The sequence below is a fragment of the Aquarana catesbeiana genome, linkage group LG01, assembly GCF_042186555.1.
Source record: "Aquarana catesbeiana isolate 2022-GZ linkage group LG01, ASM4218655v1, whole genome shotgun sequence".
Classification (NCBI taxonomy): Eukaryota; Metazoa; Chordata; class Amphibia; order Anura; family Ranidae; genus Aquarana; species Aquarana catesbeiana.
Window position 1 is genome coordinate 567888972 of NC_133324.1, and position 144179 is coordinate 568033150.

The following is a 144179-nucleotide window of genomic DNA, read 5'->3' on the forward strand; positions in this document are numbered from 1 at the left end:
AACGAGCCAATCAGTCCTACTTTGCTATATTTCTGACCATCATAACAACTGATCAGACCTATTACCGTGGGCAGAGTTTGCCACAATAGTGCCTTGAATTCTGCTTCCCGATTGTCCGGATTGACCGTTTATGGCGAAATATGGTTTCCAACCTTCCATGTTGCCTGACTCATATGTTCCGCAGAGTATTCCTGCATTGGAGGAGCATCTCCGAGGTCTTCGTTCCACTTGGGCACAAGTCCAGGAGGCTTTGCAACATGCTAATGATAGGTACAGACTGCATGCTGACCGCAGACGTCTGCCCGCGCCTTCCTACCAGGTTGGAGACAGGGTCTGGCTGTCATCTCGCAACCTCGGTTTGTTGGGCCTTTTCTGTATTCTTTGCAGGATTAACCCAGTGGCTTACGCATTAGACCTTCCTTCTAACATGCATATTTCAAGTCTCCTTATTAAAACCTTTGATCTGCAACCGCATTACCACCTCGCTGCCACGTCCTCACCCTGTACTGGTTGAGAACCATGAGGAGTATGAAGTACAGTCCATTGTTAACTCCCATAGGTTCTGTGGGCGCATACAGTACCTGGTGCATTGGAAGGGGTACGGTCCGGAGGAATGCTCTTGGGTCTCATCCTCGGACATACATGCCCCTGTCCTCCTTCGTGATTTCCATAGACATTTTCCCCTCAAGCCTGGTGGTTCTCCGAGGGGGAGGGGCCATTGGGGAGGGGGTACTGTCAGGGCTGGGCTCAGCCCTTCCTTCTCTGAGCTGGCACTCAGCTGTCGGCTAATTGCCAGCTCCTATCTCTCCACAGGTACTCAGCTATTGATGATATACTGCTCGTCAGTCCTGCCTACTTAAGCCGTCCAGCCCAGAGGATCTCTGCCTTAGCCTTAGTCAACATCACAGAGACACTCTCCTGCATTCCTGTTAAAAGGCTTGCTTGGCTGACATCCCTTCTGGCTCCAGATACTGCTTGCTGTTTTACTATGCTCATTTCCGGCTCCCTGATGTTTGGCTTGTCTGAATATCCTTTCCGGTTCCTGAACTCTGGCTATGTTTTAACTACATTTGTTCTATTTACTTTTATTATTAAACAAGTGTGATCTAACTGTACTTCTGTCTCGGCCTGATTTCATGGTTTCTGACAAATATGTATTTAGGTGTATGGTGCACGGTACAATCATTTCAATAGGACTGTACACCTACGGACAATGGCATGGTAAATGGTTGGGTGTAGGGCCACCATTGGTGTCAGTGAGGGAACCTGAGCCACCATTAGTGTCAGTGAGGGAACCTGAGCCACCATAGTGTCATTGAGGAAACCTGAGCCACCATTAGTGTCAGTGAGCGAACCTGAGCCACCATTAGTGTCAGTGAGGGAACCTGATCCACCATTAGTGTCAGTAAGTGAACCTGACCCACCATAGTGTCAGTGAGGAAGCTGAGCCACTATTAGTGTCGGTGAGGAAACCTGAGCCACCATTAGTGTCAGTGAGGGAACATGAGCCACCATTAGTGTCAGTGAGATAACCTGAGCCACCATAGTGTCAGTGATAGAACCTGAGCCACCATAGTGTCAGTGAGAGAACCTGAGCCACCATAGTGTCAGTGAGAGAACCTGAGCCACCATAGTGTCAGTGAGGGAACCTGAGCCACCATTAGTGTCAGTGAGAGAACCTGAGCCACCATTAGTGTCAGTGAGAGAACCTGAGCCACTATTAGTGCCAGTGAGGAAACCTGAGCCATCATAGTGTCAGAGAGGGAACCTGAGCCACCATAGTGTCAGTAAGAGAACCTGAGCCACCATAGTGTCAGTGAGAGAACCTGAGCCACCATTAGTGTCAGTGAGGGAACCTGAGCCACCATTACTGTCAGTGAGGGAACCTGAGCCACCATAGTGTCATTGAGGGAATCTGAGCCCCCGTTAGTATGAGTGAGGGAACCTGAGCCATCATAGTGTCAGTGAGGGAACCTGAGCCACCATAGTGCCAGTGAGGGAACCTGAGCCACCATTAGTGTCAGTGAGGGAACCTGAGCCATCATAGTGTCAGTGAGGGAACCTGAGCCTTCATAGTGTCAGTGAGGGAACCTGAGCCATCATAGTGTCAGTGAGGGAACCTGAGCCATCATAGTGTCAGTGAGGGAACCTGAGCCACCATTAGTGTCAGTGAGGGAACCTGAGCCATCATAGTGTCAGTGAGGGAACCTGAGCCATCATAGTATCAGTGAGGGAACCTGATCCATCATAGTGTCAGTGAGGGAACCTGAGCCTTCATAATGTCAGTGAGAGAACCTGAGCCATCATAGTGTCAGTGAGGGAACCTGAGCCTTCATAGTGTCAGTGAGGGAACCTGAGCCATCATAGTGTCAGTGAGAGAACCTGAGCCATCATAGTGTCAGTGAGAGAACCTGAGCCATCATAGTGTCAGTGAGGGAACCTGAGCCATCATAGTGTCAGTGAGGGAACCTGAGCCATCATAGTGTCAGTGAGGGAACCTGAGCCACCATTAGTGTCAGTGAGGGAACCTGAGCCATCATAGTGTCAGTGAGGGAACCTGAGCCATCATAGTATCAGTGAGGGAACCTGATCCATCATAGTGTCAGTGAGGGAACCTGAGCCATCATAGTGTCAGTGAGGAAACCTGAGCCATCATAGTGTCAGTGAGGGAACCTGAGCCACCATAGTGTCAGTGAGGGAACCGGAGCCACCATAGTGTCAGTGAGGGAACCTGATCCATCATAGTGTCAGTGAGGGAACCTGAGCCATCATAGTGTCAGTGAGAGAACCTGAGCCTTCATAGTGTCAGTGAGGGAACCTGATCCATCATAGTGTCAGTGAGGGAACCTGAGCCTTCATAGTGTCAGTGAGGGAACCTTAGCCTTCATAGTGTCAGTGAGGGAACCTGAGCCATCATAGTGCCAGTGAGGGAACCTGAGCCATCATAGTGTCAGTGAGGGAACCTGAGCCTTCATAGTGTCAGTGAGGGAACCTGAGCCTTCATAGTGTCAGTGAGGGAACCTGAGCCATCATAGTGTCAGTGAGGGAACCTGAGCCTTAGATGTCTCAGTGAGGGAACCTGAGCCTTCATAGTGTCAGTGAGAGAACCTGAGCCTTCATAGTGTCAGTGAGGGAACCTGAGCCTTCATAGTGTCAGTGAGAGAACCTGAGCCTTCATAGTGTCAGTGAGGGAACCTGAGCCATCATAGTGTCAGTGAGGGAACCTGAGCCATCATAGTGTCAGTGAGGGAACCTGAGCCATTAATAGTGTCAGTGAGGGAACCTGAGCCATCATAGTGTCAGTGAGGGAACCTGAGCCTTCATAGTGTCAGTGAGGGAACCTGAGCCTTCATAGTGTCAGTGAGGGAACCTGAGTCATCATAGTGTCAGTGAGGGAACCTGAGTCTTCATAGTGTCAGTGAGAGAACCTGAACCTTCATAGTGTCAGTGAGGGAACCTAAGTCTTCATAGTGTCAGTGGGGGAACCTGAGCCATCATAGTGTCAGTGAGGGAACCTGAGCCTTTATAGTGTCAGTGAGGGAACCTGAGCCATCATAGTGTCAGTGAGGGAACCTGAGCCATCATAGTGTCAGTGAGGGAACCTGATCCATCATAGTGTCAGTGAGGGAACCTGAGTCACCATAGTGTCAGTGAGGGAACCTGAGCCACCATAGTGTCAGTAAGGGAACCTGATCCATCACAGTGTCAGTGAGGGAACCTGAGCCATCATAGTGTCAGTGAGAGAACCTGAGCCTTCATAGTGTCAGTGAGGGAACCTGATCCATCATAGTGTCAGTGAGGGAACCTGAGCCTTCATAGTGTCAGTGAGGAACCTTAGCCTTCATAGTGTCAGTGAGGGAACCTGAGCCTTCATAGTGTCAGTGAGGGAACCTGAACCTTCATAGTGTCAGTGAGGGAACCTGATCCATCATAGTGTCAGTGAGAGAACCTGATCCATCATAGTGTCAGTGAGGGAACCTGAGCCTTCTTAGTGTCAGTGAGAGAACCTGAGCCTTCATAGTGTCAGTGAGGGAACCTGAGCCATCATAGTGTCAGTGAGGGAACCTGAGCCATCATAGTGTCAGTGAAGGAACCTGATCCATCATAGTGTCAGTGAGGAAACCTGAGCCACCATAGTGTCAGTGAGGGAACCTGAGCCACCATAGTGTCAGTGAGGGAACCTGATCCATCACAGTGTCAGTGAGGGAACCTGAGCCATCATAGTGTCAGTGAGAGAACCTGAGCCTTCATAGTGTCAGTGAGGGAACCTGATCCATCATAGTGTCAGTGAGGGAACCTGATCCATCATAGTGTCAGTGAGGGAACCTGATCCATCATAGTGTCAGTGAGGGAACCTGAGCCTTCATAGTGTCAGTGAGGGAACCTGAGCCTTCATAGTGTCAGTGAGGGAACCCGATCCATCATAGTGTCAGTGAGAGAACCTGATCCATCATAGTGTCAGTGAGGGAACCTGATCCATCATAGTGTCAGTGAGGGAACCTGATCCATCATAGTGTCAGTGAGGGAACCTGATCCATCATAGTGTCAGTGAGAGAACCTGAGCCTTCATAGTGTCAGTGAGGGAACCTGATCCATCATAGTGTCAGTGAGAGAACCTGAGCCATCATAGTGTCAGTGAGGTAACCTGAGCCATCATAGTGTCAGTGAGAGAACCTGATCCATCATAGTGTCAGTGAGGGAACCTGAGCCTTCATAGTGTCAGTGAGAGAACCTGATCCTTCATAGTGTCAGTGAGGGAACCTGAGCCTTCATAGTGTCAGTGAGAGAACCTGAGCCTTCATAGTGTCAGTGAGGGAACCTGAGCCATCATAGTGTCAATGAGGGAACCTGAGCCATCATAGTGTCAGTGAAGGAACCTGAGCCTTCATAGTGTCAGTGAGGGAACCTGAGCCATCATAGTGTCAGTGAGGGAACCTGAGCCTTCATAGTGTCAGTGAGGGAACCTGAGCCATCATAGTGTCAGTGAGGGAACCTGAGCCTTCATAGTGTCAGTGAGAGAACCTGAGCCTTCATAGTGTCAGTGAGGGAACCTGAGCCTTCATAGTGTCAGTGAGAGAACCTGAGCCTTCATAGTGTCAGTGAGGGAACCTGAGCCATCATAGTGTCAGTGAGGGAACCTGAGCCATCATAGTGTCAGTGAGGGAACCTGAGCCTTTATAGTGTCAGTGAGGGAACCTGAGCCATCATAGTGTCAGTGAGGGAACCTGAGCCATCATAGTGTCAGTGAGGGAACCTGAGCCACCATTAGTGTCAGTGAGGGAACCTGAGCCATCATAGTGTCAGTGAGGGAACATGAGCCATCATAGTATCAGTGAGGGAACCTGAGCCATCATAGTATCAGTGAGGGAACCTGATCCATCATAGTGTCAGTGAGGGAACCTGAGCCATCATAGTGTCAGTGAGGAAACCTGAGCCATCATAGTGTCAGTGAGGGAACCTGATCCACCATAGTGTCAGTGAGGGAACCGGTGCCACCATAGTGTCAGTGAGGGAACCTGATCCATCATAGTGTCAGTGAGGGAACCTGAGCCATCATAGTGTCAGTGAGAGAACCTGAGCCTTCATAGTGTCAGTGAGGGAACCTGAGCCTTCATAGTGTCAGTGAGGGAACCTGAGCCATCATAGTGTCAGTGAGGGAACCTGAGCCATCATAGTGTCAGTGAGGGAACCTGAGCCTTCATAGTGTCAGTGAGGGAACCTGAGCCTTCATAGTGTCAGTGAGGGAACCTGAGCCATCATAGTGTCAGTGAGGGAACCTGAGCCTTCATAGTGTCAGTGAGGGAACCTGAGCCTTCATAGTGTCAGTGAGAGAACCTGAGCCTTCATAGTGTCAGTGAGAGAACCTGAGCCTTCATAGTGTCAGTGAGGGAACCTGAGCCATCATAGTGTCAGTGAGGGAACCTGAGCCATCATAGTGTCAGTGAGGGAACCTGAGCCTTCATAGTGTCAGTGAGGGAACCTGAGCCATCATAGTGTCAGTGAGAGAACCTGAGCCTTCATAGTGTCAGTGAGGGAACCTGAGTCTTCATAGTGTCAGTGAGGGAACCTGAGCCATCATAGTGTCAGTGAGGGAACCTGAGCCTTTATAGTGTCAGTGAGGGAACCTGAGCCATCATAGTGTCAGTGAGGGAACCTGAGCCTTCATAGTGTCAGGTGTCAGTGAGGGAACCTGAGTCTTCATAGTGTCAGTGAGGGAACCTGAGCCATCATAGTGTCAGTGAGGGAACCTGAGCCTTTATAGTGTCAGTGAGGGAACCTGAGCCATCATAGTGTCAGTGAGGGAACCTGAGCCATCATAGTGTCAGTGAGGGAACCTGATCCCTCACAGTGTCAGTGAGGGAACCTGAGCCATCATAGTGTCAGTGAGAGAACCTGAGCCATGTCCCTGACTCCCTGTGCTGTGAGGTGCAGTTTTCTCTCTCATTCTCTCCCACTCACATCTCTCCCTGTATCCCCTTCTCCTTATTTGCCACAGCCTATAAATAATCACACACAGCTATGAGTCACTGTCCCCCGTGTCAGCCCCCTCCCCGCTCCCTATACCTCACCGAGCTCAGGCAAAGCTATACAGTGCCTATGGAAGTGTATGTAGCATCCTCGCCATTAAGCATAGTGCCCAATAGACACAACACATACAACCCACACAGCCGTCCACCTGTACCCTCTTCTAGAACGTTCCTCACTGAGGGGAAGCCGGTACATGCCTTCAGGTGCACAGCTCCCCTTCTCCCGCTATCTCCCACCACCTCCCCTGCCCGCAGACTGGCGAGAGTCACGTGTGTGGGGTGGGCGGGGCCTCCCCTCCGAGCTTCATTCATAAATCCTGAGGCCGGTGACTGAGCCGCAGCTCGGAGCGGGAGGTGACGAATCGAGCCACGCCAGGCAGGAGGGCATCGGCGGCCGTCGCAGGGTGTGCACGGGACCCGGTAGGTTGAATGGTGCCCCGCTCGCCCCTTTTATTTAGCAACCTCCCCTCCCCCGAGCATCCTAGTGGGCACTCCCTGGGTATGTGTTAGGGCTAAAAAAAAATCCGCATTTCCTCCGTGCCAGCGGTGCTTGTTTGGGCATAGCATCCGCGGGGCTGGGATCCGGTATGATTAGCATACGGGTGTTTATTGGCTGATTGGGGGGGGATCACCCAGGTGAGAGCGGGCCTGGGAGGGTTCATGTCATACGGGCTGGATGGTGAGCCGAGCAGGTAGGTGGGGCATCGCTTTTCTACAGGCGATGGGTACTGCCCTATACCATAGCATGTCATAGATCACCCCCCTCTAATGATCCATGGATTGCTGGATACTGATAGCCAGCCGGCACTATGCTCCTCACTTTCCGATGACATCTGTCATGTGTCCAGTGTGGGATCTCATACACATTGATACAGAAAGGACCTGGGGGCACTCTAGTCATCTCCCCTCTTATTATCGATGGATTGCTGGATCATTCTGACCAGTATGCTCCTCACTTTACTATATTCATCTGTCATGTATCCAGAGAATGATCTCTTAAATCCATATTTACCAAAAAAAAGTATTCTATCAACACTTTATTGATCTGGAATTCTGGATCTGGCAGTATCCACTTATCAATAAACATCTGTCATGTATCCAGTGTCTGATCTCTGAAATATATATTTACAAAGTAACCTGTGAGCACGATTGATTGATTTCCCCTCTATTGATGGATTTACTGCTGTGTACTGATATGTATCCAGCAATATGCTCCTCATCTGTCATGTATCCAATACATATTTCCAAAAAAAACTATACTGTGAGCACCCTATTGATTCGATCTTCCCTCTTATCATGGGTGTATGCTGGATCTGGCTCCTCACTTTCCAATATTCATATGTCATGTATCCATTGTGAGATCTCTTAAATACATATTTGCAAAAAAAAAAAGTAAACTGCACTTCATTGATTGATCTCCACTCTAATGATGGATATATTGCTGTCTGTTATGTATCCAGCTATATGATCCTCACTTTCCAGTTGACAGTATATCCAGTATGTGATCTTTTAAATACATATTTACAAAAAAAAAAAAAAAAAGAAGAATCAGTGAGGACATAATTGATTTGATCTTTTCTGTAATTATGGATGTATTGCTTTATCTGACCTCACTTTCCAGTTGACATTTGTCATGTATCAGTATGTGATCTCCCTTTAAATAGTTATAAAAAAAAGAGTAATATGTGAGCACTTAATTGATTTGATCTTCCCTCTAGTTATGGATGTATTGCTGTATACTGTTATGTATGTGGCAACATGCTTCTCACTTTCCAACTGACATCTGTCATGTAGAATATCCAGTATATGATCTGTTAAATACATATTTACACACAAGTAACCCATGAGGATCTCATTGATTGATCTTCTCTCTAATTATGGATGGATTGCTGTTTACTGTTCTGTATCTGGTAGCATCATCTTTACATTCCATTTGACATCTGTTATGTGTCCACTGTGTAATCTTTTTTAAATACATATTTACTAAAAAAAAAAAAAAAAAAAAAAAAAAGGAACCTGTAAGCAATGAATTGATTGATCTTCCCTTTAATATTGGACGTATTGTTATATGTACCTGGCGATATGGTCCCCCCTTTCCGAATGACATCTGTCATATATCCAGCGTATCTGGTATGAGATTTTTTTGCTTAAATATTAACAAAAAAAGTATCCTGTGAGCACTTCACTAGTTTGATCCTCCCTATAATGGAGATCTGCTGTATATTGTTATGTATTTGGAATATTATCCTTACTTTCCAAATTGACACCTGTCATGTATTCAAAGTGTGATCTCCTTAATACACATATTTACACACAGTAACCTGTGAGCCCTCTATTGATTTCTCTTCCCTCTAATGAAGATATTGCTGTATACTGTTATGTATGTGGCAACATCACCCTGACTTTCCAATTGACACCTGTCCTGTATGCAGCATATTAACAACAACAACAAAAAGTAACCTATGAGCACTTCATTGATTGATCTTCCCTCTAATTATGGATGCATTGTTGGATTCTGATATTTATCAGGCTATGTGGTTCTCACTTTCCATTTGACATCTGTCACTTATCCAATATGTGATCTTCCTTTGCATAAAGATTTACAAAAAAAAAAGTAACCCAAGCAATGTGTTTACACAGCATGTTCAGCATTAATGCATATTAGTGATTGTCTGCTTCTGTTTTAGAATGATGTATATGGTAAATCTGCAGAATATGTCTAGTTCTGCGTCATATAGTATCTCCTTAAAATGCAGGACCTAATCTGACAGTCTGATGCTCTGTATGGTGATCCCTTACACACTGGAGACAATGAGAGGAATTTATCAAAAGAGAAACAGGCAGAATCTGGAGCAGCTGTGTATAGCAACCTATCAGAGTCTAGTTTCAGCTTGTTCAGAAAATCAAAGATAGAAGCTGATTGGTTGCTATGCACATCTGCCCCAGATTCTGGCTGCTCCAGTTTTGAGAAGTTTCTCTCATTCGATTCCTCCAAATTTGTAGTGGATAAATGATCCTATTTAGTTTAACAAATGTTGTTAGGCATTGGTAGGTTATGGTGCTTACACACTCTTCGAGTTTGTTATATGACCAATGTGCAATTTGATCAAAGCAATTGAACCCACAAACAATTGAACAGCCATAACTTTCCTTCCGATCGATTTATACCAGATTCGATAAAACCGGGTCAGTCACCTGGCATGGAAAATTATCAGTCATTTTGCATTGATTGGCAGCACTGAGATACTTTTCATGAGTATGATTGCATTTTGATTGATCACATTATGAGAATGCATGGTGGAAACAGAGATGTGATTGATAATTTACATCTATCTTCCAACTATCAACCAAAATCCACTTCCCTAATGTGGCCCATTGGTAGAATGGGTTGGAAGAGATCAATTTAAAAAGAAATTGACCATTGTTCGACACAATTGTGGCCATTATTAGAATGATTAAAGTGATTGTTATTTTTATAGAAAAAAAAAATTGAGACTTTACAAACATGCCATACTTATCTGCTCTGTTGCAGTGGATTTGCACAGAGCAGCCCAGATCCTCCTCTTCTGTGACCCTGGCCCCTGCCTTCTGTTCAGTGCCCCCATAGCAAGCAGCTTGCTATGGGGGCACCTGAGCCGACTCACAGCTCCATGTATCCATTCAGACATGGAGCCCCTGACCAAGCCAAGCCTCTCTCCCCTGATTGGCTAGCTGACTTTGACAGCAGGGGCAGCCATTGGCACTGTTGCTGCATCTCAGCCAATCAGGAGGGAGAATCTCGGACGGCTGAGACACTGGTGGACATCGCTGGGCAGAGAGGGACCTCAGGTTAGTGTTAGGGGGTCCTGCTTCACACAGAAGGTTTTTTATCTTAATGCATTAAGATAAAAAAAAAGTCTGCCTTTACAACCACTTTAAAGCGTTTCTTCATTAAAGTGATTGTAAATGATCAGTTTGTAAAACAACCCATTCAGTTTAAAATAGAAATGAAAGGCAAAACATTTTTGCATAGATATAAAAAAAAAATATATAAATACCTTTTTCCCCTTTTTAAAAAGTGATCACATTCCCTCTGTTCTCAGCTGCATAAGATCTGGGGGAGAAGCAGCAGCACACTGAGATTCCCAGTGAATAAGCTGTGCAGCGGGGGCGTGTCAGGGCAAGTCTGATCATTGGAGGAGAGTCCACTGAACTCCCAGCATAGCTAGAGAACTGACCACGGGGTGCTCTCCTGCTTTAGTGTGGTCAGTTTTTAGGAAAGCAAGGGGACTAGCAGAAACACCAGGGATTTACATAAAGAAAGCAATACAAAGAGAACTGGATACTTTCTCATACAAGTATACGGTACAACAGACACATATCAGGAATATGAAGTGTTGGGGTAACAAAAGCTTTAAGATAAAAAAATGTCACAGTAAGTGTATTGCTCCCTCACCTTGCTATAAACTTCCCTGATTCCTATATGGATCCAGCGATGTGCTCGTCTGCAGCCATTTCCGCTCTCCCTCTTCACACAGGCACAGAGGCAGCAGGAGCCATCCTGTGATGAGGGAATGGGGGCGGGGTTAAGCTGCATTGTGTATGTCAATAGACGCACACAGTCCAGCTCAGAAGTGAGCCTGCAGGTGGACCCCCAAAGGAAGCTCCCTATGGTTGCACACCAAGAAAAGGAGGGGCCTAGAGCGCCAGCAGGGGAGGAGCAGAAGAAGATCAGAGCCACGCTGTGCAATACAATTTCTCAGAGCAGGTAAATATAACATGGTTATTATTTAAGATAAATACATAGAAGCCTTTACTATCACTTTAATGTGAGACCGCTGCTTGCTTCACGTTTGTCAGTGGAGTTTAGCAAAGCTTATTTTATTTCTTGTAAAAATTATGCAGTTCCATAACTCAGCCTTTCTTAATAATTCAGGGTTCCCCTGGAGGCTGCTAGGGGTTCCATGATTTGTGGCGGATTGACCTCCCTTTTATTGGTGCCTGCATAGTTCCAGAGCAAACGTCACCTGGCAGAGCCAGCATATGTGACTCCAGGGACCTTTTTAGTGGTCTATAAGGGTGGTGATTGGACAACCACTATAATGGTGGCCATACACAGAGCTATTTTAAATATTGTATTTTGTATAGATTTACTGTCTGATCAGAAATACAGTGGGCGATCTTATCACCTTATTATCTGCTGTCCTACGACTTGATCTTCTGTCAAAACTGATCAGAATAGTTTTGATTAAATGGTTTGGTTTTGTTCCAAAGCAATTCATGGCACCGGTATATGTCTTTTTAGAATTCATAGATTCAGTCATATTATACAATTTTGTGAAGAATCCTATGATTAGCTTGTTACATGTATGGCCACCATAAGTGGGGAATTCTTTCAACTGATCACTAGTGTCATTTTTCTCAACACTAACCTGTGAATTGGTTTTAGCAGGGGTTCCCAGAGACTGGGAAATAACTTTAAGAGATCCTATATGGTAAAAAGGTTGAGAAAGGCTGCTATAACTGATCACAAAAGCTTGATGTTGCCTTTGTCTTACCATTGACTATTGACTAACACACCCCATCTTTCTGTTTCTGCAGGTGTCAGATCATGAGCAATGAGTCACCTCCATGGGAGAATATAACTGATAGCTCCACGGTGAGAAAAATTGCAATATTACAGGAATCTAGAGATATAGGCAATAATCGTATACTAACATTGAGGATAACATTAATCAACCAGCAGGCATCTAGCTCTAGATACTAAGTGAAACTGCCAGCAAATAATGTACATTTTGTCGTGTGTGTGTGTATATATATATATATATATATATATATATATATATACACACATACATACATACATACATATATATATATACACATATATAGACATAGACACACACACTTGTGCTCATAAGTTTACATACGCTGGCAGAATTTAATGATTTCTTGGCCATTTTTCAGAGAATATGAATAACACAAAAACTTTTCTTTCACTCATGGTTAGTGTTTGGCTGAAGCCATTTATTATCAGTCAACTGTGTTTACTCTTTATAAATCATAATCACAACAGAAACTAAGAAACTACATGAACTGCATGTTTGAGATCTCCCCAGAGTGGCTCAATGATATTGAGGTCAGGAGACTGAGATGGCCACTCCAGAACCTTCACTTTATTCTGCAGTAGCCAATGACAGGTCGACTTGGCCTTGTGTTTTGGATCATTGTCAAGTTGTAATGTCCAAGTACATCCCATGCGCAGCTTCCTGGCTGATGAATGCAAATGTTCCTCCGGTATTTTTTGATAACATACTGCATTCATCTTGCCATCAATTTTGACCAAATTTCCTGTGCCTTTGTAGCACACACTTCCCCAAATATCAGCGATCCACCTCCGTATTTCACAGTAGGAATGGTGTACCTTTCATCATAGGGCTTGTTGACTCCTCTCCAAATGTAGTGTTTATGGTTGTGGCCAAAAAGCTAAATTTTGGTCTCATCACTCCAAATTACTTTGTGCCAGAAGGTTTTTTTTTTTATAAGATGTGTTAACTTTTTACACCATTATGTGGTCAGAATTACTAATGTGCTTACTGATCTCTAGTCAGTCTAAAGCCATTGGACCAGCCATTCTCAACCAGTGATCCCTAAAATCATTAGCGTCACCATGGCTGTTACAATCTGACCGCACAATCTCTTTACAAACAACTTTATATTTAGCAAAAATATGTAATATGAAGACCCACTTAATCTATTTAATCATGTTTGTATCTAGTCAGACAACCATTGCACTGTGCAGTTGTTGGTAGATCTAAAGAAGATTGTACAATCAGATTGTAAGGTGTGTTGTGAGCCTTAAGCTGGCCATACATGGGCCTATTTTTTCTATTGTTCAGCCAGCAGGTTGAATGAAAAAACTGAACCCATCCACATATTTGATCACTGTGGCCAAATGGTTGTAAGTGCTGATTAATTCAACGTCTTCCAGCAGGACCAGTTATGGAAAAGCGATTGATAGATCACCTTCTCATGAACAGCAGCGGCCATAGATGGATTGAAATTTGGCTTGTTCCTACTGATTCCGATCCATGTATGGCCAGCTTAAGGTTCTTCCAGAGGTTTCTAGGAGTTCCTTGAGCTGTGACTGATTCACCTCCCATTTGATAGTGCCTCCATAGCTCCGGGGAAGGTAAATACCACTTCAAGAGTCAGTTGCAATTAAAGTGATTGTAAACGAACACCTTGTAAAACAACCTATTCAGTTTAAAATATAAATGAAAGGCAAAACATTAGTGTATGAATAAAAAAAAAAACATTCTAAAATACCTTTTTTTTTTTAAAAATAAGTGATCACATTCCCTCTGTCCTCAGCTGCATAAGAGCTGGTGGGAGGAGAAACAGTACACAAGCTTCCCAGTGAAAGGCTGTGCAGAAGGGTGTGTCAGGACAAGTCTGATCATTGGAGGAGACCAGTGTGATCTCATACCTAGTATGGTCAGTTTTTAATAGGAAAGCAGAGAGACTGAGGGGAACACCAGGGATTTCACACAAAGGAAGCAATACAAAAAATAAAAGGATACTTTTTCATACAAGTACATGGTACAGCAGGCACAAATAAGGAATATGAAATGTTGGGGTAACAAACACTGTAACTCTTTATTATTTTCACAGTCTATAAAGGTGCCATTAATGGAGGATCATTTTTCCCACTGTCCACCAATAAATTGGATTTGGCAGGGGTCCCTAAGACTGGATATATATTTTAAGGGTTCCTCTAGGACGGGGTTCTTCAAACGTTCGACAAAAAGGGCCAGTTTACTGTCCTTCAGACTTTACAAGGGTCAAACTGTGCCTGGTGGGAGTAGAAAATGCCTCAGTCTTGGTGGTCATTGGGAGTACAAAATAATGATTTAGTGCCTTTGATCAGTAAGAGGCGCAATAGTATCCCATCTTTTGGTGTCAATGGAATGAATAGTGCCCCATTGTTGCTTTGGTGTCAGTGGGAGGGATAAGTGTCCTATCACTGGTTTCAGTGGGAGAAATACTGCACCATTGTTGATGTCTGTGGAAAGAATCTTGCCTCATTACTGGCGTCAGTGGGGGAAATAGTGCCTTAGGGGCCAGTTAAAGGCAAGCAAAGGGCCGCAGTTTGGAGACCACTGCTTAAGGGTAAAAGAGAGGGAACTAGCAATGACAGTCTCCATGTTTTTTGCCATCCCAAGTTTCCTGTAATACACATGCTTGCAATAATTGGTGTACTTTAAAAAAATGTACTTTAGTTCATGTGTATGTGTTAGTGTGTGCATTCTGTAATTTGAATGCTCTGCTGTATATGGCTTTAGGCTTGTACTGGGGAGTTTACTGTACTAAACAAGTGGTGCCTAGATTGCTGTAGATCTAGGGACCTACAGGGAAAGTAGTAGAGACCTTTGCCATTACCACCAATTTCTGCTGTCGTATGTAGGTTTTACAAAATACAGCAAAAATCCAAACAAAGTGCGCAGGTTACATGTCCAAATTTCACTTTCTCTACTGCTAATATATCAGTTCCATTGTATTTATGTTCTCTTTTACTGGAAAAACTCTTTAAAACTAGACTCTAGCCATTTTTTTGTTTGTTTATCTTTAGAGTAGGTACAATTTAGCCTCCATTCACACCTTTTCGACTTGTCATGCAACTTTGGACATCAAAGTCACATGACAAGTCATTCCCCAAATTTTCTTTAATGATAACCAGTCATATATGTGCGACTTAAAGTTGCACCAACTTCAAAGTAGTTCATGTACTGCTTTAGTCTGACCTTCATCCAACTTGAGGGCCATAGACTTCAATGTTAAAAAAATTGCATGAAAATCATACCAGAATATTTTACAACGCAACAGTTGTCCATTATCATTGGTCAAAGCCATAGTCATAGTCATATCCAAGTTGCACTCCGAAGTCGGCACAACTTTGGAGTCGTACAAGTGTGAATGTAGCCTTAAAATATATGTTAGGTGTCTATTTATGATCGTGACCTACTTAAGGTGATTTTTTTTTTTTTCCCTTACTTCCTATTCATGTGAAATAGGAGGTAGTGGCTGTCAATAGGGTAGCAAAGCACTGATAACCTTAAACATTGTCAAAAGTTCTAACCCTTAGGTCTGTTTTTCGGACATGATTGGACAGGCTATTCATCCCTATGGACTGGTGGGTGACAGTTTACACCTGTCTACCTCTGATCTGCTAAAAACAAATGGAAGGGGATCCATTTTACTCTGTGTAGGCGGAACAGATCGGAGGGTAGTCGGGTATAAACGGACAGCTGAGTCCATTTTCATCCAGCCGCCCATAGAACAGAGCTTGCTCTGTCTGTGTCCACTCTGCATAAACTGAGCGGACACTGACCTGCCATCCTCCTCGCTCTGCTCAGCAGGGGCACAGTGGACAGAACAGAAGGCACCCCTGTGAAAGGGGCCTTACTGAACTATCAGTGTATTTTAGTAGGGACACAAACAACAATAAAAGCATGAGACAAGCTCTAACACCTCTGCACTGTACTCAAATAGCTCTCTCTAAAGGCTGGCGGTAATGATCAAGCAGGGAAAATCCAACAGGCTGGTTGTACAAGTAGATCGACTTCTGCACAACCAGTCTGCCCATACATGGATCGAGATTCAGCCGGTCCCCACAGAATCAGCTAAATTTCGATCCATGTATGGCCGGCTTTATATTGCTATAGGAACATTAAATTGCAGTCCCTGGTGTGGGCTCTGAAGTAAATGGTGCCAGTGCACTAATTGCAATGCATCATATTTGTACCCCCTTTTTAAAATAACTTTATTGAAATGTTAAAATGACAGAGTATTGGGATGCAGTGTAGTGTGTCTCAACATGCTGCAGTGAGTTATAATGAAAAGAGTAGTGCACACCCTACTTTTTTTCAGCACCCACCACCACGTTGTGGTGGTGAACTGAAGACATAGGCCACAAGGCAGTTTGTCTTGTTTGTGCGGCGGGTTGTGGTGGGCAAGGTTTACCAGCACAGTGCAACACATTATAGTGTGAACAGGCCCCTAAGAGGAGAAAGGATCTCTGACTGTAAATAAACTGTTTATGATGCCAGACAAAGAGGGTTACATGGGACAGACTCTAGCAAGGTAGATGATACTACAGATAACAGTAATAAATATGAATGTATTATGTTAGTTGTTAGTATACTGTATATCTTTATACTTTATTTAGCAAGCTATGCATTATTAAGTGCGAGACTTTTAAATCTGTTTTTGCTTGAAAACCAGGCCTTAGCTCATTTAGCTAGAAATATTGATCTCTTTCATTGTTATTAAATGTACATAAATTATTTATAGAATATTGACAGAGCATAGATATAAATAGCCTGTCCATTTTACTATTTCTTACCTAGTATAATCACACTAACCTCTAAATTTTATATTCATTTGCTGCCTGTAAGCAATTTTAAAATAAATAGGATGTACGGCGGGGTCAATTTACTAAAGGCAAATAGGTTGTTCGCTGTGTAAGGGGGTTTTTCAGAGTTTAGTAAATGTGGTGAAAGTGAAACTTGGTTTTCGTGAGCTTTACAGGCGCTTTTTTGGTCTTAAGGCCCGTACACACACTTTGATTTTCGGACGTCAATTGTGTTACAACGACCGATCGTCCGCAAATCTTACCGTTAGTACGGTCCTTTCGACAGCCAAAAGCTGGATGTGCAGACTATAACATTTTTTTGTCGGATGTGAACTCAACATCCAATTTTCGTTCCCATCAGTATGGTTTTCGTTTGAAAAAAAAATTGTAAGAGCAAGACTACGCGTGCTCAGAAACAAAAGAATACATACGAAACTATTCAACACGTTATGTTACTTCTGACATATTCTGTCAAACGAAAATTTTTGTATTGTTAGTAACCTCTTCACTTTTGACATGAGACTAGCATGCCACAAAAATCAGACGTTTTGTCGTCCGAAAATCAAGGCATGTTTACAAGGCTTTAGTCTAACCCAGCCTAAGGCCCCTTTCACACTGAGGCGCTTCTAAACTGCCAGTAAAACACAGAGGTTTTCAGGCGCTTTTGAAGAGCTTTCCATTAATTTGAATGGAGAGGGGCATTTTTACCGCCCTGCCAGCGCACTGCTCCAGTGTAAAAGCATTAATTGATTTTAATGGAAATAGGTTCTTGTGAGCTTTTCAGGTGCTTTTTTTTTTAGCTTGAAATCGCCTCAGTGTGAAAGGGGTCTAATAGTTGTCCTGTGGACAGATTCTGCCACCTGAGTTGTGGATCTCTGCAGCTCCTCCAGGGTTTCCATGGGCCTCTTGGCTGTTTCTCTGATTGATACTCTCCTTGCCCAGCCTGTAAGTTTAGGTGGAAGGCCATGTCTTGGTAGGTTTGCAGTTGTGCCATACTCTTTCCATTGTTGGATGTTGGATGTTGGATTGAACAGTGCTCTGTGAGATGTTCAAAGCTTGGAGATATTTTTTTTATAACCTAACCCTTTTAAACTTTTCCACAACTTTATTCCTGGCCTCTCTGGTGTGTTCCTTGGCCTTCATGATGCTGTTTGTTCTCTAAAGGTTCCCTAACAAACCTCTGAGGGCTTCACAGAACAGCTGTACAGGCGGCCCTTGGTTACAAACAAGATAGGGTCTGCAGATTTGTTAAGTTGAACCTATTTGTAAGTCAGAACAGGTACATTTTTTAAGTGTAGCTCCAGCCAAAAAAAAAACTATTTTTAAGTTTTTTGGATAGCATAGGGAAGGGTTATCACCCCTGTAATGTTTGTTTTGCTGTCTGTGTCCCTGTTCAGATTTCACCTCACTTTCTGTCCCAAAGACAATTGGATTTTGAAATTTTTGGGTTGTTGTGAAAACAAGGATTGGTGATAAAGCATCAGTGAAGGTACCTTTTGCCCATAATAACTCCTACAGGACTGAATTTCCCTTCCTGGGGTAGATTTCCTCTCACTTGCTGTTGTCTCCCTCCGTTTGTAAGTAGGAGTTGTTTGCAAGTAGGATGTTTAATTAGGGGACCGCCTGTATTTATACGGAGATTAAATTACACACAGGTGGACTCTATTTACTAATTAGGAGACTTCTGAAGGCAGTTGGTTCTACTAGATTTTAGTTAGGGGTATCAGAGTAAAAGGGGGTGAATACAAATGCACGCCACACTTTTCACATACCGGTCTTTATTCTTAGAACATTTTGAAAACCATTTATCATTTTCCTTCCACGTCACAATTATGTGCCACTTTGTGTGGGTCTATCACATAAAATCCCAAAAAATACATTTACAAAAGGCCCATCCATTTGCCGACCTCTTCACAAAAGGTACAAGACTGAGATTCAGGATAATGATATCCAGAATAAAAGAAGCATATCAAAGTAAACCTTTTGAATAGAGGCTGCCATTGTTGACCGCCTTCTGAAATTGTTAGCTGACTGACTTTATGAAACCCCAACCAGGAACAAGTATGCAGCACATGAAGGCAAAACTCCACATCTGCCTACTAGCACACTTGACATTTAGGTGTGAGTGGAAGTTCCATGAGCATTGTTAAGCCCTACTGCTGGCAGCCGTTTTGTGTTCCAGGCATTGGTCCCTGGGTCCATACTGCCCTAAACATTTGTACCGCTAGGTGTAGCATCCAGCTACAGCAGCTGTCAGCAATGGGGCTGGACAGTGCACCTGTGCCCTCTGTCCACACCTAAACCCCCAGTGTGCAGAAGGCCTTAAGCTCACCATAGCCTTTTTTTTTTTTCCAGGCAGTGGGCTTAGCAGAAAAAAAACTAACAGGTTCCTCCATCCACAGAAGTGAGGTGGATGGAGGAATGCCTCAGCTGGGACATTTTTCTGATAGCGGGACCCGCCCCTGTCCAAAAACACTGATAAACAGCTGCAGCCACTGATCAACTAATGTTTTCCAACATGTCCCTTTGGAAAACAACTTCTGGCAAGCAGGGACAGCCACAAACTAACTGAAATTTGGGAGGCTTTGCTCTGGATCATTGAAACAGATGTTTCGAGCTCACTTGAACAGGCAAGTAATGATGGATATTGGCAATTACTGACTCCTTAGTTTTCTTCCACTAGGTTTACTTCCAAAGGCCCACAGCTCCCAGGGTGGTTTAGTTAGTTTTGGGGGGCGAAGGTATGCTCCAGAGATGATTGTTAATACTCAATCTGGTTTCGCCCTTGACACTCCACAGAAACTACTTTCCTGAAACTCACAAACTATTTACGAACAGCTAAAAACAATGGACACTATTCTATACTCCAACATCTGGACCATACGGTTGACCACCCCCTCCTCAAAAAAACGTAACTCTTTGGTCTCCTTGACTGTACTCTTCATTGGTTCTGATCCTACCTATCCCACCACACCGTCAGTATCATTTACAATTCCATTTCCTACTCTTCTTTATCCGTTGGGGTCCCCCAAGTTTATCTTCTTGGACCTCTCTGCTTCTCAATTTTCACCTCCTCCCTGGGTTAGCCAATAGCCTCCCATGGCTTTCAAGATAATTTCTACGTGGGCGACACTCAAATTAATCTCTCTTCCCCTCAGCTCACAACATCAGTCTACTCACCCATCACTAATTTATTGACCAATATATCAGTTTGGATGTTGCACTACTTCCACAAACTCAATCTATTAAAAACTGAGCTCAATATTTCCTCCCTCACCCGCCCCTTCTCCATCAAGATCAATGGCACAGCCATCAATCCATCCCCCCCCCCCCCCATGCCAGGGTTCTAGGTGTAATCCTGGACTCTGGACTCTGCTTTCAGCCCCACATCCAATCACTATCCAAAGTTTACCACTTCAACATTTCCAAAATACGCCCTTCCTAACCAAGGACACTACAAAGCTCCTAGTTAACTCCCTGATCATATTGACTACTGCAACTCTCTCCTCATTGGCTTACCTTTACATGCTATGCCCCATTCAGTCCATTGTGAATGCTGCTGCCAGACTCATCCACCTTACCAATCGTTCAGTGTCTGCTACCCCTCTCTGCCAATCCCTCCACTTGCTTCCACTCACCCAACAAGTACTCATTTCAAAATACTAACAACTTACAAAGCCATCCACAATTTGGCCCCCAGCTCCATCACTAACCTAGTGTTAAAATACCAACCAATTTGTGCTCTTTTGTTCCTCCCAAGACCTCCTGCTCTCTAGCTCCCTGGTCACCTCCTCCCATGCTCGGCTCAAGAATTTCTCTCAGGCCTCTCCTATGGAACTTTGTACCCCAATCTGTCTGACTATCTCCTACTCCGTTTGCTTTTAGAGGATCCCTAAAAACCCTTCTTTTCAGCCTATCCCACCTAACAAATGTATCTCCACTTTCTCTATCAGCTCTTCCCCCACAGTTATTGCCTTTTGTATCACTTGACCCCGCCCTTTTAGATTGTATGCTCTAACGAGCAGGGCCCTGATTCCTCCTGCATTGAATTGTAACTGTACGGTCTGCCCTCATGTTGTAATGCACTGCGCAAACTGTTGGTGCTATATAAATCCTGTATTATAATAATAATGATAACACTCACTAGCAGACCCTCCAGCATGCTAAAAATACAAAATAAAGCATTAGCGATTGTAAAAAAGTGTAATTGACTATGGACTTTTGCATCTGGTAAAGGGAACAGTTATCGTTGTGCTAAATGCTTTTACACAATATACTCCAGAGCAATAAGCTCGGAAACCCTTGGACCATAATAGCTGAGGCAACCTCCTCTTGGGTTTCCCAGCTATAGCAGTGAATTTCTTCACTCATAAAACTAGGTAACATGGGTTTTTAAAAAGCATGAAACAAGGCCTTGTTATAAAATATGAGGATCACACATGACAGAACCCAAGATCTTTTGTTTATGGTAATGATAAAATGTCTAAAAGCATGTGGTGATAGCTTAATAAAAAATGAATTACCACAGGTGCTTACGGTCCTATGTGAAAAAAAATCAGCTGTAGTTATTCCATTATAGAAATTTCTGGAATTCACAAATAGTCACAGAAGTGCACAATAACTTCAACTGTATCTGCAATTCATTTTAAAGTATCTAAACTCGAGAACAAAAATGGAATATGTTGCAGCTTACTAGTCCTTTAGGTGTATATTTCCATTATTTATTCCTGTCCTAGGGTGACAATGCTTACTCACCATACTGTATCCATGGAGGAGCAGCATTGTCATACTAGGACAGACATTGGGTTAGGGCTACAGGGAACCTTGCATCCCCTTCAACTCCATAACAGTAGGGGGCAGGTGTTCTGTAGTTCAAAGACAACCTGGGCAGAGCCTATAAGACTGCTTGAGATAGCACTGCAGAGTGAAGAAGTCAGTATTGACTTTCTGGCAGGATCAACAGACGGCTACCTTTAGGGGATTTGACACTGGTAATATAACTACACTTTCATTTCATTTAACTGACCAAAAGAGAGCAAGAGATTATGGGTTTACATAAGGTTATAAAATGGTCACTACAAAGTACATTTGCTTCTATGTCAACTGTTCACTTCTCTATGGTCCAGTTGTATGCAGTACATAAGCGCTACAACTAACATACAGTGCCTTGAAAAATGATTTAATACCCCTTGAAATTTTCCACATTTTGTCTTGGTACAACCAAAAATGTCAATTTATTTAATTGGGATTTTAGGTGATAGACCGAAACAAAGTGGCACATAATTATGAGGTGGAAGGACAATGATAAATGGTTTTCAAACTTATTTTTACAAATAAATATCTGAAAAGTGTGGCTTTTTTTACACCTTTTTTTTACACCTGTGTGTAATTTAATCTAAGCATAAATACAGCTGTTCTGTGAAGCCCTGAGAGTTTTTTTTAGAGAACATTCATGAACAAACAGCATCATGAAGTCCAAGGAACACACCAGACAGGTCAGGGATAAAGTTGTGGAGACATTTAAAGCAGGGTTAGGTTATAAAAAAAAAAAAAAATATAAATATCCCAATCTTTGAACATCTCACTGAGCTCTGTTCAATCCATCATCCGAAAATGGAAAGAGTATGGCACAACTGCAAACCTACAAAGACGTGGCCGTCCGTCCCAGGGGTCTCAAACTGGCGGCCCTCCAGCTGTTGCGAAACTACAAGTCCCATCATGCCTCTGCCTGTGCAAGTCATGCTTGTAACTGACAGCCTTGCAATGCCTCATGGGACTAGTAGTTTTGCAACAGCTGGAGGGCCGCCAGTTTGAGACCCGTGGTCTATACTGACAGACTGGGCAAGGAGAGCATTAATCAAAGAAGCAGCCAAGAGGTTGTAATTCTGGAGGACTTGCAGAGATCGACAGTTCGGGTGGGAAAATCTATCCACAGGACAACTATTAGTTTTGCACTACACAAACCTGGCCTTTATGGAAGAGTAGCAAGAAGAAAGCCATAAGAAGTCCCATTTGCAGTTTGCGAGATCCATGTGGGGGACACCGCAAACATGTGGAAGAAGGTAGCCTGGTAAGCGTGGCGGAAAACTAACACTGCACATCACCCTGAACACACCATCCCCACAGTGAAACATGGTGGTGGCAGCATGATGTGGGGATGCTTTTCTTCCGCAGGGGCAGAGAAGCTGGTCAGAGTTGATGGGAAGATGGATGGAGCCAAATACAGGGCAATCTTAGAAAAAACCTGTTAGAGTCTGCAAAAGACTTTACACTGGGGCGGAGGTTCACCTTCCAGCAGGACAACAACCCTAAACATACAGCCAGAGAATGGTTTAGATCAAAGCATATTCATGTGTTATAATTGCCCAAAGTACAGACCTAAATCCAATTGAGAATCTGAGACAAGACTTGAAAATTGCTGTTCACAGTCACTCTCCATCCAATCTGACAGAGCTGGACCTGTTTTTCAAAGAAGAATGGGCAAAATTGTCACGCTCTAGATGTGCAAAGCTGGTAGAGACATCCCCAAAAAGACTTGCAGTTGTAATTGCAGTGAAAGGTGGTTCTACAAAGTATTGACTCAGGGGGGCTGAATACAAATGCACGCCACACTTTTCACATATTTGTAGAACATTTTGAAAACCATTTATCATTTTCCTTCCACTTCACAATTATGTGCCACTTTGTATTGGTCTATCACATAAAATCCCAATAAAATACATTTACGTTTTTAGTAAGTTAGTTACGTTTTAGAAAATGTGGACATTTTCTACTGTACAGTTGTAGATCTATAAACTTTTAGTAACCTTTTTTAGACAGGTTAATGTTTTTTTTTTCCCCCCTCATAAAGTCAGCATACAGATTACTATGTAGACAGCTGTACCTGCCAAAACAAACTTTAAAAATGCATACAGAGAACGCAGGTATTATGGCACTACCCACTCTGTTGTGTTGTAACTTAGGTTTAAAAATCACCAGGTTACCAATACAAGAGTCATTTCCAAGTACACCGACTAAAGTCTTCAGGATGTGTCTATACGGAAAGCCTAATGAAAAAAAAAAAAAATCTCTTGATCACAGTTGCAGTGTTTGCTGCTAATTAGCAGCTGATTGGTTTCAGTTCAGTTTACTGCCAAGCCCAGGAAACAGTTTCATATTAGTGTATCACTGTTTGCATTCATTAAATATATTTAATGCTTCCTTTGAAGGTATAGTTAAGGGCAATAGCACAAGCTTTTTTGCGATCTGCACACAAAAATTAACGAATCACATGTGGTTTTGACTGACAAGCACACACTCATAGTTTTTCCATACGCAAAAGATAAGTTGTAATCTAACAAAATATGTGTAGAGGTCTTTTATGTAGTAGCAGAATGCACTCAAAAGCAAGAGACTTGAAACCCTATTCCCCCCCCCCCCCCCCATAAAAACAAAAATGTATTTCAAATAGAAAATAGACAGTAGACTTCAACGCAAAATTAATGTATTATTTTATTCTTAAAGCTGAACTCCAGGTATGGATTGTATGTATGTGTATGTAAGTATGCATGCTCCATATCTGTGGAAGTGGAGAAGTACCACGATTTTCTGGGTTCTGTGGCTAGTGGCTGCCCTGAGATCTTAAGAGGGGGGGGGGGGGGGTCGATCACTTGACACAACTACCATTTGGAGAACACCTTGTAGGTCTTTTCAATAAATGCAAAACACTCTGATTGGATGAGGTGGAGAGGTGGTCCCATGACATCACAATCTCTACCTCACCAAATCAAAGAACGCAAGAAAAATGCATGGCTTTTTCTGAATGGCATCCATGCCAAGCAGGCAGGCAACCCAAGGTGCACCAATGTAACTGTGCAATACAAACCATACATGTAGTTCAGCTTTAAACATAACAATCCTAAAAAAAAAAAAATGTATATAATAGAGATCTATATATATATATATATATATATATATATATACACATATACATACACACACACACATACAGTATTAATTATAATACTACTACTACTAATTAGGTGAGCTATAAAAATTATCGCAAGGAGTTTTGGGAGGGTTTAGATTCCCTGCTTAAGCACCGGAGCTTTGACATCAGGCTCATTCAGCATTCATGTGTTCAATGTTAGACATCTAGTCATAGTGAAGCATATTACAGTTTATAGAATATGGAAGGGTGCATGTACAAGGTAAGGATAACAGCGAAGAAGTGTTTTTACTACAGAAAGTAACATTTTACCATATAAATCTGCAGGCTGCTCCGGCTGCACCCAGTCATGATGGGTACGTCTTGCTCTTGGTCCTTCTGTCTATCTTCATTGGAGGAACACTGCTCTTACTTATCGGGGTCCTGATCCTTTGTAGACGCTGTTGTGATTCACATCTCAGGCTGTCAAGGTAAAAGTTGTTACAACAAACCCCCCAGACCCTGCCTATAATTTTTTTTTGTTTTACAATTGTACTGCAATTATTTTTTTAGACCCAGTGATGATGCAGAGAAAACAAATACTTCCTATGTGGACGAGTCACAGCCAACACATGGTAAGGAGACTGCTTATTGTGAACCTTTTTCCAGTAGATCTAGATCTATAGCATCAAATGTCCCTTGGCCCACACAGATATCACCATCCGAATAGAAGATGCAGAATCACTGTCCGCCTCAGGTCTTCGTGATGCAGAGTCTGAAAAGTTTTTGTGCACTGCATCCAGTGGTCGTCGCGTTTCATTCAATGAAGGAGCTTTATGCGGGCAAGAAAGAAGAGAACGTGAACGGGGAAGAAGGTGAGTGAACAGAAAGAAAGTCGTAAAGTAGAGGAGGCTAGTACAGGAAGACTATATAATGCTAATCATCTTCTGGCTGCTGTAACTCTTTCAGATACACTTTGACTGAAGGAGATTTTCACTATCTGAAGAATGCACGGCTGACTTTCCCTCCGCTTCCCTCCCTACCACCAACCGCTTTGCACATTCTGACCATACATGAAAGCGAAGGCGGGGAAAGTAGCAGCAGTGGAGGAGCATCTGAAACACATCACACTTCCCCCAGCAAGTCCAACATCTCTATATATCAGGTATAGCACATTTTTTTTTTCTTTAAACCTGTGACCCAGCACGCTCATCATTTCAGATTATAAATATGCTATTTTTTTCAAATCCTGTTAGCCTCCTCGCAGTCCTCCTACTCCTCTAACTCGACTGTCGCTCAGTTTAACATCTGCGCTTCCTGGAGATGCATACAACTCTGTGGCAGATACAAGCTTTATGGAAACTCCAACCCATAGTCCTCCCTCTCCAAGACAAAGCCCAGGCAAAGCTAGGGTGAGTAACAACAGAGTGGAAATAACGGGAATATGCTGAGAAACAGACAAATAGAATATAGGGTTATCATAGGTGCACCAGTTTCACACCATCCCTTCCTTCCCCAGTTTGACCACAGCAGTCATCTCCCTCCGGGTGGTGCCAGCTCTGATGTGGGTACCACCCGAAGTCATGGTGCAGTACTCCATTTCTTCAGCCGTCTACGGCGTCATGCAAGCTTGGAAGGAGCAAGCCCCTACCTAAAAATCAAGAAATGGAAACTGGGCAGTGTGCAGAGAGCAAGCAGCTTAGACACCAGAGGTGAGGGGGAGGATTGACCTGGATGCACAAGATGAAACAGAAGGATACTGTTACCCCAGCTATAAAGGAGGGTAAACTGGATATATAAAAGTGATAAGAGGCATGTCCTTTAGTTAGACTGGTAAGAGGGAAAAGCAATATATAGTAAGTTAGGACTTTCAATGAGTCCACATTAATCAAGCTGTTTCAGTTATGGGTGAAAGTGGTGGGCTGTTTATTACCTAACAGGTTTCCTATATGTCACAGGATTTCAGTGGTGAGAATTCTGTGTCATATCTTGTCTCTGCCACCCTGGTCAATGAAGTTCTACTCCTCCTGCTGCATTATAAATGATATGAAATCAGTTAAAGGATAAGATAGGGAGAGCAATATCCCATGGAGTGGAACTGGCAAATTAAGTTTATTAATATTTCTGGAGCCAAGAGATAAGATTCAGCCTGTCACCACCTATCAAGGCTGAAAAATTTATATATATTAAAATAGATTTTTTTTTTAATCAATCATCAACATTTGTCTGTATAATTCTGAATATTTGAACACGGAGTCAGCTGCATGTAGAGAAAATATCGGTCACTACAATTATGAATTCAAATTTTTACTGCTCTGAAAAAGCTCCATAACATTTTGAAAATTTGTTTTAAAATTCTGTCAGTTTTTGATATAGGATCATACAGTAACTATTTTGGGCTCATTGGCGTTAGACAGGTATGCTCTAAAACATCCATCTACCCATTGTATTCATAGGTGGGGACAAGAAGGCTAGATAAACAAGCTGGATATTCGAGAGAGGATTGTGTATTTTTTTAAAAAAAGGATATAGTAACAACAGACTTTTAGCTAAACTGTAAAATGATCAGACTAATGAAGTTATGCAGAAATCTGTCAATAGTTTTTGACATACTGTATTCTTTCTTTTCACAGGTTCACCAAAACGGCATCAGTTCCAGCGCCAGCGAGCAGCCAGTGAAAGTGCGGAGCGTGATGACATTATACAGTACATAGCACATACCCAAGACTCCGCTTTTGCCTCAAATCAAGGATCTTACATACCACATGGAACACCATCACACTCTCTCGGCAGGTATTCTTCTATTGCCCAGTCCACATATTTCCAGACACACCTCCCAACAAATGTTTTATAATCCCTTTTTTTTTTCTTTTTGCCTATTGCTAATAAAAGGAGGGGCTCATTTAATTCAAATTTTCTTATTTGGTTTACAGATTAGATCATGGGGAAGATGGATCGTTGGCTGATGTGGGAAGCACAGAACAGGGCCAGCTCCCTCCCCAGTGTGACATTTGGAGCCTACGTGCATCATTAGAGCTTTGCGCCTCAGATCAAAGTAGTAGCAACAATGACCGGGACTCTGTTCGCAGTGATGCAGAAAGTGTGAGCTCCCTAAGTGGACTTCCTAGCCTAGCCTCCCAGGATCTGCCAGATGGTAGGCCTGGGAAGGGAACAGAGCCAGAGACTGGATCCCGAAAGCTCCTTCAGATGGACAGTGGCTATGCTTCTATTGAAGCCCCTTGCCGGCCACCAGAAGAATCAGCCAGCCCTCATAGGGACAAGACCGCTTCAGAAAAGCGCCTTTTTTTCACTCATGGTGGACGTAAAGGGACAGTATTTGAAAGTCTGGAGGGGCGTTTATACGAACAAGGTGCTGCAGGTGGAGAGGAAGAAACATTTCCCCATCACACCCAAGCAATCAGTCCACAAGATGCTATTACTAGACGAGACTATAGCATTGATGAAAAGACAGATGCACTGTTTAATGAGTTCCTTAGGCATGATCCACAGTATGACGATTCTCCTATGCGCATAAAGCATCGATCACGAGCACACTTGCGTAAACAATGGCAGAGGACAAAACAGTACAGTGATCCAGGCATCCGTTTTCCCCCTGCTTTAGACAGGCATCGTGCTTCCCCATTACGCAGAGGAGACAGTACTAGCTACCTTCCTGAAACACGTTATCACAGTACGTTACCACGTATTGCAAGCACTACAGATGAGGAAGGAGCAGACAGCTGTCCACTTAGCCCAGCTTCATTAACACCTGAAGACAAAATTCAGGCCATTGAAGAAGAACCATATGAACATGGGCCTGCTCCTGAGGAGCCTAGACCTCCAACAGAGAACCCAGATCAAGACTATGGTTATGGCCCTCAAACAACAGAGCTGCTGGATAAGATTGGAGCAGGGCTGGAGGAAAGATTGTATCCATTTGTGCAGAGGACAGCATGCAGCCCTGAGAGGCTCTGCACAGTGGCACATATCTCACCCGATCACAGTCCTGTGTAGTAGCAACATCATGTCTCCAGCAGTTATCTAGGACCGTTAGGTGGGAATTAAAGACTGAGCAGATGTGCAACCCACTGTTCCTGGATAGCACAGTGCCAAATAATACCCACTGTGGCACACTGTTATTTTACCCACTGCCACTTTATGTGCCATACGAACACATGCATGACTGTAAATACATGCAACACATATACACCGCACTCCAACATACAGCATGGACATACACACTGCATTATTCACAATACCTGTACAATTATCTTCCAAGCAATATAAAAAGTTTCTTCCTGAAGGCCCTTGGCAACTTTGCATCAGGGAAGGGGGGGGGGGGGGGGCAAAGTGTGGATCCACTGGCTTTCAATGTAGCTGCTGCTGCAGATCTATGGCTCCCCATCCAAAACAGGACTTACAGGCACAAGGGATGTTTGGGGTTGGTTGGTGCAGGGTCTATTACCAGTGTGTGATGTTTATCTATTTATTTAAATTATTTATTTAAGAAAGATGCTTTGTTCCTGGGAGATAGAGCCTTTGTGCTCTTGTATTTCAATGTAGCACGTGACGGCCAGGAGTTACTTGTGCTCTCCCCAATACTGCTCTGCATTTTCCCTTATTAAAAGAAGACCGCATATTGTAATTGTCAGAGTCTGAGTGTACACTGTGTGTATGTAAGAGGGGGGAGCAAGTATACTTATGAGAAAAAATGCGAATGTTTCCATATAATTTTTCAACTTCATTTTTACATTTACAACAGACCACATATATACATGATATTTAACAGCTGCCAAAAAGCACTGCCCTGTCAGCGTATGGAGATTAAGCCAATGCTCAGAAACCAATCTAGTGGAAACCAAATAAACGTTTAATTACTAAGGAGAAAACAAACAACCTGTGATCGTCAACACACGGCTTCTTTTCTCCTGATGCACACACACAACAGCTGGGTTTGGTTGGAGGAGTTCTGCGCTCCTTTTCCCTTCCCACTCTGCATTTCATTGTGTATGAGGGCTCAGATAGGGCTGATGATGGGACCTCCACCTCTTAAGTATATTACATGTAGTATACAGCCAGACAATGAAGTGGAGCCAGAATTAAGTTCAAGTCATAAAGTGCAGCAGATGCTGGACACTGCGCAAGTCCTAGGAGGTCCAGAGGAGGATGGGGCAAAACAATTAAAAGGGCAGTTCCCTTTACTGCAGCAATTCGGCTGTAGCATCTGTTGGGCAGAATCTCGCAGAACTGAGCCGGGGTGGAGCCTGCAGGACTGGGTCACTAGGAAAGAAAAAACAAAGACTACTTTAGTGTTATTGTTTACAAGACATGTGTACAACATATTTTTATGAAGCCACAATAAAAATAGAGAATTAAATAATTCAAAGCTGTTTTTCTGTGTCAGTGACATAGGGACCACAGACCCTCTGTGGTCCCCAAACTCATTACTCTTCCAGCAGCGTGTACTACGTAGTGGTGCTTCTCCACGAGTCCCAGAATTTGGCCATATAAGATCACATCACATGACTGTACAAGGAAAAGTCAGCTCTCCGGTCTAGATACAAAGCAAAAGCATCTCTAACACATCTTCTACATTTTTAAAAATGGGTTTTGAAGGCTTGAGAACAATCAATGCAGAGGGATATCTGAGCTAAATGTTAAATTTGTCTCAGATGTTTAAATTTGGAGACATTAGACACCTTTCCTCAAATTTCTAAAATTACAATAAAAAAAACAAAAAAAACACTAACAGTTTAAATTTTGCAATTCAAAACCTGTAGCATGTCTAAGAGAGATTGCTTAAAATTAATGGGTTTAATAAAAAAAAAAAAAAACACAAAAAGACATGGCTTACAAAGGTCACCCTAAAACCATCACTGAATACAGAGTTTTTGTGAACAGATTTAGTCTGACGAAATGTGCGGTTAAACCCCAAAGCCAAAATGAATTATATTGCAGCTTACCAATACTTAGATGTGGTGGCTGCAAGAATTTTCTTTTTTTTTTTTAAATCTTTTTTCCTTTATTTTTAAGCTGATGATCTAGCCAGTAAGTCTTAATTTTCATCTTCCTATAGCAAACCTAGCTGTCCAGCAAAATTGGAATTCCAACAATGATCAGCTTTTATTCATTTATTCAAATTCTTCATATCAAAGAGACCGTTCAGGTCCGCCTGTCAGTTTTTTAGGCGGACCTGAATGGACGCTCCATGCAGGTCTATGGAGCGATGGATGTCAGCGGTGACATGTCCACTGAATCCAGATGGATGGAAACCGTATTTTCCATCCGTCTGGTGGATCGGATGAAAACGGACAGGTGGTCCCTGTTTCATCCGATCCCCCATAGAGAAGAGTGGAGCTCCGACAGGTCTGTCCCTGCACAGTGAGCGGAGACGGACCCGTCATCCGCCGGCTTAGCAGTAATCAACTGGGCGATCCCCTGCTGAGCAAGTGGAGTCCGTACACGGACAGCCCCGTGTGAAAGGGGCCTAAGAAAGAAAGGGGGAGATTCACTAAAACTGGTACATACAGAATTTGGTGCAGCTGTGCATAGTAACCAATCGGCTTCTAAATTCAGCTTGTTCGTTTAAAGGTGAAGTACAGCCAAAGCTCATTTGGCTGTACTTCTGTGGATCACAGGAGAAGTGATCACTCCTGCACTCCTGTGACCAGTTTTCAGCAGAGAGCGGGCGAAAGCCCACTGTCGATTGATGTCACAAAGCAGGTCCAGGCTCGGGAAAGATCGTGACCATATGGTCGGGATCCGCCCACATGCCTGATCTGGCCATTCCCACCCTCTCCACAGCCCAGCGCTCCAGTGAGCGTGGGGGGGGGGATAGAGCAGTCACCAGCTCTCTGCTCAGGGAGCTCTGAGAACTGTGCGATCGGCGGTGTTTGATCGATTGGTTCTCAGTCTTCGAGCAGGCGGGGGACGGATGTTGCATCCTCCTAGGCCTGTACGATGAAATAAAAAAAAAATCAAAAAAACCACACCACACTCCCATACTTCTCTTTTAAGCTTTGACAATAAAACCTGGAAGTTGATTGGCTATTATGCACAGCTGCACCATTTTTTTTTTTGTACATCTCCCCTGAGGTGTGTTACTAGCTTGGATTACCATGTGATAACAGAGTTTAAAAAAGTAAACTAATGCAGCCATCACATTTAAGGACTGATAAGCTGCGATACATTACATTTTTGTTTTTTGCTTTTAATAAGGCTTTAGAAAGTCATTAACAGCAGTAGAAAAGCTAGCAGTCCATGCTGCTGCATATTGGCGTCCTCTGACTGTAACATGTACTATCAGCAGTTAAACCCACAATGATCCTGGTTACTAGCACTTAGGTCTTCGCAAATAGAGTTTTCATTCATTAGACACGTTTTACACAACTCCGATTAGGCTTTGGTTCAGTTAGGTATTGTACATAGACTGCTAAGGAAGCGGAACCCAATATATGCACCTAGCCAATAGGCATCTCTATGGAGGAGTGTTTGTTAAACTCCATGTATCCTTGGCAACAGGAAGACAAGTAACTAACTGTAATGCATAGTAATCTTCCACCTAACTGACCTGTTGAGGAAATATTACTGCATTAGCTGGAAGGTAGGCTGAAATAAATACTAAAGCCCCATGCACACGCAACGCACCTAGGAGGGACAGTGCAGCATCCCCCCACTGCAGGCAGCTGTTGAAGAGGGTGAACACTCTATGGAGTTGTACCAGTGTTGAGAGTCCTGTGTATTCAGGGACAAGGTTCTGGAACACAGGTCTTCTGCATTTCTGAACTTTGTCCTGAATACACAGGGTCCTAAACACTAGTACAGCATTTAGAACTGCCATAGACTTTGACAATCTGTCTGTGGTGGAGCTAGACGCTGCACTGTCACTCTTGGGCACAGTGCTGGGACAGACTTAATACTGCTGAATAGCCCAGTTCAAAAGGCCTAAAATGTCATTTGACTAAACTTATAGTTGTAGAGAGGCAAGTTGTTTAAGTCTTTTAGTGACTTCAGTGATGTAATCTCTGTACTTGAGTTCCTAGCACTACACATCTGTTGTGCCAATTACACTGGGCACCAACTCTCCCAGCTAGGTTTTCCATTTATTTTGTTATGGAGGTATGAAAATACCCATTTTGGAGTGACTCAAAAAAAATTAACAGGTGCAGCTCAAGGCTCCACCAGGTCCTCTTATGTAGCAGCCGCTTGGTGTGCAGACAAGGACAGAGCTTGTCCCAGCTCTAGACAGACATCGAATGCAAAAGAAGGCATATGATAGCCTCAGCCCAGTCTCCAACTAGGCCACTCCCCCAATGAGCTTCACTCTGCCCACGGAGCTTAGTCATTTCCCCTTGACTAAATTCAATGGGTGGAGTGAAACACGTTGGGGCGTGGCCTGATTGGAGACCAGGCTGAGGCTGTCATACATAAAACTTAAACTGCACAGATTTGTAAAATGGTCATTGATTTTATTGTCATATCTGTAGGCTCTATAAGCCTGGTTGAAAAACTCCCAATTTTCAATCCTCATGTCTTGCCTTGTTGCTAAGATTTCAAAACTGTTGGCTTTCACTCCTGTATGGCTGTGACCGTCCAACAGCTTCCAACAAAGCAGGAACACATACCTACAGGTAAGACAATAATATTAACCCACATTTTACAAACCTGCAGTTTTTTTTAATACCTACTGGGGCCCCTTGACTACATAGACCAGCAATTCTCAACCAGGGTTCCTCCAGAGGTTGCTAGGGGTTCCTTCAGCATTGGGCCATTTCTGCCCCTCGGATAAGTTCCCACCGACACCATCTTTTTAGCTGTCTGTAAGGAGGTAATTCTTCCCAATGACCACAAGTGTAAGGACCATTCTTCCCACTGACCATCACACTAATGTATCATGAGTTGTAGATTTCTAATTTTTAGCAGGGGTTCCCCGAGACTGGAGAACTATTTCAAGGGTTCCTCTGTGCTGAAAAGGTTGAGAAAGGCTGACAGACCGTTTTCTGGAAAAAGGTAAAGTTAGCCTTTAAAGCTGAACTCTGGGCAATTTTTTCTTCCTCCATGCAATGGGGCTGTGCCTGAACTGCATGGGGTAACTGCTCGTTTTTGTCTAGGGGATTGGAGAGCCAAGATATACTCATTTAATCAGTGCAAGACCGACCCCTGTGCCCCCCCCCCCAGTCTAGCGGTCTTGGGCAGTGGAATGTTCATGAAGTCATCACGCCCTTAGGCCGACCCTGGACGTTAAGACATCAGGAACAGTCCACCGCTGGGCATGGGAGAATGTCGTTTTACAGAGAATCGAAGGATCAGTTGAGTATAGGCTCTGCGTTCACCCCTATACATAACACGCTGTTACCCATGCAGTGCGGGCACAGTCCCACTGCATGGGAAAAAAATTTTTTTTTGATCGGACTTGGGATTTAAATACCAAGTTTAAGAAACAAAAATCAACCATTATATATGTCTCAAAAGACAACAAATTCTATTTTCCTGCTGAAGTGGAAGGCAAATAGGTGGCATTTCTTTCAAGTCACAACCAGCTTTAACATGTTTTTTCCAGATAATTCCTAAAACAGTGATTTTATGTAGAAAAAAAAAAAAGAGAAGTAAACAACTCTAGGGCTTGAGTCACAACGTAGCATTATATATAACGAAACACTGAGATGGGAGAGAAGAGAAAACCACATGAAATGGAAGTGTATATGCAGAGAGTCAGAGAAACTGTGGATGGAGAAGAATCAACGTCAGAAAAGACCTGCTGTCATTGGCAAAAGCTATGACTCATTCCCTGCAGGATGTGAATGAAGACACCTCTTTATTCAGAGCTCATTATCTCTGCTGATGCCTCTAGATCCCCCTGCCGCCCACATGCTGTCTCTGTGTTGGGGCACACAATCAGACCCTCCCCCACACCATGAATCTCTTTACTGAAGCAGGCAAGGAGGTGCTATTACCCACTACATTTTAACCCATAGCTTATCAGAAAGGACTGCATTCGCTGGCAAACTGGAATATGAGCAAACGATGGCAGAAACATAGCAAATCATTTGCACTCTGACAATTTTAGAATGCATCATACATAATTAATCATTTGCCTAATACAGAATTTTAGTACAATATTCCAACAAAGATTAGCAGTGTTTTATCCATGACCTCCAATTTCAGCATAGACAAAATGACCATTTACTACTGCCTTGTTAAACGTAAACACTTTAAGACGGGGCCTATTTCTCAAACTTGTTGTTTGCAAGTTAAAACCATTTTTTTTTTTTGCTAGAAAATTACTTCGAGCCCCCAAACATTATATATATTTTTTCTAACACCCTCGAGAAAAAAAAATGGCGGCCTTTGCAATACTTTCGGTCACACCGTATTTGCACAGCGGTCTTAAAAAGGCGCAATTTTTTGGATAAAAAAAAAAATAACACAACCGTAAAGTTAGCCCATTTTTTTTATATTGTGAAAGGTGATGTTACGCTGAGTAAATTGATACCCAACATGTCACACTTCAAAGTTGCGCCCCCTTGTGGAATGGCGACAAACTTTTACCCTTAAAAATCTCCATATGCAAATTTCAAAAAACTCTACAGGGTGCAAGTTTTGAGTTAGAGGAGGTCTTGGGCTAGAATTATTGCCCTCACTCTAACGATTGCGGTGATACCTCACATGTGTGGTTTGAACACAGTTTACATATGCGTTCACTTTTGCACACGAGCTTGGCGGGACGGGGCACGTTCAAAACATTTTTTTTTCCTATTTATTTTACCTTTTCTTATTTATTTTTACACAGTTCTTTAAAAAAAAAATTGTGTCACTTTTTTTCCTATTACAAGGAATGTAGACATCCCTTGTAATAGAAAAAAAGCATGACAGGACCTCTTAAATAGGAGATCTGGGGTCAAAAAGACCTCAGATCTCATATTTACACTAAAATTGCAATAATGAAAAAAAAAAGTTTGAAAAAAATAAAAAAATGTTGCTTTAAGAGCTATGGGAGGAAGTGACGTTTTGATGTCACTTCCGTCCTGCAATGGTATGGAACCGGGTGGGGGCCATCTTCCCCTCACTCAGCTCCATACCTAACATGGAAGAGGACCCGATCGCCTCCGCTGCTGCCTCCGGTAAGTGGCAGAGGGCACCAGAGCGCGGCAGGAGGGGCCCCTCTCCCACAGCCAATAAAAGTGATCTCGCGGCACATCCGCCGCAGAGACCACTTTTATCTGAAAGCGGACCGCCCACTGAAGAGTAGGATACCGGGGTTATGGCAGCTAGCTGCTGCCATAACAACGATATTCCTCTTCAAAGTACCGCCGTATAATGATATTATACGGCGGGCGGTCCGGAAGTGGTTAAGGGTCAGAAAAAAAAAAACAAAACACATTCTTAGCAGATTGTTCTGTTGGTCCCCACCCCCAAAATAAGCAACATATTTGGGGATCTTAATTGGTTACCAGATTTACTGATTTTTCATGTCTTATGTGGACAAGCCCATAAAGGAATGATCAACACTTCACTTTGAGTCTCGGTTCACACTGATGCGGTGTGGGATTTGCAGAGATTGCTGTGCATTTCTTGCACGACATCACAATTACACTCTGTTCATACGAACAGCTGCAGGTGTCAATGTTAAGTTAACGACACCTCAAATACGATTCGTAAAATGCAGTGCGATTGTAAACACCCATGCGATCCAATTCCACTGCGGCAAAAAAAAGGTGCATGCATCTTTTTCATGCGAGTGTGGTGCAATCTGAGTCATACAAAATGAATGCGCTCAAATCACACAGCAAAGAATTGCATGCGATTTGAACAGTAATGTGGTAAAATTCCTAGGCGAATCATATGCGGTTCCCTGCGGTGTGAACCTAGGCTAAAAGTAAAAACCATCTATCAAGGCATTTTCCCTTCTTGGAAAAATCAGCTGGCAGTTGGTTAGAACTTCATATGGTGAATTAAATACACCATGTTTTCCTCCTCACTACCAGGAAGCAACATGCAATATCTTCTCTCTCTCAATATAGACAGAGATATACACCGATTAGCCATAACATTATGACAACCCACCATAACCCATCGAGGCATGGACTCGGATCTCTGAAGGTATGAGTTGAGTTGCATCTTGATATAGCGCGGTCTTACCGGTATGTTGTGGTATCTGGCAGCAAGCCATCAGTAGCAGATGTTTTAAGTCCAGTACATTTTGCAAGGTGGGGCCTCCATGGAACGGACCATTTATTCCAGTGCATCCAACAAATGCTCGATTGGATTCAGATCTAGAGAACATGGAGGCCAAGTCCTCACCTCAAACTCTTTGTTGTGTTCCTCAAACTATTCTAGAATTTATCAGACCAATCCACCTTCTTCCATTGCTCCATGGTCCAGTTCTAATGCTCATTGTAGGGGATTTTGACTGTGGACCCGGATCATGGGCACCCTGACCAGTCTGCGGCTACGCAGCCCCATACACAACAAACTGATGCACTGTGTGTTTTGACAACTATCGAGAACAAGCATTCACTTTTTCAGCAATTTGAGCTACAGTAGCTCTTCTATTGGATCAGATTACACAGGCCAGCCTTCGCTCTCCATGTGCATCAATGAGCCTTGGTCAGCCACGACCCAGTTAATGGTTTTTGTTCTTGGAACAATTTTTGTAGGTCCTGACCACTGCAGACAGGGATATCGCACAAGAGCTGCAGATTTGGAGTGCTCTGACCCAGTTGTCTACCCATTGTAGTTTTGCTCTTATCAAAGTCACTCAAATTCTTACACTTGCAGAATTGTTCTGCTTTCAACACATCACTTCAGGGGCAACATGTTCATTTGCTGCCAAATATAGCCTACCCACTTTCATGTAACAAGATAAACAATGTTATTCACTTTACCTGTCAGTGGTCATAATGTCATGGGTGATTGCTGTATACATTCAGTATATACGATAGAGTTTTGGATAATTATTTTTGTTACATATTCATATTATTTGCAGGGATTGCCTTCAGATAATCCTGGGGTGAGAATCTATTTTATGGCACAGACCATTCACACTCATATTCCTGAAGGTCGTTTTAAACTACCTTGTAGAGAAGACTTTCAGGTCACTGTTGCTTGCAGGCTGACAGCTTGCGTACTTTGCCCCCTGATGTGCTGGCCTTGCGCTGGGATGCAGAACTAACTCTTCTTTCTGTCTTGAGTTGATTCTCTGTGCCATTCATACACAGTTGTTTGGTAGTAGCACTGCCCTGCGTCTGTGCAAACATTTCCTCTTCAGGCACCTGCCCTGGGAAGGAGAAGAAAGAACTTGTTAAGAGAGGGGACATGATCCGTCCATATGGGAGGGGATCCATTATCCTGAATGGCTATTGGTTGGCATTCTCCAGAAAAGGGGAAGCACTAATCTTGAATAAACATAACAAAATCCTGTATTTTTTACAATAAACTGAGTTATGGCTTTTCAATAAACAATGGAAAGGAAAATGGCTAGTGAGGGTGTCCATGTACTTGCTTAAAAATATTTTTTCCTGTCAAACAATCCAAACCCTTTACTGTTAAAGTCAATGCTGCATGAACAACTGGGGATTTCTTCTTTTTTATAAACATTTATCTAAATTAATTTTTCAGTCTTGACTGTTAGAAATTTTCCAAAAAAAGGGTGTTTTCTCTAGCCTTTATAATTTTTTCTGCATTTACTTTCTCTTATTATTCCTTAAAGAAATACATTTGGCACTGCTTTGGAGGAGAGGATAGAAGGTGGATGGGAGGGACCTTCTTCAATGTACTGTAAATGTTGAACCAAAAGCTATTGGGCTGTCCCTGCAGTGTCAAAAATGTACAGTGCTGTGAAGAGGACCGGGCATTACTGGAGACATTTCTACAGGAACCATCAACCTGTAGGATGTGGGACATACTTCATTACAGGTAAGTTACAGTATGTGCCTGCTGCTGTATCAAAAAACATTTTATCTAAACTTCAGCTTTAAACTGCAAGGCTAGTCAAACCTCTGTAAAATTTAAATGGAGCAAGGAACAATGAGAAACCCTATTGTGTTTTACGGCCATCAACAACTCCACTGGGGAGATTCCCGTCACTGTCCCATGACAAATTGATGCGGGGAAAACTATCAAACCATAACACAGAAATAAAAATTTAGTTTTCTTTAAATAGCACTGAAGAAAGCTAGAACCCGTCAGCTTTTTATTGCTGCTTATGCCCCTGTTGCATACTTCTCCATGCTTCCTGTCTGGTGAGGAAACATCTCTCAGCACTTTTGGTAGCAGTAAAAACCTGAAAGGGCTTGTAACACTATTATGCTCTATCCAAAAATGTAAAAGCAAAACAAAACGTTTTAGCTGAAGTTGCATAATAAATACGACACTACATAAATCCTGGCAACAGTGTGAAAAACTAGAGAACCTAAATGTACCACTACCATACGATCTTGTCCCTTTTGAGAGGGAATTTGAATTGCTATTCAAACTATCTGGAAAATCTTCTGAAAAATACTGGTTTCCAGAATAACCCTAACTACAATCTCCATTAGTGCTGGTGTCCAGGCTTAAGTGGAAGCCCGCTTTACCTGGAACTGTGAAATCTTGTGTGTAGATGATTTCGTCCTCCAAGTCACAGAGGTCCTCATCTTCACTATACCCGTGCAGATCCTCCAGGTAAGGCACAACTGTCAGACTCCTCCAACGGTCCTTGGTTTCTGAACTAGGGGGAATGGGTACCGGAGGATCCATCTGTGGATGCTTCTTTCGGAACCAGCTGCAATGTTAATGTGAGATCATAAAATATGTTCATATGAATACACAGTAAAAATGGATAAGGCAGACACCCCACGCTATATATGAGTAGGCACTAGTTACTATTATTAATAAATGAATGATGCTCAGGATGCAGCACTATCTACAAGTGCCACACTCTACTCGTATTCTCATTCCAACTTTAGTACAGTCTTTTGCATTCATTTTTCTTTTAATTCACCCATCTTTTGCGGTCTGTCCACATCTAATGTTTATTACCTTCTAATTTTTCATATAAGCACAGATTGCTCACATCCACGCAATTTACTATTTCTAGTGTCTGCCTAAACCATCATACTTTGCCCATCGCTTGCTGAATGCTGACCTAGTTGGCAATCTTATGCCTAGTGGACAATACACAAAATCGTACAGAAATGATGTTGACAAAGCAGAAGCTGTGAAATATTGGAATGCCCTGCTCCTGAGAGCTGATCTAGAAACTCCCATGCCTTGTTCCTGGTTCTTTTCCCTCTGACGACGTGCAGCACGCAGAGAGGTGACCCAGTTGCCGTGGCAACCAGCTGAGGATGGGGGGGGGGGGGGGTTTGCTGCTGTTACTCTGCACATCTTTCCACGCTCAGTAGATGAGTCACAAAGTATCTTCTAAGCACCCTGTCACTAAAGGGGGTGAAAGCAATAGGAGGGAGGGTGAAGGTTTCAGCAGATAGAAAAATAAAGGAGAGATACATAAAAAAGGCAAAGAAAGATGGAGAGAACCAAATCAAGTAGAAGAGAAGGCGAAGCGTGCTTATTCCAGAGAGAAGCTGAGGAGGAGAGAGTAGGTAAGAGACTTAATTAGGCCATTGTCACATGGGACTGAAAAGAAGTTAAATAAAAAAATAAAAAAAAAAGGTGTTGGGTATTAAAAAAAAAAAAAAAAAAATATATTAATTACACACACTTGCCAACCTAATCTGTACATAAACACCTTATGTAGAGAGTGCAGCAAGTTCTGCAGATCAATATTTGTTCAGATAATAAGCATTAAATTCTGAAAGTCCAACTGTCCAATGGTTGACTATACACATGGCAAGTTGGAACTTCTACCTTTTTCAATCAGCTTTGGAATGCAGAAGCAAATCTTACAGACCAAGGTAACCTACCACTATCCCTGCCATATTTTATGTATTTAAAGCAGAACTAAAAAGGCAGTTTATACTTACCTTTACTCCAATGGTCCTGTTCCTCGCCAGCATCTTTACCCATGTGCCAGTTTCTGGCCAACTTCATTGGCCGGCACGGGATGACGTCACCCCTGTGTATATTGCTGGCACACAATGATCGGGCTGGCTGTTGTAAAGCAGAGATGCGCATGCACAGCTCAGTCTACGTGGCGGGGGATGCTGTAAACAGGCAGGTTAAGGGTGTTATTGCATGTCTTTTCTGCAATAACAAAAAAAAAAAAAAAAAAAAGCCTGCCTGCCTGCTTGCAGCGACACTTTAGTTCTGCTTCAACTATGCAAATAAACAGTTTTTAAACAGTCATAGTTTAAAGCAGGGGTTAGCAGCAACCTGTCTATCACAATCTACCCATCAACCACGGGCAGGTGATGGGTAGATCGAAAACATGTCCTGGCCTCGCTGACCCACTGCTTCCCCCAAAACTGCAGAGTGGCGCAGGCACACAATCAGCCAATCCTAGGCTGCAGAATATGGTTGCCACCTCATCCCTTAAATCCGAACACATCTTAACCACACAGGTTCTGTGGCTGATTAAGATGTTAATTAAACTCATTTGGTGCCTTATCTGCATTTAATTAGCCTCAGAACCCATGTAATTCAAAGGTGTTCAGGTTTAAAGGGATGAGGTGGCAACTCTACTGCAGAGGCAACCCCTGCCCCGCAGCTGCATGTATGTCATGGATGATATCATGTGGGATGGAGGGCTGGTGGGGATTAGCAACATGCAACAGCAGCTTCTCTGCGCCACGGTGCATCATGAAATCATGCCTAAACACCATACCTTCCTGTCCACCCTTACAGACAGCTAAAAGGATCATTGGTGTCTTCCTATTGACTCTATAAAGTGACATTGACCCTGGAACTATTGCATTAACCACCAAATGGGAGGTGAATCAGCCACAGCTCAATGAACCCCCAGCAACCTCAGGAGGAACCTTAGTTGAAAATGACTGCACTATACTGTGTGTCAGTGATCATTGCTAATAAAGCCTGGCACATACTAAAAAAGCCTGACAGCTCCAGTTGGAGCCACTTTACTAACAGTCTGACGTTAATACAGCAATCTTGCTTGCTGAGCTGTTGTGTTAAGACAGGGGGAGGCCCCCAACTTCCAGAACACTCTGGTCAGCGCTCTCAGCCATTGGCTAAGAGTGCTGATGGATTGCCAGTCGGCTTCTGGTTTTCCAGCATACTCGTCTGACAGAAGCCGGCCAAATGGCCAGCTTCTGTTGGACCGGCTGACATACACACGGACCGAATGTCAGCCGTTTTTTATTGAACTAGCCAATGACTCCCAACATTCGGCCAGTGTGTACTAGGCATAACTGCTAACTTCTGCTGTATAAGCAGACTGAACAGTAAATTGGATAAAAAATTCCAACCTACTATGCTCCTGAGCCACTGTTCTCCCAATACAGTTGTTCATACACAGTATGTTTGTTCATATTGTTCAAAAATCCCAGTACAATTCCTCATTCTGTCGTATATCGCTGTTTATTGGTGAAAGGTGTTCATTTGCTTTAAACGGGTTCTACATACTTATACGAGTCTATAGGAATGCAACACTTGCTTGAGACAGGTCAAACGTAGGTTTACCAGAAGATCAAATGCACCTGATAATGATATCTGAATGATCTCAGAAATGTCTAAAATTTATACCATCAACACAAGCCCAAAGCTTGTGGACACAGGCCCTAATGCCTGGTACACACAGGCAGATTTGTATTGTTCAACCTAATGGGCTGAACGAAAAAAAGACCTGAGGGGCTTGTTGTATTAACTGTGCGATGTTAGTACAGCAATCTCCCCTCTGAGCCATTGTGTTCTGACAGGGGGACTCCCCCTCGCCAGAACACACTGGTCAGCACTCGCAGCAATTTGCAGTAAGTGCTGATTGGATGCCAATCAGTTGCTGGTTTCCAGCATGCCCGTTCGACAGAAGCTGGACGTTAGGCCAACTTCTGTCAGACCAGCTGCTGTACACACTGGCTGAATGTCAGCTGGTTTCTGTTGATCTGGCTGATACTGGTAGATATTCAGCCCATGTGTAGGCTTAAGTGTGTGTGTGCACAAACTAATTGCTTTCACTGTCCTACCAAAAGGTAACAAGGGTAACCAAGGGAGTAAAAGGTCAGATGTTAATATCTTGCAATGCTGATAAGTTTTTTTAATACAAACAAAATTAAAAACGGAGTATCTTTCCAAATGTGCTGGGGTAGGTATGGTTTAACTTTACTTTAGATAAGAAGTTTGGGTTTCAAGAAGCAAAACAAACCCCCCCCCCCCAAACTTATACTTACCTAGGGGGATGCAGCATCGATCCGATGCTGCATCTGTCCCCCGCCACCTCTGCAATTAGAACTTATTGCTCAAGTTCTCCCCTCCACTCTGAGCAGAGAGCCATGATGGTTAGTCACCGGCTCTCTGTTCTTCCCCTCCAGTGCTCACTGGAGGACCGGGCTGTGCAAGGGGCAGGAGCAGCTGGCTCAGTCTCCCAGCCTTCTGGGTGGATCCCAAATGTAAAGTCGGGATCGATCCAGCATCTATACCGACTGAGTGATGTAAGCCGAAAGAACAATCTATACTCCTCTGATCCATAGGAGAAGTAGGACCAAAAAAGCTTTGGCCATACTTTTCTTTCAATCTGACCCTTTTACGTAACCCATCACTCAAATATCAAGAATTAACCAGAATCCCCAAATTAACCACAACAATTTAAAGAGAATCTTTCACCAATTTAAAAAAAAAAAAAAAAAAAAAAAAAAAGGAAGGGGGAGGGGGGGGAAATCTTGCAAATTAAGACTATTTATACTTACCTGTCCCAACACCATTTCGCTAATCTTCACTCCTATGCCACTCATGACATAAAAACAAGTTCAAATAATAATAAAAAAAAAAAAAAAAAAACAGGCAAAAGGAAGGAAAAAATGAATGATGTAAAAACAATGACATGGTGAAAGGACATAAGTAAAAACAGGAATCAGGGAGGCTTAAAGAAACCAAACGAAAATGGAAATAAACATGCATGAACTCAGAAATGCATTACTATCACTGTGTACAGTAGTTACCAGGAGAAGCTAAAGAGTTTTATAAAATGCAAGCCAGGCATTCCCCCTTAACCATTAGATGTTCAGTAGTGACACACGTCCATCATCATGACCCATCATCATCCACTGACTCAGACCAAACATTTCTGTAACAATGAGGTGCTATAGTTCTAGTGACAGCAAGAAATTTAACCCACTTGTGACGACGAATCTGCTGTATTGAAAACCTCTTGGTTGGGTCATATTCCAACATTCCTAGGGGAAAAGAAAAAAGTATGAATAATTAATCAAAAGCATAGTTGGGATATTAAACATCAGAAACAGCAGTTATGGTAAATGCTCTAAAAAAAATGAATGACAGTAAACCTCAAAATATTTTGAAAATGTAGCTGGGTCTGAGATCTTACAATACAGATCAGTAAGCAGATCTCACAAAAAGGAGCAGTCAATGCACGCTGTGCAGCAAGCTGCACACGGCAGTTGGCAATCATGATCAGCACAGGCAGCCCTTGTGTGGCACGCGTTTGTCAATATTTTCTAGTGATTCGGTTTATAGTAAATCTTATTTTGCGATCCACACGCTGTTTAGTCTGGTAAATTACATCGCATGTCTGGCCACCATCATTTTATTAATTCACTGCTTGATGCAGAATTGGAGAGAGGCCTCTCCCACAAACTTGTATGTCCTGTAAACAAAAAATATTATGCAGCACCAAAATTAGATTTTTTATTAGTTTAAAAAAAAAAAAAAAAAAAAAAAAAAGGAGGATCCTATATCCATTTCAATAACCTACTCTGCAGTAAATAGAGAACAGGTTTTCTGAACAACCCACTATTAAATTTTTAACATCTAAAGGATCTGTTCATAATTCCGATGGGTTACAGACATGTTGTGGATTTTTGGGTACATTGCCACTGAACTTTATGCAATAGGTTGTGTGGGAAATCACATCATAGATGGAGAAAACAGTCCTCTTTTCAACACAGTGCACCCACGACACACCTAGAACAAGCAGCTATGAACAACGCCTACAGCGGGGGTTGACATTACTCACTGAGCAAGGCAACAAAGCATAACTGAAGGCTAACTAAAAAGGTATTATTGTAAAGCCAATATTCATTTTAAAAGGTACATTGTGTCTTAAGGTTCCGTTCACACCATGGCGTTCCAGATCGTGGGTGGATATGATGCGCTGCGTCTTGGGTGCCATTGAAAGTAATGGGGATCGCAAGTGTGTCCCGCGATCCGGAAAGCCATGGTGTGAATGGAGCCTTACTAGTAACTGTCCTGCCACTACTGTCATTCATCCTAATACATGTAACTACTGTTCCCCAACTGTCATTGTACTAGCTCCATAATGTGCAGATCTGTATTGGGAACACCATTAATGACACACACTAGTTCTATTAGAGCACTGCATTGAGCAGTGCTCAATGTACTCAAAGTAATGCATTAAAGAAGGGAGCTAAAAGGTGCACAGAAAGTAAGTGGCCAAGTCTCCTATGTAACAAACACCTGGGGGCTATGTTCGTTTTCAAGATAAAGTTTGAAAAATCAGTTGAAAACAGACCACTTTCCACACTATACATGCAAGTTACTTTCTGTTTTCCCAATTTACACACTGAAAAGGCTCAAAACACTTTGGTTTAAATCAGGTCAATACGATTTTAGGTGCAACTTTTGTCAAATAAAATGGGGGGGGGGGGGGGGTAAGAGACAAGCATAGAAAAGGGTAATAGAAACCCAAAAGGCTACAATAAATTGCCTAATTATGTAGGAAGGGCAAACGTTTAGGAGAATCAAAAAACACGATCCAAGAAAACCACAAGTCCTTAAACTCAGTAAAGTTTTGATGACTGTGGCCAGTAGCTCCTACATGCGCATTATGTAGTTCAGCGATCCATTCCCAGACAGTAGGAGTCATGGGGTACTTCCAATGTTTAGGAATCAGAGCCCAGCCCACCATAATTAAGAATCAGAACAGATTATTTTAAAGTGTTTGATGCAGCCGGGGAAACATAGAATACAGGGCTACTTCTAATGTCACTGCCCAAGACCTTCCCCTAATAAAAAGATGGCTCAGATAAAAGATAGTCATCCAAAATGGTTTAATTTTACAACAGGACCACCACACATGGAGATGCGTACCACCTTGATCATCAGATATCCAACATTGATCAGGAATAGACAGTATAATCTTGTGTAGCATGGCTGGACAATAATACCAGAGGGTCAGAGTTTTGTAGTTCCTTTCCTGTGACTGGGAAGCTAGCGTTAATTTGAAAGTGAGAAGAATAACTTTATTTCAATCCTCTGGGGAGGGAGTACTTCCCAGTTCTTGCTCCCAGTCTTAGACATAAAATAGGTGATTGGGATAAGCATGCGACAAGAAGATGCCATAAAGTATGGATACAGCATGGAGACATTCTATGTTGGCGAGGCAAAAGGGGTCAGGCCTCTATGAACGCTATTTTATGGCTAGCGTGCATTAAAAGTATCGAAGTTGAAAGTAAGGCAGCCACTGGCTACAGCAAAAAGTAGGGAGTGTGTGAAATGGCTCGCCCCCTGGAATGTTTTTAGTTTAACCACTTGCCAACCGCCGCATGTACGTCGACACAATGGCACGGACAGGTACGTCCCGTAAAATTTTTTGCCGGCGGCGCGCGCCTGCCGCAAGCTCCATGAGTGTGATCGCAGGTCCCGTGGACTCGATGTTCGCGGGGATACCCGCGATCATCTCATGGAGAGGAAGAACAGGGAAATGCTGATGTAAATAAGCATTTCTCCGTTCTGCCTAGTGACAGGACACTGATCACAGCTCCCTGTAATCAGAAAGGGTGATCAGTGTCGTGTCACACATAGCCCCCCCACAGTTAGAATCACTCCCTAGGACACACTTAACCCCTACAGCACCACCTAGTGTTAACCCCTTCGCTGTCAGTCACATTTACACAGTAATCAATGCATTTTTATTTCGCACTGATCGCTGTATAAATGGGAATGGTCCCAAAATAGCACCAAAAGTGTTCGATGTGTCCGCCATAAAGTCGCAGTCACAATAAAAATCGCTGATCGCCGCCATTACTAGTTAAAAAAAAAAATTAATAAAAATGCCATAAAACTATCCTCTATTTTCTACACGCTATAACTTTAGCGCAAACCAAACGCTTATTGCAATTTTTTTTACCAAAGATATGTAGAAGAACACATATCGGCCTAAAATGAGGAAAAAAAATGTTTTTTTATATTTTTTAGGGATATTTATTATAGCAAAAAGTAAAAAATAATGCGTTTTTTTTTTTTTCAAAATTGTTGCTATTTTTTTGCTTATAGTGCAAAAAAACCCCGCAGAGGTAATCAAATACCACCAAAAGAAAGCTCTATTTGTGGGGAAAAAAAAGGACATCAATTTTGTTTGGGAACCACGTCACACGACTGCGCAATTGTCAGTTAAAGCGATGCAGTGCCGAATCGCAAAAAGTCCTCTGGTCTTTGGCCAGCCAAATGGTCCAGGGCTGTAGTGGTTAAATAATGTGAAGTTTAGTTGGACTATAAAAAAGGAGAAAAAAAAAAACAAACATAACATCTATACTGCATAAAATCCGTGTGATGCTACAGCTGTGTCCTGTTGGCTCCAAGACAAAGAACTGAGTGATCACATGACCCTTGATTGCTCAGTTCTTGGTTTTCTCGGAGCAGAGATCAGTGACTGTCAGTCACTGCTCTCCACTCTGCTCCTCCAGGACTCACTGGAGCAACAGGCTGGAGAGGGATGGGATCAATACAGTTGGGATCTGTACAGAGCCTGTAGTGGCTCTGGGGCGCCTGCTGTCAGACGATTCTGGGTCACAGGAGAGCAAATTGCAAGTGCCTCCTGTGACCCAGAATTGAAATTTAGCCAAAAAAAAAAAAAAAAAGCTTTGGCCATACTTCTCATTTAACATGCCATCTTTCTGTCTGTTTTACTGTATCTGAGAAATTATGAAGTATTTTTCTCTCTCTGGAGATGGACTGAAACTTTCTGACTCCTGACAAATGTTGAAATTGTTTATCAACATTTTGGGATCATATAAACTGACTTGCAGAATTAGAACCACGCAGCTACACTCACCAACTGACAGTACTATGAACCACAGACAACTAATCTCCATGGCGACAGTATGATTTCGATCTTATTAATGCATCCCTATACACACCAAAATACAGAAACCTTATATACAAGGGAAAACAAAGCAAAGTAATAGACATTGACTAGAGCTCTCAAAGTCTAAAGATTGATTGTCTGTGTGTGTAAAAATATATAAAATGTAGTAAATCACTCTACCATTTCCTGATTTTATTTTTTAGCTTCTAGTGTCATCTGCTTGTTCACTTGATTAGGAATCTGCAGCCTGATAGCATGGATTCATTGTGTAATGAACAAGCTGTTGACATAGATGTGACACAGGAAGCTAAAAAATGGGATCTAGGAATAGTGGAGTTCTCTTTCTGGCTGTACACGGTAAAGTGTAACCCCCCACCCCCACCCCCAACTTTCCCGTCTAAACCTGTGCTTACACTAGTGGCATTTAGTTTGAGATTTTTTTCTTTTAAGAAAGTTCCTTTGATTTTCTAATCATTGATGGGGTCAGATCAATCTTCGTTTCAATCAAATTTCTTTGTGTGACTGCAATGACGAGAAAATTGAAAAAGGAGCAGGATGGATATTTTTTTCTTGAATTAGTACATTAACAGCGCATGTGGTTTTCATTCAGGAACATTTCATTCATTCCAAAATCTTTTATCAAGTCATCAAGAAGGTGAACGTTCGTTTGAAAAGCTACCAGTGTATGGCTATCTTAACAAAATTAAAGATGAGGAACAGTTCATGGTTTATGTAGGGATTTTAGATCAAACCGCAAAGCTCCAAAGGCCGGGTTCACACTGGCACGACATGGCTGCCATCCTTCTTTGCCCTGCAACATTGGTCCTACAGCCATCTGACTTGAATTAACAAGATGAGATTTTGCGCCGACTTTGAGATATGCCGACTTGTCCTTTGACCAATCAAAACAATCCCAGTGTGACAAATTCCTTTTTCGGCTGCTGTAATCACCATGTCGGATGTAACAAGTCGGATGGTTAGGATGAGGATCCAACTTCAATGATATTGAATAGGCTGAAGTAGTGCAGGAACCTTTTCTAAAGTCGGATCGACTTGTTTTGGACTAGTTAAGACGGCTCTGAAAGAGAACCATTGATTTGTGCATGTCATGAGACATGTGCTCCCAAAGTCGGAGCGTATGTCGCACCAGTGTGAACCAGGCCTAAGGCTTTATTCACACATGCAAATGGGACCGTTACTGATTACATTCAGAGGACCCAGCTGCGGTCAGCAGCCCCACAGAAAGCAACAGGAGGGTGACAGCTTCCAAAGTCAACTGCGGCCACTCCTATGTAAACTGCTCATGGAACAATTACCTGCAATGATCAGTCAATTTGCATGCAGGGCCAATCATCGCAGGTAATTACCCCATAAGCGATTACATGGGAGCGGCCATGATTAGCTGTGGGAGCAGTCAGCCCCTTGTTGCTTACAAAGGGGCTGCTGCCCACAGCTAATTGCTAGGAGCCCCCTGCATGTAAATTGGTAACAGGCCTATAGCTGGCTATACACCAACTGAAATCTGTCTGGTTCAGCAGGGATCGGCTGAATTCAGTGTGTCCACTTCAGTTCAGTCCACCCCCCTCTTATGTTGCCAAGTGGTTGCAGCCACTGATCAGTACATTCTGACAGCAGCTATCAGAATACAATGTCCCCAGGTAAATGATCTAAATTAGGAAGCAAAAGAACAGATTCACAAATAAGCCCCCCATTTTCTTCATTCTGGGTTGCAGTTTGTAGGAAGCTCCTATTCTCGCAACACTGATTATCTAGTCACATATGCTCTACATTCGTTTAGGTAACCTTTTTATTTTATTTTAAACACTAGAAAAGTGACAAAAAAAAAAAAAAAAAAAGGAATCTAAACCTTTATTGTTTTCCAACCAACAATCTATACTATGCAAGCTTACAGCAGGCGCCCCTATATACTACATTCATACCCTAATCTCATTCTTAACACAGGTTACCACAATGCCGCTTTAAACGTATTGCAAAGGCTGCCTTTTTTTTTTTTTTTTATCCCTGCTTAAAATTCTCAAAGCAGAAGGGAAAGAAAAAAAATGAATCAGTGATTACTCAGGGAACCTATTTAGATTCCACAAGCATACGGGCTTCTCTGAGACTCCAACCACTGCAAGCCAAGGCTCTCCTCCTTTCTATCCAATACACCCACACAAAGACACGCAGCTCTGCACCACTGAATGAAGGTTTACATTAATAACCTCTATGGAGTTTGCTATGAATGAAAAGACGTCAGAGCTGATCCTGTACAGACTGAGGAGTGGTGCTCCATCGCATATTAAACATTCAGGTATATCTTGGCGTGATAAGGCAGCTCCACACACTGTGCTGTATGGGTATTGCAGAACATCCGAAGCTTGCTTAAAAAAAAAAAAGGAATAAGCTGCTACAGTCAATGTATTTTAGATCTAAAAATTTAAAACAAGGTATTTTGATTTGCCATGAATAAATGTAATTTACATTTACTCCTCATGCATACAGGATTTAATATTTAGATTGCTAATATACACTTTGAGACACTATTCTAAAAATGAAGATGCAATAAGAATGCATCCAGAGCAGGGCTTTTGCAACAAAAAAAAAAAACACATAAGCAGCTAGTATAAGGGGACAGGTAAGCTTACCTAAAAGTTTACTGTTCCCTAAAAATGCCATAGTACTATCCTAAGGTCTACCCGCTGTTCCAGCATGTACTCCATCTTACAAAAATCTACAGTTCCCAGGCAGAGTAACCTTGAAGAGTATATGTTACCTCAACACTTCAGATTCCTGATACGTGCCTGCTGTACCATGTACTTGTATGAGATAGTATCCTGTTCTCTTTGTATTGCTTCCTTTGTGTGAAATCCCTGATGCCAGTCTCTCTGCTTTCCTAAAAACTGACCGCACAAGGCATAAGAGCACAACCTAGTCAGTTCTCTGGCTGTGCTGGGAACTAAGGATGGATTCGGGCGTGTTCGCACACTCCACGTGTAGAACCCCGGCAGGAAGTCGGCGCGGCGGTGCGCTAATCACAGGCAGTAAGACATTTCCCGATCTCTGCAGCCACGCATTGGGACAATGTCTCACTGCCTGTGATTAGTGCAGCGCTGTGCCGACTTCCTAGCGGGCTCTGCACGTGGAGTGTGCGAACACGCTCGAGCCCCTCCTTACTGGGAACTTAGCCTGTTCTCCTCCGAAGATCAGATTTGTCCTGACACGCCGATGGGAAGAGCGGTGTGCTGCCGTTTCTCCTCCTCTTGCTCCCTGAGCTCCTTATGCAGCTGAGAACAGAGATTATGTAATCGCTTAGGCCAAGCAGCGGCGAAGTTGGCAGTAAAGTGCCACTAGCTTTAGCAGTGCTTTACCATCGTTTTAGCGGCACTTTTCTGCTGCTAGCGAGGCGCTTTTAACCCCCGCTAGCTAGCAACTGAAAAAGGGTTAAAAGCTCCTACAAAGCTTGTGAATCCGCTGATTTCAATGGCAGGGGCGTTTTGGTAGCAGTGTATTCACCGCTCCTAAACCGCCCTAAAGATGCTGCTTGCAGGGCTTTTTTCCCGTCCTGCAAGCGCACCGCTCGTGAGGAGAGGCGCTTTACAATCGATATTTTTAGCGCTAAAACGCCTGTAAAGCGCCTCAGTCTGAAAGTGCCCTTATAAAAAAGGGTGAAAAAAGTAAATAAAAAAAAGCAAAACAATGTTTTTTTTCATTTGCATACACAAATGTTTGGACTTTCATTTCTATTTTAAACTGAATGGGATGTTTTAAATTTACTTTAAGAACAACAGTCTACAATTTAACCTCCGGGTCACTTTATATTCACAGTGTTTCACTGTGAATCAAATGCACTTAGCACTTTAAAAATAGGATGCTACTGCATCTAGAGAAGGGTTTCTCAAACATTCTAAAACGGTTTACGATCCTTCAGACTGCAAGTGGGCCAGACTATTGCCAGCTGGACTTGAAAATGCCCCAGAAGTCAATGGGTGTAAACAAAAAGATCTAGCACCTGTAGTAGGAGGAATAACGCTCCATTTGTGTCAGTGGAGGAAACCGTTCCCACGGTTTGTGTCATATTGGGAGGAATAGTGCCCCATTATTCTGGTCAGTGGGAGGAATGGTCCTTTGTGTCCATGGAAAAAAACATTGCCCCTTTCTTATCAGTGGGAGAAATAATGCTCATCACTGGTGTCAGTGGAAGGACAAGTGCCCCATTGATGGTATCAGTAAGGAAATTGGTGACCCATTGCTGGGGTCAGTGTGAGAAATTGTCCCCTATTGTTTGTACCAGAGAAAGGAATAGTACCCTAAAGATCAGTTAAAGGCAAGCAAAAGGACTGCATCCAACCCATGGCCTCCAGTTAAGGAGACACCGATCTACAGCATCAGTGTTGATTCCATTTTTTGGTAACCAGTTTGACTTGCGGACTACAAAATTCAAGACAAACTAGTTCATTACTGCAAAAAAAAAAATAAAAATAAAAAAAAAGGAGCTTTTGATTGCTGTAGTGTAGAGAAAACTTTAGCGAGTTTTGTGCTTCTTACATTAGTTGCATACACCATAATTCGCCGCACATACATGACAGGCATACCAGTCAAAGTAAGACCTCCAGCGCTGCGCTCTCAGCGCAGGGGCACTTCTATTCTCTCCTGGTCTTCTCTTCAAGTTTGCGCTGTTCAGCCAGGCCATGATGAGGTCACTCATGTGCTTGCACATGGGAATTGCATCACTATGAAACAGAGCTCTGTGCATCACTGGTGACAGTCAGGAGTAAGTATTTTATGACAGAGGGGTTGTCAGAAAGAAAAAGATAAGTATATTCTGTGTGGACATGGATAGCATTTAAAGCAGAACTTCAGTCATTTTTTAATCTTTCCATCTATTAAATTCCCAGCCCTTGTCGTTTTAACTTTGGATAGTAAAACATTTTTTTTCTGCCTGTAAATACATTATACAGCCCACTTCCTGTTTCTTGTCTGGTAAAAAGCCTAGGCTTGTGACATCATGCACAGCTCTCGCGCTCACTCTTGGGAAAGTTTGCCAGGAAGGGAGGGGGGATGAGTCATAGGAGGACCAATAAGAGCTGCAGGGCTGGAGGCATGCCTCTGTGTGTCTGTGTAAATCCAGGAAGTGAACAGGCAGCAGCTTCAGCTGCCCACAGTTAAAATGGTTGCAGCCAGACTCAGTGGAGGGAGATTTGTGCAGCATATTTGGCAAGTACAGAATCGCAGTATCTATAAAATAATATGCAAAGTGGTTGGAGGGAAGCTTCACAATGGCAAAGATGTTTTTATTACAAATTATGTGAGCAGATTGCAGTTACTCTTTAACATCTCACTGAAAACATTTCCCAACAGGGACACAGACAACATTTAAAACTCAAAATAGGATGCAACTCTTACCCATTCCTCTATTAGTCACTGAAGTTCTAGCGTTTAGCAACTCAGACAGAAATAGGACATGATCCAGACTTGGTTAGTAGTTGAGTCTCTATGCCAAGGATCCAGTGGGTTTCACAGAGACACAGCAACTGATAAAATGACTAAAATTCCCTTTAGTACTGTAGTTAACTTTTTAGGCCACAACAGGTTCGCTTTAAAAGGAAAACTGACGGTCTGCAGGCTGCCAGTTGGACAGCCCGGTTGCTTATGAAATATTACATAAACATACTGAAATGTAGTAATCAGCAATGCAAGATTAAAATCTAGTTAAAGCGGAGTTCCGCCCACCGCTGCAAAAATGAAAATGAAACATTTAATCCAGTGTTTGGTTGTCTTCACCATTTGTCAACAACGGTCTGTGTTCTTTTGGAGATGTTGGTGCAACATCCTTGCTTTCTGTGGTTCATCTTCACTCCATTACCTCACAGGACAATTTTGCCAGCTACCAGGGTGTACAATTCCATCTATGTCTCTTCTCTTAAGTAGCTCAGTGCTAATATAGAGTACATTTATATATATATATATATATATATATATATATATATATATATATATATATATATATATATATATATATATATATATATATATATATAAAAAACACAATAGCACTCATGGTTTTACAATACAACTGTAGAGGTGGTCACATGTTTAGCAATGAATGGGTCTTATCATGTGTGTTTTTATATGTAGTTTTCCATAACCTTTTCATACCATTAAACTTTTTGCCTTATTGTGATGTACAGTGGGCTGTGAGAGTCTTTTGTTTCGTTAAGCGAGGAGGCGGTTGAGCTAAATTCAGGTTTTTTATTCTTGAGTTACACATATATGATTTTTGACAAAAGCTCCCACTTGTATCCCTTTTCCCCCCCCGCTCATCTATTTGATGAGTGTTGCATAATGGCAGATGGCCCCCTTCCCCTCACCAGGTAATGATAGATGACGTTCCCCCACCGGGTAATTAATGACTGATTCTCCACCCAGACCCCCCCCCCCCTCATCCTGCTAACACAGTAAAATCTGTAGTCCCTCAGGAGGTGTTCGGGAATTTGTGTGAGGATTTTTCAGCAGGTATTTTTTGGGAGGGTGGAGCAGTGTGCATCTCTGTGCACAGATCTGACCATTAACTTACCTCATTGATGACAGTGGTTCTGGCTCACGGATGGTGCTCTCCTCCTGGCTCAGCAAGCCCTGTGACTGCTTGGTGTTCGTCCCTGACCGGTCATCAGCATTTACATTTTCCCGTCCCAGGCTGGCCGTTCCCGTCCTTCCTCCGCTAGCTACGGAGGGAACATTTTTTTTACTGCCCACTAGATGGCACTAATCCCTATCAATACACACACACACACACACACACACACACACACACACACACTGGGGGTGGGGGTGGAAATGCGATTCGGAAAGGAATTGCACTGCATTCCCATTCAAATCACATGTGTTCCTTTGCAGTGCGATTTGCGCCCATTAATTTTGTATTGACGCAAATCGCGCCGCAAAATATCGGTTTCAGAATCCCCAGCATTTGGCCCGAGTGCAGGTACACGCTCAAATGCCTGGTATCGGCACCAATACCGGTGCATCCCTAATTTTTACCTACAGGTAAGCTTATAATAAAGCTTATTTGTAGGGAAAATTAATATCTCCTAAATGTCCACCATTTAGGAGATATTTGCTCTTTTTTTTTAAAGGGTAACTTTATTGTACCTAAAATTTACAGATACAAAATAAAATAGAGCGAACATTGCCCAGGTATCACAACATAAATGTAAACAGAGTGTCCATTTAATAAACTTACAGCAGGTATTAAGGAAATGGTTACAGTATACAACACAAACTCATCTATAATCATAAAGAATAAAGATACAAATTGTCAATGGAACGTTACATACGCAACAGAGAGAAGAAAAAAAAATAGTTTAGAACTCTGCAAGTAGTCCCTAACTCCGGATAAGTCAGGTGGTAAAGTGCTGGTAGAATTTTTACCCATGGATTCCAGCTTTTATGAAATTTGCGAGGGCAGCCTCTAGCCTCATATGACAAATTGTATAATGGGAGTGCCCGATTATTAGGGCTAAGCCAGAAAGCTATAGTAGGGGGAGCTGGAGATTTCAAATACATGGTGATAGGTTTGGGAATTCTTAGGTAGGGATTCATCATCAATATATCCAAATAGGCACCTTAAGGGATTACAGATATTAAGTATTTGAGTAAGCGAGTTGATGAAAGCGGTGACCTCAGACCAAAAATGATCTAATAGGTGGGCATTGCCATAGTATGTGATAAAAACATGCCATCTGCTGAGGAGAATTTGGAGAAGATAGCTGAGGGCAACCTCTTCAAACGAGAAAGGAGATAGAGAGTATAATAAGACCTATATAGAAACTTGGTCTGGATAACTTTATCCTTAGAGGAGATAAACACGGGGACCTGTAGCGGGAGAATTTCCTGCCAGACTTCCTCCGCAAGTTCCGGTTTGTCTGAGCACTATTTGGATTTGGTAAGATTGAGTCTGTCGGTTTTAGAGTGAAGTAGGGAAGAATAATATGTAGAAATGAGTTTAGAATGAGAAGGATCATTCAAGAGGTGTTCCAAAGAGGAGGGATATAAATAGATATTATGCAGGCCAAAAGTGAGCTGCAGCCATATGTCGTAATTGTAAATACCGAAAATAAGTTGTGGACGGGAAATTAAAGTTAGTCAAGGAGCAAAAAAGGTATCCGATTAAAAAAAAAGTGTAAAAATCAATTTCACCTCATGCCAGAACCAGAATGCCTCATCTGTCCTTTGGAAAAACTCCCACAAACATGGACTGTTCCATAAGAGAGAGTTGGGGGAGTGTACAGGGGCTATTCCAGATGCAAGTACATTGGAGAGTTGGCAGCATCATGGATAAAATACTTGTACTCTCCCTGCCCATAGCGTTTTGGCGGTGAATTACATTTTGTAGGGATTCGTAAGATGTGAGAATAGCTGCCGATAGGGCTGTGACTGCATTATTAATTTCAGGATAGAACCACCAATGAGCATGATGCAATTGAGAGGCAATTTAATAGGTTTGTACGTTGAGGACTGCAAGGCCCCCTCCAACAGCTCTACCTCCCCAAATAAAGGACGCAAGGATAAAGTCAATCTCATGAAAGCAGTGTTAAGGGGTATACACTGTGGAATTACCTAGTACATAGAGGAAGCCTGGCAGGAAAATTATTTTTAATATCCCTACATAATATAAGGCCAGGGGAAGATTGGACCAAGCTTTTAGCGTTTACCAATGAGAGAGTCCAAATTATTCTTAATGTATGAGGAAAGAGGTTGTTGGATTATTATGACCAGATAACGGAAACAAGAGACAATTTTGATATTTGCTCTTTTGGCAGCCGGTGAGGTCACCAGCGCATGTGCTCCGAAAGAACAGTATACCTGTACCATTTCTTCAGAGCAATGTGCCCTGGCCATGCCTCTCACACGCATTCAAGCTACTGTTGCCCGCAAACCCGGAAGGAAGACCGGGTGAAGATGGAAGCCCTGTCAACTGTGAAAGCACACCGCTTCGTTCAAGGCATGCATACTAGCACATTATGCCATTGCAAGGGATTTTTTTTACAATTAACTTTTTTAAAGTGGAGCTCCACCCAAAAATGGAACTTCCGCTTTAAGGGAAGGTGACCCCCTGACATGCCACATTTGGCATGTCATTTTTTTGGGGGGGGGGGTTTAGAGGATTCCAGCTCCCACTTCCTCCTGGTGCACCCACGGCGTCGGAAGGAAGATCACCTCTCCCCCCTCCCTCTCGGCAATCATCTGGGACACGTAACAGGTCCCAAATGATTGCCCAGCCAGTCACAGCACGCAGCGCCCAGTGACAATGCCAGCGCCGCTTGGAAGAGGTGGAGACGAGTGGGGCTTCGTTCCCCCGCATCGCTGGACTCTGGGACAGGTAAGTGTCCGGTTATTAAAGGTCAGCAGCTGCAGTATTTGTAGCTGCTGACTTTTATTTATTTATTTATTTTTTTAAGTGGAGCTCCGCTTTAACTGTCGTGGTTTACTACATAAACAAAGAATTAAAGTATCTATGGTCAAAAAGAAAAATCATATATATTTGGGTCCAAACTGTATTTCAGTTATTTATTTCCAGTCTAAAGTTTGTAAACTTACTTTGTGACGATTCCTACAAAATTACTTCCTCTAATTCTGACACGCTCTCGCAATGTGTTGGCACTGGAGAATTCCAATAAAAGTTTTGTCCAGATGGTATTACACTTCTGATAGCATTGCTCGTTGCCTCCCAACACATCCCTTAACTTTCTTTCAGGGCTGCTCAGACCTTGGTGATATGAAGTACATTTGGTTAACCTGTCCTAAAATTAGGAGGTTATGGATCCAGGTGTACACGATGATCGATATAATCCTACATGTTAACCTCCGTAAAAATCCATGGGAGGCTCTCCCACATCAGCCGATACTAAATGTTTCCCGTCGGGAGTGCACAATCATAACCTACATCTTCATGGCCATTAAACAATAGTGAGAGAACACCAACACTTAGCTTTGAAGAGGTAAAAAAAAAAAAAAAAAAAATAGGATTTTTTTTATAACAGCTTACCTGTAAAATCCTTTTCTTTTGAGGTACATCACGGGACACAAAGCCTCAGTAATTACTGATGGGTTATGGGTATCACAAGGTGATTGGACACTGGTCACACCCTAGACAGGAAGTTCAACCTCCTATATAACCCCTCCCCTTACTGGGGATACCTCAGTTTTGTAGCAAAGCAATATAAGTGTATTAGAAGAGGGTGGGACATCTGTGTCCTGTGATGTACCTAAAAAAAAAGGATTTTACAGGTAATATAAAAAATCCTATTTTCTTTCTCGTACATCACGGGACACAGAGCCTCAGTAATTACTGATGGGATGTCCCAGAGGAATGCTATTTGAGGGGAGGGGACCACACAATGTAGGGTGTAATCAGACCTGAGGACCTCGTACTGCTGCCTGCAGCACACTACGCCCAAAGGCGATATCCTCATGCCTTTCCACATCCACCTGATAAAATCTGGTGAATGTATGGACTGAAGACCAGGTTGCGGCCTTGCAGATTTGAGCCATAGAGGCCCGGTGATGCACCGTCCAAGAAACACTAATCGCCCTTGTGGAGTGTGCCTTGATTTGAAAAGGTGGAATTTTTTGTTTCAAACCGTAAGCTTGAATAATCATTTGTCGAATCCATTTAGAAAGGGTAGACTTTGACGCTGCCTGTCCTCTATTGGGACCTTCTGGTAGTATGAACAAAACATCCGTTTTGCGAACTTTAGCAGCTGCTTCCAGATAGGCCTTGACTGCCCTTACTGCATCCAAAGAATGTAGTGACCTTTGTTACGTAGAACAGGGATCTGGAAAAAAGGAAGGCAGAACAATATCTTGGTTTAGATGGAAATCTGAAAGCACTTTCGGTAGAAAGCTAGGATGAGGGCGCAATACCACTCTATCCTTATGCATGACTAAATAAGGCTCTTTACAGGAAAGGGCTGCTAATTTTGATACTCTTCTAGCAGAAGAAATGGCTACCAGGAAAATTAACTTTCTTGTCAACAAGACCCAGGGAATCTGACGTATTGGTTCAAAAGGCTGTTTCTGTAAAACTGACAGAACCAAATTCAAGTCCCAGGGTTTTAGGGGCGTTTTAACTGGAGGATTAAGACGCGTCACCCCCTGCACAAAGCTTCGGACCAAAGAACGTGAAGCAAGTTGAAATAATACTGATAAGGCCGAGACCTGGCCCTTGATGGTACTCAAGGCCAGCTTCATTTCTAATCCTATTTGTAGAAAGTCAAGAATTCTACCTATGACATACTTTCTGGGATGCCAACCCCTGGCTTCACACCAGGATACATAAGTCTTCCAAACTCTATGATAAATCACTCTGGAAGCTGGCTTCCTTGCATTGATTAAGGTAGAGATCACAGGACCTGAAAGCCCACGACTCTTCAGAACGTGGGTTTCAATAGCCAAACCATCAAATTTAGCGTTTGTAAGGCAGGATGGAACACTGGACCTTGAGATAACAGGTTTGGACGTGACGGTAGGGTCCACGGGGAACCCACTGTCATCCTTACTATTTCTGCATACCAAGCTCTCCTGGGCCAGGCTGGGGCTACCAGAAGTACCGACTTCTTCTCCTGCAGGATCCTGCGAAGGAGCCGTGGCAGTAGCAGAATAGGAGGGAATGCATAAATCAGTGAGAACCGATGCCACAGAATCACCAACGCATCTGTCCCGCATGCAAGAGGATCCTTTGTTCTTGCCACAAACTTGTCAACCTTTTTTTGAATCTGGATGCAAAGAGATCTACATCTGGAACCCCCATCTTTGGCATATGGCCCAAAAGACGTCGGGGTGAAGAGACCATTCCCCCGGGACTAACCGCTGGCGACTCAAATTGTCCGCCTGCCAGTTCTCTATCCCTGGAATGAAAACTGCCGATATGCATGGCACATGCTTTTCTGCCCAGACTAAAATCTAGTTCACTTCTCTCTGAGCTGCACGACTCCTGGTGCCTCCTTGATGATTGATATAAGCCACTGCTGTGGCACTGTCGGACTGGATCCTGACAGGGCAACCCTGTAGCCTGAGAGTCCAGGCCCTTAGGGCTAGATACTCCGCACGGATCTCAAGAATGTTGATGGGTAAGGTCCTCTCGATTTCAGACCATTCCCCCTGGACCACAGACTGTTCCAGAACTGCTCCCCAACCCGAAAGACTGGCATCCCTTGTTACCACTGTCCAGGTAACCGGTAAAAAGGCTTTCCCTTTTTGCAGGTTTTCGGGTATTAACTAACTGAGGCTCTGACGCACTGCAGGAGACAGATGCAATCGGAAAATCTAATGCCTGTACCTTTTGTTCCAAGCAGACAGGATACTGTGTTGCAGCGGTCTTAAATGAATCTGAGCATAGGGAACTGCTTCGAATGAAGCCACCATCTTTCCCAGCAGCCTCATACAAAGGCGGACAGAAAGACCCTTTTTGGTCCTGACTAGGGATGAGCTTCGAGTTCGAGTCGAACTCGTGTTCGACTCGAACATCAGCTGTTCGCAAGTTCGCCGAACAATTTGGGGTGTTCGCGGCAAATTCGAATGCCGCGGAACACCCTTTAAAAGTCTATGGGAGAAATCAAAAGTGCTACTTTTAAAGGCTTATATGCAAGTTATTGTCATAAAAAGTGTTTGGGGACCTGGGTCCTGCCCCAGGGGACATGGATCAATGCAAAAAAAAGTTTTAAAAACGGCCGTTTTTTCAGGAGCAATGATTTTAATAATGCTTAAAGTGAAACAATAAAAGTATAATATCCCTTTAAATTTCGTAGCTGGGGGGTGTCTATAGTATGCCTGTAAAGGGGCGCATGTTTCCCGTGTTTATAACAGTCTGACAGCAAAATGACATTTCAAAGGAAATCCGCGCCAAAATTAAAAAAAAAAAAACAAAAAAAAAAAAAAAAAAAAAAACGGATAAACCGGAAAAAACCAGACCCTTATCCGAGCATGCAACCTGGCAGCCCGCAGGAAAAAAAAGGGGGGGGGACGAGAGAGCGCCCCCCCCTCCTGAACTGTACCAGGCCACATGCCCTCAACATTGGGAAGGTGCTTTGGGGTAGCCCCCCAAAACACCTTGTCCCCATGTTGATGAGGATAAGGGCCTCATCCCCACAACCCTGGCCAGTGGTTGTGGGGGTCTGTGGGCAGGGGGGGCTTATCGGAATCTGGAAGCCCCCTTTAACAAGGGGACCCCCAGATCCCGGCCCTCCCCCCCTGTGTGGAATGGTAAGAGGGTACAAAAAGTACCCCTACCATTTCACTAAAAAACTGTCAAAAATGTTAAAAATGACAAGAGACAGTTTTTGACAATTCCTTTATTTAAATGCTTCTTCTTTCTTCTTCTATCTTCCTTCATCTTCTTCTTCTTCTGGTTCTTCCTCCGGTGTTCTCGTCCAGCATCTCCTCCGCGGCGTCTTCTTCCCTTCTTCTCCTCGGGCCGCTCCACATCCATGGCATGGAGGGAAGCTCCCGCTCTTCTCTTCATCTTCTTCTCTTCTTCATCTTCTTCTCCGGGCCGCTCCGCATCCATGCTGGCATGGAGGGAGGCTCCCGCTGTGTGACTCTTCTCCTCTTCATTTTTAACATTTTTGACCTTTTTTTAGTGAAATGGTAGGACCCCCTTACCATTTCACACGGGGGGGGGGCAGGATCTGGGGGTCCCCTTGTTAAAGGGGGCTTCCAGATTCCGATAAGCCCCCTGCCCGCAGACCCCCACAACCACCGGCCAGGGTTGTGGGGGTGAGGCCCTTGTTCTCAACATGGGGACAAGGTGTTTTGGGGGGCTACCCCAAAGCACCCTCCCAATGTTGAGGGCATGTGGCCTGGTACGGTTCAGGAGGGGGGGGGGGGCGCTCTTGTCCCCCCCCCTTTTCCTGCGGCCTGCCAGGTTGCGTGCTCGGATAAGGGTCTGGTATGGATTTTTGGGGGGACCCCATGCCGTTTTTTTTTTTTTTTATTTTGGCGCGGGTTTCCCCTTAAAATCCATACCAGACCTGAAGGGCCTGGTATGAAATTTAGGAAGACCCCCCACGTCATTTTTTTTTTTTTTTAATTTTGGTTCGGGGTTCCCCTGTGGGGGATGTTGTTTTTATCAATGAACTTCTATGTGTATTGTCGGACCGGCAATGCAATAGCCGCGAGTAGTTTTAAATTACTTTTTTTCCTTTAAAATGTCATTTTGCTGTCAGACTGTTCTAAACACGGGAAACGTGCCCCTTTACAGGCATACTATAGACACCCCCCAGGTACAAATTTAAAGGGATATTACACTTTTATTGTTTCACTTTAAGCATTATTAAAATCACTGCTCCCAGAAAACGGCCGTTTTTAAAACTTTTTTTTGCATTGATCCATGTCCCCTGGGGCAGGACCCGGGTCCCCAAACACTTTTTATGACAATAACTTGCATATAAGCCTTTAAAATTATCACTTTTGATTATTCCTGTTCGTGTCCCATAGACTTTAACGGTGTTCGAACAAACTTTTTTCCTGTTCGCATGTTCTGTTGCGAACCGAACAGGGGGGTGTTCGGCTCATCCCTAGTCCTGACTACCTGCATCTATGACCAAGCCCAAATACTCTAGTCTAGTTGAGAATCCAACCTAGGTATTCCAAGTAGTTGACTGTGGTCACCAAGTTCTGGTTCAAGCAGGCTACCGACCGGTCTATCAAGAGCAGGTCGTCTAGGTATGCTATGACAGTTATACCTTGGGCCCTTAATCTGGCCAGGAGGAGCCAAGATCTTTGTAAACACCCGAGGTGCAGTGGCTAGCCCGAAAGGCAGGGCTACAAACTGAAAATGGCATTTTTCTATTTCGAAACGCAAGTACTTTTGATGAGCAGGGAAAATGGGTACATGCAGGTACGCATCCTTGATGTCAATTGACTCCAGAAATTCTCCTCCTTGTACGATGGAGACTACTGACTGAATTGATTCCATGTGAAAAGATTGAGTCTTTAGGAATCGGTTTAGATCCTTTAGATCCAGGATGGGTCTGACATCTCCATTTGGTTTTCGAACCGTGAAAAGGTTGGAATAAAATCCCAATCCCTATTCTTCTGTGGGAACCACCATGATGACCCTTTGCGACAATAGTCGCTCCATTGCTAGAAGAAGCGACTTTTTCTCTGGATCTCTGGGGACATTTGATCTGAGGAAACGAGGAGAGGGGAATTCTGGAACTCCAGTTTGTAACCTAGAGTAACCGTGGAGATTACCCATCTGTCCTGGAAATCCTCCTGCCAGAGCTCTGAGAACTGTAGCAGTCTTCCCCCCACCCGAGCGAGCGGGGCGCACCTTCATAAAGAGGCTTTAGCGTCTTGTCTAGTAGGCTTCTTCCCCCAGGACTTCTTTTGTCCCTGGGGTCGACTCTGAAATTTATTTCTTGAACCTGACAGAGGAGGCCGTCGCGACGGCCTGGAGGCTGATGCTCCTGGCACTGGGGAAAGAGCCCGTTTAAAAGAGGGACGCTTACTCCTTTTCTTAACAGGTAAGAGAGTGCTTTTCCCACTAGAGATCTTTTGGATATAGTTGTCCAAATCCTCTCCAAACAGCCTAGCACCACGAAATGGAAATCCAGCCAGAATCTTCTTACATGGTGCTTCGGCTGACCAATTTTTTAACCATAAGATTCTGCGCATATGAACCAACCAAAGCGAAAGGCGAGAGGTCTGGATGATAGAATCTCTGATAGTGTCAACAGCAAAACATAAGGCCGCTGGAAGGTTGGCCAACCCCCGGGCCTGCTGTTCAGGTAGAACTTTGAAAACCTGTTTAACATGGTCTCTCAAGTATTGACAGACCCCGATCGCTGCTACTGCAGGTTGATCTACTGAACCCGCTAAGGAAAAAATATTTTTTAACAGGGATTCCATCTTTTTATCAATTGGATCCTTGAGCATCTGAGCATTGTCAACAGGACAAGTCAGACTTTTATTTACGGAGGAAATGGCAGCATCAACTGCCGGTATACCCCACATTTTTCTAAACTTTTCTTCCATAGGATAAAGTGTTAAACGTTTTTTTCCGCTCAGAATAAATGAGCTTTTCTAGTAAATTATGAACAGAAAAAGCATGTGTTGTTTGAGGAGGCTTCAGTGAACCCAAAGAAGAGGAGGGTTCTTTAACTGACTCAGACACGGGCAACTTAAATGTGGAACGGACCAACCCAGCAAGGATCTGTACTAACACCTTCTCATCCTGAGAAGCTGAAGAGGGTCCCTCTCCACTTGATTCCTCAGAAGAGGAATCATCAGTCCCATCCCAATCCTATGAAAGGGATTCCTCTCCTTTTTCCCCAGAGTTCCTCTGCTTGAGGGTCCTGGGTAACAGAGGGAGACCTAATGCGTTTTCTTCCACTGAGTGAAGACGCAATTAAGACCATTAGTCTTTCCTCTAGTCCATTAATGGTTGAGGAAAAAACCTCCTGCGTAATGTATACTGGGGCTGAAGTGCCAGAAGCAGATGCAGCCCCGGACCCTGACGGCTCACCCTGTCCAGCCATCCCAGATCCTTCAGGGGGGAAGGTGCTGCAGAAGGGGGGTCATCAGAGCCCCAGGGAGATCCCCTAGAGCCTCTGGTTTTTGGGGTATTTGTACCTCTTCTACCCATAGTGCAAAGCAACAAGGCGGAGGTATCACACAAATGAAACACTGACTGCTGAGCGATGTAGTACAGCAACTGTCGCTGCTACCAATGCCCAGTCTAGTGTTTCTAAGTAAATGCTGCCTGGGAGAATGCCTGTGTCCCACCTTACATGCGACCATTAGCTCTGTGCCCCTCCATAGGCTGTGTGCACCTGAAAAAGTGTGCTCTTATAGCCTGTGCAGCCGGTGATGTGGGCGTCTAAGCACACCGGACGTCGCGCTAATGCTCCGCCCCCCCTCCTCAACCCCCCCCCCTCGTTTTTTCAAAAAAAGTGCGCTTTCCCGCGCGAGCCGATCCTCTGGGACAAGCATGGAGGGGAGGCTGGGGTGGAGGAGGAAAGGAGAGGGGCCGGCAGATGAGGAACCTGCCAATAGTAGTGGCGGCGGCAGCAGTGGCGGTAGCGCAATATACTATCGCTTTTCAGGCCACCCTGGCCCCCCTAAACCTTGGGGGGGAATATCTTTGAGGAAAGAGCCCCCCATCCCATCCTACCTGGAGCTTGGCTGGAGGAGCTGTACAGCGTGGACACCGAGACAAACAGATCAAGCATGAGAAAGTATGTGCTCTTGGCAGCCCCCGGTGGCGACAATAGGCATAGCATACATTTACTTAAAGGAGAAACCTACTAGAATCAAAAAATTCTGAGGAATCTCCCTTACCTTATCCAGCTGCAGGGTTCTGTTATACAGACCCAATCTTCACCTCTCACGGTGGGCTTCGTTTGGAAAAACCTTCAGAGACAGGGGCCCCCTAGAAAAGGAGGATCCGCAGTTCTGGGCCCGTAAAGCACCCCACCAGGGATATGGCTAGAAAAACCGAATACTGGATGCCGGGGTCCAGCTCTCTAAAAAGAGAAGTGTTACAGGTAAGACCTCGTTTCTTCGGACACGAGGCCCGGGTACCATCCAATTCGGCCTAGAAAGGACACCTTGAAGTGGATCCGGTTCGCATGGCCCCAGTATAGGATATAGGATATTCCCCTTTGGAGCTCAGCACAGCACATCTTTACATGTGACCAACACCTAAGACACTGGCGAAAAAACTGAGGTATCCCCAGTAAGGGGAGGGGTTATATAGGGGGTTGAACTTCCTGTCTAGGGTGTGACCAGTGTCCAATCACGTTGTGATACCCATAACCCATCAGTAATTACTGAGGCTCTGTGTCCCGTGATGTACGAGAATAAAAGATACACTTATAAATAAAAATCTTACTGAGGTCGTTAATGGCATACATGATAAATATCTGGGCACCTGGCAGTCTTGGTTAGATGACTATACGCCCTCCCAATTTACAGTGTGCCTTTTGGCTTTATACCTTAGCCCTAAGCTCCTCGAGGGCAGGGACTGATGTGAATGTACATTGTATATGTAAAAGCGTAAGTGTAAATTGACGGCGCTATACAAGTACTTGAAATAAATAAAATAACAGCTGATTCCCAGAACAATCACACCAGCCTCTAGGGTTTTCACTCTGCCCCCACCCATCCCTTCCCATCCCCCCCCCACCTTTCATTCTCTTTCTTTTCCCCTCATCTTGTTTTTTTCTTCACAGATTTTTCTGCAGGGAATCCAGGAAGTTGTGGCAAGATTCATAATATGAAAGAGGATTTTTCAAGCAATATTATTTGGGTTGTTAAAAATTACTGTTTGTTTTATTACAATACTGAGGTTATAAAATTAAAGTGTATACTGTATAGTATACCAAAGATTTGTGAGTGAAGAGCTGAAACCCCGGTAAGGTTTTTAATGACCCCCACATCCCCACTGGGGAAACGCACTCTCGCCACTTTTCCTGGTAAGCGTTGTCAATGGGAAAGAAAGTATAAAGCCTCGTGGAACACAACTCTAGGTTTTCATTCGTTCAACCCGCTCAGGTCGGAGCCGCTGTACTAACAATCTGATGTTAGTACAGCGATCTCCCCTGCTGAGCTATCGGGTTCGGACAGGGAGATGGCCCTCCTGCCAGAACACTCCGGTCAGTCCTCTCAGCCACTGGCTGAAAGTGCTGATCGGAAGCTGGTCGGCAGACTTTTCGCCGAAGGGCTGGCCTCTGCTGGACCAGCTGCCACACACATGGGCCGAATGTCGGCTAGTTTCTATTGAACCAGCCGATGTCGGAAGACATTGGGCCTGTATGCACTAGGTTTTAGGGAAATCCAAAATGTTACAATTGTCACCGGAACAGATGGTGTGGTTGGGAAAGGAAATTAAGGGAACATACCCTAACCACGGGCTAGGGATGCACAGATACTAGTATCCGTATTAGGTGCAGATACCGAGCCTTTGCATGAGTACATGTACTCGTGCAAATGCTCCGATGCCCAATCCCATACCTGTGTCCTCAGCGTAGCAGGGGGTGGGGCCAGGCAGCCTCACAGATAGGTGGGGGCAGTTACAAGCACCGATCTCCCTATGTGGCTGTCAATAAGTCAGCTGACAGCCACTTCTTCTCTCTCCCACGGCTGTCAGCTGCTTTATTGAAAGCCACACAGGGAGATCGGTGCCTGTAACTGCCCGCACCGATCGTCTCAACTGTCCTGTGTTCTCCTACGGTTGCCCGGGTCTTACTCTGGTCCCGTACTCATCCTGTATCTGTCAGGAAGGAGCTGGTATATATGTCATTTACTAGCTCCTTCCTTTTCTGAATGAACAGAGTCAGTAATCACTGACTCTGTCCGTTCATAACTGTCACTGAGCATCGTAAACTGTGTTTACCATGCTTCAGTTTATAAATGGAGAGGAGCCTCTGTTTCTTGTCCATTCATCTTCAGTGCAGCTGAGGCTGCTGAGAAAGGGACTGGGGAGTCTGTGTCCTCAGTCCCTTTCCCTGTCTCAAAAGGGAGATGTCAGGGGTCTGTTTAGACCCCTGATCTCACTAAAGCCCCCCAACAGGGCTGATAAAAAAAAAAAATATAAAGAATTGTAATAAATGTAATAAAGGTTAAATTGTAAAAATAAAATAAACTAAAAAAAAAAAAAAAAAAAAAAAAAACTGACAGTCCACGCCTCATCAGTGCTGCATTATTAGTGCCACTGTCACATGACATTAAAAAAAAAAGTATTGGTAATCAGTGAGTACATGAAAAAAATAAAAAAATAAAAAAAAGTATCAGTACTCTAATCTTTTTAAAGAAGAAGCAATGTAGTATAGATGTACCCTAAACAGGAAAAAAAAAGGCATAGTAATACAACTTGCACCAGACTTGCATGAACCAGACGTCACCAGGACGACGAAGAGATATCGGTGGACGTGGTCGTGGTGGCGCGCGTACGGAGCATGTGTGCTCCTTCATCAGCCCTCCATCCAGACTGATATATATCCCAGCGTGGCTTTGCTGACATGCCCGATTTACCAGTATATCTTGTGAGTGAATTTAAACGTGGATTGTCATTTTATACTGCACTCAGAGTGGCACTGCTCTTTCTGCCTTCTATAGTCGCTAGCAATAATCACTGTGTGTTCTCCTGGCTGGGATGACTCCCTGCGCCACCCCCACCGAGGAGCACACAATAGTTCAGTGGGAGGGATTCCACCATCAACACTGATTGTGTTGATGGGGGGAAAAAAAAAAAATAAAAAATCAAGCGACTTTCTTTCCTGCAACCCATGAAAGCAGAGCTCCACCCAAAAGAAGAAACTCTGCTAGTCTGCCTCCACCCACCCTCCGCTGCCACATTTGGCACCCGTTGGGAGGGAGCAGGTAACTGGTTTTGACAGGAACCCACTTCCACTTACTACTGAGTTCACTGTGGAAAACTGAACCAGAACTTTTAAGTTTTGGAATAATCTGAAATAAGTACCTCCCAAATCTTTTTCCTCTGTAGTGCTGGCTAACACTGTACTCCCAATGTTATACTCTCTCAAGAGATTCCCTAGGTGCATTATTTTACATTTAGAAACATTGAACTGCAGTCTCCACTGCTTTGAACAATCTTCCAGCCAAATGCCAAATCATGTTAGATATCTCCAAGGATGTCAACCCTATTAAACACTTCTGTATCATAAGCAAAAAGACATATCTTGCTCAACAAACCTTTAGTTGTACAACTTTCAAAGAGATGAAATAGAACTGAACAGGACACAGTACAGAGCCTTGTGGTACCCCACTAGTGACTGGTCTCTGTTCTGAATGAACCCCATTTACAACTACACTGCCATGCTGCATTGGGCCCAGAAAGAAGTTTGTTTTTAAGTGATCCAAATATGAAAAAGTTGCGCTACATTAAACATTTCCCTATATAAGAAATGCTGTAAACCAGTGACATACAAAAGTCAAGGACACACCCGGATCAAGAGTGCACCCCAAACACCCTAAGCTCCTTCTGGTGATGGGTACATAAATGAATAGTGAAACTGACCAAATAACAGTTGAAATAAATCATATACAAGACCATTAATAAATAAATGAGTAATGTCTATATGGAAATTAAATATAGTGAGCAGCGTCTTCCTTAAATGTGATAGAAAGGTGAAAAATATGTATGTGATCCACAGCGGGTATCCGGGTCCAGATAATCAGCCTTATTCTTTGATGTCCACAAATGAGAGACAACTTGATGTAAAACTCGGTATACATCACAGAAGGATGCGGGACCATTCACAAAGCGCAGCTCAACTCACTTAGGAGCAGAAGGAAATCGGCTATCAAGCCAAAATGCTTCACTGCCCGGTTTCCCTCAGTCAAGATGCCAGCACCTGCAGCCGACTGAAGCATCAGCTCGGGTACTGACATCACTGGATCCCTGGACAGGTAAGTGTCCTTAATTAAACATCAGCAGCTACAGTACTTGTATAGCTGTTGATTTTTTGGGGGGTTTGGCAGGCAGCAAAAACACAGCTTAACCGCGCATTTTTGCCGCCCCCAACTGCAAGTCTAAACAAGACCAAAGGCCTTGTTGACATGGGGTATACTACAGCATGTTTAGGTGCACAAGGGTGCTCCATGCATCCCACGCAGGCAATCCTATTGATGTCAATTGGGACACAGCGGCTGCACAGGATTACACAGGTGTTCCATGTGGGTAAACACAGCCCTCCATGGGCGTACGATGTACCACACCACATTAAGTAAGGCCTTAGTAGGAATTTGGCAGAAATTTTGTAAGTTAAGTTGTGGTTTTATGTGCAAATAAGGATTTTTTTTTTGCGTTTTTTCAGTGCAAATAGCGATCTAATAAACATTTGCGCAAGTATTATGGAACTAAAAAAAGTCAATAGCATCTGTAAGTTTTTGTAGTCTTTGAGTCCAGATTCTGATTGGGGTATGTTCTTAGTTTTCCACACTCAGCTCCTGGGAGCAAAAGATTAGTTAAATAAGGTTCCTTCATGTTTTATCATTTTTATTTGAAAGTCTGTCTTTTGCAACCTTATAACAATATTGTATATAAAATTGTACTGCCTACCTTTTCAGGTACTACCGTAGCTTTATTACTCTACAGAAAGCGTATGCTATTGAAGGTGTCTGCACCAAACCCATAGGCAGAAGTAACTGGCTTATCTAACATTTTATCTGCTAGAAAAAGCAACAAATGTGTTTGCAAAACTGGTGTAAGCACAAGTCTACCGGAGAGCAGAATTCTCAACCTAGAAGTGTTAAACTAGCCATACACTGATCGAAATTTGGCCAATCCAACAGGGGCGGCTGAATTTCGATCAGTGTATGGGCTCTCCTGCTGGACAGAAGTGGATTGTTTAAATCGACTTCTGTCAAAATGGACATGCCGGGGGATTCCGTCATCCACCTAATTTGAGTGGATGAAGAAATCTGAAGCATTCATACCTCAAAGTGCGTCATACCTTTCTATTGTAAACGTCGTCTCACACAATTCTATCAAACCATGTCCTTATACCCATTTATTAGTGCCATCTTCCTTAGTGACATGTGGTCTACTAAGATCAAATAAAACCGTACAAAAATTAAATACATTACAGTTTGAGAGGAGAGATTGCATGTTGCGTGTTCAGTGTTAAATTAGCCAAACACATTACAATTTTAACATTTAGATCGTACAATCTTTATTTTGTCTGGCCAAATATGAATTGAAGAGATATTCTATATCAAAATGTAGTACATAGTAGCTGAAAATTAAAAAAAAAAAAAAAAAAAAAAGGGGGTTGCATAATCAAATTGTAACATGCAAGGCAAGGTTTACGATCCGCTTAGGTCAAAAGTCCCGTACATGCAGGCCAAATATCAGGCGGCATCGGCCGGTCCAATAGAAACCGTCTGACATTCAGCCCGTGTGTACTGCAGCTGTTCAGCTGGCTTCTGTTGAAGGGGCATAGCCAAAAAGGTCTGCCGACCAGATCCCATTCAGCGCTCTCAGCCAATGGCCGAGAGGGCACCGACCAGAGTGTTCTGGGGGGTGGGGGTGGGGTGGGGTTGTCCCCCTGTCGGAACACAATAGATCAGCAGGGGAGGTCCCTGTACTAACATTGGATTGTTAGTACAGCAGCTCCAACCTGAGCAGTCAGGTTTGTACTAGGTGGTGTGTAAACTGGGCTTTACAGAAAAATGTCCACTTATCCAATCAAGGTTTCATTCAAATTTTATAAAACGCACTGCATCAAAATGTGGGCTTACACACATTTTGTTATATATACACACAATTCTATCTAAGCGCAATAGGTTGTGACATGTGTCCAGTTTTGTACTCGGTACCCTTGGACTTTACCACATTTGCTAAAACCTTTATTGTACAATTGGATTGCTACATGTGTACTGTGTAATACACAGTACTGTTGGACTTTTATCACAACTGCTAACACTGTATACACTGCATGCCTTACATTATTTTAGGTATCCAAAGTCACCTTCTTGCATTTAACACTGACAGCCAAGGGCATGCTAAACGTCATAGCTGCCCCTTTTAGTTGGCTAATGACACACAGGGGATGTTTTACTATATTTGGACAGTGCAAAATGTGATGCAGGTCTGCATAGAAATAAGCTTCCATTTTTTTGTCAGAGCTTAACTGAACAAGCTGAAGTTAGAAGCTGATTGGCTGCCATGCACAACTGCACCAGAGTTTTTTTTTTTTTTACTCTCCCATTTTAGTAAATCAAACCCACAGTGTACACTCGGGCTCTCTAATAAACATGAAATTACTACAGTCGCTCAATAACTTCTACACACTTAAAGATACACATTCATGAGTAGTGGAGGCTAAACGTTTGCAAGCGTGAAGTGTAACATTGTCTAGTGGTGCCTGTACATAGTTGCAACAACCTCCCAAACACTCCTGTCACAGCCAAAAGCAAGGCCTACAGGAAAAGCTCCGACACATCCAGGTAGCGTCAAAACTTGGCGATAAGCCCCACCTTCTCACACATTCCAGTTAGGTCATTTCTATGATGCCCAACTTCACATGCTGTAAAAAGTCATCATTACAGATTACAAACTTTTTCTTAAATCATCAGATTTAAGATCATCAGATTTAATTGCAGATCCTTACCCGCTTTTCTACAGATAATGAATAGGGATGAGTTTTGGTGCGTTCAGATCATAGTCCCAACCCACCTGAGCAAGGAAGCAGTCACTGCACAACGCCAATCATAGGCAGTGGGGCATTTCCCAGTCCGCAGCTGCACACACACACACACACACATACACACTGCTCATGATTGGCGGTGTGCAGAGACGGCTTCCTGGCGGAATTGCTCAGGTGGGTTGGTACTAGGATCTGAATGCGCCTGAGCGCATCCCTAATAACAAAAGGCTACTTTTGAAAATAAAGTGCTTGATAAAAAAGGGTGCTAAGAAAGAAAGTATACCTTTACTATAATCATATAAGCAGTTTGTGTTCTAAAAAAAACCCAGGGACTGGTATTGGCAAATATCGTACCAAATATGAAATGCCTAGTGCAGTCAATTGCTGAGGATGCAACTCCAAATAAACTCTCTGCAGACTCCTAATGCCACGTACACACGATAGGACATTCCGACAACGAAATCCTGGATTTATTTCCGACGGATGTTGGCTTAAACTTGTCTTGCATACACACGGTCGCACAAATGATGCTGGAAATTCCGATCGTCAGGAACGCGCTGACGTACAACACATACGACGGCACTATTAAAGGGAAGTTCAATACCAAGTGAGTCACCCTTTGGGCTCCTTCTGCTAATCTTGCGTTAGTAGAAGTTTGGTGAGAGACGATTTGTGCTTTTCAGATCGTTACTGGTCTTCCGTTTTTGTGCTTGTGGCTTCGTATCTGGTTTTCAGTGCGTGTACTCAGTTCGCCTCTGTTTTTCAGTGCGTATTTTTATAGTACGTATTTGATTTCCAGTGCGTTCTTGTCCGCTCGTTTCTGATTTTCAGCTTGCTCTTCTCAGGCCTTTCTGATTTTTAATGCGTTCTGTTAGTTTGTTCTGACGAGAAGACCGTTTTGAAGCCATGTTGCAGGTACATACTCATCGTAGAGTTGGTGCTGTGCAGGGGCTTGGTGTTGGGTTTGGGGTTCTTACTTTGACCCAAGCCCAGTCCATAAACAGGGCGGGGAAGAGTTTATGGACGAAGAATTGTTTACTCCAGCGTGACCAATTCTCGCACATGCCTTTGTTGCGGAAGATCCGTGAGAATAATCCTGATGATTTCGGGAATTATCTCCAGATGACGGAACCCGTCTTTTGGCTTTGCTGTCCCCCTATATTACGAAGCAGGACACCTGCATGTGGCAATCCATCACTCCCGAGCAGAGGCTAGTTGCCACATTGCAGTACTTGGCGACAGGGAGAAGTCTGCAGGACATCAGGTTCTCGACAGGCATCTCCCCCCAGGCTCTGGGGATCATTATTCCAGAGATCTGTTCTGCCATCATTCTGGTCCTGCAGAAGGACTATATTAAGGTACGTTTTATCCTTTAACATCACATTCTATGTATTTAATGTTTGCTAATGTATTGTATTTCTTTCATCATTCCCTAATTACCATGATTGTAATATGCTGTGAATGTCCTCTTTATCCTCATGCATGCTGGAAGTTTTTAAAGTTCCTTTATTTGTCCTTCATGCATATTTGCCTTCACTAACCTCCCCAGCATGCTATCCTGGGCCCATACACACCTAGCTTAGTCACTTAATGTATTTTGTCAGCTCCATAGTAGTCCTTTACCCTAAACACCCCCTAAAATGTGTACAAATGTTAATTGTATCCTTAAATTCATGCAGAGTGCCAGAGGCTTTTTTGGGGGGTCACAAAATCATTTGGAACCCTCCCTCCCACCAACGGCTACCAATCCTCTATCTGCTGACTTTGCTAAACCCATACACACTATACCTACCTCTTTGTGGTCATATTTATGGATGAATTCATCAAAGCATGTGCTGAAAGGGCCTGCCTGAATACTTTCAAATGCTACTGTTTAAAGTTTTGTTCTCCCATTATATTGATAGGTAGTTGCAGAATGTAAAAATGTGCTTCAATTTGTACAGTGTGTATTCATATTTTTGTATTATGACACATCTTACCTGTCCAGTGGGCTGTCATTAGTGTAAGTAAGGAGGAGCTGGCCAAAGTAAAAAACATTATTTATGCATTCAGCTCTCAATGAAGTGGAGAGGGTTACCTGTCCAAAACATCTCCCCCCTCCTCCTAAAATGTTTACACTGGGCCATCAGAAGGGGTGAGGAATCTGATAAATGGACCCTATATTTTTGTCTTTAAATAGTCCTTCAAATAAATGTTATACTGATGTTGGCCAAGAATGTTTGTGTTCAATCTGCTTGCAATGTTATGTGCAAAAGTACAAATTTTTTATTTTCTTGTTTGACTTCACAGTTTCCTTCAACGCCACAGGAATGGCAGACTGTGGCTTCCCAATTTGCCCAGCGGTGAGACTTTCCCAACTGTGGAGTGGCAATTGATGAGAAACACGTCCACATAGTCCCACCCACAAACTCGGGGTCACACTATTACAACTATAAAGGTGGAGGCAGGCTAATACCTCTTTTGTAAGGCAAGGGAAGTGTAAGCCCACAGCCTGGGGACATATATGTCATCTGCTGCTGTTCCTGATCTGTCGGAGTCCTGAACCGGATTGTGCTCCCTATTAAATGGACTTCTCAGGCTACCAATTTTGCCGGTCAAATAGATGATGTGTGCCCTGGGGTACAAAGGCTTCGCTAATTTAACCAGTTTATCCAGCATTGCCTTCCTCTTTATTTTGTTATGACCTCTTAATAAATGTCTATTTTTTTTGAACAAATCAATGGCTAGGTCTTTTAATTAAAAAAAGGACAGTATGCGAGTAGGCAGGTACATTTCAAAAATACAATGTCTAATTAACAAGGGACACCAACACCAACCCAACCTCCTTGAGGTTAAAAAATACAAGATAATAATGGTGTTGTGGTAACTTGACACACAAAACGACAAAAAATATTATGTGGAGATCACTACAAAAAAAAAAAAAAAAAAAAAAAAAAAGGAAGAGCAGTTCACTATAAACAAAAATTATAAACATTATTCTGGAGATCTTGCGAAAAAATATAAATGATTATTCATGAGATCACGAGAAATAATAAAGAAATCAGTTTGTGAGAACTCTGAGTGAATATCAGCAGCAAAACAACTTCATTATCCTAGCATTATAATGAAGAAGATAATGCGCTGCATTAAAAGATTTAAAAATTTGCAGCGTGACAAATGTGCCATCTCCATTACGAACGATAGTTTTACCAGCGCTTACGTCTCGTACCCGATTCTAAGCATGCGTGGAATTTGGTGCGTCGGAATTGTCTACACACGCTCGGAATTTCCGACAACAGATTTTGTTGTCAGAAAATTTGAGAACCAGCTCTCAAATATTTGTTGTCGGAAATTCCGACAAAAAATGTTCGATGGAGCCTACACACGGTTGGAATTTCCGACAACAAGCGCCCATCGAACATTTGTTGTCGGAAATTCAGAGCGTGTGTACGCGGAATCAGAGGGGCAGAAAGCTAGTTACAAAGGTGGAAAAGGGAATGAAGCATGACATTGTCTGAGTCAGGCTTCATTTCCTGTCAATGATTCAAGAGTATGAAAACAAGATAAAAATGGCATGTTTTGCCTGGGGATAGCCTATAAAACACATAATGTTGCCAACATACTAAACAAAAAAAAAAGCCAGCTTCTAGTTAAGCTCAGTCATAGGCCCTGGATTAACCCTTTGATCTCGTACAACTTAAAACCTCAAGATCTAACCAATTCAGCAATCACTGAAACTGTATCATGAAATATTTTACTGCAGACAGGAAGGAATAAAAAAAAAGAACACGCGCACACACACACGCTCCATTAAAAAGAAACTGTACCTGTCATGATCAGACAAGCATGCTTAGCTTATGTCTTCCTAAACAACTGCTGCTTTGGGCAAAGGAATTTTGATATACAGTAAAACCTTGGATTGCGAGCATAATTCGTTCCAGAAACATGCTTGTAATCCACAGCACTTGTAAATCAAAGCAAATTTCCCCATAAGAAATAATGGAAACTCAAATGATTCGTTCCACAACTATTTATTCATAAGTCTTTCCGTTTAAAGTCCATATAAAAAGATTATAGCAATGTGACCAGGTTGTGTAACAATAAAATGTCCATCCACAAATGGAAGCCTCCACAAGAGGATTAGAAGCCAAATCCAGCAGGAGCTACAGGGTATAAAAAAAGAGAGGCGCCTCTAAGTGTAGCAATATGGTTACATTTAATGAAGGTACAACCTTTAGCAACTCACATGGTTGATGGTTAAAAGGAGGCACATCCAAGTATGCAGGCATCCGGGGTAAAGCTGTCCACATAAACCATCCCCCACACCTCTGGCTCTCACCGCTGTCAGTCTACAATCGTGACCAGGAAGATTACCCTGCTGTAGAGCGATTGGACCGCTCGTGGAGCACAGCGTGGAACAGAGGAGGTCGATGGCGGCGAAGAGGATGGTCAGTTTTACCCCTGATACCTGCATACTTAGATGTGCCTGTTTTAATAGTCAACCATATGAGTTGCTAAATGTTGTACCTTCACTAATTTTAACCATATGGCTACACTTTGTGGCGCCTCTGTTTTCTTTTATACTCAGTTATGACGTGAGGCTACTTGTATATCAAGACATCGCTTGCATATCAAGTCAAAATTTATTTAAAAATTTGTCTTGCAAAACGCTGTCAAACCAAGTTACTCTCAAACCAAGGTTTTACTGTATTCTTAATTTTAGGCACTAATAACTTTTACATACAGAAGTACCTTTTCATTGCCGATATACATTTGCTTCAAAAAATTCGATGGAGTATAAAAATGACAAACCACAAAATGTCCTTGTACAAAGGTTGTATCATTAACCCTAGTAAACCTCTGCATGAATATCCATGGCCCCATTCATTGTACTACCCCATAAATGCTGCATATAACATGATTGTTCTTATATAGTAAATTCTTACCTCCCAGCAGATCAGACAGTAGTGGCCCGCACTCCTCAGGTATTGAGTAGTCTCCCTTTCCAATATTTTCAAATAGTTTGTATATATTATCCCCTTCAAAGGGGTACAGCCCAGTAGTGATATTATACCTATGCAAAGAGACACAGGTTAAAAACGTTTGTAATTCTTTAAGGGATTAAAACAGTTGATGTTTAAACCAAGCCAATTGTAAAGAAAATGGAGGGGTAATTGGTATACGCATGGATTGTCCACAGGTTATTGCACATTGGTACACTCACAAGGTCACGCCTGCTGACCAGATATCCACTTTGAACCCTGAGAAGGTGTCCAGGCCATTCGCAATCTCTGGAGGCTGAAATGCAGGAGACCCCTGGCTGGTCTTGCACGTGTCACCCTCAGCAAACGGGTGTAAGGCCTGTGGAGAGAAAGGAGGTGACCCCATATTGCCTTACCCCACTGCTGGAGTGGCTTATCCTAGGAGTAACCCCCTGATCTCTCACAACCTACCTCTGCAACACCTAGATCTGAGATTTTGAGCGTCCCGTCTGTTGTGAGCAGCAAGTTCCCAGGTTTGATGTCTTTATGCACAATTCCCTGACTATGAAGATACTCCAGACCATCCACTAGCTGGCAGAAATAACTGAAAGAAAAAAAAAGGAAAGAAAAAAAAGTTCCTAAAATCAAAACAATAACTACAAATAATAAAAAAAAAAAATGTATAATATGTCACATATAGAATGCATGGACTGAAAAACAAAATTACACTGAAAATGGAAAACAGAGACCAGGAAAATAAAAACAGAATTTAAAGTATGTATAGCCAATTTTTTTTTTGTTTTCCTTTTGGACAGAAGTAGAAAATTATAAGAACCCCTATCATTTTGACTGTTGACACTGCTGTAAATGTTTGTCTTTCTATCTGTCCACCGAGACAGAATGTGATGATTCAAGGGGTGCAACACAGCAATGGCTCAAGAAGCTGTATTAATGTTCTTGCACCCAAAACTGCTATCAGATGAGGTAGAAAGGTCCATCTTGTTGAGCTTAGAGATTGTGTGAAAAGAAAACCAACAGGTGGCGGTGTTACAAATCTGAGAAACCGTTGCCTGATGCCGAAAAACTTCATAGACCCTCACAGAAGTAGTGAGCTGAGCTTTAACAGGAAAGAGGGGTGACCCAAACCTTGAGGCCATATGCTTGAATGATAGTTTGTCTGAGCAGCCTGGAGATGATGAAACAACCTTTCTGGGCCCATGCAGAATGAAAAACAAGGGAATCAGACTTTCTGAAATAATCATTGTCTGAGAGGTAGACTCTTACAGCTCAAATCACATTCAGACAATTTTCAAATTGTTAGCGGGATCTACAGTGACAAGAAAATTGAAAAAAAAATTACTCAAAAGAAATTTCTAACAGTGTATTTGGTTTAATTTGAGAATGATATTCAACCAAAATTTTTTAACAACATTTGTCCAGTCATCGAATGTACAAAGAATGTGCATATGAATATTTGTAAACGTCCATTTAAAAATCTACTAGTGCATCGCAAGCTTTAGCCACTCCTGGGGAAGGAACACTCTGGCCTGAGATGTGTCCAAGACCAGCCCCAGATACTTAAGTGATGAGGAGTCCATTCCAGTTGAGTTTGCAGATACATGTGACCTGAAATGCAACCTTTGCGTACAGCATTATTTTGTTGAGTGCCCTCAATTGTTCACAAACACCTGTCATTTCAGCCACAAGAATTGAATGATCTTTTCTGGAATCCTTTGTATGCAGGTAAATGCCTATGTAAAGGAGGCTTAAGTATCTCACAATGGTGATGCCACAAGAGTACAACATGGCCAACATTTGAGCCAGCAACTTGGTGAACATACAAAGTACCAAATATAGGCCAAATGGAAAAGCCAAACCAGTAATACAGAGGCCTGCAAATCTCAAAATGCTGGTGCACTGAAAAGATAGGCACACGTAAGCAAGCATCTTTTATGTCCACAAAAGTCAGACAGTCTTCCTGATGAAGAAGACAATAACAAATCTGATCGGTTCCATTCAGACTTTGCGCACCTGAATGAAGACATGTAAGGCCCAAAGGTCAAGGATGGTGGGCACCTTTGGGTCCGTAAACAGGCTGGACTAAAACTTTTCGGAACCCCTTCTTAGCCATGACCAAATCTTTGACTCCTTGCTCCAGAAGGCCCCTGAGAATCTGATGGGGATCTGCCAGTCTGATGAGACACAGGAAGGATTGCAGCTCAAGCTTATAGCCCTGGTACAGCATCTTCTGTATCCATGTGCCTGAATCCAAAATGTCCAGTCCAGCATTTTAGCCAAAGTGCCCTACACAGACAGACAAATACAAAAAACAAGGCAAGAGGCTTCAAGCAAGCCATCAAAGTGCAAATTCAAGGTCACAGCCATGTGCACCAAATGTTCAATAAGCATAGTGCATACAGCAGTGACTGTTAGATTAAGTCTGACTGGAAGAAATCTCTTAAAAGGGATCTGACAAAATAAAAATCAAAGCCAAAATTGGGACAAAAGGCAAAGGGAGAACAGGATTCTGAAAAGGGCTTCTTACCCTCCCAAGTCCTTAAATGCAGGCGCACCGTCCACCGAAACAGTAGACACCACAATAAAGTAAGACATGGCCAAACCCACAGAGGGAACAGAATACTTTTCAACAAAGTACCAAGTGGCACTTTCATACAGTTAGGGTTAACAAGTGCCCACATCGCCACCCAGTGGCCTCTCATTCAAAACTTAAAGTGGTTTTAAAGGCAGAAGGTTTTTTATCCTAATGCATTCTATGCATTAAGATTATTATTATTATTTCAGGTACTTATATAGCGCCGTCAATTTACGCTGCGCTTTAAATATACATTGTACATTCACATCAGTCCCTACCCTCAAGGAGCTTACAATCTAAGGTCCCTAACTCACAGTCATATACTAGGGCCAATTTAGACAGAAGCCAATTAACCTACCAGCATGTCTAAAAAACCTTCTGTGTGCAGCAGCCCCCCCCCCCCTTATACTTACCTGAGCCCAGCTCAATCAAAGTCAGTGAGCCAATGAGATAGAGAGGGGCGGGGCCACAGCTCAGTGTCTGAATGGACACAGCAGTGGCTCGGGTGCCCCCATAGCAAGCTGCTTGCTGTGGGGGCACTCGGCAAGAGGGAGGAGCCAGAAGCGCTGGCGAGGGACCCGAGAAGAGGAGGATCTGGGCTGTTCTGTGCAAAACCACTGAATACAGCAGGTATGTATAACATTTTTTTTGTGTGTAAAAATAACACACACACACACACACACAAACACACACACACACACACACACAAACCCCTTTAGGATCATTTTAAAGCGGAGGTCCGTCGAAAAAAAAATATCAAAATCCAGCAGCTACAAATACTGCAGCTGCTGACTTAATATATGGACACTTACCTGTCCAGGGAGCCCGCGATGTCGGCAGCCGAAGCCGATCCGTCCTTCGGCTCTCGGCTGCTGCCGCCGCCATCCTCGGTAAGGGAATAAGGAAGTGAGCCGTGCGGCTTCACTTCCTGGTTCCCTACTGCACATGCGCGAGTCGCGCTGCATGTCCTCTCGGGTCCCTGCTGTGTCCTGGGACCTGTGTGTCTCCCAGAATACAGTGGGGGAGGACAGTGTAGGCGCCGGAAGTGGTGTAGGTCACCGCAAGTGCCGCGGTGATCTATGCCAGGAAGTGGGAGCAAATACCTGTATTAGACAGGTATCTGCTCCCTCCTCCCCCTGAAAGGTGCCAAATGTGACACCGGGGGGGGAGGAATCCAAAAAGTGGAAGTTCCATTTTTGGGTGGAACTCCACTTTAACGTTACACTTGTCAAAAAAAACCTACACCAACATGGATGCAAACCCATCACGCATTTAGGAGGAGCAAACAATCTTTGAGGGTGCACAGGGGCCATTGAAATGAATGCCATTTAGCTTGTTGAGTGTTTTAGAGCTACAAGCAGAAAATCGCTCAGGTGTGAATGGGGCCTTACCAACATTGGAGTAATATGTAGAGATAGAGAGACTCCTCAGGGGTAAACTTATCGAACAAGGACTTGAGCGACCTAGGATTAGAGTCTCTGCGGCCAATGGTCAGAAGCTGCCATTGCCACAGGTAAAGCTGATACAGAATTTGCTGGGGAGGGAGCAGAAGCATGGTAATGGTCTTGGTGCTCAGAGTCAGAAAAAGAACCGAGTAACTTGAATCCTGCACGACAGTAAAATCCCCAGCTGGAAAGGTAGAGGACACAGCTAGACCCAACAGGCCCAAGAACGACTCTGAAGATGAGAGACTGACAGTACAGGACAACATGACCTCAGGCTGTAGACAACAGCACCCTCAATGGGCACACTATAAACAGCCCCTAACCCATTAGCAGCAAGGGAGTGGAGGGGCACCTGGTACAGTAGGACTGTACCCTATGCATCTAGAATTAGACATGTTGCAACTGCAACATAGTTAAGTAATGTATAGGCTCTGGGTAAGAGTTAAGGCCTTAAGTACTCATGAACTTTGAACAGCTGGCAGCAGGTGAGGGTCAGTGACCTGAGTGACAAATGGCTGAAGGTGACCAAAGTCACTGTAGGCAAACAGTAGAAATTAATAGACAATTGATGTTCCATGTGGCGCTTTGCAACAGGAGCAGGTAATTTCCCATTGGATTTTATCTTATAAGATATATTATTACCAGTGATTGTTTTTGGATTCTCTCCAGTATTGCACTATTTGATGATGCATATTTAGGTTACTGCTGACGTAGAGGTCACAGTCATTTGATTTGACATGGCTTTGTCTTTCTATTGCAACGGTTGGTATTCCGTCAGCCTTTGTAACTTGCCTGACCTTTGCTAAAAAAAAAAAAAAAAAAAAAGGAATTACAAAAAACAAAAACAGGAGATAGGAAAAGTGCGGTGCAGACATATGACACTCTGCCAAGTGGATGACATCAGCGATCTGTCCCACAATGTTAACCCCCTGTACAGCAAAACTGGTGGTAATTGGGGAATAATGGTGCCCAGCAGCCAAAGAAAAAGAGGCAACTCCTGGTACGTGCTCCCACTGGCCTACTCATTAAGCAAATCTTCAGATACAGAGCAAGCATAGAGGCAATGCCAGTGTCCCAAGACCTAGGAAGCGCTCCACAGCTAACGTAACCAGGACTAAGTCTGGAAAGTGCCCAATATGGAACTTCGTGCCTGAAGGTCACGTACAGGCTGGACCCACAACATCCAACTCCGTGGGATCTGGGTAACGGCGATTGGCAAGATAGCTGCAGATCAGTGGGGAAACCTCCAGCAGCTGTGCGCAGTAGACTCTTTATTGAAAGAAAAAAAAGAAGAAGAAACTGCTAGAAAAATTAAAGGTTGTGTTTTACCCAACTTTTCGCTGTGGTCTTGCAAGCTTGCAGTTTGGCAACATGATTTTCTGTTGGCTTGTAAGCTGTTATTTCAGTTGCTTTGAGCCTTGTTATGTCTGTGTTAGCCAAGGTTGCATACCTATTTTTTCTTTATTTTTGTGAACTGCTTTGTATGTCCCTCCTGGTTTATTAACATAAAATGCCGTGTCACTTAGTGGATGCCAAAAAAAAAAAAAACATTTTATGGCAAGTACAAAAATCCAGCAACAGTGGAGCTTAGTCCCAACCTTTCTCAACTTAAATGCGCGTGCGCGCGTGTGTGTGTGTGCGCGATCTCCAGCCTTCTAGAACAGTGTTTTTTATTTTGTTTTGTTTTTTATATCAGGCATTTATATAGCATTGGCAATTTCCGTGGCGCTTTACATACTGTACATTCATATTTGTCCCCGTCTTCAAGGAGCTTGTCTAAGGTCCTTATATCACATTCATACATACACGCAAACATAGTAGAGTCAATTAACACAACAGTAGGCTAGTGTAAAGGAATCTCAAGTACTCAAAGGAAACCCACCCAAGGCAATTCAAGCCAAACACACGATCAAAGTAGAAGCTATTTTCAGTGAAAACTGTGTCAAAATGATTAACAGGTTTATGTTTGTAGGGAAAAAAAAAAAAAAATCTATATTGGTCTGACCTCCTCGTGGCACCGTTAATGTGATGGACATTCTCCCTAAACAGCAATTTCTTGTGTGTAGCCTGACTGACATGTTTTAAATGCATAATTTCTTATTGCAAAAAGTGTCCTTTCTGAACAAGTTATTTTTTGCTTTCTGTAAAGGTACGGTTTGCTCAAAACTTGAAAAACAATAAAAACACACACACACATTATATATATATATATATATATATATATATATATATATATATATATATATATATATATATATATATATATATATATATATATATATATATATATATACACACACACACACACACACATTTTATATTAAAAGGTAAAGTACAGCCAAAGCTCGTCTTTGCTGCTGGGGAGGTCTTCATTAGTGAACTTGTTGCTTTGCATGGGCCAAAGCACAAACTTACTTTAAAAAGTTCATCTTTATTTTAAAAAATAAATGCACATATTTTTGCAGGAAAAAAAAAAAAAAAAAAAGTACATTTATTATTTTTTTTCTACAGGAGCCTGCAATGTACTGCATCCCACATACTCTTCCCTCCAGCTTTCTGCCCATACCTCTACACGGCTTTCAGTGTGAAAGCTGTAGGAAGTGTGAATGGACTATGAAGGCACTCATTGGCACTCTCACAGTCCATTAAAACTATAAGCCTGTCTGCTGTGGTGGAAGATGGGAATTGTAGTTTATTCATTCACATATCCCTGTGAATGAATGACATGCCTGTCACAGGAAAGGGGGGGGGGGGGTGTTAAGTGGAGGCGTTGAACATGTTACACCCTTAATACGAGTGCAATGTGCTCAAAAGACAAATTCAATTCTTACAGAAAATCGAAGGTTGGTGTAATAAAACATCCTGGAATAATCAATAAAAATATCAGGAAACAAAATGACTTACCCATGCGCCTGAAAGATGGGAAATTTTTTCTCTGGTACACTATCCAGCATTTCCTGCATTCCACACACACAGTACTCCATGACCATATACGTATATTAAAAATTAAGGATCAACATAGTTTCAAACTATTCAATGAACTTTTAGAATTTCTGTTGTCTCAGCTGTATTTTCCTTCCGATATTTAGCTCTAACAGATTACTGCAGGGCACATTGCATAGCAGAGCTAGTCCACTCATCTGCAAACCAAAAATGCATGCCCATCCTTACATGCAATGATCCTTAAAGTATTCCTTTCTTATTAGATATAAAAAATCAGCAGGTGTGAACATCTGGTGTAAGGGTACCATTACCCTTGAATTGCAAGTTATTCTTATTGCGATGATCCCTTTACAAGAAACACATTGATAGCGTGATATGACTGCTTTGGTTAGCAGATCTTTACTTTACTTACTAAAACTGTCTAATTGTCCTTGTCAGTGTCTCACTAAACTGAATCTGGTAGATAAAAAGGATCAAAAATTTTGAAAATCTGATTTTTGTTTGTTTGTTTTAAAGGAAAGCTTGGCTGTCATGCTAATGTATTTATCTTCAATAAATTTTGAGCCACTGACTTTAGACAAATGTGGAGGTATCGAATGACGACACTTTTCTGGCACACATTTACAACATGCATATTCCAGGTCAGTGCTTGTAAAGTATTGAAGTCAAGACACAGGCAGGCAACTAGCAGTGTCAGAACAAGGTCAGCAATGGCAGCCCATATACTTCTACTGACACAGTCTCTTTAAAGGGCGCTTCCTCCGTATTAAAAAAATGACAACAAAGGCTCCATCAGAATTTTTTAGTAATGGCGAGCTACAAAACAGATATGAATTGCAGGCTTTGCATATCTTATTTTTCTTTTCTTTCCCATTAATTTCATGGTGGCCACTTTTACTAAAGCCTGGTACACATGGGCTGAATATTTGCCGGCTCAACAAAAACCAGACAACATTTGGCCAATGTGTGCATCAGCCTGTCAGACAGAAGTCGGCTGAACAACTGGCTTCTGTTGAACGAGCATGCTGGAAAACCAGCATCCGATCAGCGCTGGCAGCCAATGGCTGAGTGCACTGACAGGTGTGTTCTGGGGGAGTCCCTGTCAGAACACGATACCTCAGTGGGGAGATTGCTGTACTAACATTGTATAGTTCCAAGTATTAAAATAAAGAACCACCCATAGGTTTTAGTAAAGGGGATTTGTCTTCGCTAGGAAAGAGCAGAAAATAGAGGGAAAACGAAAAAGAACAGATTTCAATTGGAGGGAAACCAATTGACCTGTGATGAGAGAGTCAGGTTATCTGTAAAAACGTATCATTGAAATTTTAAGAGGGTCAACATTTCTTCTCAGCAAACAGGATACCATATGGCAGAGCTCAGGAAAAATATGGCACAACCACTATACAGCGCTTGTGATCAAGAGGACTTTCCCCAGCCTTTGTATAGCTAAAGCCAGTCACAGATGGAAGTCTGATGGTTACAGATCCCACATATCTGACTGCCATTTGTAGTCCAAGGCTAGCTTTTTTATAAATGATTTCTCCTTAACCACTTTAAAACCTCCCACTGCACATATATTGCAGCGGGGCGGCTCTATTGCATGAAACGATATACATGTACGTTGTTTCGTGTAATAGATATAGGGAGCGCGCACCGCGGCTCGGGAGATGATGCGCATGTCTGGTGGCCACGATGTCCGCCGGCCACTCGTGATCGCTCCTCCAAGAGGCAGAACAGGGATCTGCCTTTGTAAACAAGGTGGATCCCCATTCTGACAAGGGAGGAGAGAGAGGTCAGCTGTTCCTAGTGATCCAGAACAGCGATCTCTTTCTTTCTCTCTACTCCGTCAATCTGTCCCCCTGACAGTTAGAAAGCATCTCCCTAGGGAACACTTAACCCTTTGATCACCCTGTTGTGTAAATTTTATTATGTGTGTTTTATGGATTGTCGTCATCTGTCTCCCTGTGTCCAATTTAACCAAGGAGCACTCTAGCAGAGCACACTTGGGTTGAATTGGGACCAGAAGTAAAACAGTCAGTATGAAAACCTTCTCGTGGGCTTGGAGACATGTTCTCTGTGTGTGTGGGCGTTTGCCGGTTTGTAAGTATCAAGCACAATGCACTGGGCTTCTTGCCTTCAAATGTCTATGTCTCGAGAGAAACAGATTATATCTCTGTGTGGCTACACTATCCCTTTTGGATACATATCTGCTTTGATAAGAAGGCATTGATATCTGCCTTGTTAATATACTCGTACCGTATATTGACAACACCAGTAGCAATGTCCCCGCAGATCCTAAAGCCTGTAAGAACAAATAGAATGATCTTACTAGATACTCTTTACTCTGAGCAGTATTGAGTGGGCTCCATGCTGACTAAGATGGTGGGTGTGGCTGGGCAAAGAGCAGTGTACACGCCTCAAGTGGATGAGACATGTACACTTCTCCCTCCCACTCCTGTGGATGCCCTCCCCGTTAGTGTCATTTCCTGTGTAGTGTCATTTCCTGTGATGTCATTTTGTATAGAGGAAGCGATTGGCTGTTGGGGCCAGGACTTTGTCTGTCATTGCTTTTGTTGTCTTTGAATAAAAGAGCCAGTGCGATGCTCGGTGGGGTAGTCGTGCTAAGATGAGGACGTAAGCGGTGGTCATGTCTGTTTTACTTGGGGATATGCGTGAAATAGAGTTGTAGGTAAGATGTATTATACCATTAGACGAAATAGGCGCTTATTAGCGCAGGTGAGATTGATTACTTTTAGCGTATAGTGAAATCGCCACGTCAACCCCTTCCCTGCATTTTTATAGCACTGATCACTGTATTGGTGTCACTGGGTCAGATTTGTCCGTCACAATGTCGCAGTCCCGCTAAAAATCGCTGATCCCCGCCATTACTAGTAAAAACAATAAAAAAAAAATTTTTTAAATAAAATAAAAAGTCCTTAAATCTTTCCCCTATTTTGCGCAAACCAATCAATATACACTTATTGGGATTTTTTTCCCCAAAAAAATATGTAGAAGAAGAATACATACTGGCCTAAACTGATGAAAACATTTGTTTTTTTACAATTTTTTATGGGATATGTACTATAGCAAAAAGTAAAGAAAAAAAAAATCTTTTTTTTTTTTTTTTTCCAATTGACGCTCTATTTTTTTTGTTTATAGCGCGAAAAATAAAAAACGCAGAGGTAATCAAATACCACCAAAAGAAAGCTCTATTTGTGGGGAAAAAAGGACATAAATTTTGTTTGGGTACAGCGTCACACATCCGCGCAATTGTCGGTTAAAGTAACGCAGGCTAAAGTTGTTAAACATGCATTCTCATATTGGCCAGTGCTCTGACACCAATTTTGTTTCAAGGGCATTTTAAAAAGAAGAAAAAAAAAAAAGAAAGAAAGAAAAACGGGCCCAACTGATAATCACTTGGGTGAGCAGATCCCCTGCTGAAGTGCTGAAGTGTTTTCACATCCGTGCCCGTTGAGTTTGTGGCCAGCGGACACATGACAACTGTATGGGAGCCTCTATGGGACAACTCCATTGTCCATTTACATCAGGCTACCTCAGATCTGTCGCTTTTAGGTTCGCAATAAAGGAAAAGGAAGCAGTCTTTTTTTATTTTTAGGTTTTTTTTTAGTTTTACCGCTCCTGGACAAACTCAGATGTAGACAGGTGTAAACAGACACAAGTCCAGTAACACCTGCCTGTCCATAGGGCTGTAAGTGTCTTCCAATCAGGTTCACCTGAAAAATGGACAGCCAGGCCTGATCAGAACGTCCATGTGAAAGGGGCCTTAGGAGTGTGTTCTTTTACAGTACTTACAGACATTGTGACTATGACTATGATTCAATCTGGCCTAAAAGCAGTCAGTCAATGATCATGGGCTGTCAAAGAGTATCCTTAGAAAACGTTCCTCTGAATCTCAAAAGGATGCTGTTCACCACACCGTTGTAAGGATTTCTACAAAAAAAAAAAAAAAAAAATCTTCAAAGTGAATTCTACTTTTAGGCCTGTTTCACATGGCTTCAACAAAGCATGCCGATAGCTCTGCAAATGCTGTTCACACTGCCCTTATACAGGCCGAAGCCTGTGTCAAACAAGCCTTAGTGACAGTTCCAATTAGAACAGTAGATTGTGTAATGCACAAATCAAGAGGAATGCTTGCAATAACTGGGCACGGCACCCTTAAGGTGGAAATGAAGACCTCTTCATATAAGAGGTGTTCACTAAACACATACAAAGACCTTCCAAAGTCTGTACATGTTAAATCCTTGCTTCTGGTCAAAATATCACATAGGGCACCACTACTACTGCCTGACAAAAAAATAAAGAAAAAAAGAAAAAGAAAAAAAGGAAAAGAAAAGAAAAAAAAACAGTGGAGTGGTAAGAGGACAAGTTGATCCATCTGTCTGACATTATCAGGGAGATATTTGTCCATTCTATGGTCATTCTTTTTATGAGTTTGCTTGAGACAAAAGTATATCAAATCATTAGACCCCTTTCACACGGAGGAGTTTTTCCAGGCGCTTTTGGGCTAAAAATAGTGCCTGAAAAATGGCTCCCCTGCAGTGTCATGCCCTGTACACATGATAGGATTTTCCGGTGTGATAGGACCTTGTTGTCGGAAATTCCGACCGTGTGTAGGCTCCATCACACATTTTCCATCGGAATTTCTGACACACAAAGTTTGAGAGCAGGCTATAAAATTTTCCAACAACAAAATCCGTTATCGGAAATTCCGATCGTGTGTACACAAATCCGACGCACAAAGTGCCACGCATGCTCAGAATAAATTAAGAGACGAAAGCTATTGGCTACTGACCTGTTTATAGTCCCGACGTACGTGTTTTACGTCACCACATTCAGAATGATCGGATTTTCCGACAACTTTGTCCGACCGTGTGTATGCAAGACAAGTTTGAGCCAACATCCGTCTGAAAAAATCCATGGATTTTGTTGTTGAAATGTCCGATCAATGTCCGACCGTGTGTACAGGGCATCAGTGTGAAAGTCTGAGTGCTTTCCCACTGAGGTGATGCGCTGGCAGGACGTTAAAAAAAAAAAAAAAAATACTGCAAGCAGCATCTTTGGAGAGATGAAGGAACGGTGTATACACTGCTCCTGCTCATTGAAATGAATAGGCAGCGCCGCCAAACCGCCGCTGTAGCAGCGCTTTGCGGGCCGTTTTAACCCTTTTCCGGCCACTAGCGGGGGTTAAAAGTACCCCACTAGCGGCCAAAAATCTCCACAAAAACGACAGTAAAGCACAGCTAAAAATAGCGGCGTTTTATCGTCAACGCCTGCCTGCTCCATTGTGAGAGTAGCCTTAATATAGCCATTCTACAGTTGAGCTAGACAAACCTAAAACTGCTTTTACAAGGAAAGAAACCACAAACATAAGCTGGCAACAAATTCATTATCAACAGGAAACTGACACCGAGAAGGATATATCTTTTGCTTTTCTTCATTGTATAAAACATCTACCAGCTGGATCACATTGCGATGCCTCAAGCGCCTCAGTAGCTGAATTTCTCTGTAAAGGGAAAAAAACTAACAGTATTACCACATTAGATAGAATCAAAGTACACAAGAGAGACAGGATGTTAAAACATACAAAGACAGCAGGAAGTGATGACTGTTAACACCTTTGCTTTATACAAGATAAAAGACTCACATTTTTTTTTTTTTTTTTACAGTTTACAAATGCTTTATTGAAAAAAAAGAATTTCTTACAAATTTTTGAAGGAACATTGATAGACCATACATATCAAAAGTATTCAAATTATTTTACATTGCAAATATGTGTTCTTGTATACAGATGGTAATCTTATAGTTTAGGGGTGCCCAACCAGTGGCCCGCGGAGCCCTCCGATATGGCCCGCGACCTCCTGCTCCGAGATGGCGGGTTGGCAAGCCCAGATTGTGGATTGCCGACCCGCCATCCCAGAGCATCAGTGTTGTGAATGAATCTGGCAGTAGAGGAGGCAAGCAGCTGCAGAGCAAAACCGAATAAGTCGATGCTTCCCGTATAGCGTCAACTCCACTCACAGGCGGAATGATACCAAGTGCACTCTGCCTTGGACAGCAACAGCCGGCGATACTTGAATGGAAGACTGTTATTAAAGGTATGTTTATTACCAATGTTGTATATATGGGCATATCTGTTCTGAAGTGGTTACCGGGCTGCTTTCAAACGAACACCTGTGGCTTACCTGCACTGAGCCATAGACTTCTGGCTGTACCTGCGGGTTTGGTGCACTTTCAGAAAGGGTACAACACCTGCAGGATATAATAGATAATAGATGTCTATGGCAAAGTGCAGGTAACCCGCAGGAAAGCCACAGGTGCACTCTCGTTGTGGGTACCCACCTAACAGCCAATCCGATTAAAAGAAAAAAAAAAAAAAAAACAAACACACAGAAGGTGGGATCCATCTCCTTCTGGCCGGGTTCACACTAGTGCGACAAACGCTCCGACATTGGGAGCTCATGTTGCATGATGTGTGAAAATCAATGTTTCCATATGGGAGCCGTCCTAACTGGTCTGACACAAGTCGGTCCGACTTTGAAAATGCTCCCTGTACTACTTTGGTCCAACTTTGATCCTACTTCAGCCTATTGACTATCATTGAAGTCGGATCAAAGTCGGATCGCCGTCTTGCATGATCCGACTTTGGCATGCGACTTGTGCTCAGATGATCCTGACGGGGAACTCCGCACCAAATTTTAAATAAAAAAACGGCATGGGTTCCCCCTCCAAAAGCATACCAGGCCCTTGGGTCTGGTATGGATTTTAAGGGGAACCCCCTACGCCGAAAAAACAGCTTGGGGGTCCCCCCCAAAACATACCAGACCCTTAATTGAGCACGCAGCCCAGCCGGTCAGGAAAGGGGGTGGGGACGAGTGAGCGCCCCCCCTCCTGAACCGTACCAGGCCACATGCCCTCAACCTTGGGGGTGGGTGCTCTGGGGCAGGGGGGATCCCTGCGGGCCACCCCAAAGCACCTTGCCCCCATGTTGATGAGGACAAGGGCCTCTTCCTGACAACCCTGGCCGTTGGTTGTTGTGGTCTGCATGCTTATCGGAATCCCTCTTTAATAAGGGGGACCCCAGATCCCGGCCCCCCACCCTATGTGAATGAGTATGGGGGTACGTTGTACCCCTACACATTCACCTAGGAAAAAAGTGTAAAAAAAAAAAAAAAACAAAAAAAACAAAACACACACTAGACAGGTTTTTAAAGTAATTTATTAGGCAGCTCCAGGGGTCTTCTTCTGACTTTGAGGGTCTCTTTCTTCTTCTCCACGCTCTCCGGTATCTTCTACGGGGTCCTCCGCTATCTTCTGCTCTTTTGCCAGCTCTTTTGCTAGCAGTGGCCCAGTCTTTTCCACCATCTTCTTTCCTCTTCTCTTCTTCCAATGTTGACACAACGCTCTCTCCCACTGTAATGCCCTGTGCGCGGTCCGCAACGACTTATATAGGGATGGGGCGTGGTCACCGGGTGACCCTGCCCCTTATGATGCCAAAGTCCCATCATGCCCCGGGACTGTGACATCATAAGGGGCAGGGTCACCGGGTGACATCACCCGGTGACCACGCCCCATCCCTATATAAAAGTCGCTGCGGACCGCGCACACGGTATTACAGTGAGAGAGCGTCGTGTCAACATCGAAGAGAAGAGGGAAGAAGACGGCGGAGAAGACCAGGCCACCACTAGCAAAAGAGCGGGCAAAACAGCAGAAGATAGCAGAGGGGACCAACAAAAGATACCGGAAAGCAGTAGAAGAACCGGAGAGCGCGGAGAAGAAGGAAGAGACCCCCGAAGTCAGAAGAAGACCCCCGGAGCGGTCTAATAAAATTACTTTAAAAACCTGTCTAGTGTGTTTTTTTTTTATTGACACTTTTTTCCTAGGTGGATGGGTAGGGGAACGATGTATGCGGCATAACAGTTCAAAAACTTTCCAACATAGACTTAAACAGCAATAAAAACCTGACAGAGGTTGTGCCCTTGTCCAGTCTACTGGTATATTGTAGTTATTGCCATCTTTCTCAATGTCCTTCTGACATGCAATCAAATGTGAGGGGACATCTCCCAAACAAGGATACAAAATAAGAATAGAAAGCAATAAAAAAAAAAAAAAAAAAAAAAAGGATGGCATGGGTTCTAACCTATCCTCACAATATCACAAAATAACTAAAAAAAAAAAAGTTCTGATTACTTAAACATCTCTCTTTCATAAAAATTTCCATTGAGTAGAGCTGCGTTAAAAGATTTACATAATCTGAATGCATGACAGAAATTCAACAATGCATGTTAAACTATTGTGACATCTCCACCATCAAAAAGATATGCAGCATTGCTGAAACCCGAAACAGAATCCAGTTTCTACATGTTAAATGTCATTTACATTTTTCAATGTGAGGACTTGAACAGACATGAGTATCTTGTATCCCATCTGTTTGCCATAGAGATGAATGGAGGCCCACACACAGCCGTTAAAGTCTGCACAGGGAATGCAAGACCTTAAAATCGTAATTAAAAAAAAAGGAGAAAGAAAAATCAACCCCCATCTGTCTTAAAGTGGTTGTAAACCCCCGAATGTCACCTTTACCTATAGGTAAGCCTTATTCTAGGCTTACCTATAGGTAGTGGAAATAGCTCCTAAAGTACACCGTTTAGGAGATATTTACCTTGTAGTGCGCACATATGCGATGAATAGCCCATTATGCTTCTTCCTCTTTAAGGTGGCAATGCCTTCTTACTGTATCTCTGAAGAGCCAGCATTGTCACCAAGAAAGTGTTTGAGGACTACAAAACACATCCCCCTCTCTTCAGCTCTGTAACTGTGCGAAAGTAGATAGATAGATAGATAGATAGATAGAACTGATGCTTGCATGTAGGAACAGGCTCCAAAAGACCTGCACTCGAGATGCCCACAGTGGGGAACAGAATTTAGACAGCAGACTTATAAAGCCGTCTACTAGTACTACCAAAAGAAATTAAAGTGAAATTCAAGTGCCACATCCTTAAAAATAATACACCATCTAGAGGGGCTACAAAAGTTTAAATAAGACTTTAAAAGGAGCAGCATTTTTTGTCTAAAATTACAAATTAATTAGCTCAAATTTATAAAATCCTAGAACACCATCATCATTTCACATAAAAGCGTGTTGTAACGTCACAACACAAAGTTTAAAAGCCATAACAATATAGTGATCATAGCCAAAAGTGATGATCTCAAGGATTGATGCGTTTCCTGGACTTAAATCTCCTTAACCACTTCCATACAGGGCATTTTCACCCCCTTCCTGCCTAGGCCAATTTTCAGCTATCAGCGCTGTCGCACTTTGAATAGCTACACTGTACCCAATGAAAATGAAATTTTTATCATTTTTTCCTCACTAATAGAGCTTTCTTTTGGTGGTATTTGATCACCCCTGTGGTTTTTATTTCTTGCGCTATAAACAAAACAAGAGTGACAAGTTTGAAAAAAAAAAAAAAAAAAAAAAAAAAAAACAGTATTTACTTTTTGCTATAATATCCAAATTTTTTTTCTCAGTTTAGGCCGATACGTATTATACGTATTCTTCTACATATTTTTGGTACAAGATATCGCAATAAGCATATATTTATTGGTTTACGCAAAAGTTATAGCGCCTACAAAATAAGGGGAGAGATTTATAGCATTTTTATTTTTATTTTTTTTACTAGTAATGGCGGCGATCTGCGATTTTTATCGTGACTGCGATATTGCGGCGGACACATCGGACACTTTTGACACATTTTTGGGACCATTCACATTTATACAGCGATCCGTGCTATAAAAATGCATTGCTTACTGTATAAATGTGACTGGTAATGAAGGGGTTAACCAGGAGGGGGCGTTGTAGGGGATAATTATGTTCCTAAGGAGTGATTCTAACTGTGGGGGAAGGGGACTCACAAGGGAAGGAGACCGATCGGTATTCCTCTGTACAAGAAACACACCATCGGTCTCCTCCCACCTGACAGGACATGGATCTGTGTGTTTACATACACAGATCCACGGTCCTGCTCAGTTACCGGGCAATCGCGGGTGCCCGGCGGACATCGCGGCCACCAGCACGTGCACTGGGACCCGAGTGACACGACGGGAGCGCGCCCCCTGGGGAGTCTGGAAGGCTGGATAACAGCTGCACTGTCCCACCGTCATATGACGGTGGGCAGGCAGCAAGTGGTTAATCTTCAGGAGCCAATGGTGTACAGTGAATTTAAAAAGTCTACACACCCCTGTTAAAATGTCAGGTTTCTGAGATGTAAAGAGAAAAAGATAAATAATTTCAGAACTTTTTCCACCTTTAATGTGACCTATAAACTGTACAACTCAGTTTAACAACAAACTGAAATCTTTTAGGTGGAGGGAAGTAAAAAAATAAATAAATAAATAATATGGTTGCATGTGGAGGGAAGTAAAAATAAAAAAAAAAAATAAAAAAAATATCATGGTTGCATAAGTGTGAACACACTTAAACTAGTACTTTATTGAAGCACCTTTTGATTTTATTACAGCACTCAGTCTTTTTGGGTATGAGTCTATCAGCATGGCACATCTTGATTTGGCAATATTTGCCCACTCTCCTTTGCAAAAACACTCCTAATCTGTCAGATTGGGAGGGCATCTTCTGTGCACAGCCCTCTTCATATCACCCCACAGATTTTCAATGGGATTCAGGTCTGGGCTTTGGCTGGGCCATTCCAAAACTTTAATCATCTTCCGGTGAAGCCATTCCTTTGTTGATTTGATTGTATGCTTTGGGTTGTTGTTATGCTGAAAGATGAAGTTCCTCTTCACGTTAGTCAGGCTTCTGCTAGAAAGCTGGTTTTGTGCCAATATTGACTGGTATTTGGAACTCTTCACATAATTCCCTCTACCTTGACTAAGGCCCCTGTTCCAGCTGAAGAAAAACAGCCCCAAAGCATGATGCTGCCACCACTATGCTTCATTGTGTGTATGGTGTTCTTTTTGGTGATGTACAGTGTTGTTTTTGCACCAAACAGATCTTTTGGAATGATGGCCAAAAAGTTCAACCTTGGTTTTATCAGACCATAACACTTTTTCCCACATGCTTTTGGGAGACTTCAGATGTGTTTTGCAAAAGTAGCCAGGCTTGGATTTTTTCTTCGTAAGAAAAGGCTTCCATCTTGCCACTCTACCCCAAAGCCCAAACATATAAAGAATACAGGACGCTGTTGTCACATGTACCACACAGCCAGTACTTGCCAGATATTCCTGCAGCTCCTTTAATGTTGCTGTAGGCCTCTTGGCAGCCTCCCCTGACCAGTTTTCTTCTTGTCTTTTCATCAATTTTGGAGGGACGTCCAGTTCTTTGTAATGTCACTGTTGTGTCATATTTTCTCCACTTGATGATGACTGCCTTCACTGTGTTCCATGGTATATCTAATGCCTTGGAAATTCTTTTGTACCCTTCTCCTGACTGATACCGTTTAACAATGAGATCCCTCTGATGCTTTGGAAGCCCTCTGTGGACCATGACTTTTGCTGTAGGATGCAACTAAGAAAAGGTCAGGAAAGACCTACTAGAACAGCTGAATTTTATTTGGGGTTAATCAGAGGCACTTTAAATGATGGCAGGTGTGTACTGACTCCTATTTAACAGGAGTTTGAATGTGATTGCTTAATTCTGAAATACAGCTACATCGCCAGTTATAAGAGGGTGTGCACACTTATGCAACCACATTATTTTATTTTATTTTTATTTTTACTTCCCCCCAAAAGATTTCAGTTTGTTTTCAATTGAGTTGTACAGTTTTTAGGTCACATTAAAAAGGTGGAAAAAGTTCTGAAATAATTTATCACCCTCTCATTTTTTTTACATCACAGAAACCATTTTACCAAGGGTGTGAAGACTTTTTACATCCACTGTATTAAACACACCAAACAATCTTGTTATCTAAAGCAGACCCCCCCACCCCCCAACTCTGGAAAGAGAGCAATCAAACGCCGCCAATCTCTCGGTTCTTGCAGCTCTCTGCTCTGGGCTAGAAGAGGCGGGAGTGGCCAGCTCAGGCTCTCAGCAGCTCACCGAGAGGCTAAACCGAGTGCCGGTCCAGGCATGTGGAAGGATCCTGACCATATGGTCACGATCTTGCCCGAGCCCAGACCGGTCTGTGACATCAGCCAACAGCAGGCTTCAGCTCGCTGTCTGCTGAAAATGGATCACAGGAGTGCAGAATGAACTGCATTTCTGTGATCCACAGAAGTACAGCCAGCCAAATACAGCAAATCCCATTTGGATTTTCTGTAGCCCCTCTAGATGATAGCCTTCTACTAGTAGGTAGTAGTTGCTAGCAGGGTGGATATAAAATCAGTGATTTTTTTTTAAGAAAAAAAATAATAACAAATCGGATTTTTATCAAATTTATTTTAATAAAATGCTTTTGGAGTAAAAATCTAAAAGATAGTTTTCTATTTAAGACACATTAATAAATTGAGTTTATTCAATATGAAATGGAGCTTAGTTATGTAGCATGAGGCTGTATAATCAGCAATATTTACCTTTTTTGGTAAACTCATTCAATGAATCCAAGCTCTGCAAGCTGAGATAACATGCACTGCATTGATGCATTCACACAATTTCACAGTAACCATGAGAAAAAACAAGGTTCAAGAATATTCCTTTATCCTATGGTTTTGCAAATCTATGTACACTACAAACTGTATGATTGAATCGGTTCTGATATCGCTGTTTTACTAACCTGACTGCTTATTATTCTAAATAGGAAACCCTAGTTTTGTTTGCAAATATTAAAGATTCTAACTACCAGTAAGAAAAAGTCCTTACATTTAAAGAGCACCTGTCATTTCAGATCCATCATGGCAGCGCCTGTTAGCGGGCCTCCACTCACCTGCTGCCGCCACGTCCCTCACCTTGTTGTGTCACTGCCGCATCACCAGCCGTCCCATTAAAGTGAATGGGAATGTCGGTGAGCTAACAGCGGGTCAGAGGAGGAGCCACTGCGGGACAGAGATGACAGTTGCTCTTTAAAAATTATTATTTAAATCGAGTCGATTTAAATCAAGCCTTTTTACTAGTGATTTAAATCAAAACCACCCTGGTTGCTAGTATGTAGTTTTTGGTTGCATGTCTCTTCTGCCAAAATAAATCAATCCCTTTTTTTCTAGTAAATCTTTAGGCACACTGCACATGCAGTACAGTATTCACTCTGCCTGCACGAGGACAACCAAACCCCAAATCCTTGAAACCCATGATATTCCAGCCTTTCAACTGTGGAAAGCAGAATAAACATCGAGAGATCTTTAAAGTGATTGTAAAGGATTTTTATTTTTTAACGTACCTTCACTGTGCAGCTCCTCCCCGCATCAGATAACCCCCTAGGAGAAGAGCTCTCCCGAGGGGGTTACCTTGCGGGAGCGCTCCTGAGTCCAGCATTTGCATCTACAAACACAAATGCCGGACTCGGCTCTGCCCTGCATGGATTTGATTGACAGCAGCGGGAGCCAATGGCTGCGCTGCTATCAAACTATCCAATCAAGAGTCGGGACCCCATGGAAAGAAGGACAGCGCATCTCTAACGAAGAGATGAAGGGGCTCCGGTAAGTAAAAAGGGGGGGGGGGGGCAGTGACTGCCAGGTGTCTTCATCTTAATGCACAGGATGCATTAAAAAGTGGATGTAAACCCAATGTCATCCTTTCTAAACTACTGCCATAGGGGTTATCTATAAGGATATACATGCCTCCTGCATGTATCTTTACCTGTCAAATGTCTCCCCTCTGTCTGTTATTAGACCCGAAAAACTGCATATTCTGTGGGTTGGTCTGTTGTCTGGAGCTCGGTGGGTGGAGTTGTGATGTCAGTAGACTCCCCGCCCACCTCTACACTCCTTGTCAATATGCATTTTCTCCTGTGTATTTCTTACACTGAACTTCTGCTATGATCTCTAACATCCAGTGAAAAGACAGGAAAGTAACCACATGACTTCAGCATGCCAAATCATGGTGAGGTGTGGAACAGCCAATCCTTGCAGAGCTGTTGAAGAAAGGAGTCGGGGTGGGAATTAAAAAATAATGCATGTCTCTTAGGCTAATGCACAAGATATGTAAATCACCTGTCACTCACAGCAAGGGGGAGGATTTGACAAAGTTTTTCTCCATCTCACTGAACAATAAAAGAGAATTGCTCAGAGATGGATTAACTTTTTGTGGCAAGACTGGGCTCAAATGATGGGAAATCTTATACTCTACATTATGACATTAAAAAAAAAAAAATTTCAGGTTTACATCCACTTTAAGGTGAAAAAACACGAGGGTTTACAACCCCTTTAATGCCTCCCTTGATCTCAGTCCCAGTCATGTGTCTATGATATACTGTGCTAACAGGCATAACACAAAGAAAATGTTTACAATGGGATGGGCCTGGGATCACAGTTCTCAAACAACAGGGAAAGAAAATGCAATGGTAAGATAGTACATTTGTAAAGTTGTTTATAGTCCCTGCATACATAATAGTAGTTATTCACGAACATCTCATATAAGTGTTACAATGGTACAGGTATTTAATTTTTTCAATATTGTTAAAGCTGAACTCCTGCCACAAAACCTCATTCAAATATATTATTTCCCAATAGACACACAGAATATAAAACCACTTTGGAAACTCAATTGTTACGTTTAAAAAGTAGCAGTTACATCACTGTCCTGTATATGGCTTACGCATAGAGCAGAGCTGTGGATGGGGCCTGGTAGGCCCATCCACTTTAAACTGCCTGCAGAAAACTACACAGGGGGCAGAGATAAGACCGGTCACCCTTCACAAGGAGAGAAAGCAGCAGTGTATTTCAGGAGGCTCCTTCTGTACAGAAGCAAAGTTTCACATGGGATTACTGCACTGACCTGGAATAAATACAGTGGGGGAAATGTATTATTTGGTCCCCTGCAGATTTTGTAAGTTTGCCCACTTACAAAGAAATTAAGGGTCTAGAATTTTTATCATAGGTGTATTTTAAATGACAGAGACAGGATATCAACCAAAAATCCAGAAAAAACACATGATACAAATGTTATAAATTGAGTTAAAGTTCAGTGAATAAAATAAATATTTGATCCCCGAGCAAAACATGACTAAGTACTTGGTGGAGAAGCCCTGTTTGGCAAGCACAGAGGTAAGAAGTTTCTTGTAGTTGGTTGAAAGGTTTGCTCACATCTCAGGTGGGATTTTGGTCCACTCTTTTTCACAGATCTTCTCTAAATCCTTAAGGTTTCTGGGCTGTCACTTGGCAACTCGAAGTTTCAGTTCCCTCCATAAATTTTCTATAGGATTAAGGTCTGGAGACTGGCTAGGGCACTCCATGACCTTAATGTGCTTCTAGTTGAGCCACTTCTTTGTTGCCTTGGCGGTACGAATGGGGTCATGGTCATGCTGCAAGACCCATCCACGACCCTCTTCAGTGTTCTGGCTGAGGGAAGAAGGTTCTCATCCAAGATTTTACAATACATGACCCCTCAATGCAGCAAAGTCAGCCTGTACCTTTAGCAGAGAAACAGACCCAAAGCATAATGTTTCCACCTCTGTGCTGGACTGTAGGGATGGTGTTCTTAGGGTCATAGTCAGCATTTTTCTTCCTCCAAACACAGCGAGTCAAGTTAATGCCAAAGAGCTCAATTTTGGTCTCAACTGACAACAGCACTTTCTCCCAATCCTTGTCTGGATCATTTAGATGTCCATTGGCAAACTTCAGAAGGGCCTGTACATGTGCCTTCTTGAGGAGCGCTGCAGGTTTTCAATCCATGGCGGCTTATTGTTTTACCAATGGTTTGTTTGGTGACTGTGGTCCTAACTGCCTTGAGATCATTCACAAGCTCCTCCTGTGTAGTTCTGGGCTGATCCCTTACTTTTCTCATGATCATCCTTACCCCATGGGGCAAAATCTTGCATGGACCTCCAGACCGGGGGCAATTGATGGTCATTTTGCATTTCTTCCGTTTGCGAATAATCGCTCCAACAGTTGTCTCCTTCTTACCAAGCTTCTTGCTGATGGTCTTGTAGCCCATTCCAGCCTTGTGTAGGTCTACAATCTTGCCCGAGATGTTCTTTGACAGCTCTTTGGTCTTGCCCATGAGGGTGGGTTTGAGCCTAGGTTCACACTGTTGCAGGATTGAAATACCCGCATGTCAGTCCAAGTTTAGGGGCGATTTCAGAGACATCTGAGCGGGTTCCTGCACAGATGTCTGTTGAAATTGCACCCGAAGTCGCCAAAAGTAGTATAGAAACTACTTTTGGGACTCGGTACGGCGCCACAAAGTCGGCATCGCACAGTGACATTGCCAGCTAAAGCCGCCATTTGTCATGCGATTTAACATGTCAAATCGCATCAATGTGAACCTGGGCTGAATGGAAGAAAGATTCTGTGGACAGGCGTCTTTTATACACCAAATGAGTTGTCATTCGGAGCACCTTCTTAAATTGAACACCTTCTTAAAAATTGACATCTGTGTACCATACGACCACATACTGTGACAGTCTGTGGGAGCCAGAAATATTGTTGGTTGGTAGGGGACCAAATACTTATTTTACTCACTGAACTGCTACTCCATTTATAACATTTGAATCATGTGTTTTTTCTGGATTTTTGATTGATACTCTGTCTCTATGATTTAAAATGCACCTATGATAACAATTATAGACCCTTCATTTCTTTGTAAGTTGTTCAAACTTACAAAATCTGCAGGGGGTCAAATAAGTATTTTCACCATTGTCAGCTGATGACAGCTCTCTGTCTACTAACTTTGCTCCTGCATTGCAATCCAGTCATACAGACTTACAATGGAGGCTACAGGTGGCCTTCACACATTACACAGGCATGGTCTACTGTTGTCACCATCAGGAAAACCCACCCTGAGAAATGGTATGCAACCATTGCTGGAGCACATGCATGAAGACAGGAAGTTCCTGCAAAGAAAAAAACAAGTATTTTATTCTTTAAAGCAGAACTAAACCCTCCTCTCATTTACATCCAAAGAAGCTGCCATCTTAGCCTTTGATCTGTAGTTGCCATGGTGTTGCACATGTGATTAGTTTTGACACCAGCCATTTGATGGATTCATAGTTCCGTTGGGAGAACAAGCACAACAGTTAACAGCCACGGCATGCCTTGAATGTAACAGTTTTGGTAAACTGTTAAACCATAGGTTTAGTTCTGCTTTAAAGTGGTTGTAAACCTCAGAATCAGAAATATAAACAAACCATACCCCTCTATAACGTGTACCTGTCTCAATCTATAGCACAAAGTGTCATTTCTGTCTGCTGCTTTGTTCCTCTGCTATCAGCATAGGTCACTTCTGACAGGTTTTCCTGACACCAACAGAAAAATGTTGACAGGGGAGGGACCTGCAGCAGATTGACAGCCTCAGCTCTGTTCCTATGTGCTGTGTGAAGGGGGCGTGTCTCTTCCCGCCAATCAGCTTTTAGAGCTCTCCTCATGGATGTAACTTCAGCTCCCTGCCCCCCTGCTTTTCAGAGCTGAGAGATCCTGTGTAAATTCTACACTTTGAATGAAAGTAGGTGAAAGATAGCTGTAGATATACAGGTACAACTTATGTAGGAGGATTGGCTTCATCTCTGCATCACCAGAGGCCAGTCACTTCACTGGGTAGATATAAGAGTTTACAAACAATTTAACTTCTTGCCACCTACGTATGGCCCCTTTGTCTGCAGAGTCTTGCTGCTGGAATGTTGGGGTTATGCGATCAGCAGTGGCAGCTGCCATTAGTTAAAATGGGTTGAGCTGCTGATCACATAACCCGGTCATTTCAGTAGCAGGAATCCAGCAGCTGCATTAACCCAGTGATGCGAAAGGGGCCTAACACACACATGCTGTGGCAAAAGGGTGAGCCTAACACCCACATATGCATTGCTGGGTGGCCGATGTGTCTGTGCTGACAGCATACTCATTGAGCACTCCCAGCACAGTGAGCTTGCTGTCAAAGACATCCTTTTGGACCAGTCTTTTCTATATTCCCATCACACATGTTCCTGGATTACAGGCTCATCGGTAGGAGGTGCTGTAGCGATTACCAGCTGGACAATGGATCAGTGTTGCCAACTGCCAGTATTTTTACTGCCAGCCAGTAAAAAACAGGCATTTTTCTCCTTCCAGTAAATGGAAAATATTGCCAGTTAAAAATATGGTTGTGACGCTCAGCTCAACACTGCGCATGCACAGGTCTGGTTCGGAGCCAGCCGAGACTTTCCGAGTGCATGCTACAGTGTGTTTTGGCGGTGCCAGTGGGGGATTGGTCTGGTGGAGGCAGTGTCTGAGCATGTCATGTGATGCAAGGAGGCTGAGGGGAGTGGCCAGAGCCTCGTGTTTTGGTCTGTGGTACGGGAGAGGGACTGTCAGTGCTATTCAGACTGGAGTGGACCACCTGACATGGACAGAGACTGTCACTGTGACTTATAAAGGGACGTGTCCTGTCAGTGAGGTGTCATCATCATCTGTGGTGCTGTCAGTGTCACTGTGAGAGTCAATTTCATGTGTGCCTGCCCATTCTAATTTCTTGTTCTGTCCCTGAGCTACTCACTATTTCGAAAATAAAATATTAAATATGTTTTTTGCCTTAATATCCACCTTAAATCACATTTCTAATTGCATATTGTACTTGTTTGTAGTCTAAATACTGAAATTTACACTTAAAACTAATTGCGTAAATTTTGGAAATGCCAGTAAAAATGTTGCTGTGCCAGTAAATTTTGGGTGTCGTGTCAGTAAATTTCAATCTCGTAGGTTGGAAACACTGCACTGGATGTATCACAGATCAGTACACATATTCACAAGCACACCATGGATCTTCAATTACAGTCCAACTGAAGATCAATTTGACAGATCACATGCCTGACGAAGGGGCCCTGCGTGGCTCGGAAACGTTGCACCGATTCTTTTGTGATGCGATCTTTCTGCAAAATAAGTTTTGGACTGCAATTGAAGAACCACGGACATGGTGTGCTGGTGAAAATGTGTACTGATCCTTTTGGACCAGGCGCTCAAGTCGCAGACAGGATCAGGTGACCACGCACAGTAGTCACGTGACTGCCAATCCTTGCCAAGCGCCAGGTGTTAAGAACGTTTTAAAGGGATGCCAGGGCAGGGGTTAAATATGGTAACTATCGCTTCGGCAAAAAAAATAGGATTTGGTTAGCGTTCACATCTACTTCGGCAGGCTGATCTGTTTGGGAAAGGTAAAAAAAAAGAAAGACAAAATCAATTAGCCCTTTTTGGTAAACACTCACTTCTTAACGTTTGCCTCTCCGTTGGGGATCCGACGCAGTTTTTTCTTCTTGAGAATTTTCACAGCACGGCGACACAGCGTATCGGAGTCCAGCATCTCTTTTACCTTGCCGTAGGATCCTTCTCCCAGCAGGTCACCCATTAGGTACTTCCCCACCAACTTTGCCCGTTTCCGTCGCGGTTGGTAGATCACCTCGGTGGAGTCAATGCGGTGAATAAACGTGTCCATCCCCACAGACAAGTCTTCCAGAAACTCCATTTCTTTACACTCCCCCTCATCCATAATGGCTTGGGCACAAACCTGACCTCTTCAGTAGTGTCACACCCTGAGAAAGCAGCTCAGGGAGGGGGTCCCCCAGCCCAGGCTTGCCAACGTCCTAAAATACTCACAAGACACCCCAAAGTCACAGTCCAAGCATCTTCACTCCACAGGGCACCGCTTCCCAAAAGATTCAGCTTGTGATGTCACTGCAGCCAGGAGCCTAAACCAAACTGTCACTTCTTCCCAGTGACGACAGTGCCACCCGTCCCCTAGTCCAACCGCATAGCGACCCACTGTCCCGGAGGCGCAGCATTTCCCGGGACACGAGCGATTTATTTTAACGACCAATCCCGCAAATATGTTATCCCGGTTTCTAAACTGTCATGGGCCACCGCGCAGGCGCAGCACTCGATGTACATAGAGCATGTGCAGAGGGCTCAGCTATTCGCGCATGCGCGCCGGCCGAGCTGTAACAAGCCGCAACGCACTCTGCTGTCCGTGATGTGCCCGTACGGAAATGTCGTTATGTGACTTAACAGGTTTAGCGCGGTCGTTAAAATTGCTCGTTGGCCTCAATGCTCTTAACTGTTACCGAGAATGTCGTTGCGGCAGGAACGGATGTGAATTATCAGGAGAGCGGACAGCCCCGGCAGGGGTCCTTCTGAGAGAACTGGGGGCGGAGCCAAGCAGCGTGTATTGTGGGTAGTATGCGGCAGGGGCGGAGCTGGGGGCTGATAGCGAGGAGATGTTGTGTTTGAGGTTACAGAAAGAGGCAATGTTAGCCAATCGGCTTAAAGTGCTTGTAAACCCTTTCATATACTCAGTGAAGGAATCGTCCTCAGGTAATACACAGAGATGAAACAAATCCTCCTATGTCAGTTGTATCAGTTTATCAGCAGTCTTCTCTACATCCAAAGTGCTGAATTGATGAGCTTATCTGAGAGAGCTAAAGTTGCACTGCAGGGGACACACCCCCTCCAAACAGCATGCACAGCTGAGGCTGTCAATCCTTTTTTTTTTTTTTTATTTTAGTGTCAGGAAAACTTGTCAGAAGTGACTCCTGATGATAGCAGAGGAGCAAAGCAGCAGACAGAAATGACACTTAAGCCCCGTACACACGATCAGAAAACCGTACGGAAAATACCGCTTTCGAAGTGATCGTACGATAATCGGATCATTAGTACAGAGCTTTGGAGAGCCGATCAGGACAGTTCATCCGATATTATTCCATCGGACATGCATGAAAATTTTTTTCGTACGATGCCAGGTCGTACGATTTTCGTTTAATCAGTACAGCTATCATTCGAAAATGCATTACAACACGACATCACTTCTGAATTTTTTTTCTGTCCTGCGGGAATTTTCGTGACTTTAGTAAACTCATCAGATTTGATCTGAGATTAGCATGCAATAAAAAACGGACGATCATTCGTCTGATAATCTCATCATGTGTATGGGGTATTAGTACACACTACAGAGTAGGGATCTTCAAACTATGGTCCTCCAGCTGTTGAGGAACTACATGTCCCAGGAGGCATTGTAAAACTCTGACATTCAGACATGACTAGGCATGATGAGAATTGTAGTTCCTTAACAACTGGAGGGCCGTAGTTTGAAGACCCCCTGCTCTAGAGGGTTATGCTTTGTTCATATTTCATGTCCAAGGTTTACAAGCACTTTAGGCCCCTTTCACACTTGTGCGACTTTTCCTGCAACTTTGGACATCAGAGTACAATGTACCCCATGATTCCCAATGATAATTATTCATATCTGCGACTTCAAAGTAGTCCCTGTACTACTTTGGTCCGACTTTGATGCGAGTTAAGGTCCATAGACTTCGTTTACACAGGCATTCCCTGAAATTGCGCGGCTCTCAAATCGTGGCAGTGTGAAAGGGGCCTTAAGCCTACATTCACATGGGGTCCATTTAGCGCATGCCAAATCGGCGGCTATTGCTGGCAATGGCACCTTCTGAATCAGTGCGGCGCCGCACCGATTCCCAAAAGTAGTTCCTGTAGTACTTTTAGCGACTTCGGGGCAATTTGTATAGACATCTGTGCAGGAACCCCCACAGATGTCTGTCAAATCGGCTCCGAAGTCGGACTGCATTGCATGTTTGAAATCGTGCGAGTTCAGCTGAACTCGCACAATTTCTAACCCGCAGTCTGTGTGAACGTAGGTTAAGCCCCGGTTCACATTGCCACGACTTGTCATGTCGCATGACAAGTCACACCCCATTAACAGCAATGGAACCGTTCTAATCGGTGAGACTCAAGTAGCTACTTTGGTGCAACTTTATCACGACTTGCATCGACTTCTGTTAAAGAAGTCGTATGCAAGCCACAGGGATGTCAGATTCAAAGTCGCGGCAGTGTGAAAAAGGGCTTAGCCCAGGTTCACCCTACTGCGGGTTAGAAATCGTGCGAGTTCAGCTGAACTCGCACAATTTTCATCCCCGCGTGTCAGTCCAACTTTGGGAGCGATTTCAGAGACATCTGTGCGGGTTTCTGTACAGATGTCTATTGAACTCGACCTCGAAGTCACGAAAAGTAGTACAGGAACTACTTTTGGGAATCGATGCGGCGCCGCAAAGTCGGCATCGCACCGATTTGGACAGTGCTGTTGCCGGCAAAAGTCACCGATTTTGGCATGTGATCTGACATGTCAAATCACCCCTGATGTGAATGTGGGCTAATTGAACAAGTAGAAGCTGTTGCAGTTTCTGTCTGCTCCAGTTTAACCACTTCAAGACCAGGCCTATTTCTGACACTTGTTGCTTACAAGTTAAAATCAGTATTTTTTGCTAGAAAATTACTTAGAACCCCAAACTTATGTCACCGCGCAGCGGTCTTTTAAATGCAATTTTTTGGGAAAAAATACACTTCAGCAAATTAAAAAAAAAAAGTAAACAGTAAAGTTAGCCCAATTTTTTTGTATAATGTCAAAGATGATGTTACGCTGAGTAAATAGATACCTAAAATGTTGCGCTTTAAAATTACACATGCTTGTGGAATGGCGATAAACTACCATACTTAAAAAATCTCCATAACGACCCTGTAAAAAGTGTTAAATGTTTAGAGTTGCAGAGGAGGTGCTTGTGCTAGAATTATTGTCTTACATGTCTCATTTGAACACTGTTAACATTTGCGGGCCTGACTTAAGTTTTCCTTTTTCCTTGAGGCACCAGCACGGAGGGATAAGGCGCTTTAAAAACTTTTTTTTTTTTACAATGTCCATTAACCACTTCAATACCGGGCACATTTGTCCCTTCCTGCCCAGGACAATTTTGAGCTTTCAATTCTGTCGCACTTTGAATGACAATTGCATGGTCATACAACACTGCACTCAAACTAAATTTATATAATTTTCTTCCCACAAATAAAGCTTTCTTTTGGTGGTATTTAATCACCTCTGCATTTTTTTTTCTGCTAAACAAACTAAAAAAGATCGACGTTTTTGAAAAAAAAAAAAAGGTTTTCTTTGTTTCTGTTATAAAATTTTGTTTTCTCCTTCACTAACGGGCACTGATGAATCGGCACTGATGGGCACTGATGAGTTGGCACAGATATGTATAATCGATGGGCATTGATAGGCGGCACTGATATGCAGCACTAATGGGCACCGATAGGTGGCACTGACAGGCGGCACTGATAGGTTGCACTGATGGGCACTGACAGGTGGCACTGATGGACACTAATAGATTGCACTGATTGGCAGCACTGATTGGCACTTTATTAGGCACTGGTGGGGGGTTATGATGGGGCACTGACTGGGCACCGATTGATGGGCACTGACAGGCGGCACTGATGGGCACTGACAGGCGGCACTTATTGGCACTGACAGGTGGCATTGATGGACACTAATTGCACTGATTGGCACTTTATTGGGCACTGGCAGGGGGTTATGATGGGGCACTGACTGGGCACCTATTGGCAGCTTATGGGTACATTTGATGGGGGCTGTGCTGATAATCAGTGTGCTTATTATCAGTGCAGACCCCCCCCGACAGGGAGAGCCGCCATCCCTGTCAGCGAGAACCAAGGAATGCCATTTACCGGCATTTCCTGGTTCTCGCGATGATCAGCCGTGATTTGTCACAGCTGATCACGTGGTAAGAAGCCTCTGTCAGAGGCTTCTTATCACGATCGGAGATGCGGCGTGTCAGACTGACATGCCGCACTAGTGATCGCCACGCTGTGCGCCCCTCAGCATGTTATCCTGCTGGACGTCATATGACGCCCAGTCAGGATAACAGAACCACTTCCCAGACGTTAATCTTTTATAGGCCGGGCTGGAAGTGGTTAACCACTTCAGCCCCGGAAGATTTGGCTGCTCAATGCCCAGGCCATTTTTTGCGATACGGCACTGCGTTGCTTTAACTGACAATTGCGCGGTCATGTGACGCTGTCCTTTTTTTCCCACAAATAGAGCTTTCTTTTGGTGGTATTTGATCATCTCTGCGGTCTTTATTTTTTGCGCTATAAACAAAAAAAAAGCGTCAATTTTGAAAAAAAACACAATATTTTGTACTTTTTGCTATAATGAATATCCCCAATTTTTTTAAAAAAAAAGCAAATTTTTTTCCTCAATTTAGGCCAATATGTATTCTTCTACATATTTTTGGAAACAAAAAAAAAAAAAACGCAATAAGCGTATATTGATTGGTTTGCGCAAAAGTTTATAGTGTCTACAAATAAGGGGATATATTTATGGCAATTTTATTATTATTATTATTTATTTTATTTTTTTTTTTTTACTAGTAATGGCGGCGATCAGCGATTTTTAGCGGGACTGCCACATTGCGGTGGACAAATTGGACACTTGTGACATTTATACAGCGATCGGTTCTAAAAATAGACACTGATTTGAATGACATTGGCAGGGAAGGGGTTAACACTAGGGGGTGATCAAGGGGTTAAGTGTTTCCTAGGAAGGTGTTTCTAACTGGGGGGGGAGTGGACTTACAGGGAGTAGAGAGAGATCACTGTTCCTGATCACTAGGAACAGCAGGTCTCTCTCTACTTCCCTAACAGAATGGGAATCTGTCTGTTTACATTGACAGATCCCCATTCTGGCTCTCTGAGGAATGATCGCGGGTCGCCAGCGGATATCGTGGCCGCCGGCCACTCGCATCTGCTCCACCTATAGCTCTTAAAGCGGTTGATGTACATCTACAGCTTTCGCATAGCCGTGCCAAACTGCCGCAGGATAATGATGGCGGCTGGTCGGCAAGGGGTTAAAGACTCATTTAGACGGGGCGATTAGTCCCGTCCTGCAAGCAGAGCTGTTGGCAAATGCATGTGCATCCACCTCAGAGCTGCGTGCAGGCAACCCATAGAAGTAGATGCATACAAATCGGCTACATGGACACAATTGCATGTCAAAGTTTGACATGTGGGCAGGAGCAGCTGCATGGATCTAAAGGCAAACACTGTGTGGAGAGGACTTGTTCTAGAAGGGGAGGGTTCAGATTTAAAGTCCACCCCCCCCTTCTAGTACAAGTATTCTCTGCTCCCAAAGCGGGCTGCCAGCACATATCCTGCTACCCCCCTACCAAAGAGATGCCAGCTGCCATATAGGGGGCCATCATGGTGTCTCAGACCCCGGGCACCCTACAAGAGATCCCAGGCATGTGCCATGGTACCCACACTGCCACCCCCTTGCTGGGAGGAGGAATTGGGGTGGGAGGGATTTGTGCTTCTGGGAGAGCATATTGGGGGGGTAAAGAGGATTTGTGCTGGGGGAATTTGGATAGGGAAATTTGGTGGCGGAGAATTTTTACTGCAATAGGGGTTGTGCTGGGAGGGGGAATTTGGGGGTGGTAGAGAACATATTTTGGGAGGGGCGATTGGGGAAGAGTATTTATTAGGGGTGCACTGAATGGGTTTTTTGGTGCCGAAGCCAATACCGAAAATGAAAAATACACTAGGCCGAAAACCAAAACTGATACCGAAAATGACTGTTTTTATACAGGAGATGGTCCGAGACTGGGGACATGGTACAGGAGATGGTCAGAGACTGGGGATATGGTACAGGAGATGGTCAGAGACTGCAGACATGGTACAGGAGATGGTCAGAGACTGCAGACATGGTACAGAAGATGGTCAGAGACTGCGGACATGGTACAGGAGGTGGTCAGAGATTGCGGACATGGTACAGAAGATGGTCAGAGATTGGAGACATGGTACAGGAGATGGTCAGAGACTGGGGACATGGCACAGGAGATGTTCAGAGACTTCAGACATGATATAAGAGATCAATGCAGTCTCACCAGTGCCCGTCAGATGCAGCCAGCCTGTGTGTCCCCAGTGCAGGCTTGCCTGTGTGTCCCCAGTGCAGGCTTGCCTGTGTGTCCCCAGTGTAGCCTTGCCTGTGTGTCCCCAGTGTAGCCTTGCCTGTGTGTCCCCAGTGCAGCCTTGCCTGTGTGTCCCCAGTGCAGCCTTGCCTGTGTGTCCCCAGTGCAGCCTTGCCTGTGTGTCCCCAGTGCAGCCTTGCCTGTGTGTCCCCAGTGCAGCCTTGCCTGTGTGTCCCCAGTGCAGCCTTGCCTGTGTGTCCCCAGTGCAGCCTTGCCTGTGTGTCCCCAGTGCAGCCTTGCCTGTGTGTCCCCAGTGCAGCCTTGCCTGTGTGTCCCCAGTGCAGCCTTGCCTGTGTGTCCCCAGTACAGCCTTGCCTGTGTTTCCCCAGTGCAGCCTTGCCTGTGCAGGGGAAGAGAGAGGAGAGCCGCCGCTGCCTGGTTGATTAGAGCGCCGGGAAAATCACAGCTTTCATTTCAATAGCTGTGTGATCCCCGTCGCACGCCGTCACATACAGCGCCCCCCCCCTTATCCAGGGAACTTTGATAGACAGATCACCCGTCCCAGGATTGGACGGGTGATCTGTCCATCAAAGTGCCCAGACAAGGGGGAGAGGCTGTATGTGACGGCGCATGGCGGGGAACACACAGCTATTGAAATGAAAGTTGTGATGTTCCCGACACTCTGATCAACCAGGCAGCGGCGGCTCTCCTCTCTCTTCTGCGCTATACAACACGCCCGTAATGGGCGGCACCAGGGGCCCCATTTTCGGCTCCATTATCGGCCTTTTTTCTCTTTCAGCAAATTGCCGAAAAGGCCATTTTCAGCCGATATGTTTTGGCGGCCGAAATTTCGGTGCATCCCTAGTATTTATGTTGGGAGGGGGAATTGAGGAAGGTAGGGATTTGTGCTAGGATGGGGAAGAAGGGGAATTGTTCTGGGAGGGAGGGGAGATTTGGGGGTGGAATTTGATTTGTATTGAGGAATAGGGAAGAAAATGTTCCCTTCTATTTGGGTTTACTAGATCAATGGTTCTCAACTCCTGTCCTCAGGACCCACTAACAGGTCAGATTTTAAGACTCCTTTCACACTGATCCGCCCCGGGCATCAGCAGTAAAGCGGCGCTATTTTTAGCGCCGTTTAAAGGCGCTATTGACCCGCTAGTGGGGGTTAAAACCGACCCGCTAGCGGCCGAATAGCGCCGCTAGCGAAAAGGGGTTAAATCCACCCGCAAAACACTTTGCTAGCGGTATAGCAGCGCTGCCCCATTGTTTTCAATGGGCGGGGTGCTTTAGGAGCGGTGAGTTCACCGCTCCTAATGCACTCCAAAGAAGCTGCTGGCAGGACTTTTTCTGACGCCCTGCCAGCGCACCGCTCCAGTGTGAAAGCCCTCGGGCTTTCACACTGGAGTGAATGGAGCCCTTGTTTCAGGGCGCTTTGCAGGCACTATATTTAATATTTAACGCTGTAGCGCCTGCAAAGTGCCTCAGTGTGAAAGGGGTCTAAGTATTATTTTGGGGAGATGCAGACTATATAATACTGCAATCAATGAGCAGCAAATTATATATCCTGTGATGTATTTCAGTTATCTTGCAAACCTGGCCTGTTGGTGGGTCATGAGGACAGGAGTTGAGAACCATTGTACTAGATGGACTTGTGTCTCTAGACTAACTGTATCTATGTAATTGTGCTGGGGAGGGGGGATTTGTTCTGGGAGTTGGAGAGAGGGTTTGTGCTGGAGTGGACAAAGATTTCCTCTGGGAGTGGTAAGCTTATTTTTTGTACTTTTTTTTTTGTGTGTTGGTGGAATGGAGTGAGAATTTTGCTGTAAGGGTAAAGTGGGGAATACACTGTATTGCACATTACACATTACTTCTCACCAAACTGTTTATTATCTCAACAGTTACTGGTTTCTAAGCAGTCCCTGGGTATTTTTAATGAAGTTCTTTTGTAAGGTAGGCTCATACACAGTGTTCTATTTTCATTGTGTGCAAAACCATGCATAGTGGAAGCATGTTTTTTTTTTTTTGATTGTGCTGGAGTTATTATGTGTCTGCAAGACTCTTGCCTATGGCCCAGCAATCTAAGCATATTTTATGGATACAAGGGAGCCCGCATTTTGTTTAACCATGCCCATTAACCCCTTCCCGCCGACCGTACGCAGATATGCATACTCGGCTTTCCGGGGTTATACCGGGATGATGCCCGCAGCTGCAGGTTGATGCCGCTCGGTTGTTATACTGGAGGAGCGGGAGGGGACATCCCCCCCCTCCCGCCGCTGTTACCGGGCCTCCCGTGCGATCGGGAGGCCCGGTGTCCAATCGGGTACCTTCGGCAGCTGGGGACGGGCTGGAACGAAGCTGTGAGCGGCTTCGTTCCAGCCTTCTCGTTGTAAACGCGGAAGCGACGTCATGACGTCACTTCCCGTTTACTTGGCTGCCAATGGCGCCGAATTTAAAAAAGTACACCATATTCAGAATCGCCGTTTTCGACGATCTGAATACTTTGAAGTGTAAAGGAGGGATGGGAGGTCTTTTAGACCCCCCATCCCTCCATAAAGAGTACCTGTCACCACTTATTACTGTCACAAGGGATGTTTACATTCCTTGTGACAGCAATAAAAGTTAAAAAAAAAAAAAAAAATTTTAAACACAATTTATAAAGTAAAAAAATAAAATAAATAAAAAAAAAAAATTTTTTTTAAAGAGCCCCTGTCCCCGCGAGCTCGCGCAGCGAAGAAAACGCATACGGAAGTCGCGCCCGCATATGTAAACGGTGTTCAAACCACACATGTGAGGTATCGCCGCGATCGTCAGAGCGAGAGCAATAATTCTAGCCCTAGACCTCCTCTGTAGCTCAAACCTGGTAACCATAAAAAATTTTTAAAGCCGCCTATGGAAATTCATAGGTACCGTAGTTTGTCGCCATTCCACGAGTGCGTGCAATTATAAAGGGTGACATGTTTGGTGTCTATTTACTTGGCGTAACATCATCTTTCACATTACACAAAAAAATTGGGGTAACTTTACTGTTTGGATTTTTTAAAATTCATGAAAGTGTCCCTTTTCCAAAAATTTGCATTTAAAACACCGCTGCACAAATACCGTGTGATAAAAAATATTGCAACAATCGCCATTTTATTCTCTAGATTCTCTGCTAAAAAAATATATATAATGTTTGGGAACTCTAAGTAATTTTCTAGCAAAAAATACGGATTTTAACTTGTAAACACCAAATTTCAAAAATAGGCTTAGTCATGAAAGGGTTAAGCCCCTCCCACTGTTAATAGTTTAGCCACACCCGATTTTTGCTGCGGCGTGCATAGTGTGGCGCAGGTCATATCCTCCCTTAAATATCCCTCATTCCGAAAAGTTGTGAGGTACAAGTGAGGGGAAAAAAGTATTTTATCCCCTGCTGATTTTGTACACTGATAAAGAAATGATCAGTCTATAATTTTAATGGTAGGTTTATTATAACAGTGAGAGACAGAATAACAAAAAAGTCCAGCAAAATACATTTCAAAAAAGTTATAAATTGATTTGCATTTTAATGAGTGAAAAAAGTATTTGATCCCTTTGCAAAACATGACTTAGTACTTGGTGGCAAAACCCTTGTTGGCAATCAGAGGTCAGACGTTTCTTGTAGTTGGCCAACATCACAGGAGGGATTTTGTCCCACTCCTCTTTGCAGATCCTCTCCAAGTCATTAAAGTGATTGTAAAGTCTCATTTTTTTCCCCCATTAAAATAGCAAACATGTAATACTTACCTGCTTTGTTGCAGTGGATTTTCACAGAGCAGCCCGGATCCTCCTCTTCTTGGGTCCCTATTATGTGATCCTGCCCCCTCCCTCCTGTTCAGTGCCCCTACAGCAAGCAGCTTGCTATGGGGGCACCCGAGCCGAGTCACAGGTCCCTGTGTCCATTCAGACACAAAGTCCTGAACCCACCCCTCTTTCCCCTGATTGGCTAGCTGACTGATTGACAGCAGTTACAGCCAATGGCGCTGCTGCTGTGTATGAGCTGATCAGGAGGGCGAGTCTCGGACGGCTGAGACAATCGTGGACATCGCTGGACAGAGAGGGACCTCAGGTAAGTGTAAGGGGGGCTGTGGGGGCTGCTGCACACAGAAGGCTTTTTATCTTAATGCATAGAATGCATTAAAATAAAAAAACCTGCTGCCTTTACAACTCCTTTAAGGTTTCGAGGCTGATGTTTGTTAACTCGAACCTTCAGCTCCCTCCACATATTTTCTATGGGATTATGGTCTGGATACTGGCTAGGCCACTCCAGAACTTTAATGTGCTTCTTATTGAGCCACTCCTTTGTTGCCTTGGCTGTGTGTTTTGGGTCATTGTCATGTTGGAATACCCATCCACAACCCATTTTCAATGCCCTGGCTGAGGGAAGGAGGTTCTCACCCAACATTTGATGGTACATGATCTCGTCCATCGTCCCTTTGATGTGGTGAAGTTGTCCTGTCCCCTTAGCAGAAAAACACCCCCAAACCTCCATGTTTGATGGTGGGGATGGTGTTCTTGGGGTCATAGGCAACCTCCAAACATGGTGAGTTGAGTTGATGGTCTCAACTGACCACAACACGTTCACCCAGTTCTCCTCTGAATCATTCAGATGTTCATTAGCAAACTTCAGACAGGCCTGTACATGTGCTTTTTTGAGCAGGGGGACCTTGTGGGCCCTGCAGGACTTCAGTCCTTCACGGCATAGTGTGTTACCATTTTTTTTGCTAGGTAACTATGGTCTCATCTGCCTTGAGATCATAGACAAAACCCCCCTATGTAGTTCTGGGCTGTTTCCTCACCGTTCTCATCTCAGGTGAGATCTTGCATGGAGCCCCAGAGGGCGATTGACAGTTATTTTGTGCTGCTTCCATTTGAGAAAAATCGCACCAAATGTTGTCACCCTCTCACCAAGCTGCTTGGTTGATGGTCTTGTAGCTCATTCCAGCCTTGTGTAGATCTACAGTCTTGTCCCTGACATCCTTGGACAGCTCTTTGGTATGGCCATGGTGGAGAGATTGGAATCTGATTGATTGCTTCTGTGGACAGGTGTCGTTTATATACAGGTAACAAGCTGAGATTAAAAGTACTCTCTTAACCACTTCATGCCCGCCTGCCATCATATGACGTGACGGACTTTGAGCTGGGATATCTGAATGATGCCTGTAGCTACAGACATCATTCAGATATTGCCGTTTTCAGCCGACGATTCCCTACACTGCCGCTTGATCGTTCTTAGGGGAGGCGAGAGGGGACCGACTGCTACGATCGGTGAGTCGGACACAGGATCCGCTGGCCCCAGATGTTGATCATAGAGATTTCCGGCGGACCAGATGGTTGCCGGAGTCTCTATGATCGGCGGCGGCCGGGCGCGATGTTATGACGTCACGCCCGGCCTCTGCATTTAAAAAAACGGTGCCGCCTCGGCTGGGAAGCCGTGATCGGTTTATTTTTTTTTTTTATTTCAGGCTTCCCAGCCTAGTGGTGAGATGTGGGGTCTTATTGACCCCATATCTCATTATAAAGAGGACCTGTCATGTCATATTCCTATTACAAGGGATGTTTACATTCCTTGTAATAAGAATAAAAGTGATCAAATTTTTTTTTTTTCAAAAAAGTGTCAAAATAAAAAAGAAAGTATAATTAACAATAAAAAAAAGTTTTTAAAGCGCCCCTGTCCCCGTGTGCTCGCACGCAGAAGCGAACGCATACGTAAGTCCCGCCCGCATATGAAAACGGTGTTCAAACCAAACTTGTGAGGTATTGACGCGAATGTTGGAGCGAGAGCAATAATTTTGTCCCTAGAGCTCCTCTGTAACTCAAAACATGTAACCAGTAAAAAAATTTCAAGCGTCGCCTATGGGGATTTTTAAGTACCGAACTTTGGCGCCATTCCACGAGCGTGTGCAATTTTGAAGCGTGACATGTTCGGTATCTATTTACTCGGCGTAACTTCATCTTTCACTATATGCAAAAACATTGGGCTAACTTTACTGTTTTGGTTCAAAAAAGCGTTCAAAAAATTGCTGCGCAAATACCGTGCGAGATAAAATGTTGCAACAACCGCCATTGTATTCTCTAGGGTCTTTGCTAAAAAAACAGATATAATGTTTGGGGGTTCTATGTAATTTTCTAGCAAAAAAAATGATAATTTTTACATGCAGGAGAGAAATGTCAGAACTGGCCTGGGTGGCAAGTGGTTTTTAAAGGGAGTGCTCCTAATCTCAGCTCGTTACCTGTATAGAAGACACCTGGGAGCCAGAAATTATGCTGATTAAGGCCAGGTTTACACTGGTGCGACATGACAGCCGTCCTACTTTGGATCCGACTTTGCCCTGCAACTTGAAGCCGACATATGTCCGACTTTCAATGAACAGGGATCCGACTTGGATCCCCGCCAATACCAGGCACTGTGTTTGGTATGAATCTTGAGGGGGAACTCTGCGCCAAATTTTAAATAAAAAAACCGGCATGGGTTCCCCCTCTAAGAGCATACCAGACCCTTCGGTTTGGTATGGATTTTAAGGAGCACCCCCTATGCCGAAAAAACAGCATGGGGTCCCCCCCAAATCCATACCAGGCCCTTTCCTGAGCACGCAGCACGGCGAGCGCCCCCCCTCCTGAACCGTACCAGGCCGCATGCCCTCAACATGGGGGGGTAGGTGCTTTAGGGCATGGGGGCGGCCTGCAGCCCCCCCACCCCAAAGCACCTTGTCCCCATGTTGATGAGGACAAGGGCCTCTTCCCGACAACCCTGGCCGTTGGTTGTCGGGGTCTGCGGGCGGGGGCTTATCGGAACCTGGGAGCCCCCTTTAATAAGGGGGCCCCCAGATCCCTTCCCCCCACCCTATGTGAATGAGTATGGGGTGTTCCTACCCCTACCCATTCACCTAGGAAAAAAGTGTCAATAAAAAAAACACACTAGACAGGTTTTTAAAGTAATTTATTAGGCAGCTCCGGGGGTCTTCTTTCTACTTTGGGGGGTCTCTTCCTTCTTCTCTGTGGTCTCTTCCTTCTCCACGCTCTCCGGTTCTTCTCCCACTCTCCGGTATCTTCTGCCGGGCTCCTCCGCTATCTTCTGCTCTTTTGCCCGCTCTTTTGCTAATGAGGGTACATGATGGGACTGTGATGTCATAAGGGGCGGGGTCACCGGGTGACATCATCCGGTGACCACTCCCCATCCCTATATAAGTCGTTGCGGACCGCGCACACGGCATTACAGTGGGAGAGAGCGTCGTGTCAACATTGGAAGAAGAGAAGACCGGGCCACCGCTAGCAAAAGAGCAGAAGATAGCAGAGGAGCCCGGCAGAAGAAGCCGGAGAGCGTGGAGAAGAAGGAAGAGACCGTGGAGAAGAAAGAGACCCACGAAGTTGGAAGAAGACCCCAGGAGCTGCCTAATAAATTACTTTAAAAACCTGTCTAGTGTGTTTTTTTTATTGACACTTTTTCCTAGGTGAATAGGTAGGGGTACGATGTACCACATACTCATTCACATAGGGTGGGGGGCCGGAATCTGGGGGCCCCCTTATTAAAGGGGGCTCCCGGATTCCGATAAGCCCCCTCCCACAGACCCCGACAACCAACGGCCAGGGTTGTCGGGAAAAGGCCCTTGTCCTCATCAATATGGGGACAAGGTGCTTTGGGGCCGGGGGGGCCGCAGGGTGCCCCCCCGACCCAAAGCACCCACTCCCCTCATGTTGAGGGCATGCGGCCTGGTACGGTACAGGAAGAGGGGGGGCGCTCGCTCGCTCGTCCCCACCCCTTTTTCTGACCGGCCGGGCTGCGTGCTCGGATAAGGGTCTGGTATGGATTTGGGGGGAGCCCCACGCCGTTTTTTCGGCGTAGGGGTGCCCCTTAAAATCCATACCAGACCGAAGGGCCTAGTATGCTCTTGGAGGGGGAACCCATGCCGGTTTTTTATTTAAAATTTGGCGCAGAGTTCCCCCTCAAGATCATCTGAGCACAAGTCGCATGCCAAAGTCGGATCATGCAAGACGACGATCCAACTTTGATCCGACTTCAATGATAGTCAATAGGCTGAAGTAGGATCAAAGTCGGACCAAAGTAGTACAGGGAGCATTTTTAAAGTCGGACCAACTTGTGTCAGACCAGTTAGGACATTGATTTTCACACGTCATGCGACATGAGCTCCCAATGTCGGAGCGTTTGTCGCACTAGTATGAACCCGGCCTCATAGGCAATCAAATACTTATTTCACTCATTAAAATTTAGATCAATTTATAACTTTTTTGAAATGCGTTTTACTGGATATTATTGTTGGTATTCTGTCTCTCACTGTTAAAATAAAATAAACCTACCATTAAAATTATAGACTGATCATTTATTTGTCAGTGGGCAAAAGTACAAAATCGGCAGGCTATCAAATGCTTTTTTTCCTTTACTGTATGTATGCCATGCAGTTGCTCCAAGGTAGATGCACACGCATTTTCCAGCAGTTCTGCACAGAGGATGGCAATAACCACCCGCCTGAATGAGCCCTAAAGTTGAACTAAACCCTCCTATGCTTTACAGCAGGGGTAGGCAGCCTCGGCCCTCCAGCTGTTTTGAAACTACAAGTGCCATTAGATATTGCAAGACCCTGACAATCACAGGCATGATTTGCAGAGGCATAATGGAATTTGTAGTTTCACCACAGCTGGAGTGCCAAGGTTGCCTACCCCTGCTTTACAGCCATCTAAGGCCGGCCATAAACATTTTAAATCTCAGCCAGTTAGCAGGAACCGGACGAGATTCAAACTGTTAATGGGCAGGCTGAAATTACAGTGCCATGAAAAAGTATTCATACCCCTTGACATTTTTCACATTTTGTCATGTTCCAACCAAAAACGTAAATGTATTTTGTTGGGATTTTATGTGATAGACCAATATAAAATGGCACATAATTGTGAAGTGGAAGGAAAATGTTAAATGTTTTTCAAGATTGTTTATAAATAAATATCTGAAAAGTGTGGCGTGCATTTGTATTCAGCCACCTTTACTCTGATACACCTAACTAAAATATAGTGGAACCAATTGCCTTCAGAAGTCACCTAATTAGTAAATAGAGTCCACCTGTGTGTAATTTAATCTCGGTATAAATACAGCTGTTCTGTGAAGCCCTCAGAGGTTTATTAGAGAACCTTAGTGAACAAACAGTATCATGAATGCCAAGGAACACACCAGACAGGTCAGGGATAAACTTGTGGAGAAGTTTAAAGCAGGGTTAGGTTATAAAAAAAAATCCCAAGCTTTGAACATCTCATGGAGTACTGTTCAATCCATCATCCGATAATGTAAAGAGTATGGCACAACTGCAAACCTACCAAGACATGGCCTTCCACCTAAACTGACAGGCCGGGCAAGGAGAGCATTCATCAGAGAAGCAGCCAAGAGGCCCATGGTAACTCTGGAGGAGCTGCAGAGATCCACAGCTCAGGTGGGAGAATCTGTCCACAGGATAACTATTAGCCGTGCCCTTTATAAATCAGTGGCAAGAAGAAAGCCATCATTAAAAGACAGCCATAAGAAGTCCGGTTTGCAGTTTATGAGAAGCCATGTGGAGGACACAGCAAACATGTGGAAGAAGGTGCTCTGGTCAGATGAGACCAAAATTGAACTTTATGGCCTAAAAGCAAAACGCTATGTGTGGCGGAAAACTAACACTGCTCATCACTGTGAACACACCATCCCCACCATGAAACATGGTGGTGGCAGCATCATGATGTGGGGATGCTTTTCTTCAGAAGGGACAGGGAAGTTGGTCAGAGTTGATAGGAAGATGGATAGAGCCAAATACAGGGCAATCTTGAAAGATTACCTGTTAGGCCTCGTACACACAGTTTGATTGTTGTACGACCGAGCATCTGATTTTTGTCAAAAGCGCATGTGCAGGATTTTGTCTAGCATACTATCTATCCCCAAATTGTCGTTTAACAAACACGAACGTAGCGATGTACTATGAGAGTAAAAAGAGGAAGTTCATTTCTAAAGCTGGTTAGTAGAAGTTTGGTGAGCGTTGATTCGCAATTTTCAGATCGTACAAAACAAATGCCTTTTAAAATACGTTTGGCATAACATCAGTATCCCCAGCAAAGCAGCTTCATTATTATCCCACTAAAGAAGATGAGAATGTGCGCTGCATTTCAACATTTCATCAATTGCCACGTCATGAATGTTAATTCTAGATTTCGAACGGTAGTTTACAAGACCAAACTCTTGTGGCTCGTTCCTTCATTCCGAGCATGCGTGTTTGTACTTTCGACTTTTGTGTGACGATTTCTGTACTGACCATCTGAAAATTAGACGTTGAGTTCACATCCGACAAAAATTTTATCGCTTGCACATCCAGCTTTTGTCTGACGAAAAAGTTAAATCGGCTGTTGAAAGCACCGTACTAACGATCCGAAAATCTGCAGACAGCTCGTCACATGAATTTTCCCTTCTGATTTTTGTATCGTGTGTACGAGGCCTTAGCCTCTTTTTGATCTGTAGTTGCTATGGTGCTGCACATGTGATCAGCTAGGACACTAGTCTTGACAGGTCGGTTGAGAGCTAACATAAACACACAGGCAACTGTGGCAGTTATGGTTCATGGCATGCCTTGAATGTAACTGTTTTGGGAAACAGTTAAATCAGTTGGTTTAGTTCAGCATTACAAGCTGTCTGCTGTTGCTGGGAAGATCTTCAGTCAGCTGAGCATGGGATTGGTGACAAATCGTTTGGCAGGTAAATGGCTGAATATCCTCTCCTGTCACTAAGTAGGGTCAGCAGTTACCTCAAGACTGCCATCTGGACTCACCTCTGAGGTATCATCAGCCTCTCTCTTGGATCTTCTGTCCTGCTTCCCCCCTCACCTTTGCTCTATTTTCTCCCTGTTGCAGTCAGTCTTTATGAGGTAATGTTGCCCACTTTGTGGGTGGACAGTGGTTGGTAAACGATATTGCTGCTTGAGTCTTGGTGACTAAACATGGTGGTCTGTTAATAGTTAATGGGGGTTCTGTTTGGTAATAAAGGTAAACCTAAAAAAGGGGCCTTGGCCTAAAGTTTCCCCACAACCTTTATTGTGTGTTTACATGGTTATTTAGGTATGTTGTTCTGGTTTGATGGGTGTTGGAGTGTAGAATCCCATGTGTATACGTCTTAGTAGTATACAATACATATTCATGAACAATGAACGAATTAATAAATGATCAATGAACCTGGAATTGCTCAACTCAGAATCACTGCTGAAATGCTGGGTAAACAGCTGATCGAGCACAGTGCTGTGCTGGATCTGCTGGAGTGGAGGGCACAGGGGACATTAACCACTTAAGCTCCGGACAATTTTGCTGGCCAAAGACCAGAGCATTTTTTGCGATTCAGCACTGCGTCGCTTTTACTGCCAATTGCACGGTCGTGCGATGCGGCTCCCAAACAAAATTGACATTTTTTTTTCCCACAAATAGAGCTTTCTTTTGGTGGTATTTGATCACCTCTGCGGTTTTTATTTTTTTGCACTATAAACAAAAAAAGAGCGACAATTTTGGAAAAAAAACGCATTATTTTTTGCTTTTTGCTATAATAAAAATCCCCCAAAAATATATATAAAAAAAACATTTTTTTCCTCAGTTTAGGTCGATATGTATTCTTCTACATATTTTTGGTAAAAAAAAATCACAATAAGCGTTTATTGATTGGTTTGCACAAAAGTTATAGCGTCTACAAAATAGGGGATAGTTTTATGGCATTTTTATTAATATTTTTTTCTTTACTAGTAATGGCGGCGATCAGCGAATTTTATCGTGACTGCGACATTATGGCGAATACATCGGACAATTTTGGCGTGATTTTGGGACCATTCACATTTATACAGCGACCAGCGTGATTAAAATTGCATTGATTACTGTGTAAATGTGACTGGCAATGAAGGGGTTAACACTAGGTGGCGCTGTAGGGGTTAAGTGTGTCTTAGGGATGTGTTATAACTGTAGGGGGCATGGGCTAGCTGTGACACATCACTGATCATTGCTCCCGATGACAGGGAGCAGAGATCAGTGACACTGTCACTAGGCAGAACGGGGAGATGCTTGTTTACATTAGCATCTCACCGTTCTCCCTCTCCATGAGACGATCGCGGGTATCCCCGAGGCGATCAAGTCCGCGGGACCTGCAATCCTACTCACGGAGCTCCCGGCCGCCACGCATGCGATGGCATGGCGGCAAATTCAAAGGGACGTACAGGTACGCCCATTTGCCCAGCCGTAACATTCTGCCAACGTACAACGTCGGTTGGGAACTGGTTAAGGGGTCTAATAGACGCCCATTGTCTCCATAGATAAAACCTGTCACCTGCCCCTTGGTGATAGCAAGAAAGTTAAAAAGTGTTAAGAAATGTAAATTATAATAAATAAAAATAAAAGCCATTCCTTCATCTCAAGCACACAAACAAATGCATACAGGCACACACATATATGTAAACTGCTATTGTATTTCCGTTAGGGCCAGTTCATACCACCTGCATTCCAGTGTGTTTTTTTTCTTCATCAAAAACGCATGGAAAGTAAGTTTAATGTTTTCCAATGGCATGGTTCACACCAGTGCTTGCAGTTCCAGAAAAAAAAGTAGAACATGCTGCATTTTTCCTGCACTGGACTGTACTGGAACGCTGTAACAAGCATCAAAAACGCACTGGAACACACGTCCTTATTTAAGGTTAAGAAAAAAAGGGGAGAAGAAATGCACTGGACTGCACTAAAAACGCATCAAAAATACACTGGAGCGCATCAAGAATGCGTCCAAAACGCGCATGCAGAAAAGCATCTGGAACGCATCCGGACTGCGTTTCTATGGTGTGAACTGAACCTTAATGTCAGAGTAAAAGCAATGATTCTAGGGCAATCCTTCGCTGTTAACTCTAAACTGATGATCCGTGAAGACTTTTAAAGGTTGTTATGGTCAACTTTAGGTACCACAGTAATACACATTTTCTGGCGCATCATGGTAGCACGCAATCCATTGTATGCTGCTATGAAGATTCATTAAGAAAGGAAAATTACGAAAAGGTGAGTATACAATTTTCCATTTTTGTGGTCAGGCACAATTTTAGGGCTTGACATGATTGGTATCTATTGCTTGGTGCAATCCCATCTTTTAGATTTTACCAGAAAATTGGGTATTGTGTTTGTGTGGACTAAAATACATTTTAGTGTATTTTTCAAGAAAAATGGATATAAAAAACAGTTGCACAAATATTGTGTAACATAAAAAAATGAAAGTTGTATATGACTATTTGTTCCTTTACTTCCTGGAAGATGCCAATGAAAAAAAAATATATTTACAGTTAAAGCGGAGTTCCATCCTTAAAAACACTTTTACATATTTACAGTCCTTTCATAGTATTAATAAACATTTGGGGGGATTTTTTTTTTTTAACTCACCAGACACGCTACATAGTGGCTCCTAATCTGCCACTTCCGTGTCCGCGGAGCTCCGCATCACTTCCTCCCTCACCTGTGCTCCTGGGAAATGTGAGTCATCATTTCCCAGGAGTCAATGGGCAGTACTAAGAGAAAAAATCGTGTTATTTCCTGACATGTTGCCATAGCAATGGGGCGGGACCTTTCTCCGTCGCTGCCCGTTGTTATGGCAACTTTCTAAACAATCGGCGCTACGGCCGGTGGAGCATCGAGCATGCGCGAGATCGAGAGGCTGCAGCATGCACCTCTCCATCGCAAATCCAGGAAGAGGTTGTGATTGGGCTTCACATGCCCACAATCATCATGGCAATGGCCAGGAGAAGTTTTTTTTAATTGGAAGTATAAAAAAATATAATAATAATATAAACAAATATAAACTTTATTTTGGTTATTAATTATGATGGGATGCCAGAAAAAGATTATGTGGCCGGAACTCCACTTTAAATGCAGGCACTCGTCTTTGGGGATTTTTTTTGATCTCTCTGCCCTCAGTACAAATGGCCGATCTTTTAAATGATCTGTTCTTACCGCCAATGGCCACCATGATATGACCACAGAATATAAACGTTTAAGGCTCAGTTCACATATGAGCATGCAGCGGCTCACAGCAGGAGTCTGGTACGTCCTTGTTCACCATTTCAGGTCCGATTTCAGCCCAAATTTTTGGCTGAATTCAGACCTGAAACAGACCAAAAGACGCACAGGACTCCTGTGAAAATCGCACCGGAGCCGCTGTGGAGATAGAAAGCCGGTCACAATCTCCTGCTGTGCGAATTGGATGCGGGAAAATCTAGTGTGAACCCAGCCTTAAAGGGGCTGTAAACCCTCGTGTCAGTGACCGGCCCCCAGCCTTTCCCCCCCCATTTTACTTACTTGAACCCTTGAACTTGTCCCACGGGGATGCACCATCTCTCTGCTAGGGGGTTCTCGGCTATTGATTGGATACATTGATAGCAGCGCAGCCATTGGCTCCCGCTGCTGTCAATCAAATCCAATGACGTGGTTGCTGGAGGGGGCGGGGCCGAGTCCTGCATTCGGCATCTAGGCGCCGAGTCCTGCATTCGGCGTCTAGACGCCGAATGTTAGACTCGGGAACGTGCCCGCAAGGTAATCCCTTGGGAAAGTGCTTCTCCCAGGGGGTTATCTGATGTGGGGAGGAGCTGAGAGAGTCACGGAGGGACCCCAGAAGATGAGGTTCGGGGCCACTCTGTGCAAAACGAGCTGCACAGTGGAGGTAAGTATGATATGTTTGTTATTTTAAAAAAAAATGAACCTTTAGTATCACTTTAAAGTATCTATGAAAACTATAGCCTACATTTAACAGTAAATATCTTTCATGGAGAACATCATGTCAGCCTACTAATAGGTTGGCTCCACCCCTTCTACCCCACAAGTGAACCCCCTGAAAAGAGATAAATCCAGGGACTACCCTCCCCCTAGTGATCCTGTTTTGTTCTTGCTCTGGGACAACTCCAAGATACTTTTGCCCAGAAAGTAGTTCCTCCCTTCCCACCTTGATTTAGCCTCTCCAGGGGTGGAGGACTTTAAGGTCAGAGGTAAATACTCAATTTGGGAGTGCCCTGATGCACCAGGCCAATGCTGATTTCTTGCTCAGAGGTGAGCACTTCATGGTTTGGTCACTACAGAGTAGTTTGGGGAATATCTAAACCCATAAGCACTCAGCTCTGAGCATGGAAATGATCATCCTGAGATGATTTCTTGTTGTCTCAGACCCAGAAGCAGGTGGACTCAGAAATTGGAAGAGTTTGTGACGTTGTTTTAGAAATGGTAAAACTACTGCAATACTTAGTTTTGTCAGTAGATGGCATGATTAGAGCGCAAAGTGTTCTGTCAGTCTAAAAAAAATGTGCAAACACATTTAGATTTTAAAGATTTTAACTGTTTATGATGCACGGAGCTTAAAGTGGAGTTCCACCCAAAAGTTCGCTATATGCATTATAATTATTAATCTGGTGTTTGAGCTGCAAATTGAGAATATATTATAAAAGTGGCATTTAAAATTCATAAACTAGAAATGAGCAAATTTTTTTGCAAAGGCATAAAACATGCTGCCTGAAGTCTTTTTACAATTTTTTAATATAATCTTTATTTGAAAAATTTTTAGATAACAAACAAGTAGACATTTAACAAGACATGTAGGTAGAAAAGGGCATGACATGGCAGGTTATGAAATGAAGGGCTCCTTATCGGGTGCATGTGGTCAACAGGAAAGTTACTCAGGGATGTACACATTTTTGGGGGGATCACCCCAGGGGATTGGTTATCAACATCTTACAACCATGATATGAATTCAAACAACAATGGGTCACCCCTTTTGTCGCTGTCTGGTACATCTCTGCAGAGGATGTATGTTTCTAATCAAAGGTAAAACTCACACCGCACATTTAGACCATGGGCCCATCAACATAGAAAACAAATGGGGTAAGGGAAACACATTACATTAAGGAGGGAAAAACTAAAATAAAGAGGAAAAAACTTAAAAAAAAAAAAAAGATGGCATGGGGAATAGCCGTGGTCACCATACATAAATGTTCGAATGGCGAGGCTAGAGTAGGTGACCAGACTCCTTGGGGAAGGCTAGTGATAAAGTGCATAAGCTGTCTGTAGCGACGATCCTGAACAAATCTGCCACATCTGGACTTCCCATCAGCTGCTCAGGTCCGAAAGAAGGAAGGATGTTCCCCAGGGGCGAACCAGGGGAAGCCGCTTAGGGCCGCCAAGAGGGAAGTCGGTAGTGCGAGCCTCCCTCCCTTGTTCAGGGCGTCCTAAGTCGCCAAGGTGTGGGCTGCCAGTGGAGGGACCAGCATCTAGAGGCCCCTGTGCTCCCGGGGGACCCAGGGGGCATGTGATAAGTTACAACCTGCCAGAAACTTGTCCAGGGGTACCCAGAATTTGTAAGGGGTATTATGATACCAGTCTAAAATGCGTTGTAAAGCTACAGCCTCATAGTATCTGCGGACCACGGGCACCCCCAAACCTCCCTTCGTCTTAGGGCGCTGTAACGTACGGAGAGCGAGCCGAGGGCATTTCCCACCCCATATATACTTAATAAACAGACTATTGAGGGTTGAGAAGAAAGTCCTAGGAAGGGCAATCGGCACCATCTGCAGGAAAAACAATACATGAAGCACATTCATTTTAAGAACACTGACTCGGCCCGTCCATGAAAATGCAACCCTGTCCTATCTTTTCAGGTCCACTTTAATAGTGGAAAGTAGTGGTGTGTAGTTGCATTCATAAAGCAGGGAATATCTCGTGGGCAAATTGACACCTAAGTACTTCAGGGCAGTTGGGCACCATGTAAATGAGAAAGCAGATTGCAGCTGTGTACGCAAACTCGAGGGGACATTCAGTGACAGGATTTCAGACTTGTTATAATTTATCTTGAAATTAGATAGTAAGGTAAATTCTTTCAACTCTGCCATAATGTTAGGCAACGATATCAGGGGGTCAGAGACATAAAACAAGACATCATCTGCGTATGCAGATATCTTATGTTCTGTCGGACCCACCTTAAAGCCCTTGATATCGTTATTGAGGCGGATCCTATTAAGCAGCGGTTCGAGGGTTAGAGCAAAAATAAGAGGGGATAATGGACATCCCTGGCGTGTCCCATTGCTAATCGGGAAGGCATCGGACAGTAGCCCATTCACCTTCACTCTGGCAGTCGGGGAGCTATACAGGGAGGATATCCAAGCCAGCATATTGGGGCCCAATCCGAGTCTGGTCAGTACCGTTTTCATGTAGGTCCAGTCCACCCTGTCAAATGCCTTCTCGGCATCAGTGGAAAGCAAGAGACAGGGGAGGGTCGTCCCCTGAGATTCAACCCAGTGTATCAGTTGGAGTGCCCTATTTGAGTTGTCTCTAGCCTCTCTGTCCATAATAAATCCCGTCTGATCGGGGTGAATCACCATCGGAGGATCGGCTTGAGTCTGTTGACCAATATTTTGGCTAAAATCTTAATATCCGTGTTCAAAAGCGATATAGGCCTATAGTTTCCTGGTAGGGTGTGGTCTTTCCCCTCTTTTGGGAGTACTGTGATGTGCGCCATTAGTGCCTCAGGGGGCATTACCGTACCGGAGGCCAAGGCCGTGAAGTAGGCACACATGGGATTAGAAAGCACCTCAGAGTATTTCTTGTAGTAGGCGTTAGTATAGCCATCTGGGCTGTGGCTTTTCCCATTAGGGAGGTCTTTCACCACCGCCTGAATCTCCCATACGGAAATGGGGCTATCCAGTTGTCTGCCAATGGAGGCCTCTAGCTGTGGGGAGTGAGCCTCTGTGAGATATTGGAGAATGCATTCGACCCGTTGGGGTTCCTAAGAGCCGGGCAAGGTACCTGTGAGATGGTACAACTGTGCATAATATTCCCTAAACGTATTTGCTATTTTTGAGGAGTGGATAACTGATGCACCTGTCATAGAGGTGAGTTTATGTACGTGTCCAGTGGCACGTTGGTGTTTGAGGGCTCTTGCCAGCAGCCTCCCACATTTATTACCAAATTCATAGAATTTGTGCACCAAATGACGTATACGTGCCTTAATTTTAGTGTCTAGTAGAGTAGCTAATTCCTGTTGAAGGGCATGTAGCTCCGACGCCATGATAGGAGTGACATTTTTCTTGTGCATGAGTTCCGCCGAGCGTATTTTGGCTAAGAGGGTCTGTAGTTCCCCCTCCCTGGCTTTCTTCAGTCTCGCCCCCTGGGATATCAACTCCCCCCGAACCACTGCCTTATGGCCCTCCCAAACGGATCCCATGCCTACCCCGCCTGGTTTATTCTCTGCAAAATACAGAGAAATGGTGTCCGATACTTGTTTTAAAGCGACCGCATCATCCAATATGTTGTCGTTCAAACGCCAGCTCCATGTCCGTGCCTCCATAGACAGGGGATGCAGGGAGATAGAAACTGGCGCATGATCAGAAATAGTAATGTGCAAAAAATGACGTGCCCCCATGCGTTTCATCTCAAGCCACAACTTACTGAGTTTTGACGGGGATCCTAGGCTGCGTACGTTGTAGGATATGACTTTCAGAGCAGCCATGGTAAGAAACCACACAGCGGAATCACTAGACCAAGAGGGAGATGAGACCAACAGCACATCCAGGCCCACAGCGAGGAGCACAGTGAACACATTGAGCATAAGCAGGAGCCTAAAAAGTAAACCACAATTATAGCAGGTGTAAAAAACATAGCACATAAAGAACACTGAGAACAAAAACATAGAAAAAAAACAAAAAGCCCAAAGGGCATAACATAGTGCAACCTTGTCACGGGTCGGGAGCCTCTACCCCCCCATAGTGAGGAGGCCAGCGAGCAGAGGCAGTCCCCGAAAAGGAGCATAACTCCAGGGAGTTGTCCTATTGGGGGAAAGTGGTAAGGCACTGGGAGACCCGCGGCCAGTATGAGATGCTTAATCTATCCCTAAACATGGGTAGAAAAATGGTGATGGTAATGATATGGCAGCAAAGGAGGGACAGTTAACAACTGTAGACATTTCAGTAGCCATTGGTAAAGAAAATATCTGTTCAGGCCTCTTCCTGTGGAGGATGAGATGACGGCATATGTCCAGAGGGACCTCTCCTAGATCCGCATCGGCGTCTGCAGCAGCCTGGTTGCCACGGTTCGGGGCGTGTGGGGAAAGGTATGTCTGGTGATCTCCTCCAGTCCAGGATATCCACCTGAGGCAGTCCAAGCGACTCCAAGAAGCAGGGTATGTCAGCTTTATTTTGCAGGATAGATTGTTTCCCATCTTTAGTTGCAGAAAGAGAACGGGAAACCCCATCTGTAGGGCAGTTGAGCATCTTGTAAGGCCGCCAAGAATGGCTTAAGAGCGCGGCGCTGCATCAATGTGCGTCTGGAGAGATCCGGGAAGAGGGATAATTGGGTGCCATCAAAGTCCACATGTCTGACTCCTCTGATTTGATTCATAATGCGTTCTTTGAGCGAGTATTTATGTAACTTGCAAACAATGTCTCTGGGCTTCTCTGGGTCAACAGAGGGAGGTTGTAGGGCTCTGTGGGCCCGGTCTATTTCAGTGTACTTGCCGGTTCTCTGTGGGCCCCAAAAAAGTTGTCCAGTGATTCGGACCGGTTCCGCGGTGTCTGCTGAGGCTGCGGGGATGTCCTGCGCTTCGGTGGCATCTCTTGGGGTGTGTATTCCCCCCCCCCCGGGAAGCTGGCGTTCAGGCTGGTGTAGGCACAGGTCTCACGGAGCTCGGGGAAAGCACGTCCTCACTGGTGCATGCCGAAGCCACGCCCCCAAGTCTTTTTACAATTGTTCTAAGTTGAACCTACACCTAAAAAGGTCAGGATGAAGATATTAAAGAAGGGTTTGTTTTGCAAAAACATTTCTAAATTACTTTCTTTCCCTATTTCATTTTTGGGAGCAATTTTCCAGGGTTATTGGGGGCATGTACTGAAAAGTGTAAAGAGGCACTGCTGTCTTCAGTGCAGTAGTGTTTTTGAAGAAATGTAGTGTGGAGCAGGGGTCCCCAATCCCGGGGCCACGGCCTGGTGTCAGTCCATGCCCTGTTTAAAGCCAGGCCACGGTGAGCGGTGGGAGAAACTGCATTACCTCTTGCATTACCACTCTTGGATACGCCTCCATACGTGCTAAATTGTGATAACTGATCCCTGTCCTGTACTGCGCATGTGCCGGTTTCCCCACTCACGTACTTGAATGCTGGATTCCTAGGGAGGCTGTAGCGATGGGGAAAGACTGCAAGAGGCTTTAGTAAGTTCTTTCACTGCACAAAACCCTCACAAAGGGACACTCTGGTGGCTGCGGCAGACTAGTGACACTCTGCTTCTGGTGGCTATGGCAGGCAAATGATACTCTGCATCTGGTGGCTGTGGCAGGCTAGTGATACTCTGCATCTGGTAGCTGTGGTGGCAGGCCTGTGACACTGCATCTGGTGGCTGTGGTGGCAGGGTAGTTACACACTGCATCTGGTGGCAGGCTAGTGACACCCCTCATCTGGTGGCTGTGGTGACAGGCTAATGACACTCTGCATCTGGTGGCTGTGGTGGCAGCCTAGTGACACTCTGCATCTGGTGGCTGTGGTGGCAGGCCACTGACACTCTACATCTGGTGGCTGTGGTGGCTCTGGTGGCAGGCTACAATAACAAGCGATATGCTGCATTTGGTGGCAGGCTACAGTGACACGATGAAGCCGTGGTGTCAGAATGATAGAAGTGCTAACATGAATCAAGGGAGGAACAATGTTAACCAAAGCAGCACAAGTGAGTGGTATCAACTTGGAAGCAAACTACAAAAACAGCTGCCCAACCTATTTTGGAACCTGTTTGCATTTGCAGTCCAGCCTTCAGAGTTTGTACCTGCAAACCTGTATTTACTTCTCCCATATTGCAAAGGAGACACATTGCTGTAACAGAGTTACGCAAGAGACTACAAAGTTAAAGGAACATAACCAAGTTACAGAGAGTCTGCTGAGTTATAGTGGCACAAATTCTAAAGAATTGTGTACTTGTACTGATAACTGTGTGTTACTTCTTAGAGCATACATATGCTGTTTACACCCCCTGTTCATTTTGGGCATTTTGGCCTCCTGTTTGTATTAAAGAATGTATTTAAAAATGGTATGTGAAATGGCATTGAGAGGAGCAGCTGCAGAATGTCAGCTCCAGCTCTGGAGCTCAGCTCAGTTCTAATTTGACCTTTTCTATTCAAAGCTCATCAGGAAAAAAGAACTGAAACTTCATGCCACAAAACCAGCTCTTGGTAGGGTCTTGCCTGTAACAAGACAGATACAGAAATTTCAGTACATACTGTATTAGCCTTTTGGATCTTTTACTGAGAAAACTTCCATGGTTAATAGCATGTGCCAACAAGAAGGCAAGAGATTTCATTGAAAACATGTTGTGATCTACTAGGACACCATTTTATTAGAAGTGCTGTTTCTTGCCCATAAGTACTAGGTGTGTTTCGGTGGTTTTTCAGCCCAATTGCTCCTCTTTTAAACGCACAAGTGATATTTGTTTGTTTCTGGGGTTTTTTTTTCTGCCGCTAAACTCCCCTGCCTGTAAACTTCTGTAAATGCCTATGTGTGTATGGACACATAGGCTAACATGGAGGGGTGTTTAGAGGCAGAAAAAAAGTCAGGTTTTTGGGCTACAGTGTCCATGCGGCCTTAAAGAGGAGCTGTTTTCTGGAAGCTATGCCCAAAACAACAAGCAGAAGGCAAATAACTAGTCATACTTATTACCTGTAGGCTTCCTGCAGCTTAACTTTCCTCCAATACTGCACTGTGTTTGGAGGTGGCCATCTTGATGGAGGAATGGGACTTTGCTACCTTATTACAATAAAGAAAATGTGGACCTAGGGTTGTTCAATCTATGTATATAATGGTACCAATATTCCAAGTGAGGTACATGTAATTCATATAAGCAAAAGATTATTCCTTTCTCTGCCAGAGTCGTTTTTGAATTTTTTAGCTCACATGTATAATATAATCATTTTAGGCCTGAAGATTAGTTTAAACCCCCAAACATTATATATTTTCTGACAGCAAAGACCCTGTAGTAACAAAAAGGTGGTAGTGCTATATTTTATGTCACAATGTATTTGCGCAACAGTTATCAAGTGCAAAATTTCACTAAATACACTAAAGTTAATTTTAGGAGACACAAGTGCAATATATTGCACTTTAAAAGCTCCTACGTGTCATCAGTTTACAGTTAGCATGAATAATGGGCCTAGAATTATTGCTCTCACTCACTGTGCAGCAATATGCAACATGTATTGCAATTGAAGTTTTTATATGTAGGTGCCCCCGACTGGTGTGTTTACATTTGTGTGTGTGTGCGCGGATGTGAGGTTCTCTTTAATGAAACATCAGCGGTCAAAACAGAAAGCTCACAAAAGGCTGTACCTGATCACTTTAACTACTTACGGTCCAAGCCTTTTCTGGCACTTTTGGTTTACAAGTAAGAATCATTTTTTGCTAGAAAATTACTTAGAACCCCCAACATATTAATATATATATATATATATATATATATATATATATATATATATACACTGTATATTACAGTGGGGGAAATAAGTATTTGATCCCCTGCAAATTTTGTAAGTTTGCCCACTTACAAAGAAATGGAGAGTCTATAATTTTTTATCATAGGTGTATTTTAAATGATAGAGGCAAAATATCAACCACAAATCCAGAAAAAACACATAAAACAAATGCTATATAGGAAGTTTCAGTTCAGTGTGTGAAATAAGTATGTGATCCCCAAGCAAAACATGACTTTGTACTTGGTGGAGAAACCCTTGTTGGCAAGCAAAGAGGTAAGACGTTTATTGTAGTTGGTGACCAGGTTTGCACACATCTCAGGAGGGATTTTGGTCCACACTTCTTTATAGATCTTCTCTAAATCCTTAAGGTTTCTTGGCTGTCGCTTGTCAACTCAAAGTTTCAGCTCCCTACATAAATTTTCTATAGGATTAAGGTCTGGAGACTGACTAGGCCACTCCATGACCTTAATGTTCTTCTTCTTGAGCCACTCCTTTGTTGCCTTGGCGGTATGTTTTGGGTCATTGTCATGCTGGAATACCCATCCATGACCCATCTTCAGTGATATGGCTGAGGGAAGAAGGTTCTCATCCAAGATTTTACAATACATGGCCCCGTCCATTGACCCTTCAATGTGGCAAAGTAAGTCTGTACCTTTAGCAGAGAAACAGCCCCAATGCATAATGTTTCCACCTCTGCTCTTGACTGTAGGGATGGTGTTCTTGGGGTCATAGTCAGCATTTTTCTTTCTCCAAACACGGCGAGTGCCCCTCCTTCATTGGCATGTACAGTCATGCCAATGAACATCTAAATGATTCATAGAAGTATTGGGAGAAAGTGCTGTGGTCAGATGAGACCAAAATTGAGGTCTTTGGCATTAACTCGACTCACTGTGTTTGGAGGAAGAAAAATGCTGACTATGAGCCTAAGAACACCATCCCTACAGTCCAGCACGGAGGTGGAAACCTGATGCTTTGGGACTGCTTCTCTTTTAAAGGTACAGATCAACTTTGCTGCTTTGAGGGGCCAATGGACGGGCCATGTATTGTAAAATATTGGATGAGAACCGTCTTCCCTCAGCCAGAACACTGAAGATGGGTCGTGGATGGGTCTTCCAACATGACAATGACCCAAAATATAGCGCTATGGCAACAAAGGAGTGGCTCAAGAAGGAGCACATTAAGGTCACGGAGTGGCCAAGCCAGTCTCCAGACCTTAATCCTATAGAAAATTTATGGAGGGAGCTGAAACTTTGAGTTGCCAAGCAACAGCCAAGAAACCTTAAGGATTTAGAGAAGATCTCTAAAAAGAGTGGACCAAAATCCCTCCTGAGATGTATGCAAACCTGATCACCAACTACAAGAAACGTCTTACCTCGTTGCTTGCCAACAAAGGTTTCTCCACCAAGTACCAAGTCATGTTTTGCTTAGGGATCAAATACTTATTTCACTCACTGAATTGCAACTTAATTTATAGCATTTGTTGTATGTGTTTTTTTCTGTATTTTTGGTTAATATTCTGTCTCTATCATTTAACCACTTGCCTACCAGGCCAATTCTGACATTTCTCTCCTACATGTAAAAATCATAATTTTTTTGCTATAAAATTACATAGGACCCCAAACATTATATAGTTTTTTTAGCAAAGACTCTAGAGAATACAATGGCGGTCATTGCAACTTTTTATCTCGCACGATATTTGCGCAGCAATTTTTCTAATGCGTTTTTTTTGGAAAAAAAACAGTTTTGTGCTTTAAAACAAAACAGTAAAGTTAGCCCAATGTTTTTGCATAATGTCAAAGATGAAGTTACGCCGAGTAAATGGATACCTAACATGTCACGCTTCAAAATTGCACACGCTCGTGGAATGGCACCAAACTTCGCTACTTATAAATCCCCTTAGGCGACCCTTTAAAATTTTTTACTAGTTACATGTTTTGAGTTACAGAGGAGGTCTAGGACCAAAATTATTGCTCTCGCTCTAACGTTCGCGGTGATACCTCACGTGTGGTTTGAACACCGTTTTCATATGTGGGCGGGACTTACGTATGCGTTCACTTCTGCGTGCGAGCTCACGGGGACAGGGGCACTTTAAAAAAAAAAAAATTTTATTGTTAATTTTACTTTATTTTAGCTTAACACTTTTTTTCCCCAAAAAAATTTTTTGATCACTTTTATTTCTATTACAAGGAATGTAAACATCCCTTGTAAAAGGAATATGGCATGACAGGTGCTCTTTACAGTGAGATATGGGATCAATAAGAACCCACATCTCACCTCTAGGCTGGGAAGCCTGAAATAAAAAAAAACAAAAAACGATCACCGCTTACCAGCCGAAGCGGCGCTGTTTTTTAATACAGAGGCCGGGCGTGACGTCATAACATTGCACCCAGCCTCCGAACGACCATAGAGACTCCGGCGACCATCTGGTCCACCGGAAATCTCTATTCTGAACATCCGGGGCTGGCGGATCCTGTGTCCGACTCACCGATCTTACCGGTAGAAGCACCTGAGGGCGGCGGGAGGGGGACGTCCTCGCCTCCTGTAAGAACGATCAAGCGGCAGAACAGCCGCTATGATCATTCTTATGGTGCACAGATTCGCTGGCTCTAAAAGACGATATCTGAATGATGCCTGTAGCTACAGGCATCATTCAGATATCCCCACTCAAAGCCAAGGACGTAATTTGGCGTACGGCGGGCGGGAAGCAGTTAAAATACACCTATAATAAAAATTAAAGACCCTTCATTTCTTTGTTTGTTGGTAAACTTACAAAGTCTGCAGGGGATCAAATACTTATTTCCCCCACTGTGTGTGTGTGTGTGTATATATATTTAGCAGAAACCCTACAGAATAAAATGGCGATTGTTGCAACTTTTTATGTTTCACAATATTTGCGCAGCAGTTTTTCAAGCGCAATTATTTTTAATACACTTTAATTAATTTTAATGCAAAAAACACAATATATTACCCATTTTTTTAAAAATAAAATGTAAAAGTTGATGTTACACCGACTAAATAGATACCTAACATGTCGCACTTTAAAATTGCGCATGCTCGTGGAATGGCGAAAAACTACGATACTTTTTTTTTTTCAATTAAAATGAACTATATACAAACAACCATGGGCAAAAAATGTATATAGAGTGGAATGTTGCATTTCTCTATCAGGTATATCCCCGCACCAATTCTTTACCCCCACCCGCAGGTCGGGCCCATCAACATGTAACACATATAAAACTCGATCTCCATATCCCTCAATCCTTTACTGATTCTCCCCTTCTCCCAGTGTCTCCCTTGAGTCAGTCCACCTATACCAGACCCTCCTGAATTTCTTGGGAGCTCCCCTGGCCTCGTACGTCATACAGTAGAGAGAAATGTCAGCATTCACAAGTTTCAGCCACATCCCCAACGTCAGCCATTCCGTATGAATTCACCTTCTAGTTATGAGTTTTCAAACCCCAAAATACAGTATTCTAAGGAACAGCTTGGTGTGCTCATTCACCTCCTCTTGGTCAAAAAGTCCCAGCAGACATTGCAAAGGGGAACATATATTAGGAAGGTCAAAGTTATCAGCTATAAATTCGGTCACCATAGACCACAGTGGTCTCACCTTGGGACATTCCCACACCATATGAACAAAGGTGGCATCTGCTCCCAAACATTTATGGCAGTCTGGTGTATAATACATCTGATGGAGGTATCGAAGCTGTATCATCTTATCCTTTGAGGAGATAACAGCCCAGATAAGTATGCAAAGCCTCCTGCCATAGTTCCTCTGTTAACTCTGGTACAAACCTTTCCTACTGAGACCTGGCCCTATCGATCAGTCTGGAGTCCCCTGGGCTCACCTCCCGATAATATCTGGAAATTCTATTTTCCGGGTCAGGATCCAAAAGGACCCTTTCCAAAGAAGTATTCTGCACCTGGACCTCCCCAATACCAAACTGCGCCACTGCCGAATGATGCAGCTGAGCATATATGAAATGCCAAATTCTGGGTATCCCAAACTGCTCCCTCAGCTGCGCAGAAGTGCACAGCTTACCTTCTTGATATATGTGGTGGAGATACTTAAAGCGGGGTTCCACCCAAATTTTGAACAATATCTGTATGTATTCTCTTCCTTGCCTAGATGCTGACATGCTGTTTAAAAAAATTTAAATTGCCGTAATTACCTTTTATTTTTCTATTCTTCTTTGCACTTCCTGGTTCTCCTCCTGTGGGAGTAGGTGTGTTTCTAGCCTCTCCCAGACTCCTGGGAGCTAGTCTCAGGCTTCCCAGGATGCCACTGAGCATGTGCGGGAACGAGCGGTGAATGCTGGGAGCACAGCATTCACCACATCCAGGAAATAAATGCTTGTGGGCTTCAAATGCCCACAATGAAGATGGAAACCGCCTGCAGTGAATAATATAAGTTATTCTTTCTGACGAAATCTGACACAGGCAGACATATTACACATAATATGTGAGTATGTAATGCTGAGAAGAAAAGTTTGTGAATGAACTCAAAAAAAAAAAAAAACGATAGATAGGTGGACCCCCGCTTTAATCCCAAATTTAGCCTACGCAAAACCTTCCCCCATTTTAAAGAACCCCTTTAGGACTCCATTATACCACAGAGGACTATTAGGCGACTTCCATAGGGGCCCATGCCTCATCTGCTGGGCACAGAGATGAAATATCCAACCGGGTAGAGCCATCACAGAACCCACCCTTCTACCCGGTACCCCCTTCCTATAGACCATGTTTTGAAGAGCTTCCTGTGAAGTAGCTACCGCAGATTCCAGCAACGTAGTCGCATTAGGGACCTGAGGAAAAAATTGTACGAAAGACAGCTGCGGTGCAAAGAAATAAGCTCGCAGGTCCAGTAGGGCCAATCCCCCCCATTATAACAGGTAATTTCAGTACTGCCATGGACACTCTGGATCTATGTTCCTGAAGATCTGTTTTGACACATAGACAGGCAAGTTTGAGAAAACGTACAAAAACTTAGGGAGAAAGATCATTTTAAATAAATTTATTCTACCCATCAACGTAAGTGGTAGGGTCTGCCATTTTTGCACCTTCTCTAGAAGAGCCCCTATGTTCGTGCCAAATTTAGCTCCAGGAACCTAGAAATGGGGAGCTGCACTTGCATCCCCAGATGTTTAAAAGATCCAGAAAGGGGCACAGGACAGTCAGAAGGGACCACCACATTCTCATCAATAGGAAATAGGGACGATTTGGCCCAGTTAATTCTGAAGCCAGAGAAGTCCCCAAACTCCAGAAATCAGCCCCAAGACCACTGAAAGGGAGGGGCCTGGATCCTGCAGATATAATAGCATGTAATCTGCATACAATGACACATGTTCCAGCTGCCCCACTCGGAGTCCATAGAAGGTATCGCTAGTCCTTAACTTAGTCTCTAGGGGCTCAATGGCCAGGGCAAACAGGAGTGGAGACAGCGGGCGCCCCTGTCTAGTCCCCCTAAAAATAGGAAAGGGCTCCGAGATAATACCATTGACCCTTATTCTCACCAATGGTTCAGTGTATAATAGTTTCACCCAGGAGATAAACACCTCATAGGTAGGGCTGGGAAAAAAATCGATTTAAATCTTGAATCGAGTTGAGAGGTCAAATCGATTCAAAATTTAAGCAAATCGATTTTTTTAGATTTTTTTTTTTTTCACCGCGCTGGTCCGGAGGCGCTGCGGGCATGAGTTTTTAGGCGAGGCCGCGGCTTCGGCCTAGTCCGCGGCTACGGCCGGACGGCGCGGACTAGGCCGAAGCCGCGGCCTCGCCTAAAAACTCATGCCCGCAGCGCCTCCGGACCGGCGCGGACACCGCGCCGGGCCTGAAGAACTGCGGGCAAGGAGTTTTTAGGTGAGGCCGCGGCTTCGGCCTAGTCCGCGAGGCCGGACGCTGCGGACTAGGCCGAAGCCGCGGCCTCGCCTAAAAGCTCATGCCCGCAGCGCCTCGGGACCGGCGTGATTTCCAAAAAAAAAAAAACTCGATTCGAATCGTGAATCGAGTTTTTTTTAAGAGAATCGAAGATTTTTTTTTTTAAGAACCACACCACCGAGTCAAAAGCTTTCTTTGTGTCTAAGGAAGCCACCACTCGCGTCCCGGAGTTATCGTCTAGCCTGAAAGTTCAAAAAGAGCCTCCCGATATTCATCTGGGTGCATCTACCTGGGATAGATCCCGTTTGATCCACATTCACAAGTATAACCGTCTGCAATTTTCCCGCTATAATTTTTGCCAGAATTTTTGTATCCACATTCATCAGTGAGATTGGGCGGAAGGAGTCACACAACTTAGGGTCTTTCACCCCTTTTCTACCCTCCGATCTGGCAATTTAAACACTCCCAACAAATGAGATGCCAACCTATCTCCAAAAGTGTCATACTACTCCGAGGGGAAACCATCTAGACCAGGAGATATCCGGAGAGCAAAAGAGGAGATTGCCCCCGGAACCTCCTCCACAGTAATGTCTTTTTCCAAGATGGTACTGTCTTCAGCAGTCAGTACAGGTAAATCAATATTCGATAAATAGGTCTCCAGTGCGTCCTCTCCCTTGGAGGTGCACGACATGTAAAGTTCCCTGTAGAATTGAGTCAAAACTTGTAAAATGTCCATTGAGTCATAAACTTCCGTCCCCTGCCTGTCATAAACACTTTTTATATAGTCCGGTCGGGCCAGGTATGCCAATAGTCTGCTATTTTTGTCCCCAAACTCAAGTATGCACCTCCTTTGATCAAGTCCGATTTTAGTGGTCTGGTCTGTCAGGAGCGTACGGTATTCCCTAGTTTTCCCCTGCAATTCCATCAACACCTCCCTAGTCTGGGCCCTAACGTATTATGCTTTCGCCAAAGACCCCTCCGTTTCCTTTTCTTTCACCGTAGAGGCGAGCTGCTTTTTGAACCCATTCAATTCAGCCATAAACACCCCTCTCAAAGTGGCTTTAAAGGCCTCCCATTGAAGGAGAGATGAGCCTACACTCCCATTTTCAACCCAGAAGGAATCAATAGCCTGAGTACATTGATCTTGACATATTCCTCCTGCAAGCAGCTAGCCTCTATGCGCAATGTCATATCCCAGGTTTAGGCTCCAAAGCAAGGTCCATCACAATGGGAGAGTGGTCGGACTGTGCCCTAGGTAAATAATCAACCTTGCTCACAAACTCCAGCCCATCTCCCTCAGCAAGGACCGTGTCCTTTCTGGATAGTGACCTATGGGTTTCAGAATAGCAGGAATATTCCTTAGCGTCCGGATGATGTAACCACCATACATCTCGGAAACCATATGTAGACAACCATCCCGCCCCTCCCCGGGCGACCCCCAGGCACCCAGCCATCCAGAAGCCCCTACAGGGGTAGTAAAGAAGAAGACTTTGCCATTATCCACAACACAAAGCTTAGCTGGGTAAAGCATACTGTAGATCAACTGCAAATCCCTGAGGCGTTTCTTCACAGGCTGGAAGCTGGCCCTCTGTTTCTGGGTGGCAGCTGAGAAATCACGGTAGATTAAAATTCGATAGCCATTAAACTCCGGACCGATCTCAGCCCATTTCAGAATGTTTTCCCGGTCCCGAAAATGTAAGATCTTCGCTATCATAGGGCGAGGGACCACACCTTTCGGTGGGGGTCTGCCAGGAACACGGTAAGCCCTTTCAATAGCAAACATTTTAGTAAAAGTCCCAGGCTCCATATGCTCAGTTAGCCAGCCTTCCAGGAACTCCTTGGGGTGTCTCCCCTCCACCCCCTCAGGGAACCCCACTAACCGGATATTATTCCTTCTCATACGATCCTCCATGTCAGCCATTTTCACCGCATGCTCAGACAGGGCCTTCTTTGGCACCTGTACAGCAGTGTCCAAAGGCCTAACAGTATCCTTTAAAGAAGCAATACGTAGCCTGAGCCTTTTCTCTAAGTTTCTGTAGATCATGTTTCATGAATAAAAATTCAATCTTGAGCTCTCCAAAGTGATCAATTAGCTTATTCTGGCATCCCTGTATGGCCGACATGATCTGTGTCAGGGATGGCTCATCCACCCCCTCCTCCTCCCAGCCTGATCCCCTTGTGCAGAGATCCAGCCTGTCCAGGGATCTCCCCCTCCACTTCAACTGTGCCCTTTGTGGTCTGGGACTCACCCGTTCCACATCAGGAGACTCTGTCTGCACAGGCACTGCAGATTTCACCAGCGGGGGCCATTCCTCCTCCTCCCGGCCATCGGCGCCATCTTGAGAGCCCCATACAAATCTTGGCAGGCATTCCCCGGCTGTTTTTGGCGGAGGTGGTCCATATTTAACCATCCTCGGGATGCCCGCTGACTACCTGCACACATTCCCCTGCAATTCGGGCTGAAATCGGGCAAACTGCTCCCAGGATCGAGTCAGGATCAGGGATCTATGGATGGAGCTCTGTGCCTGCCGTCCTCACATGCTGCACGCCTGCTCCCCCCCCCCCCAACTACGATACTTAAAAAAAAGAAACCTTATTAAGGAACACTTTAGCCTTAAAAAACAACTTTAATGAAAATGATTAAATTAATTAATACTAAAAACTACTACTAGTGCAAACATTAAAAAATGACAATGTCAAACAACTCAGATATCTGCCGGCAGCACACCTCATACACCACCACACATAGTCCACACAGCAATAGGTCTATGGGGATACATGGGCTCTTCCACAGACAGTGGGATATAAAGGATAAGATTATTCCAATGGTGAATCACTCTATCCACAGAGACCAACCCTGGAATTTCTCCAGTCGAAGGGTATAACAATCCACATAGAATGCAGCTGAAGCTGAGAGTTCAATAGAACTGCAGTGAGGGTATTGCAGGCTGGATGGGGAGATAAGGGCGGGATGGAAATGGGAGTAGCTGGCTATACCTTGAATGAGGTCTATGGATGAACAGCAGAACCAGTCTCAAAAGTCTGTGTAAGTCAATCCCCCGACAGGAGATTCACAGCCACATATCGCTGGATGAATAAAGACTGGTACGGATGCAACACATAAACCCCATATAGCAATCACTGGGCAGCATGTAGCCACTATTCATCAGTATGCTCACCACCTCGTCAGTTTATGCATGACCTTAAGGAACCACACCTGGTAATTTAGGTGGGGGCCCCAGCATAGGGATACAGTTCTGACCTTGAACCACCCTGTGCATCAACTAATTATTGGTCTGCCTGAGTGTCTTTTTATACATTTTTGATTAAAAATCTCCATAGGCGACGCTGTAAAAAAAAATTCAAGTTACCTGTTTAGAGTTACAGAGGAGGTCTAGCGGTAGAATTGTTGCTCTCACTCTAATGTGTAATTTATGTCCTTAGAACACCTGATAATGCTCCTTGCATGTTGGGTCTCTCTAAGTGGCTGGGCTGTGAAAAAGTCTCACACGAGGTATCACCATACTCAGATGGAGTAGCAGAATGTGGTTTGGGGTGTACTAGTTGCAAGTATGCCTATGCTGTGTGAGAAAAAAAACTTGTTAATATGGCAATTTTTTTTTTTTTTAATTTATTTTTATTCAATTTTAAGAAAGAAAACATAAAGACATATACAAATTAGTTGGTTAGTTTGTACAAATAAGACAGCAAGTACATCGGGTAATCGAAGTGAGTAGCCGCAATAATACATACATGGAATACAAATATGGGATATAAATATAAAATGTAGATATCCCTTTCCTCCAGCTAGAAGGTAGGCCTTGGTTGGAGTAAAAATGAGAAAAAAAAAAAAGGGAGGAAAAAGGTACCACAGCCCATGGAAACCGATACCTGTTAACTGAAGGCTACATTTATTCGTCAATTCTGTGGTATAGTGGCTGAGACTAATCAAACATTAGTAGACAATATTCATTTCCTCCAGCCACCCACTCCAAACTTTGTTGAATTTCAGCTGGCAGCCTCTATTAAGATAAGTATCTTTATATAATGGAAGACTATCATTAACCAAACGTTTCCACTGAGCACTTGAGGGGGGATAGGATTTTTTCCATTGAAGTGCTATGGTTTTCCTAGCATAAAATAGAAGCAGGCCAATCATCGTGCGTTTAGCTGTAACAGGAACTAGGTTTTTTATTAGGCCCAACATACAAATCTCCATTGACAGTGGTAAATTAGTCAATGCAATTTTATTGATTAAAGCAAGGACCTCCCTCCAAAATTGTTGTATCTTTAGGCAATACCAAAAGATGTGAGAAAAATCTCCTGGGGTGGTTCTACATCTCCAACACTCAGGAGAATGTGCGGGATTTATCAAATGAAGTCTATGTGGGGTAAAATACGCCCGGTGTACTATTTTAAATTGCACTAATTTATCACGTATAGAAACTAGCGAGCTAAAGGGGAAGTCCCAAACATTATCCCAATCGTCGCTATTCAAAGCTGGAATGTCACGCTGCCAACGGGACAAAAGGCCGTCCAACGGTGGCAAGGACACATAGATTAGATGCTCATATAAGTGAGATGTAAGTTTTTTAGTACAACCGGATCTAAGAGTGATCTCCAGTTTAGACTGTGTTAGTATACAGGACGAACGTGGGAATTGGGCTTCAAATGCGTGCAAAAGTTGAAAATAGCGGAACTGATAATGTTGCGGAAGGTTATACTGAGAGGAAAGCTGGCGAAAAGAGAGCAATGAAGTGCAAGACACCACTTGTGAGATTAGTTTTATACCGTATCTAGTCCATGCCTGAGGGTCTATAAATTTATAAAAATGTGGTAAATTAGGGTTTAACCATAGGGGAGCATTAGGGGAAATTTCAGTCTTGATGTATTTTTCAATGACTAAACCCATTTCCAGGCCCGTAGGGTAGTAAGCATAGAGGGAGTTAATAGGTATGGGGCACATGGGCCTCTATAAATTAAATATCGAAGGGATTCCCAGGAGCCCGCCACCGTGGCCTCCAAAACGGAGGCCACGTTGGTTTTATCGGGATTTAACCACCAGGCCACTGTCACAAGCTGTGTCGCCAAGAAATACTTGTAGCAATCCAGAAAAGCCATGCCACCCCGCGACAGTGGCCTCATCAATGTCGATAACTTATATCTGGGTGGTGAAGGGCCCCAGAGAAACTCCGAGAGACGTTGATTTAGTTTAGTAAAAAAGGATTTAGGAATCCACTGCGGGGAATGGCGGAATAAATAGATGAATTTGGGAATGACCTTCATTTTAAGCAAGTTAACCCTTCCCCAAACCGACAGGGGCAGGTTATTCCATGCCTTGAGTTTAACTTTCATGTCCCCCACTACCGGGTCTAAATTTAGTTTAAGAAAATCTGAAGCTTGTGCGGAGACATAGACCCCAAGATATTTAAAGGAGTCAACCCACTTCAATGGGCTGTCTGGGGAGGATGTAGCTTTGGCTGCCTGATCTATTGGAAATAAAGTAGATTTTGACCAGTTGACCCGAAGGCCCGTTACTGTGGAAAATGTATTGAGGAGTGACAAGGCACCCTGAAGTGATGGACCCGCATCCCCGAGAAACAGAACCATATCATCAGCGTACAGGGCTACCCTCTCCTCTAGCATGCCAATACGGAGCCCCTTAATATGAGGCGATGTACGAAGGGCCTCTGCAACCGGCTCCATGGCTAAAGCAAATAAAGCCGGAGAAAGAGGGCAACCCTGTCTAGTTCCCCAAAACAGTCGAAATGGAGTTGAAAGTCTGGAACCCAAGCGAATCGATGAGGTGGGACA

General features: G+C 43.7%; 2 protein-coding genes across 3 annotated transcripts; one reads left to right on the top strand and one right to left on the bottom strand.

Moving 5' to 3' along the window:
* The first annotated feature begins 6629 nt into the window (after window positions 1-6629).
* CBARP (CACN subunit beta associated regulatory protein) lies at window positions 6630-29471 on the top strand. Of its 2 annotated transcripts, none has more exons than XM_073597103.1 (10): window positions 6630-6947; window positions 12108-12165; window positions 25175-25317; window positions 25400-25461; window positions 25539-25701; window positions 25796-25991; window positions 26083-26238; window positions 26346-26538; window positions 27460-27619; window positions 27760-29471. In XM_073597103.1, the coding sequence occupies exons 2-10, from the start codon at window positions 12118-12120 to the stop codon at window positions 28838-28840; spliced, it is 2202 nt and encodes a 733-aa protein (XP_073453204.1). In that variant the 5' UTR covers window positions 6630-6947; window positions 12108-12117; the 3' UTR covers window positions 28841-29471. The 2 variants fall into 2 exon arrangements, with proteins under 2 accessions (XP_073453204.1, XP_073453195.1); XM_073597094.1 differs by lacking the exon at window positions 6630-6947 and adding an exon at window positions 7056-7219.
* A 204-nt stretch (window positions 29472-29675) lies between these two features.
* On the bottom strand, window positions 29676-104354 carry STK11 (serine/threonine kinase 11). Its single transcript, XM_073597115.1, has 10 exons — window positions 103410-104354; window positions 89555-89638; window positions 84076-84165; window positions 77605-77737; window positions 77376-77512; window positions 77098-77225; window positions 44052-44109; window positions 39400-39587; window positions 37900-38102; window positions 29676-30106 (listed from the first exon to the last, which is right to left on the bottom strand). The coding sequence occupies exons 1-9, from the start codon at window positions 103688-103690 to the stop codon at window positions 37921-37923; spliced, it is 1281 nt and encodes a 426-aa protein (XP_073453216.1). The 5' UTR covers window positions 103691-104354; the 3' UTR covers window positions 29676-30106; window positions 37900-37920.
* Between the last annotated feature and the right edge of the window lie 39825 nt (window positions 104355-144179).

Coding starts and splice junctions, on each gene's coding strand:
- CBARP (XM_073597094.1), top strand. CDS start 7,188: ATGTCATACGGGCTGGATGGTGAGCCGAGCAG. Junction 25,992..26,082: donor CCAACATCTCTATATATCAG/GTATAGCACATT, acceptor AAATCCTGTTAG/CCTCCTCGCAGTCCTCCTAC. Junction 26,539..27,459: donor AAGCAGCTTAGACACCAGAG/GTGAGGGGGAGG, acceptor TTCTTTTCACAG/GTTCACCAAAACGGCATCAG.
- STK11 (XM_073597115.1), bottom strand. CDS start 103,690: ATGGATGAGGGGGAGTGTAAAGAAATGGAGTTTCTGGAAGACTTGTCT. Junction 89,639..103,409: donor GGAGAGGCAAACGTTAAGAA/GTGAGTGTTTAC, acceptor TTCCCTTTACAG/AGAAATTCAGCTACTGAGGC. Junction 38,103..39,399: donor ACAAGATTTCACAGTTCCAG/GTAAAGCGGGCT, acceptor TCTCCTTCCCAG/GGCAGGTGCCTGAAGAGGAA.